This window comes from Tasmannia lanceolata, unplaced genomic scaffold, assembly GCF_043159265.1.
Source record: "Tasmannia lanceolata isolate RefF3 unplaced genomic scaffold, GAP_Taslan_0.1 ptg000044l, whole genome shotgun sequence".
NCBI lineage: Eukaryota > Viridiplantae > Streptophyta > Magnoliopsida > Canellales > Winteraceae > Tasmannia > Tasmannia lanceolata.
In genome coordinates, this window is record NW_027518721.1 from 14,880,200 (window position 1) to 15,024,378 (window position 144,179).

General features: G+C 39.1%; 4 protein-coding genes and 1 long non-coding RNA gene across 8 annotated transcripts; 2 read left to right on the forward strand and 3 right to left on the reverse strand.

Annotated features, from left to right (window-relative positions):
- Positions 1-25,431: 25,431 nt before the first annotated feature.
- On the forward strand, positions 25,432-27,899 carry LOC143863748 (gibberellic acid methyltransferase 2-like). The gene is made up of 3 exons (XM_077374508.1): positions 25,432-26,065; positions 26,678-26,971; positions 27,481-27,899. Exons 1-3 carry the CDS (start codon positions 25,520-25,522, stop codon positions 27,841-27,843), a joined length of 1,203 nt encoding a protein of 400 aa, XP_077230623.1. The 5' UTR covers positions 25,432-25,519; the 3' UTR covers positions 27,844-27,899.
- A 7,314-nt stretch (positions 27,900-35,213) lies between these two features.
- LOC143863845 (protein NCA1-like) lies at positions 35,214-74,757 on the reverse strand. Of its 4 annotated transcripts, none has more exons than XM_077374625.1 (9): positions 74,601-74,752; positions 68,654-68,717; positions 59,892-60,170; positions 59,559-59,790; positions 59,241-59,386; positions 57,578-57,665; positions 57,322-57,468; positions 35,640-35,789; positions 35,214-35,560 (listed from the first exon to the last, which is right to left on the reverse strand). In XM_077374625.1, exons 3-9 carry the CDS (start codon positions 60,152-60,154, stop codon positions 35,486-35,488), a joined length of 1,101 nt encoding a protein of 366 aa, XP_077230740.1. In that variant the 5' UTR covers positions 60,155-60,170; positions 68,654-68,717; positions 74,601-74,752; the 3' UTR covers positions 35,214-35,485. The 4 variants fall into 4 exon arrangements, with proteins under 4 accessions (XP_077230740.1, XP_077230737.1, XP_077230739.1 ...); XM_077374622.1 differs by having other exon boundaries at positions 68,636-68,717; XM_077374624.1 differs by lacking the exon at positions 68,654-68,717 and having other exon boundaries at positions 74,601-74,757.
- Positions 74,758-83,410: 8,653 nt separating this feature from the next.
- Positions 83,411-85,236, forward strand: LOC143863903 (NAC domain-containing protein 68-like). Its single transcript, XM_077374682.1, has 3 exons — positions 83,411-83,674; positions 84,134-84,417; positions 84,575-85,236. The coding sequence occupies exons 1-3, from the start codon at positions 83,491-83,493 to the stop codon at positions 84,986-84,988; spliced, it is 882 nt and encodes a 293-aa protein (XP_077230797.1). The 5' UTR covers positions 83,411-83,490; the 3' UTR covers positions 84,989-85,236.
- Positions 85,237-92,025: 6,789 nt separating this feature from the next.
- LOC143863926 (uncharacterized) lies at positions 92,026-95,660 on the reverse strand. The gene is made up of 2 exons (XR_013241041.1): positions 95,298-95,660; positions 92,026-95,162 (listed from the first exon to the last, which is right to left on the reverse strand). It is a non-coding gene; the product is annotated as an uncharacterized LOC143863926 (long non-coding RNA).
- Positions 95,661-97,654: 1,994 nt separating this feature from the next.
- On the reverse strand, positions 97,655-108,094 carry LOC143863833 (rhamnogalacturonan I rhamnosyltransferase 4-like). The gene is made up of 8 exons (XM_077374613.1): positions 107,537-108,094; positions 102,086-102,153; positions 101,837-101,925; positions 101,584-101,746; positions 101,135-101,424; positions 100,831-101,035; positions 99,632-99,789; positions 97,655-98,358 (listed from the first exon to the last, which is right to left on the reverse strand). The coding sequence occupies exons 1-8, from the start codon at positions 107,859-107,861 to the stop codon at positions 98,106-98,108; spliced, it is 1,551 nt and encodes a 516-aa protein (XP_077230728.1). The 5' UTR covers positions 107,862-108,094; the 3' UTR covers positions 97,655-98,105.
- Between the last annotated feature and the right edge of the window lie 36,085 nt (positions 108,095-144,179).

The following is a 144,179-nucleotide window of genomic DNA, read 5'->3' on the forward strand; positions in this document are numbered from 1 at the left end:
ACCTTTCCCTCTCCTCCTAACTTAGTAACCTTGGTCACCCATTCACCTATAAATACCTCTAAATTCTTCCCTAGAAAGGGAGAAAAAAAATTGAAGCTCTTATCCTTCCTCAAAATTTGTGCATTTTCTTCTTCAATTTTGTGAGGTCGGCTACCATTAGCCGAACTTTACGAAATTGTGGCTATCTCAATCTTGGGTCGGCCACCTCCACTTCATCCCATCCTGGCAAAGGTCCAATATTCTCTTCCAAAAGCATTGGTTAACTTCCACTGATCTTGCCTCTCAATATTCACTTGGATCTCATCGGATTGCAAGAAAGAGCGTGAGGATCGCCATCAAACCCCGGAAGAGGTAGGCCAAAATTCCTTTTTATGTTCATATTAAATTTGTCTGAATTTGGTTTCCTCTACTATTTCCCCCCTCTCAATTGGCATATCTTAGTATCCCATGATTCGGTTCGGCCTTTTTCTTATGTGCAACCTGTTGGAACCCAAGAACCCCAAAGCACTGTATGTGTCGAAAAGTGAAACCCATTGTGCATAAAATACACGAGTGTTGTGTGAGCGGACCCATGCATTATGTGCATATCCCCTAATTTAAACCCATATATGATATGCTTCGAATTAAGCACTGTGTATATGATCAATCTACCCATTGGATTTAATGTGCATTGTGTGAGCGTTCACCTACTCAAACCTCCCTGACCTACTTGGTCCAACCCAAATAAACCCAGACTCACCTAACCAGTTCAACCTGAACCGCAACCCGCATCTCTCACTCGGTCCAACCAGGACCCAACCCAAACCAAAGCCGCATCCCAGCCCAAGCCGCACCTCGACCCGAGCCCAACCCATTCGGTCCCCATTTTTAGCACCTAGTCAATTTAATCAAAACCCATCTCACCTCTGCCAAGTCTCCATTCCATCAGCCCCCATAGACCCTCATGGCCTAAGGCCTATTCGGCCTCACCGCAACCCCAACCCGGTTCAGCCCAACCTAACTCGGACCCGCAACCCGACTCAACCGGGTTCAAACGGGATCCCCAACTCGAATCCGCAACCCGAGCCCGACCTCACATAAGCCCCGCAATTCCACCTAACCGGACTCACCCCATCCCAACCAAACCTAGTCATACTCCCAACTCGACTTGGTCCCAACCCAACTTGTCTTGACCCACACAGACCCCACTTAAGTTACATCCCATGCAATCCTCCGCCATAGATCCTATATCATCAGACCTCATTAATGCATCACCCTACACATGTCTTGAATACCATAGAAGCATCACCCTCACAATTGTACAACGTCACCAATACCTCATGCCCTTTTCAGCATAGCCTATCATATCCTCACCGTAGCCATCTGTCATATCATAGCCCATTTAACCGAAACCAAAAACTATATTTGTTGTCCAAAGTCCAAACCCGGACCCAAAATTCCATCAGCCGAGCCAACTACCCCATCCCCTTGTATTCGAACCATACGCTGAACTAAACTTGGCCGAACCTCTACACCAAGACCATTGCTCGAACCTTATTACACTACCCTACCTCGGTCCAACTCGGACCCGCAATCCAAACCTGCAATCCCAATCTAACTGGACTCAATTCCAAAACATGCGTTGTATGTGTGCATTAATAATCAACCAAAACCCAACTTGTACCTAAACTCATATGGACAGTACAAACTCATTCGGGTTTCACTCTTTAACCAGACCCAATCCAGTCCAAATAAACCCCAACCCAAGACGAGTTCCAACCCAAGTCAGCCCGGGTCTGACCCAAGCTAACCCGAGTCAATCCGAGTCAACCCAAGCCAACCCAAGCCAACTTTAGTTAACCCTAGTTAAGCCAAGCCACCCTGAGTTAACCCGAGTCAATCCAAGCCAGCCTGAGTCAACCTAAGCCAACCCGAGCCACCTACCCGGCCCAAGTTGCACCTTGTCACTCATTCGAGTCATGCACCTAACTTAGCCACACTCTCCCTTGTCCAACCAAGTTGCACCTCTAGACCTCAACCGCGTTGCATCCCTATGAACAAATCTATTTGGCCGAATCTCAAGTCCACCTCTTTTGAATTCCCAAAATGATGACTTTGTGATTCAATCATTCGGAGCTAATTTTCTAATCTAAATCCCCCATCCAAATCTCCAATTATCAATTCTAGCCTCCAAAGCTAATCCCAATCCCAATTCTATTTCTTGATCTCTCCCACCCGGTGGAACTACGTGTGGCTTGATCCCCATCACGGGGTGCGTAGGCAACTTGGCACTCCCAAGTTCAGTTGCACCTTTCTCCATCTTTCACATTCCCTCGCACCTTTCTCCATCTTTCTCATTCCCTCACACCATTCCTCATCTCTTCCATTCCCTTTTCCACCATTTTCTTTTTCTTAAACCTTTTTTTGCGTGATAGATGTTTCTCTTTGTCTAGTTGCATGATTAATTACAGGTTTAGATTTCTTCAGTATCATATGCTTGCTAGTTGTTTTGCTTTGTTACTTCGCATATTAGTTATTTTGCATGATTAGTGGTGTTTGTTAGGTTTGGAACTCAAAAGAATTCAAAAATCTTAAAGAATCTAAGAACTCGTAATCACTTGAATTAGAACATCCCAATCTCCTAAATATAAAGCTCTAAGGTTCTAAACTTAGAAATCATACTCTAGGTTCCCCAAAAATAGAATTCTTGGAATCCAAACTTCTCAAATATACTAAAAATGCAACTTAGGTCCATTGCATTATATCTAGGTTCATATAGCGTAGGTCACTTCACTTCAAATCAATTAATCAAATTCAACTCAAATCAAATCTCATCAATCTCAAAACAATCACATAGGCACATAGGCATGTAGTTGCATGTAGGATGCACTCCTGGCCCGCATGAGTCTAAACTATGAATGGCTAAAAAATTAGAATGCATCTAGGTTAATAAAGTTCACATTCACCCCCTCGGGATGGGATCCACAGTAGGCAGCTTGGATGCTTAATGGCATACCAATCACGAGTCGGCCCCACACATAAGTGGTGGGATTTTGTATATTAGTTTTCTTATAAATTCTTAATTAAAATATGTAGGATTTCCCTTAAATTAGCATTTTAGGAGAACTTTCACTTAGATTGAATTCAAACAAATTAAAAAAAATCAAAATACACATTTATGAATTACATTGAAATTAGATCTTAGGATGCATGTCACATAGTTCGCACATTAATGTAGAGTTAGATGAGCCATTTAAAAGAAATTCAAAGGAGTTAACTTTTGAAATTGAAGACCGATTATCGGGCAGGAATGGTGCATGTGGTGGTAACTCCCCATACCTTCCATTCTCGTAACCAGGTAACGAGTCTAGATTTCTGGTCAATTATGGGTCCTAGATCCCTCATCTAGGTGGCGACTCTGTCACTCTCTTTTGCGTGGAATTCGGATTGCCTTAGTGATCCCAAGTTCACGAAAAAGATGAATTAAATCACACCTTGCTAGGCTCGGCGGCTTACCCCTGCCCTTATGGGTACTGGGTTGCACGTTTGTTTGCACCCTATGGCTTGGTTGCTGCCTGCTTGTTTGGGTAATTAAAACTAATAATAAAAAGCACACGTCATTCGCATGGATACGAGAGACCAAGAGAGAGCGTGACGGCTCACGTCATTCCCCTCTCGCGGGATCGGGTCCCACAGAAGCCCAAAACAAACAGCAAAATATATTTGAAAACCAGCTGGAATTAGGCTTCTCGGAACTCCGAGAAATGGTCCAGTAACATTTTTCCATCTTCTGTTTGTATTCCCGAAACTCCGAGAGAAATTCTCGGAACTCCGAGAATTTCACGGAGCTCCGAGAAAATCTCTTGGAACTCCGAGACCACTATGTCGGAAACAAAATTGTAGCCGTTGGGGATTTAGCCAGAATTACCACTATGCCCCTCAAACGGTCATATTTGGGTTTTCTATATATATGTTAGTTCTAAACTTCCCAACTATCAATCCTAACACTCTAAAAACCTATTGGAATATCCTAAGAGTGTATTAAGCTTGTTTATGCCTCTCATCCTTTAGAATTAGGATTTGGATAATAGGCGTCAATTTGTACATCTTCTTCAAACTTTGTAAACCCTTGTGAGGGATTTTTTTATTCTTTATTTCTTTGCTAAACGATTGTATTCGGGCGACTATTCAGAGAAGCGAAGCCCTCTCTCCATGGTGAGGATTGCCACATAGGTTAAAGGCAATTGGAATTGTAATTGGCACCGATCTTCGCCGAAGTTAAGAAGATCAACATAGTGAATCCATCAATGGGTTTGGTTGGTGGAGTGGAATAGGCCTCACATTTTGAGGACCGACCCACTTTAAATCTCGGGTGCACTCTCTCTTATCTCTTGCTTTACATCTGCATTGCACTTAGGATTTAACTTGTATGCTTAATTGCCTTTTTGATCTCTTAAATCTTCAAAATTGGGTAAGAGTTTTCAAAAGCTTAAAACTTGTTAGGAACCTAATTTTCCCACATCATAAGTTGCCATTAGAATAGTACTTGGGCCAACCCTTGGAATTTCATCAACTAAATTTAAGAATCATTACCATCGCATCCTCATCTCAAAACCTGGCTAAAAGCTCCTTCACATAATCTCTAGGGTTTCATATGTCTAAAAGATAGATGTTTTATAAAGTTTCTAAAATAAGTAACTTTTTATTTTGTCCCCATCCTTCATCAACTAAATCTAAGATTCAATACCATCGCTAACACATCCCAAAACATGGCTCGGAGCTCCTTGACACCATTTCTAGGGTTTACTAAGTGTAAAAGATTGATGTTTTACAAAGTTCCTAAAATATGAAACTTTCTATTTCTTCAATCTCCATCATTCAACAAATAAATCTAAAATTCAATATCGTCTCATTCTAATTCTAAAACTTGGCTAAAAGCTCCTTGACACCATCCCATTCTCATTTCAAAACTTGGCTAAAGCTCTTTATCATCATCTCTTGGGTTTCCTATGGCTAAAAGATTGATGTTTTATAAAGTTTATAAAATAAGAAACTTTTTATTTTTTCAATTTTCATCTTTCATCAACTCAATCTAAGATTCAGTACCATCTAACCCTTTTCTCAAAACTTGTCTGAAAGCTCCTTGACACCATCTAGAGGGTTTCTTATATCTAGAAGATGGGATCTTTTATTAAACTTCTAAAATAAGAAATTTTTTATTTTTTCGCTATCCTTCATCAACTAAATTTAAGATTCAATACCATCGCTAACTCATCTCAAATCTTGGCTCAAAGCTCCTTGACACCATCTCTACGGTTCATATGTCTAAAAGATGAATGTTTTGTAAAGTTTCTAAAATAAGAAACTTTATATTTCTTCAATCTCCATCATTCATCAACTGAATCTAAGTTTCAATTTCATCTCATCCCCATCCCAAAACTTGGCTAAAAGCTCCTTAGCACTATCTCTAGGGTTTCTTAGATGTCGTATAAAGTTTCTAATTTAGAAACTTTCTATTTTTTAAATCTCCCTCATGCGTCAACTAAATCTAAGATTCAATATCATCGCATCCTAATCTCAAAACATGGCTAAAAGCTCCTTCTCAGCATTGCTAGGGTTTTCTATGTCTAAAAGATGAATCATTTGTAAAGATTCTCCACTTCTTCTTTTATCGCCTGCCGCCTTTCAAAGGCGAAATGCCTTCTTCTCTGTTTCACCGGCCTGCAGGTTGGGTCAACACCGAGTTTGTGCATGCTGACCTCCGGGTCTATGCCGGGCATGTCAACGGGAGCCCATGCAAAGACATTTGCATTGTCTTGAAGAAACTGGGTGAGGTGGTGCTGGATGCTGCTGCTTAGAGAGGAGCCGATCTGAACGACTTTCTCATTATCACCCTCGCACAGAGGGATGGAGATGAGGTCTTCGGCGGGCTGAGTTCCCTGGGCTTCGTCCCTCAGGTCGAGTAGCTCAATTGGCAGCGACTCCACTGCATTCTTACCTTTGAGTGCCATTGCATAGCACTCTCTGGACTGGGGCTGGTCTCCCCGGACTTCACCCACGCCGTTTGGCGTTATGAATTTCATCTTCTAGTGATACGCTGAAGCGACTGCGCGGATCAGGTTTTGGCCAGGCCATCCCAAGATAGCGTTATAGACCGAAGTGGCCCTCACTACCAAGAAGTTGACCATGGCGAAGACTTGGCAGGGCGGCTCTCCGACGAGGACGGGGAGTTCAATCTGTCCCTCCACTTTCACGACCTCCCCTGAGAAACCGAAGAGATCTGAGTTCGCCGGCCTTAAGCGGTCGTCACCTATCATCATTCTTTCGAAAGCATGATAGTACAAAATATCGGCCGAACTCCCATTGTCGACCAGGATTTTCTTCAACTCTCAGTTTGCGACGAGCATGGTTAAGACCAGGGCGTCGTCGTGAGGCAGTATCAGGTTGTCGAGATCCGCATCTGAGAAGGAGATCTCGTTCTCTGTCTTCATCTTCTTGCTGCATGTGTGCACGGCGTTGACTCTTCGTGCATATGCTTTTCGAGCAGCAGACGATGCGCCCCCAGCGGCTGGTCCACCCATAATTGTGCCAATGACTCCCCTTGGCTGGGATCGGTGTGCTCCTAGTTGTGGACTGGATGGAGGGGGAGATTGGTTCTTCGCAGGGGGCGGCTGCGACCGTCGAGGGCTGCGGCTCTGAGGACTCTTCTCTCTGCGCTCTGGTCTGTCGCCGTCACTGCGGACATACTTTTTCAAGTAGCCCCGGCCAATTAGCAGCTCGATTTCTTCCTTGAGCTGTCAGCATTCGTCTGTGTCGTGACCGTGGTCCCTGTGGAACCGACAGTACTTTGATTGGTCTCTCTTATTTTCCTTGGAGAGCATTCTAGTCGGCCACCTCACGAACTCTTCTCTACTGATAGTGGCCAGTATGTGTTTTCGGGAGGTGTTGAGAGGGGTGAAATTCTCTTCCCTCCTCTGTGGGGACTTCTCTTTCCTGGGGGCCCTGTCATCCCTACACTGCCTGGCAGGGTTTTTATCCTCAGAGGTTCTCCTCCGATTTGAGTCCAGGGCCGCCAGTGTTTCTTCAACTGCTATGTATTCCTCCGCTCCGGCCATCAGATCCGCCAATGAGTGCAGATTTTGGCGACCCACTGAGCGGCGAAAATCGTTAGATCTAGTACCCGCGAGAAGCGCGTTTGTGGCGGCTGAGGGATCTAAATTTGGCACTTGGAGTGCCTCCCTGTTGAAGCGGCTCACGAACGCCTTCAGAGGTTCATTATCCTCCTGCCGCAAGGCCATCAAGGATGCTGTTGTTTTCCTTGGCCTATGGCTGCTCATGAAGTGGCGGACCAGATCGTCCCCAAAGTCCTCAAAGTTGCTGATGGAGTTCGGTTTGATCATTGAGTACCGGTCCCGTGTCGCACCAGTCAGTGTGGTCGGGAAGGCTCTGCAGAGGAAGCCATCGGAAGCGCCGTGGAGGAACTTCATTGTCCTGAATGTTTCCAAATGGTCCACAGGGTCAGAGGTCCCGTCATATTCCTGGACGGTTGGCATTTTAAATCCCCTGGGCGCTGGGGCGCTCATGACATCGCCGGTGAAAGGCGTCCTTCTTAAGAACGCTCGCGGAGCAGGCCGGCTATGATCTTTTGCCAGCTCTTCTATTCGATGATCCATATCTTCCATCCTCTGCAGCATCGGATCAGCTCTACGGTCTGGTGACCTGTTTCTCTCCACCGATTGGCTCGCCGCGGAGCCGGACTGGCTCTCCGAACTACTACGATGAGGCCGGAGCTTTTCCTGCAGCGCGCGGTCTTCCTGGGCTCGATGCTTTCGTGCAGAGCGGGACCGCGATCTCCGGCGGCGGTGAGGTTCTGTGTGGGCGTGCCGGGCTCTGGAGTGTTGAACTTGTCTCGTGGAGTGGTGAGTCTGGTCTTCATCGTGGCGCTCTAACTCTCCCCTGTGGGCGCGCGACCTTTCCTGTACAGGTCGTAGAGCTTCTGGAGGATGTTGGGGAGGCGCTTGGATCAGCTGCTGGTACTGACCAACAAGGGCCGTCATCTGTTGAAAAAGAGCTTGAACTTAATCCGGAGTGGGTGTAGGATTGAGGTGGTCCGAACGAGCCGGGCTCTGTTCGGCATTGGCAGAGGTAGCCACCACCTGTGAGGCGATTCGCTCACTCCGGGTCCTGCGAGGTAGCACTGCGCGGGCAGTCCGTGCAGTTGGTACTCGAGCAGTCTTCCATCCTGCCATTTTGTAAGGGGATTTGAACAGCTTTTAGTTCGTGGTCCCACGGATGGCGCCAATCTGTTAGGCCTAAAATTGGTAACAGGTACGACAGTGACGTCAGAGCTGAGCTGGAGGACCCGAGGAGCTGAAGTAAGGGAGCTAAGAAGGTGAGTCCTGCGCAAGGAGCAAACGAGGTCAGACGACCAACCCGGGGTGTTACTCCGGACAGGCCCTTCGACACTCAAGTCAGTATGTGCAAGAGTGCAGAGCTAGTTTTAAGAGTGATAGAGGAGAGGGGATTGCATTACCCATTGGTTTGAACATTGGATCCCCTTTTATAGGGGAAAATTGGTGACGTGGGATTACCCATCCCTGGACAGGTGGCGACCTACTATAGGTTTGAGTTCACCTACTCCAGGACAGGTGTTGTCCTGCCATAGGTTTGAGTTTACCTACTCTGAGGTAATTACAATAATACCCCTGGACAGGTGTCGACCTGTTACAGGTTGCTGTTTTTATACCCCATCATATCCAATGAGTTATCAACATCCGAATAGGAAAGTGCAAAAAGGACTGATCGTGATATCAAAACATGGAACATGGATATCAATAATTTCCAAAACATGTATACTAATACACAAGGAGGGTTCTGTATATACCAATGCAAGGATATTTAATGGTTACTGATATTAGCACTAGGGTTGCAACTCGGGCTTGGCAGGTCAAGTTTTCCAGAGCCCTACATTACCTGTGAAACTATCTCGGGTTGGGTCAGTTAAAACAAAAGGCCCAAGATTCCTAAACTCGACCCTAATTTACATGTTGGGTCGGGTTTTTCTACGTTCTCTATACATGCACCATAATTTATGTTCTAATAGTTAAATTTATGGTGCATGATCTATTCAAATCCAACTGTTGAACTTATATTTAGAACACATCTTGGTAAACTTTTTTTTTTTTTATGAAAAGACCTCTGTGGGACCCGATCCCGCAAGAGGGGTGGGGCGCGAGCCGCCACGCACTCTCTTGGTCTCTCGTACCCACGCGATTGGCGTGCACATTTTTATTATTGATTTTAATTCATCTTTTATGTGAACTTGGGATCACTAAGGCAATCCGAATTCCACACAAAAGAGACTGACAGAGTCGCCACCTAGATGTGGGATCTAGGACTCGTAATTAACCAGAAATCTAGACTCGCTACCTGGTTGCAAGAATGGAAGGTATGGGGATTTATCCACCACATGCACCATTCCTGCCCGATAATCGGTCTTCAATTCCAAAAGTTAACTCTTTTAAATTTATTTTAAATGGCTCATTCAACTCTCTATTAATGTGCTAACTACGGGACATGCATCCTATGATCTAATTTCAATGTGAATCCTAGATGTGTATCTTGATTTCTTAATTGGTTTGAATTCAATCTAAGTGAAAGTTCTCCTAAAATTCTAATTTCATGGAAAATCCTAAGTGATTTAATTAAGCATTTACAAGAAAATTAATATTAAAACCCCCACAATTTGTTGTGGAGCCGACTCGCGGTTGGTATGCCATCAGACATCCAAGCTGCCTACGTACCCAAGCCTCACTGGGATCAGAGTCGACGTAGTTCGGTGCACCTAAGCTAAGCTATTTATGCCTAACTCAACTAAGACACCGATCTAGACTGGAGTGACTGTTTCAACAGTTTTAGGAGAAGTTATTTAATTCAAGTTGAGGATTTTATTATCCTAGGATTTCATCTAAGATGCTATATGATTCTTATCTAAATGCAAGTTATTCCTTAGACTAATGCAGGTTAGCCTACATCCTAGTTTACGAGGCTTGTCCTAGGGAAAGATTGGGTGACTAGTGTAACTAGACCTATAGCATGGTTGCTATCCATAGCAAACGTACGTGATGAGGCTGGACTCCTAACTCTAGGACTCCCTAAAAGCTAAGACTCCTTAAAACTTAGGATAAGACACGACACCAGTGTTCCTAAATTGGGCTCTAAGGGTTCTTATGACAGAAATCGTAACCCAACGGTTCCGAAAGACTCGAGACAAATCGATTTAAGCTCTTGAAGTTAGTTAATTTCAGATTCAAGGATTTTCAGTTTTTGGACATTTAAGGATTACCAATGGCTCTAGGGTTCACCAATTTCGGCCTCGAATAGCATCCAAGGAAGGGAATTGTGCGCTCTTTCCTTGCGCAATTTAATACTTAGGTTATAGCATCTTATTCCCTGGCATATCTCAGGATTTCCGTGGACAGTAACCTCGGAGCCAACAACATGCTATAGCTTAAATATTCAAATTGTCAAAGATCGGTTGCAATTGAGATACGATTATGGATGCACTGGCCATTTTTCCAGGGAAATCTAAAGATCCTAAGATTTCTGTTTCAATGGATTAAAGAGTTAATATGTGACAGAGTTTTAAGGTTCTTTAGAGATTTTCAGATGATTTTCAATTAATTTCGGATTTTCAATGAAGTTTATCAATTTTAAACATATGAGTGATTTTACAAGTGAAACTGTTGTAAACGAATTCGAAATGAGTTGAAACTTCTACACCAGCAAGATATGATGATATGTACCTTACTGGAAGATTTTTACATATTTTTACATTAAGCTCATATTTAATTTTGATTTAACAATTAATTGACCAGATTGCAAAAAATAACACAGAAACTACTAGAAATAGAAATCTAAATTCAGTGAAATTTCTACAGAAATAATATATGAGTAAATATAGCATGCTGTAGGATTTTCATGAATTTTGGAAACTATTTACTATCAGTTTCGGATTTTTCAATTTTCAGACAAGATTATGAATTGACACTACATCCCATATGAAAAAAGATCTAAATCACTCGAAAATTTTACAGAAACTAGGAATATGGAATATAAGACTACTGTAAAAAATTTGGGAATTTTATCTGTGAGCGGATGTCTGTAAAAATTCTCCCAAAATCTGATAATTTTCAAAGAAAGCATAAAATAATATACCAAACCAAATCCAAAAATTCTAAAAAATTCATGGTAGAATGTACCAGTATCATATTATTTTCCCACAAAATATCATTAATTTTCAAATTCTTTTAGTATATAATTTATTTTTCTTCGTCGAAAAGATATTTTTGAAGAGTTTTCTATTTTTAAAACATGATTTTCTAGAAAATTACGATTCCGGAAAACGTCCTCCAACCTTGTACTGATGTGATGAACACAAGAAAATTTTAAAATTCCAAAAAATAGATCATCCTGAGATGGGTATTTTTTCGAATTCCGTAATTACTCAGCCATTTTTTAAAATAAAATACCCCTCTTCACTCAAATTTTCAAAAACCATTGATCCAATGTCAGATCCGATCTGATGATTATCTTACTCTATTTAGATAGATCATTGTATTAAATTTCGAGACGAAACAGAATTGAAACACTCATGCAGATCATGATTTTAAGCACACACATTTAATATTGAATTAAAATCATTTAAATGCTTAAAAATCATGCAAAAATCTAAAAAAAATACCAAATAATTTCGGAAAAATTCGAGAACAGTGTACCTACCTATGGTGGAGATCCCCGCCCAATCCAAGAGTGAAAAATCCGAAATTGTCCCGTCGACGCTCGATCCGCTCCGCCGTCTTTCGCTTTTTTTCTTTCTTTTTTTAAAAAAAAAAACAATCACTGTGAGGAGAGGGAGTGTGAGAGATAGGGAGGACAGTAATGGAGTGTGAGTGAGAGTATCAGAGAGATGGGAGTGAGGGTGACCGAGAGAGTGAGAGAGTGAGACAGGGAGGGAGTGAGACAGAGAGAGTGAGAGAGTGAGAGAGGGAGGGAGTGAGACAGAGAAAGTGAGAGAGGGAGAGAGGGAGGGAGTGAGACAGAGAAAGTGAGAGAGTGAGAGAGGGAGGGAGTGAGACAGAGAGAGAGATAGAGTGAGAGAACGAGAGAGAGAAAAACAGAGGGAGAGAACGAGAGAAACTGAGAATGTGGGTGAGAGACAAATACAGATGGGTAGAGAGGGTGAGCGAAAATGAGAGACAGAGAGTATGAGAATGAAGCAAAGACAAAGTGGTAGAGAGGGTGAGCGAGAAAACAGAAGGGTCGAGAGATATGGTGAAACAACCGATATTCGGTTTTCTTCACTTTTTTTTTTGTTTTTTTTTTTTTTTGAAATAAGCCGACACTCTGTTTTCTGAGAAGTAGGGATGGAACGATAGAGATGGCTGAGAGGGATGAGTGAGATTACCAGAGAGATTGAAAACAGAGATAGTGAGATTAACAGAAAGATTCAAAACAGAGGGATCAAAAGGAGAGAGTGAAAACAGAGCATGAGTGTAGAAAATACGATCCCCTGTATTTTTTATTAAAATTGATGCTCTTGTGGAGCAATCATCCCCCCAAACCTCGGCTTTTCTTCCTTCTTCCTTATATCCGCCGAATCTGAGCGTCGGAACTGAGAGAGTTGTGTCTTTTCTTTCTTAGCCAGGTAAAGGATTCCTCCCCTCCTCCCAAAATTAGACCGAGCTTTGATAATAAAAAAAAAATTTCTTTTTTAAGAGCTCCCCCCCTCTGGTGTAATTTGTGCAATTTTCTTTTTATAGAGTACCTATGGAAACTTGCCAAGCAATCACGAGGGATTGCCCAATATTCAGAGATGATAAGAAAGCAAGTCTCTCGAAATTTCCATCCAATAGGTAAAATAATAAAAAAACATGAAGTGCACGACCTTCCTTTTCAAGGTGATTGAGCATTGCCTTTATAACACCTTCCTTGCACCAGTAAAGGCTTAACATTTATAGCACATCTTGCCATAGATTGTATTCTATCTTACCACCTCAATGAGATCAAAAAAAGTAACTTGCATGCAGGGGCGATGCCAGAAATTTTGCACAAGGGGGGCAAAAATTATAGTAATTTTTTATCTATCTTGAAATTAAGATAGAAAAAATTTCTATCTGAAATTTTGCACAGGGGGGCAAAAATTATAGTAAATTTTGCACAAAAAAGGGAGATAAAAATGGTAAAATTAAAATTTTAAACTTATTTTCTATCTTAGGGATGATTGGAAAGGGGGGCATATTTTTTAAAAAAGGGGGTAAGTATTAAAAAATAAAGGCATATTTTTTTTTTCCAAAAAAATAAGGGGGGCAATTGCCCCCCTTTCCTCTCATGTGGCATCGCCCCTGCTTGCATGCTTACTTGTATAGAAACGGTGCTTTTGCATGCAATAGCAACTCCATACGTGGAATGCTACCAAAAAGAATATTGATATTCCTAGCCACTAAGGAAAAATATTGATAAAATAGACACTTGCCGTCAAGGAAAATATTCGACTTGGATGGATCTAGTTCCTTCATTGACATGTTAAATTGGATGATGACGAAAAACATCTAAAGATCATTATTTAGAAAATAAAATCCCAAGAAAGCATTCGGCCAAACAATTCCTAATAGAAAATTATTTGAGAAATAAAATTCTAGGAAAGGGTTAGGCCAAACACCTAAATGGAAAATATTCCCAAAATAACAGATTTTAGAGAATATTTCTATGGTTCAATATTGGAAATTTGTCAAAATTTAAAGATTCTTCAAAATGGCAGGTGTCGGGGCGAAGACATTCGAACGAATCGATTGCCGATTAGGGAGCTGATTAATATTCTAAGAAATTTTGGCTGTCTGATCATTGATCAATAATTTCCGACCATTTTGACATAAGGACCTTACAATATTCGCCTACATAAGGGGCCCACCCCTTATCTACACATGTATTCCTTTTGAATTCACTAATGGGCCCTACCGAATGAGAGGAAAGGTAAATTCCATGGATTGCCTATCCCATTCTACACAAATGTTCAATGTGGGCCCACCAAATGGGTCCCAATTCTCTCTTGCTCGGATTCTCGTGAATAACCCCTCTCAATCACTTAGCGGAAAAAATGCGAAGCATGGCGGAAATGATTGAAAAGATCGAGAAAGTATAAGGGACGGACACGGGAATGGAAAACACTGAAAAAGACTGATAACAAGAACACTAACTTCTTTGTTGATTAAGGCGGAGCAAAATGGGGTGTCTACAACCTCGCCCAATATGATAAAAAATCAACATTCACATAGGCGTGTATGTACATGCGTGGTAATGCTATTATAACAATGGAGTGATAATGGTTAATTCACACAATCATCCTTACAGAAGTGAAAGGCACAAAAAATTGGAGTTGCAAATCAGGCCGGGCAGATCAAGTTTTCCAAAACCATACCCTACGCTAGAAGAAATCTCAAGTCGCGTTGGGTCGGTTTATTTTTTAAATAATCCGAGATTCCTAAACCCGTCCCACGGTTCTTTGCGTCGGGTTGAGCGGGTCGGGTAAAACCCAACCCAAGTTGCAACCCTAATTGGCACTACCATATTTTAATAATTTCATGAACTCACCTTGTCTTTTCCTTTCTTCTTTTGATGAGTTAAAAAAAATAAAAATAAAAAAATAAGAAAAGAGCTTCTTGGGAGCTGCCATAGCCTTTTATAGTTGTTTAAATAATAAAAGACAAGCTGATTTTGTGCAATTAGCATGACATGGTAGGCCAATATCAATAGCATATCTAATATATAGTGGGTCCTGTATGAGCGGCTTCAAACACATGCGGGGCTCACTTGTTCAATTATCCAAACCATTTTTAGCCGCTTGTGCCTCGTGGATGTATGAGTTCAAATGACATTTCCATCCCCTTTCGAAGTTTTCCCCACCAGATTTGTTTCGTTTTGAGAAAAAAGTGAAGCAAAAGGAGTGGAGATGCACTCACTTTTAAGAAATGACAACCAAAAGGGATGAAAATGCTGGAAAACATGTTGAAGATATCATTTCCCTTAAGAGGTTGTAATCGCTTCTATATTTTATTTAATACATTGGCAGGGTCTTGCCAAACCTCAGCTTACTCACCATAAAAGAAAGATATCATTTCGCTTTAGAAAATTGAGCACTCTAACCCGTATAGGTGTGGCTCTTTGGCTTAAAGTCATGGGTATGCACCCCAGGGATACGAGTTCAAATCCCCTGGGCTTACCCGATGCGCATGGTTTACAAGTGATTGCACACATCCGTAGGGAATAGTTGTTGGAGATGATCCGTGAAGTGGTTGAGAAGAATATAAGAAGATGCTTCAAGGTGCGTAAACGCTCTCCTTAAGACGATATTCGCCCCCACCAGTAGTGTGCAAAGGGGACCACGAACTCGCCTCCAAGATACAATGAAGCCCAATTCCAAACCGATTGCTTGACGACGTTCTGCACTGAATGGAATCAAGCCTGAATCACTTTTGAATTTTGCAAGTATTTGAGACACAAGAGTTCTGTTTCTGCAGAAAACAGAATACTTGAAAGGATTTCTAAAAACAGTAAAACAGTAACTTTGTAGGGGATTAGAGAGAGGGAATTGTGCTGAAAATAGTAATTTTGGGTATGCCAAAGAAGAAATTCGAATTCTATTTAGAATGAGAATTATCTACTAGAATGAGAATTTTATACTATTTTTATAGAGCTTCTGGTGGCTTTTCCCTTTGGAAAACACCCTTTCTGGACATCCTTTCAGCGGGTTTGAATTATGACCGTTGGATCGCGTCTAATCGCGACTCTACGGTTCAGATCAATCCTGGAGTGACCGTTGGCTTATGTAAAAACCCTTCCAACTTCGTAACCGCTAGATCTCCCATCCACGGTGTAGATTGCACCCTTTAGGAACTTGACCGTTGTGTAGGAGAGACATAATCCAATGGTCATCATCCACTAGCTGCTACACCACGATCCAACGGTTCGGATCGCACCCGCTCACGCACTATCCATTGGAGCCCCTAGGCCCACTGGGCCAACCGTTGGGCCAGAACTCAGGCCCAACCAGACCGAACCATTCGGTCTACCCACTTGACCGATCCAAGTCGATCTTTATCCAACGGTCCGGATCAAATCAGGAAAAATGAAAGGCTCCAATCGCTCGTGTGAAGTTCAAAGTGCGCCTAAAAAAGCGCCCTATAGCCCATTGCCCACGCCACGCGCGCGTGTGCGAACGGTGCGTTGCACCGTCCCGCGGTTCAACCCAAGGCTAAGACCATTGAGCACTATAATAAAATAGAGAAAAGAGTAAGGCTTTATAAGCCCAACTTTTTCTTTCTTATGAGTCGGTATGGGACTATCTTTTTCACACTACTTTTGCACTATTCTCTTTCTCTTGCAAAAAGTAAATATTTCCAAAGAAAAGTTTTTCCTTTTCCAAAACACACTTAGAAAACATTTTCCAAACACTTTCTTTTGACCAAATAAAAAGATTTTGAAAATCAAAATCTAACAATAGTCTCACGCTAAAATTGGGGTGGGGATGCCCTATGTCATACAAAACAATTTAGCACTCTGATACAACCAAGTACTCCAAAAACTTAAGATGTCGGAGATGGCGTTATTTAATTATTGAGGAATGATAGATACAAGGGAGCCCTTGTGGATTATGGCCTACACATGAGTTGGCCTACACGTGGCTTTTTTTTAAAATGAAGGAGTTTTGAACTCATGAGCAATGGCTCTGATACCATGTGAAACATCCAATTACTCCAAAAGCTTAAGCTATTGGAGATGGCATTATTTAATTTTTTATACTTAAAACAAGCAATTTTATCACTATTTCTAACTCAGCTCCATAGGATCATCCTAACCCATCGATTAGTGGAGGTTAAAATGAACAAGTATCATCCTCCACAAATCTGTCCATTTATAACCTCCACAAATCTGTCCATCTATTTGGGCACACCCTATCTATGTCAGGGCCCATCAAATGAATAGTTTGGATCACTCAAACAATGTGGGCCCACTGTGTTTTTGGCCAACAGAGCAGATAAGTTATCTTGTCGATTGACCAGAAACTCTTTTCCCTATATATTAAAAGAATAAAGACTACAAGATGGAAATAATAGAAAAAAGAAACGTTCAAAATCTAGAGAAAAATGAGATAAGTTGACACTTTACTTCAATCACAAGCTTGCACACAATGGAGCTTCAATGGAGATCTTTCTAGTTGAAGAATCTCTACAAAAATTCCAGCAAGCAGTAGTAAATAGAGATTAGGTTGGTCAATGGAAAGTGGAGAATTAATAGCTCAGGAAAGCGGTGGTGGGTATGGAAAAATAGAGAATTATTTGCTTGGGAGAGTGCTGGTGGATTTAAAGTTTCAAAAAAGAGTTTGATTTTAAAATAGGGGGGAATTTAGAATGGTGGGAAGAGAGGAAAAGATGGAGCCAGCACGTGTGACACACATATGCAAGTTTATCTAACAAAATGACGAAATGGCTCTTGGTTGCAGAATTATATTTTTATCCCCATTACATCTCGTAAAAATAAAATAAACTAAATTAGCTTCCAAAAATATATTTTAAATTTAATAGGAACTCCTATCCCATGCTTGTGTATTCATGGGCTCCTACTCGTGGGTGATTGTTCTTCTATTTTGGTTGTGGATCCATGGGCCCATATAAACTTAGGTTTCACTACTTGAGAAGGTAATATTCCGGTGTTGCTAATATGAGTTTTTATATGGTGCCCGACCGTCAAAATCTCAAGGGGCTAGTTGGCAAACCACCTGCCCTTGGATTTTGATCTGGTCAAAACACCTTTTTTGAGTGTTTTGACCAGATCAAAATCCAAGGGCCAAGTGGTTTGCCACCTAGCCCGTCTGATTTTGACGGTCGGGCATCATATAAATTCTCTGCTAACATATCCCTTTTCATATGGGATATATTTATGTCTAGAATTCTATCCCATGTGAACTCGTATAAGCCCCTATGATTGGGCCGAGCTTGAGTTTGCTACCCTCATAAATGGAACGTAAAGTGAGCTTGAGTATGCTACACTAGTCGCAAATGGATGGTGAAATGAAAACTATGCCTTAGGTTTGATAAACATAAATCCTTTACTACTAAAAGGGAAAATCCCTAAAAAATCGTCTGCTTCTTTCCTGCTATTTCCTTATGTGTCCCGCCTTAATTTCTATAAAACTCCCAAGTATGTCCTTTTTCACTACTTCTTTTTCGTCATTTCCGCTTCTCATATGCCCTTCCACAAGAGTTTAAAAAAAGACGCCAGCTGACTCTTTTTTGCCTTTTTTGCCTTTTTTGTCTGTAATTGTCATAAATTTTTAATTTTATTTGTAGTTTTAGCCGTAATTGTCATATTTTAGTACCCTCGTTCGGTATTTTTTCGTAATTCTTCTGCTTTGCCTCCATTTTCCCGTAATTTTTCATTTAAAACTTAGTACCGGGCATGATTATTATTTATTGCTATTATGTATTGCTAGCCACCTTTGCACAAACCGTACTTCGCAGCAACGGATGGGCGAACAAACAGAAAAGTACCCTCGGCGAAGGTGGCTAGCAAATCCCTATAAAAAAAATCTTGAATATTATTTATTGCTATTATGTATTGCTAGTAGGGGTGTAAACGGATCGAATTCGGAGCGGATATGGCTATATCCGCACTCGATTACAGTATACACTATCCGAATTCGGATTCGGATTCGGATTCGACGGATATTTAATATCTATTACCGAATTCGTATCCGTTGGATATTGTTCGAATTCGGATATTATCCGTATCCGTTTATCCGGTAAATTTGAACATTTTATTGCACCACTTTATCTTTTTTCTCCTACTTACTCGAATGAATTTTCCAAACCCTAAAACTAGACCTCTACATTCTCTTCACAAAATTAACTCTCAAAACCTAAAATATATGAGATCCTCTTCTTCCTTTTAAAACAAAGGCAGAGAGAGAGAGAGAGAGGGAGGAGATGGGGATGGATGATAGTGTTGGTAGTGGTCTTTGGGTTTTTCCTTTTTTTTGTATATGATGGAATGGGTTTGGGTTATTTTGATGGAATGGGTTTGGGCTATTTTTGTTTTTATTTTATTTTTTCTAAAAAGAATATTCACTTTTCTTATAGAAACAAAAGATAGTGTGTCATTACTAAAAATAAATATTAATGATATTATTAATAATAAATAAAAAGGATTTACTTCTCGGATTCGGATGTTAAACGGATCGGATATACCATTTACCAGATTCGCATCCGCTAAGAGCCGGATATCTCATAAACGGATTTGGATAATATCCTCTTGAAACGGATTCGGAAAATATTCGCTTTAAACGGATTCGGATACGGACGGTAATCGAATTTCCGAATATCCATTTACACCCCTAATTGCTAGCCACCTTTGTACAAACCGTACTTCGCAGCAAAGGATGGGCGAACAAGCAGAAAAGTACGCTCGGCAAAGGTGGCTAGCAAATCCCTATAAAAAATCTTAAAAACATACGTCAAAAAACCGGTTGACCCGCGGGCCGGGTGCGGGTCCAAGCCCAATGACTCGTAAAATTTCTCGCGTCACTTTGATCTGGCCAATTTGACCCGTTTACCCATGATTTAGAGGGAAATGATGTGATTATGAGAGTTTTTATATATAGTGTAAGTCCTTACAGTGAGTATTGGTTTTCAAAAAGCACTGTATGGCTTACATCTTAGGATGATCCAAACCGTCCATTTGATGGGCCACAATGTAAGTAGGTTGTGTGCCAAAATTCATTTCCATAGGATAATTACAACCCTCTATTCAATAAATGTTTCCTAAATATGCCGTTCCTCTATAGATTGCATGGCTAGGATCATCGCATGGAAATGTGTTTTTTGGGAACATCCTATTTACGATGTGGCCCATCAATTGGACGGTTTGGATCATCCTATGGTGTAAGTTACACAATACTTTTTTTTTAATAGGGAGTATAAGAAATATGTTTTTGGTTTGCAAGCTTTGTCACAAAATTCTTGTTACAATATATATTGTGTAAGCCCATGTAGTGAACTATTTTTTAATAAGCCGGTAGGGGTCCCCACAAAACCCCAACTTACCTATCAAAAATTGGAGTGAATATTTTACCGCCTACACCATAGGATGATCCAAACCGTCCATTTGATCATTCCGAAATGATGATCACATCCCTACAATCTATAGATAAATGACATAATTTGGAAACCCCGCAACTGTGTTGGGATCATCCTATGGAAATGATTTTTGGCATATAACCTATGGTGTAAGTCCGTACAATCAAGTATTTTTCAAAAGAATCGTAAGCCTTGTATCATAGGATGATCCAAACCGTCCATTTAATGGGCCACAATATAAATTGATTGTTCCCAAAAAATAATTACATATGATAATTCCATGCCCTTCTTTTAGAAGAACTTCCTACTGTATCCTATTAGCTGGGGGCATTTAAGTCATTTTGATGCTAGAAGTTTCTCGGAATGAGAAATGATTTGAGGGTACAATCGTCAATTGCATACGAAAAGTACCGACATATGATACCTGTCTATGACAATTACGAAAAAAAAAACTACCAAAAAGAGGTATAGACATATGACAATGATGAAAAAACTACGTTATATGACGCATTCGGGACAAGTTACAAAATATTGATGGATGCCGAGCACCTGAAGAGGAACAACAATTATGGAAACCTCTATCGATTGGAGGGCTACGTTCAGCCTATGGAAATGATTTTACGGGCACAACCGATTGATGTTGTGTTCCATCACATGGACAGCTGGATCAACCTATAACCCTCTATAGATCGGAGGGTTAGGATCAACCTATGAAAATTATTTTTAGGGCACAACCTATTTAGGCAGTGGCCCATCTAATGGACGGTTTGGATCATCCTATGGTACAGGCCATACCGTACATTTTAACAAAGTGAGGAGTGTGATCATCAAAATACGGTGAGTAGTGCCATTATAAAATATGGCAGTGAGGACATTAACACTATATATAATTTGAAACCATCGATGTTCTTGGATATTCCCACGAGGGTCGGGTTCAACCCGAATTTGGGTTGGGTCGGGTTAAGATTTTTCGCAAATCGGGTTGGGTTGAGAAAAATCAACCCGAATTGGAAATCGGGTTGGGTTCTCAGGCAACCCGACCCAACCCGAAACCCGAATTTGGGTTCCATCTGAAGAAGTTCTTTATATGTGTTTTTCTTTTTCAACATTGAAATAGTCTCCACAGTCCACAATGGACGGTTTGGATAATCCTATGGTGCGGGCCATACCGTACTTTAATCAAGTGAGGACTGTGATCATCAAAATATAGTACTGCGGATAACATTTCCCTTTGTTAATTTTTAGTCCCTGTTTGTTTTTTATTTTGAGAACCGACTGTGAGTTAAAAACTGAATATTGGTGACTCATTATTGGTTCCCAAAATCCAAAACAACCCGGCTTGAGTTGAGGTGGTCAACAATTGGTACCATATCAAATTGGGTCAACCCGACCCAATCCAATTGGAAATCGGGTTGGGTCGGGTTGAGGAAATTGCAAATCGGGTTGGGTCGGGTTGAACCCAGCCAGGTTGGACATCGGGTTGGGTCGGGTTGGGTAGGAAAAATGGGTTCCTCGGGTTGGCCTCAACCCGACCCGAGTTACACCCCTAACGATGACGAAAAAACTACTTTTCCTTATTCACTATGTGAGGGTTAAATTACGAAAAGTTTGATATTACGAATGCAGGACACCTGTAAAAATATTGACGAATTCCGGGCACCTTAAGAGGAACAAAAATTATGGAAACCTCTATAGATTGGAGGGCTAGGATCAGCCTATGGAAATGATTTTACGGGCACAACCTATTTATGTTCTGTTCCATCACATGGACGGTTTGGATCAACCTATGATGTGGTCTGTACAATTCTTTGTCGGCCCGTGCATTACACGGGGCCCTTGCCTTCAATGCTGCAATGTCCCTGCCATTTCACTAAGTCGGATTTGTCTAGGGTACTTTCGCCATTTCACTACTGCAATGTCCCTGCCATTTGCCAAGTTATTTGTGGGGATTCTTATTTCTGTATATTTTTTTATTTCTCAGTCGGAAATCCTGATCAGGTGCCTATGGTTTTCAAAAGAAAATCCGTATAGACTGTATAATATCTATTCTAACTTGATTTACATTTTATTTTTATCAATCTTAGTAGGTAAAATTGTTACTAAGAGCCCAGTCTCTCCGATGAATCAAAAGCTTCGAGAAGAGTTGTGCGTGTTCTGCTGATGTTTTGAAATAGGCTTTGGAGATTTTTATCATGCTTTTTGTTCTTTGGTTCTTAGAAACCGCTAGATAGCGAGATCTTGTTCGGTGGTGAAAGCTGGCAATTGGAGAATTGCATGTTGATAGGTTGCTGAAATGATAGAATTTAGGTTCTGCTAGAACTATCATTATGATTTGATTTTTTATAGATTCGAAACTTGATGCAGATTTGCTTAGGTTTGTGATATGTATATGATACGTTTACAGTCTTATCTCTCTGCCTCTCAAACACTCTCTCCTCCTTGCAAAAAAATATCCCCTTTCTTTCAAGAAGAATGCTGAATTGAAGGAAGCCTCTGGAAAAACTCAGTTTCAGGCAAACATTAGATCCATGCCACCCCACAACATTTATTTCTTCCTCCAATAAATCAGAGAAGTTTATTTGTTCTTTCAAAGAAATTTTTTCCCTGTTTCTTCTACTAATTGATCATGTTGCCATTTCTTTGATTATTCTAATATAAAATTTCTTCTGAAATTAACAATAATTACGTAGTAATATTGAACAATATTTATAAAAAGTTATACTAATTCATTAATAAATATTGAAATAAACAATTGTAAAATACCTTAGTGGCACGTGCGGTGCACGTGCATATTTTACTAGTTGATGGTAAAGTGAAAACTGTAAGTGGCATGGTCATATTAAATATGGGAAAAGGCTATTTAACTCAATTTGTGAAGTGTTGTATGGTCGCCTATACACATTGGGGCTGGCATCTTGTTTAAGGAAATCAAGATGAACCATTACTTAGGAACGGAAAGCATCTTCGATCATATGGACCCACCCACATGAAATCAGACAATTTCTCATGATTTTCTTATGGTACATTGGTACTGATTGGATGAAGTAAAAATCTTTTCATTGAAATAAATTTTTACATAAAATAATTTTAAATAGTTTCGATTGGTTGATTTTTCATGAAAATTTATTTCTAGGTGTAAACTTTTTCATCATTTTTGGAGAAAGAGGATTCTGTCTGTAATAGTCTGAATTTTGTTTTTATGGGTAAGCTGGGGTTTAGTGGGGATGCCTACCGATTTATTAGATAAAGAGAAAGATGATGATACAATAAAAGCACAAAACCAACCCTAACTCTGAAAATGCGAGAGAGGGAGAACGAGGCTCAACACATGAGTGACAAACACTAAGCCTAAGAGATCAAAATGCTCAATAGCCGCCCCCCCCCCCCCCCCAAGTTTAAATTCCTTGCTCCGCCCCTGGCAAGGACGCTATTGTTGGAATTATCAATTCAAACGGTGAATAACTAGTGGGCCCCATCCAAATTTAGAATTTTTTCTTTATCCAAGTTTGGGTTTTTAAAGAGTCCAAGTTAGAAGCTATTCTAGAGTCGGTTGTGTAAGTTCGGTATCTTGTGCCTTTGAGATTCTACAGCTATGAGAGCTCACTTTAGATTTTGCTTAAGCCAGGTAATGTGACCAGGATAGGATTCAGACCCTTCCAAGGGCAACACATCAATGACATTATCACATGTAAGTCATAACAGGAACTACACATTGGGTTATTTTTTTTGAAAAGCGACATGTTTCATTGATATAAGAGCAATGGGGACCAGGAGTCCCTCAATACAAATATCTAAAAATGGATCGGCGATACTCAGAACCAGCAAGTATAGAAATAATCTACGAAACGTATCCCTTATGACAAGATCCACATCCCAATCTTCTGAATACACTAAATCCCCAACCTCTTGTCAGAACTGACCTGAAGAGGAAACCCAAGAAAAGAAAACCAAGAACAAAAACCCCAAACTGCGAACCAAAGCATAATGTATCCCCAAAATAAGGCAAACACTACGTACCTTCAAACCTTACACATTGGGTTATTCACTCACTCCGTCGTATACCCCCCCCCCCCCCCCCCACCCCCCCCCCCCCCCACCCACATGCAGTGCTACCCAAGGATTTCTGCTGAAAGCATAAATTTTTAGATTGATTTTTCGATGACACCTCTCATCAACCCCATTTTGACTGCATTTTTCTCATGCCGGCAATGGGACTTTGGTCGGCATTGGTGTCATCCAGCTACCCAAGATGACTTTTCCACTCTTTTGAAAATTAACTCACGAAGTATGAGTATTTTTGGCGAGAAATTATACGATGCCCGACCGTCAAAATAAAGGGCGGAGAGAAACAAACCCTCCCGCCCTTGATTTGCGAAAAGGCTGCTTTGGCTGGATTGCAAATCAAGGGTGGAGGGGTTCTCTCTCTCTTCGCCCTTTATGTTTTGACGGCCGGGCACCATATAAGTTCTCATTTTTGACATACATAATTTTTGGGATTTCCTAGGGACCATCGTAAAAGGCACTTCACCGATGGGCTAATTCATGTGAGAGCAGCCACACGGCTCAGATCTTCTCTTATTCATTTAAATCACCTGAGGTGGCTTGCCCATCCACGAAATGCCCTCTGCAATGGTACCTAGCAAATCCCATAAAAAAAAATTTTGTTTTCCTATCACTTCTGCTTTTGGAGCACTATCTTTTATCTCCATTTTTACCTTTCTTCATTCTTGGATAAAGTATTATCACAAAAAAATTGATGAACAGCTGACATGATAATTTTATGATAAACATAGCTGTGTAGATAGCCAATAGCCAATAGCCAATAGCCAATCTCAGTGGCAACTAATCCATGGATTTCTATCACTTAAGGTGAACATCCCCAATGGAGCAAGATAGCCAACCATCACTCCCTAAGGTGTATGCTATGATGTGACATGCTATGATGTGATTAAACTTTGAAAAGTGAATTGAGTGAATATATGAAGTGTGGTTTCTCAGTAAAAAAAAACAGAAACCCACTTTGCCCAAAAAAGATCTAAAGTCAGATAATTAAAAATTTTCACAGAAAGTTAGGTCAATCCATCGGCCAATAATAGCAATAACTCAATAAGAACACCATTTTGGAAATCTGAAGTCACTTTCTTGGATAATAAAGAATATATACTAAGATCCTTTTATGTATTATCTCTTTTCCCCATTTTTTCTACAGTGTGGGACCAAGACCATTTCCCATGCTACAATATGTGTTCCCTTATTTGAAGGTGTCCACCATGAAACCAAAAGACTAAGCCTCTCTCTCTCTCTCTCTCTCTCTCTCTCCTCCTCCTCCTCCTCCTCCTAAAATAACCCACATGGATTATCCAAGACTAATGCCCATTTCCTCCATGAAAGAGAGCATGGAGTTCAAATACATGAAGAAAGAATGCATGACATGGACAGGAGATCTCCACAGAATACTTTGTATGCAAGGAGGAGACGACGATGGCAGCTACGCGAAGAACTCTGATGCCCCCGCATCGGCAATCACCTTATCAAAACCTCAAATTTTGAAAGGGATCAAATCCATGAAGTTTTTTGAAGGTGACACTTCGTTGCGTATAGCTGACTTAGGCTGTGCAACGGGCTACAACACGTTGGCCACCATTGAATTGGTGGTGGAGACCTTGAGACAAAGATATCACAAGGAGAGAGGCCAAGAACCCGAATTCGAGGCCTTCTTTTCGGATCTCCCTTCGAATGATTTCAACTCTCTCTTTCGCTCTTTACCAATATTACATGATAACAAGAAGCAACTCTACTATGCCGCCGGCGTGCCGGGGTCCTTTTATCATCGTCTCTTCCCTAAAGGGAAGCTTCACATAGCCGTCAGCTTAAGCGCCTTACACTGGCTTTCTAAGGTGTTTTTAAGTTTTTCCTTTTATTTTCTTCTCCAATTTGCACTAGTAGGTGTGATTGTCGGTAAAATTCCCTCCCATGTGTGGCCAAGCTACATTGCATTCTTTCCTTTTCTTTTTCTCTTCCTTTACATGTTTTAGACCAGTTTTCTAGTTGAATTGATCCTTTTTTTCTATTGAGGGGTATGGGAACATCAGCAAGACAATATTCTACATTGGATTGGATTTTCTCATCTTTTTCTTTTTTCTATTGGGCTGGGTAGGCAATAGAAAAGACATCATTTTAGATGGTTGTTTCTCTCTTCCTTTAATTAATGTTGATATGTTACAAAGTTTTGAAAAGAACACCATTCTAGATGAGTTATTTCGCACTTTCTTTTCGGGGGTGGTCTAGAAAGTTAGTAATAAAAGGCATGCTAGATGGGTTTGCTCAGTTTCTTTTGTTGGGTTGTCTGGGAGTTGGTAACAAACACAATACTGGATGTGTTCTTTTTTTTTTTCCCACTTCTTTGACTGGGTGGGGTTCTCTCTTTTTCTTTTAATGTTGTTTTTTTTTTTTTTACTTGATTTATATTGTATTTTATTATTCGTTGTGTGTTGTATTGAAATTGATAGATACCAGAGGCAGTGTTGGATAAGAGATCACCAGCTTGGAACAAAGGGAGAGCTTGGATTGATGGAGCAAAGGAGGAGGTCGTAGAAGCTTACGCGAAGCAATCAGAGGAGGATTTGAAGGCCTTTTTACGATGTCGAAGAGAGGAGATTGTTGAAGGTGGAATGTTGTTTATATTGATGGCCGGAAGACCGGGCTCGCAGCGGCCGGAGAACCAGTTGGGTGACCCTGACTCAAGGGCAAAGCACCCCTTCACAAGCTCTATGGATCAGGCATGGGAAGACCTATTAAATGAGGTGTGTATTATTAGTAAAGCCTCTTCACTACCTTAAAACAGGCATGACACTACATCCTTTTGCCTTTTTCCTTCTCATCTCTTGTCACCATCCCACCTCTCATTAATACCCACATATACATTTTTGGTTTGATACTTTGGAGGAGTTTCTCCTATGGGAGTTTCTCTCCTCTTTGTTTGTTAAAGCCCCTTTCCTTGTTCTTAGATCCCTTGACTCACCAAATCCAAGTGGACTTGAACTTTTGTGTGTAAACTCAATTGTTGCATATCTACGATTTTCATTTTTTTTTCTTCTTCTGCTTGTACTAAGGGATTATGTGGTGGTACCAAGTTTCTTTTCCTTCATGTTTTATATATCAATATCTGATCCTATAGCTTAAGCCATTCTAACATATCCTTATTGAAAAGAAAATATTGAGGGTATTATTAATAGCTCATGTTTGTCTTAATTTTGTTTGATAAAATGATTATTGTTCTAATTTGGGATTTTTCTATGCCTCTTTTCGATAGGCATTGATCGATGAAGAGAAAAGAGACACATTCAACATTCCTGCCTATATGAGAAGCATTGATGAGGTTAAGGCAGCTTTTGATCGATGTACCGGGTTTGAGATCCAGACATTGGAGTACCAGAGAATTGTTGAGCATTCAAAGGAGAAGCAAGAGGAGTGGATTAGGGATCCGTTTTCCTACGGTCGAGCCAAAGCCAACCTTGTCCGTGCTACTCTGAAGCCCATTGTCGAGGCCCACCTTGGACCCAAGCTATCAGAGGAGTTGTTCAAGCGATTCGAAATGAGGACCTCAGGGGACATCAACATGATTTACAAGACTTGCTTTTATGGTGTTATTGTGGTGTGTGCAATTAGAAAGTGAGATACCCTTGTAAGCAAACAAGTATCAATTGCTAGAATGGAGAGAGCATTGCTACACACATTGATTCCCATCTTAAAACTGCCACACACTTTCAATTCTAGCTAAAGATTGCCCTTCATGTTAGTGATTATGAGTTCATAAACATCCACTAATAAAAAATCCAAAATGGGTTTCCCTTTGTTCATCTACATATATAAAACAACTCTCTTAGTCAACCCATATCGAGCAAGACATTTATCTTGCTCTACTCTTACATCCATATCCATAGTTTCAAAACTCCCCCACGTCATCGTCGACTCGCTTAAATCAACTCCCTTTTACCCTGGCTGCATTCTTGTCCATATTGCCATGCAAAGTCAATCAACTCCATTGACTCTCCTGGGTTATGACCGCGTCAACTGAGTACTCAGCCGAGTCAACCGAGTTCTTGATAGCATCACGCTGAGTCAACTAGAATTTTTGTTTTTTGTTTTTTAAAGGTAACAATTTTATTCCAACTAGAATTTTCTTTGGCCGCATTTTCCGCTGCACCGACATTTTAAAACATTACATCTTTATCCCTAATGAAGGATGTGGCTCCATCTTCGCCATAAAGTACACAGTACAAACTGTGACACATCGTCATACAACGAATGGTAAAAGGCGAAAGAACACAGATATTTCCATATCAAATCAGAGGAAGTGATGACTGAGAGAGACTAATGATAAACACGACATGAAAAGGGCCCATTTAACATGATTAGTCCATTCGTCACGCCCAGCGAATCAAAATGATGGGCAAGTTGGTTGTTCAAATGAAGAAGTCATTATGCCCATTATCAACATGATCAGATTCCAAAGGGCTCCATGAAAGGAAGCTAAGAGGAGGATGGACTGGAATTGTAGAACATGAATTTTTCAAAGCTTATCCAAAAGAAAAGCTAAATCCTATGGTGCAGAGATAAGATTGGTACAAGAGATGCTTCATACATGTACCTTCCCCAACTCAGAACTTCAGTCAACTGAAATTTGGAGGGCCCAAAATCCCATACATGGACAGAAGCCAACCTCCCATTGGCTTCCCATCGAATATAATCTTAGAAGTCATCTAGAACATCATCCACTATAGGTGGCATGATGTTCTTTGAAGTCAGTATATGCAATGGATCTCTGGTCATGCTTGGAGCCTAGATAGTTGGACTACCACTCAGTCACATAATCAAGATTTACACTAGTTTGATAGTTAAGTCACACCACCTCATTGATTTTTTTTTATAGTTAAGTCACACCACCTCATTGATTGAACTTTCCAAGTGTGTTATTTTGATAACGTTTACTCACATAACCAAGATTTACACTAGTTTGATAGCTAAGTCACACCACCTCATTGATTGAACTTTCCAACTGCGTTATTTTGAGGCAAAAATCATTGAGAGAAGGGAGATTTGAGTCATGCCAACCTAGCATGATTACACCCCCTTAACCAAGATTTACTCTAGGTAGATTGTAGAAGTCAAGATACCCCACCCCATTGAGTGAACTTTCTATTGTGAAAAACCCCAAATAGCAATATGTGATTTCAATGGCAAAGTAAAACAAAAGAATAAACACAAGCAATCACACAAAGACACAAAGATTTACGTGGTTCGGCAAAAGCCTACTCTACGGCAGAGGCGACGAGAAAATCCACTATAAGATTCAGAGATTACAAGAGAAGATCGGTCTCTCTCTCACCAAACCCTCTAGAAACCCTAGCACACCCTTTTCCCTTTTCTTTAGAGCTCTCAACCCTCTTTACAAGACTTGCTCACGAAATAAGCTCTAAAAGCCCCTTTATATAAAGCGGGCTTTAAGTTAGTCTTATCGGGCCGAAAAACACATAAAACGGGCCGGGCCAAGCGGCGGGGGGCGAACCCTAAACGGGTTTGTATTCAAACACCCAACTCAACACTTTCCAAGTATGTTATCTTGAGGCAAAAATCATTGAGAGAATGGACAGTTATGTCATGCCAACCTAAGCAAGATTACACCCACATAACCATGATTTACACTAGGTAAATAGTTGAAGTCACAACATCGATAGATTGAACTTTCCAATTATGTTGAGGCAACAGTCATTGAGAGAAGGGAGAGTTGAGTCATGCCTACCTAAGCAAGATTACACCCCCATAACCAAGATTTACACTAGGTAGATGGTTGAAGTCACAAACCCCATTGATTGAAGTTTCCAAGCATGTTATCTTGAGACAGCAATCATAGAGAGCTTGGAGAGTTCGAGTCACACCAAATTAAGTAAGATTTAAGTCCACTTAGGATGCAATTAATTGAGATAAATATCAGACTATTATAACCATTATTTTCATATATATAACCATTATTTTCATATAAGATTATAAAAAATTAAATAAGACTTCATGCATTGTATGCTAATAAAATTTAGAGGTATCCAGAGGCCCTTACATGAACTAGTAGTTGTTTGGGATCACACCAAACCATTGATTGAACTCTCAAAGCATGTTTTATTTGGCCAATAATCACTGAATTCCGCATCACATCTTGCCGTTAGTTTGCATTATCAGAATTGCTTAGCTTGGCTCTGGCCCCTATTCCCCAGTAAACTTGAACTCATCCAGAGTATACATGTGGGTATATGCCAGACTGGATGGAATAGTGACATGGGATCCAGGGTGATGGGAAAAGAGAGAAGGGTCCCATGCATTGGTATTTGCCAGAAAATGTAACAGTGACTTTGGGTCCTAAGGGTCAGGTCTCTCAAGAGCCACCAACATGTCATGGGTGATGCAGAGAAGATATGGGTCCCTTGTCCAATTCCTTGAGGGGTCAAGTCTCTCAAGAGCCACCAACATGTGATGAGTGATGCACCAAAATGTCATGGGTGATGCACAGAAGATATGGGTCCATATCCAAGTACTTAAGGGGTGATTTATAGCAACAAGTACTAAATTTAGGGTGACTAACATCCATATTTTTGTGTACCCATATTAAATTATTGAATGTTTGCTCAGCTTTAAATAGCAATAGTGAAAAAAAAAAAACCAAGTGGAATGACATATCTAACATTTTATTTGAGGGCCTCTCAAATAATAATTAATGTGTTTTGTATGATGATTGTATGGTTGCCTAACTTTCTATTATGAGAGTTTTTCTCTTTCATCTTTTGAGATATTTGGGGGAAGAAAAATGAGATTAGAGAAGAGAGGAGGTGAGTGATAATGGATGGATGGATGGATGGATGGGGAAAAGCTCATGGTTTGTTGACCAATCATTGCCAGCCTTGAGGCTTGAGCGTGTAAAGCTGACTTGGTGGGCCTCACTCTATCAGCTATCACATCAGATCTGTTATTCTGAGCCCATCCCTTAGCAGGCCCAGCTGTCCTTACAATGCCCTATCGTCCATGTGAGTGATGTGACATGTCCAGAGAGAAAGGGGCTACAGAAAGTTACAGATATAGGTGAGATGTCAAGTACAGGCTTTAGAAATAGGCTAAGGAGGTGTAGGATGGGAGAAATGGAAACCTCCACACAAGGTTATGAAGCTAGAGTAAGAATAATAAAAAAATTGTAAGAAAGAAGAGGCTATAAAGCATAAAGTCACTTTTACCACCAATGGTAAAAGACAATTTTTGGGTCCTAAAAGGCGCATTGGGGGGCATGTATGTGAAATCAAGACCATTGATCTTGTCAAACTCATGGGTGGACCCATATGGTCTTGGTCTCAACCTGGCTGTACACCTCATGTGAAAGAAAGTATACAAAAATCAACGGTTTAGCTTTTCTTGGTTAAAGGCATGTTTGTTTTGGAATTCGAGAATGAGTCCAAAACTGATTATTGGATTCAAATTTGAAGTTAGATCCTGTTTGCTGGACCAAAAAAGCAAAGTTGAGTCCAATAATCAGTTTTGGACTCGCAATCAGTTATCAAAATACAAAACAAACAGGTCCTTAATTTTGAATCCAATCATCAGTTTTAGATTCATATTCAAAGCCCTGTTTGTTTCAGATTGTGACAACCTATTGTGGACCCCAAACCAATTATTGGGCTTAGAATTAAACGTAATTCTAACTCCAATAATCGGTTTGGAGACCATAATTGCTTGTCACAATCTAAAACGAACAGGGCCTTAATTTTGAGTCCAATAATCAGTTGTAGACATAATCGGTTCCCATAACCCAACACAAACAGGGGTCAACAGGATTTGGTCAGACTTAATGTTTGCCGTTCAACCAGATCACTTTAAACGAGACATAAGCAGGGCCTAATAAGTTTCTTTTAGGAAGGAACTTAAAAGTGAAATCAAGACTGTTGACTAGACCTGGCAAACGGGCAGGCCGGGTCGAGGGTCGACCGGATTTTTGACATATTTGTTAAGATTTTTTTGTTTGTACAGGGATTTGCTAGCCACCTTCGCCGTTTGAGAGATTTGTCTTATTGCCGACGTGGTGCAAACTGCAAAGATTAGCAGAAGTACCATTTGTGAAAAGTTGGCTAGCAATAAATAATAATAATGGGGTACTCAGTTTTAAATGAGAAATTACGGAAAATGGTAGCAAAGTAGAAAAATTATGAAAAAATAACCGAAAGAATATACTAAGATATAACAATTACTGAAAAAACAAAAATTATGACAATTTCGGAAAAAAAGTCAAAAGGTGCCAAAATAATACCTTTTGCACTTCTCTATGGGCACCCGCAGGTCCACCCGGCCCAGCCCAGTTTTGACGGGCCGGGTGGACACACGGGTCAATTTCAAATGGGTCAATGATTGGTGACCCGGACCAGTAATTTACGGGCGGGCCGGTCCCGGTCACTTTTTGCCAGGTCTACTGTTGACCTTATGAAACATCATGAGACCCACATGGTCTTGGTCCCATCCTGAGTGGACACCTGATATCTAAACAAGGCTTGATGAATCAAGGGCCTAGGATCATCAGGATGAGGTGTGCTCAACAGCATTTGATCATATATGTTTGCTGTTCGGATCATCAGATCTGAACCATTAAACCAGACAGAAGTGGGTCCAATAAAAGTTCATTTCTTTTTAGGACTTTACCAGCATAAAAGCACAAAGCGCAAATTTTGTGGGTTTTGATTAAAAAGGATTTTTTCGTCTCTACAAGAAAATAAGAGATATTTTATGGGAAAACACAGGGAAAAATATGGAAGAAACCAAGGAATTATCTGACATAATTTTGTAGGAAATTTATATTAAATTCACCACATTAGATTTAGAAAGAGAATTAGTGCAAATTGCATACTCCTTTGTGTTCTTAACAAAGAGAGGAAAGGCAAGGTGGAGTTATATTAGGGCTTTGATAATGGGAAACAAAAAAACATGATTTTCCAAAACCCTTCTGGGTGCTCATATATGCTCTCGACTCACCCCTTCCTTAAAATAGTTCGGGAAGGTAAAGTAAGAGCTTCAATCTTATCTGCCAATGTCATATGTGAAGGCTTTTTCTTGAGCTCTCCTCCTATCTCCACTTCAAAACATAACAAAGGCTACTTGTTTACTAAGTTTCCAAATATACCCACATGCCAAATATACAAAATAATATTAAAGATGCCCCTCGTATCATATGTACTTGGGCCCATGGCTCTCTTGTTTGAATCTTAGTTGTTCCATTCCACATAAAACAAAATGAGAGAGAACATGGAGTCTGTTCCATGAAGAATTCCATGGCAGTTTGAGTGGCTTGACTTTGAATTCATTACTGAGAAAATACATCTCAACTAACTAAAAGTAGAAACATAATCATCTCCCCTGCAATCTGAGTACTGTAACAATAAAATAAGAACATGGGCTCATTCATCTTATTCCTACCAGTGATCCTTATCCTTGACAGAATATATTCATGCTTGCTTACTATTATTCTGTTAAAGCCTTAGTTACTCTGACTGAAGAGAATAGGATTTCTATATGCTTACTTGTTACAGGATTGTATATTTGTAATGGTGCTTATAAAAACTCCAGCATTTAGTGGGGTATTTCTCAGAGGATGGAGATAGAAATGGCAATCACGAATCATGATTTTGGTTACCCCTACGGGCAATGAGCTTACGTTAGGGGAAAGCCTGTTGACCATAAAGGGTAGAAATTCAATGGACTCAATGCTGTAATTTGGATTGATATTCGAGTTATACAAAGAAATTGGACTTGAACAGTAAACACAATGCCATATGCACTGGGGATGGAATATTTGCACCCCCTTGGTTTGATGTTGGCACTGTATTTTACTTTTTCATGTAAAATAACAAGGTTTAAAATGAAGTTTTGCTAACTATACCTCCTGCTGCGTCCTGATAGCACTTCTTTCCAGGTGTAGTCCTAATTGAATTTTTCCTTACATTAAGGCCCTGTTCGTTTTGGATTTAGAGAATGTATTCGAGTCCAAAGCTGCTGACAATTGGAGTCAAAATTGCATATAATTTTGAGTCCAATAATCAGTTTTGGACTCAAATCGGTTCACAAAATCCAAACCCAAAATGAATAGGGCCTCACTGAAATTGATGCGTTAAATCTTCTCCATAGAATGATCTTAACCCTTTGATTTGAAGAGGCTTAAAATGAACACCACAATATAAAAAAAACTACATAGATCGGGGGTGGGGGGAGGTTAGGATCATCCTAGGCACACCCCCAACAAATGAAAAAAATACTAGCGCCCACAGTGTTTGGGTGATCCAACCATTCATTTGTTGGGCCCTGATGTAGATATTGTGGGCCCCGTAAAATCTTCTCCATAGAGTGATCTTAACTAACCATTTGATTTGAGGAGGTTTAAATAGGATGATCATCCTATGAAAAAGATTTTCTAGGCACACCCCCAACAAATGAATGGCTTAGATCACACAAACAATGTAGGCCCGTTGTAATTTTGGGATGCACATGCGTGCACGACCATCCACCATATAAATTCTCCTTATACAAAATAACAAAAATTCATACATATCGTAGAAAATGATCAAGAAGCCCCCCTATGTTATAGAAAATGACAAAAGAACCCCAATTTTAAGAAAAATAAAATAACACCAGAATCTTATAAAATGACCAAACTACTCATATCTCATACAAGTTACCAAAATACTCTTTGGCTATTATCATTTATGAGATAGGGGTATTTTTGTAAAAAAACAGACCCTCCCCCAATGCACACACTCTTATATTGAAATTGTATTTCTGGCTTATAAACAACAAATTTATAACTTTTCCCTATAGAAATGAAATTGTGGGAAATAGTTCTCTAAAAAGTAAATGTGTTCTGAGGATAGAAGGGTGGGGTACATGAAAATGGGTGCTTTAGATGCTCCTTAACGAGGCACTAGTTAGCAAAACCCATTAAAGTATTCTCACATTGCAATTCAAGAGAAAGAAAAGAAAAGAGAACTCACGATTTACAAAGTCCTTAAAATGTTTATAAGATTGTGATAAGGCTTTATGGCATTTGTACAAATAGCAAGCTAATAACTGTGAAGTGTGTGACCAGTATCAGCTGGCTTAAGATCAGACAATGTCCAACTTATTCCAACAAAAAAAAACAACGTGAAAGCACAATTTATCATACCTTTGGCTTCTCAAATTGCTGTGGGATGATATTGGGCTTATATTACAAGTACATGTTTCGTCTTTTCTGCAAGGAGATCTCAGACGGATGAAACATTCGCCGGGTTCTGATCTTCTACAAGTTGACTTTGGAGGAATTCCAGCACCGAAAGGCGCTGCATACAAAACCCATAAGAGTCGGTTGAGATTCAAGGAACTGACAGAAAAGAAACTACAAAAGTATGTGCATATTACTCGTTGTTCTAGACCGGTCTCTTTAGGATCTAATGTCAATGACTCCAAGGATTTTATGGCTTCTTTGAATCCATCAATGGCCATGTCCTCATTGCCAAGATTCCTGTCAACATCGGCAACTTTGGCGAGAGATACTGCCACATCTACAATCTGAATCCATGAAGAACTAATGAGCATTGGAGCCTTGGCAGAAATTTAATGTGCATTTTAGACCAAGATAATTCCTTTTTTACCGATAAAAACTAAATATTGTTCCATTTCAAAAAAAAAAAAAAAAAAAAAACTAAATATTGTTATTATAAAAAAAAAATATTGTTATTAAAATCAAGAGTACATAATGAAAAGAAATAAAGATACGCTAGAAAGGGATAGTCTGTCCACGCTGCTATTATATCTCATAAAACAGCAGCCCACACTACAAGTCATTATGGGAAAGATCTCTTCCATCCAGTTTTTTCAGTCTCTTGCTAGTACATCTGCCTGATTACTTCAGGAGTATGCTTGAAAACAAGACTTATCACCCTATGCAAATCCAATAGTTAGCTGCAGAGAAAGCCTCCATGCCCATGATAATCCCCTTCACCAAAAAATGACTATGACAGTTACACCTTAAATACAAAGATCACTTTCACCTCTGCATCATTTGAATCGTTAAGTTCTAAGAAATCCCAATTGCTCTCGCCAGTTTGGGGTTGCCCTAGAATTCCCATCGAAGCTTAGTTTGATAGTACTGAGGCAGAAGGGACCATCTTGGCAACAGCTTCATTTCTAGGCTCTTGCTAAAAGCAATTTTGTCTTCCAATTCCTAAGAAAATCGTCTATTGAAAAGCCCCAAAGGCCAAAGGTTATTTTCTTCAGTGACTGGTGCAAACCAAAGGTTCGCAGGTTGACTTCCGGGAATTTAAGAGAAACAAAAAGGTTCTAAACTTCTAATTCAATTATAAGAACAACATGAAACTTCAAATCAGCATAGCATAAACATAACATGAATAATCAACATCGGTATAGGGTTTTAAAAATTCTGGGCTGGAAATTGAAATTATACTATAAGTCCCAATAAGAATTTGGTAATCTATATGAAATAAAAAACATTCATCAACTATAAATCTGTCAAAATAATGAGATCTATGAAATCCAACTAGTATGGCCTATAAGATGTCCCAAAGGACGGGCATATGATGGGTGAATGGTAAAAGCAAGGTAGGGGTTATGGGCGGCAAGGGTAGGAGGATTGGTCTAGGGAAAATATGGGTGCAAGGATTGTTGAACGGTTTAAATGGGAAGGAAAATAAGTCGTTGAAAATGAAAGTGAAGGTGTTCCATACCTAGGAGCATTATTGTTAAAATCGTACGATTCAAATTGAATCGAGGGTTGAACGATTCAAATCGGAAGGAAGAATCATTTTTCGTAAAAATCGTACGATTCAACTTTGAATCATGTGACTTTTACAATTCTTTTTATGATTTTTAGGTTTCTTTTTTGTTCGCTTATTTTTATGAGGTGGGCACTTTACGATTTGAAATAAATTGTATATAAATCCTCCGCCCCAACATATAAGCTAAAAACAAGTAAAGAAAGCACTAAAAATCTTTTCTTCTCCTCCTTCCTTCTTTTTCTCCTCTTCTTTCCTTCTCATCCTTTCCTACTTATACCAATACCACCAGCGGTTTTTTTCCCTGTTTCAACAACAGTTTGTCTTGTTTGTTATTGTATTATGAGAACTGATTGGACTCACAATCAATCAGTTCTTAAAATCCAAAACAAACAGGGATAGCTGCTGTTTGCTTCAACATATGATTGCCAAAGTTATTTTTTGTCTGTTCCAGGGGTCTTTTCTCGCTTTTTCAATGCTTGTTTTGGATTTTGAGAATTGATTGTGATTTATTGTACGATGAATATAGTTTGTGCTTTTGATTACTAGTCATGGAATTTTATATTTAATTTAATAGTTTTGAATGAAAAATAATTAATTTTTTTATTTTTTATATTTTTTTAATATTTTTATCATTTTTATATAAAAATCTGAAAAATCTTACGATTTACGATTCGATACAATTTGAACCTTGTTACGATTTACGATTTGATTCTAATATTCAGAACCTTTCCTGGGAGTGATGTGCCGGATTTCTAACCTTGATCATCTGCTGCAGGTAATGGCCGAGGAGAGAGAGAGAGAGAGAGAGAGAGAGAGAGGGTTGATCTTAGCCAAGACAATGAGAAATGAAGGACCAGATCAAGATCAGAGAGATCAAGAGCAAGAAACGATTAAGATTATGAAGATAAAGGACAATCAAGATTCATAAAAGATCATTGGTCGTGCGATATGGATCATTGATCACTGCTCTGTGCGTAGAGGCTGGGGAATCAGTGGACCACATTTTTATCCATTGAGGTTGCTCGCGCGATATGGAGTAATCTTCTTTGTAGATTTGGCATAGCATGAGATTTTCCTGCAAAGCTTGTTGACCTTTTCCTTAGTTGGACAGCGGTCCCTTGGAGGAAAAAAGGCCAAATCTTGTGGAAGATTGCTTTCTTAGCCACGTTGTGGATCATATGGAAAGAAAGGAATGCAAGAGTTTTTGATGGGGCCCATTCAAAAAAAAAAAAAAGAGTTTTTGATGGGGTGGCGAAAGGGCCTTATTTTCTTTATGTTAAAGTTGTTGCGTTGACCATCTCTTGGGTGAAAACTCTCCCTTCTTTCAAATTCATCATCTCATATGATTTACCTCATGGTTGGAAGGAGGTTTGTTATAGTGGTGAGCGGAAACCTAAAGTCATGCCGGTGTGGGAGCCTTCACCAAGGGCTTCTTAAAGCTCAATTTTGACGGTTCTAGCCTTGGAAATCCGGGACCTTCAAAGATTGGCGGGGTGTTAAGGAATGAGAAGGAGAGGTTATATGGGCTTTCGTAGGGCCTATTGGTGTCGCTGGCGTATCGGAGGTGGAGGTGCATGCGGTGCACCAAGGCATTAAATTGATGGCCCCAGGGAAGCTTGATAATGTAGCGGTCAAAGGGGGATTCCCTAAACGTCATCCGTTGGCTTAATGGTTCTACTAAGCATCCTTGGAGATTTGATGGATTCTTTGACGAGATCAAGGACCGGATAAGATCATCCGCCATTGTTTTTAGGCATGCTCGCAGATCTGCTAATGTGATTGCAGATCGCCTTATGAGAGAGGGGGTTTCAAAGGAATCTCCCGCCCTTTTTTATTCCATTCCTCCTTGAGCCCCTTTGTGTTTTCTCTCATTCTCTTTCATCTTTTGTATTTTCCCTTTTCCTTTTTTCCTTTTTCTTCTCTCTTTGTAAGCGAACATCTCGGTCTTATTTTCAATAAAATTGGCTATCATTCTAAAAAAAAAAGATACAAAAAAGAACAATATCAAGAAAAGATCAAGATCAATATCAAGACAAGAAAGAAAAATCAAGATCCAGGAAAGATCGTGATCAAGAAAAATAGAAAGAGAATCAAGGGGAGAAAGATATGTGAGAGAGAACAGGGAACTATTTATAAACCCAACCGGGAAGGGTGAAGTGGAAAGGGGAGACACATGAACGTAGGATATGAGAAGAGAGAAAAGGGGGCGGAGTAATGGAGGAGGGGAGGTGAAAGGGAGAGAAGAGAGGAAGGAGAGGAATGAAGAAAGCAGAAGAGATGAGGGGGGAGGCGGATGTTCATGGGCAGCTGCAAGGGGATTAAAATCACATGTCAAAAAAAGTCCTCTAGATCTTCCTTGGGGCTTTTATATGGAGTCTAAGAGGTCTTTTGTCAAGGTTGTACTTACTAAAAATAGTATGTACTTGCTAAAAATAATAAGCTCGTATTTACAAAAAAAAAGTGCGTTCGTAATTATTTGTTTTAATGGCTGAAAAAGTCTAAGTATTTCCAACTGCCCCATTTTTCTCTCTTCCATGTCTCTCCTACCAACCTCAAACCCTACACCTCATGGTGCATGGCAATTATTGCCTCAATCTTGTCTGTTAGGGCATCTTTAGGTCATGAGATCTGTCCTATGTCAGTTTTGTGTCAATTTTGTAGTGTAGCATGATATTATTTCTTCTTCTTTTTTTAATGGAGAAAATAAGAACAACAACAAAAGAAAAGGCCGACTGAGGGGATCGACAAGAAGAAAAGACAGAAACAGGAGAAAAAATGCAATTCTAAAAAGATCCTCACGGGGAAAGGAAATCAAACAGCTCTAGCTCCTGCCTCCCCACACCGCCTTTAGCGAGGCCATCTGCTTCAGAGTTAGCAGACCTTTTTGCGTGCTGAAATACAATATCTGCTCCTCCAATCCAGTCTCTAATCTCATCGATCCACCCGGCGAATCTCCAAGGAGATGATTTGCTGCCCTTCAACCACGCTATGACATTTTGCGAATCTCCCTCCACTGTCAATTTTGCCAAGTCAAGAGACTCAGCAAATCTGATGCCCCTGTAAAGCCACTCTGATCTCCGCTTCATTAGAGTCCACTATGCCAATCAGACCAGAGAATGCCCAAATCAAAGCTCCCAGCTCATCTCTAAGTAGGCCACCAATCCCTGAAGGACCGGGATTTCCGAGACTAGAGCCATCAAAGTTGATTTTAACAAAACCCGGCAGTGGGGGAGACCATTGTGAGCCACCCGACTTGATACTTTCGATGCTAGAGTAGACCTCCCTCCAACCATGTTAAAGGTCATAAGCCGACACAAATCTAAACTTGGAAAGGATCTAAGCATGGTATTATTTCTTATTTTAGCGTCTTAGTACATCTCAGTCTCCGTAGGGTTGTCTTGCAGATAGAGCACGCACGTTCAAACTATGGTTTACAGAGTCAATGCTCCACATCAAGGACAAGGACAAGTCCAACCTCGAGGGGTCTGACAACAACGAACTCAAGCTACATTGGACCAACACTCAGACATATTAGTTGACATTAAAGTTGCCTTGGATCGCATTGACAAACATATTGGGTTTGAAGCCCTGGATGTGTAAAGCAAGGCAAGGCAAAAGGACATTGATTTAGGCCTACTAGTTTTTTTTTTTTTTGAAAGATGACATATTTCATTAATACTATGAAAATTACATTGGGGACCAAGAGTCCCAGCCTGCATTACATAGAATCAAACAAAAAGGTCCAGGGCATACCCTAGACCAAGAAGGTTAAGTAGAAAATAACAGAATTCAAGACCCTTTCTTCGTACACCATATTTCTTAACTAATCACATTAAAAAGAACTTCCAGACAACATTGCCTCAACTAGCGAAAGCCCATGGTCTCTCAAGCTATTGAGGTTCTAAATCTTTTCTCGGCCCACCTAAGATCTAAAATTACCTAGAGCATATATTTATCCCTGCGATCTCTCCTATTTATCATTCTAGCATATTGCCTTAACACCAATCAACAGAACTGAAGCCAGTTTCATAGATTCCACAACTTTGGTAACTAAATCCCAACCTCCTTTAATCATCTCCTTTTCCATCCTACCTCTACTAATTAAAACAACCACAAGAACCATGTCTAAGAGGATTCCTCTAGAAGTCAATTACAATGCTCCACAACTAATGAATTCAACTTAACTAGATTCTTCGGAAATCAATACGGACTCATTCATACAGTACAAATCGGCAACCTCTTTAGATAGGATCCTTTAATCTCATAATCCAGCTTCCATTTCAACCTCCTTGGCTCTTTCTATTTTCTCCTCTGCGACTCTAGCTTGCATTGCGAGGAACATTTCTCTAGTCTTTCCTAGATCCTCTTGGGAAGAGATCCCAAAAACATCTCCAATTGCTAAAAAGTCATTAAAACCCTCTGACTCTAGGTGCCCAGATTCCCCTAAATTAGGCGATATCAATACACCCTTTCATTTATCATTTCTACTGGACTCATTAAACTTCACTGTTCGCTGACCATCTTCCACCTCTGAATTACCTCGCACCAGACCCGAGTCAACCAGGCTCTCGCACCTATTTTTCAGGCTTAAGATCACTAAATGTTTCTCCACCTCCCACAATCGCCTCCGAGTTCGCCTTTCCTTTTCTAAAATCTTGTTGAATATGGGAAAATTACGAAGGGGCGTATGAAGCTCTTCCTCACTATTCATGATGGACAGAGTAGGAGACATACCCGAGCTTTGACTAGCTTCTACTCTTTCTTTCCTCTACTGCTTCTTAAGAGGAGATAGTAACACCTCACCAGGGGTAGGCGATTCCTTCCTCGCCAGCTTTTCATTATATTTAAGATTTTTTAGAAGGCCAAGATCCCCATCCACAAGGGTAAGGTCGCCCTTGGTTACACTAATTGTAACCCCAGATCGATCTTTACCAGACATGCTTGAACTAGGCGAGTTATCCAGAATTCGTAGGTAATGGTGATTTTCGGACTCAGTGATAGGCCACCACGGGTAGCCAAGATAAAAGTGTCCTGCCCGCGACCTCTTCTGAATTTACCTTTACCTGAACGTGTACGCTTTTCATCGATACTCTTGCTTGCCATGAGGAACCTATTTTTTAATTTTAAAGCCTTTAGCTCCTTCGCCGACTTTAACCTAAAAGAATCTACAATATCTTTTCTACCTGCCTTTCATTTTGCGCCACGTGGAATGGAAATTAATGATTTTGGTGCAATCCTTACAATAAGCAGACTCGTAGCTCCCCTCAGCGTAGCCTTCCTGCTTTCTGACGAGCTAGGGGCGATCTCAGAGGGGACAGGCAGGTAGGTGGGCAATTCAAAATTTAAAGTGGGGTCCACCACCGGCTTCAAACCGCGCCCAGAGGCCACTGCCACCTTTTCCGGTGGACAGACCACCGCCGGTGAGCCTTTATCGATGGGAATCAGATCGGATCCCTCAAAAAGGGCCAAATTGTCTTTACTGCTGGATTCTTCCACCACCGACATTGCCAGAGAATTTATACTATCCTCGGACACCACTTAACTCCCACCGAATAAATGGTGAAATCTACCCTTAAATTAATGGATGGAGGGATGGATTTCCATAAGGGGGAAATGACCAGGGCAGAGGCAAAGGCCAAACAATGAATGTGATTCCCAAAGAGCTGGGTCTCAAGGACCTGACCCAGATGTAGACCCAGGATCTCCACCGTGGCAGAGGACCATGCATGAAGTGGAATATCATAAAATCGCAACCGAACAGTTCTAGCCCCTGCATTATATGCCGGGAGCCAGGGCTGGAGGGAAGGGAGATATCCCCCAAAAGCCACGCCTCCCCGTCAGAGAATAGAGGTGGCCTGGGCCTCAGAGTCAAAGAGAAATAGGATGTCTACTATGCTAATAGAGAAAGGTTTCTGCAAATCCGGGAGACCCCAAAACTTTTTGGCTCAATCCCAAACATCTTCTAAAAGCCAGGAGCCAGATTTCAAACTCCCAATGAGACAACTCTTAAGGTTTTTCTTTCCTCCACTACGGAAGCTGGAACGTCCAAACATTGAACCTCGTTGAGTGTGGCGACTTGGACATTTTTGGGTCTCCATACTAAGTTAGGATTCTCTCTAATTCTAGGTTCCGAGCATTTTCTGCATATGATGCATGAGCCAAAGTTTTTATAATTACATTTTAAGCACAACCAATCGCTCCCAGTCGAGAATGGCCTGCGATTAGACTCCACTGCGTTGCGGCCAGGTGCCTTCCTAGCCCCAAAGTCCAATCTCCTCCCCCCGGTATCCCAGTCTTCCATACTTCCCAAAGAACCCACATGCGATCTAGGTGGGGGCCATTGTGGCCAAAGGGGCCTCGCCAAATTAGCTTCTTGCCCAAGCGAAAACAAGAATCTCCGGCAGCATGGATTAAAAATCCCAATAGATTCAAACACTTACATAACAGAATAGCCTCCATCTAGACATGTCCATACTTCCCAAAGAACCCGCATGCGATCTAGGTGGGGGCCATTGTGGCCAAAGGGGCCTCGCCAAATTAGCTTCTTGCCCAAGCAAAAACAAGAATCTCCGGCAGCATGGATTAAAAATCCCAATAGATTCAAACACTTACATAACATAATAGCCTCCCTCTCGACATGAAAGAAAAGACTCTGATAGCAGCTCAAGATTAAGTCCACACACACAGAAAATTCCTACGATTGCTTAAACTCAGAGACTTCCGGAGGGATATTCCGACGGCTTCTAAAAACGTCCCGGATAGTCATGGGAGTCCTTTTCATACCTAATCCATGATGTGATTTTAATACCAACACCCATAAATTTTGGCCAATGGGAGCTTGTATTTTGTAACACGGGTTTTTTTTAAAATCTCTTGATCCCGTTGAACTGAAAAATTCCTCTATATTTTTTCTAGCATCTGCCTTGAACTAACAGGCCTGCTAGTTCAACTATTAGAGATTTTGCAGGTGGCCATTTGAACTCCACTCTTCCACCTAAGAGTCGCGCCACAAGACCACCGAAAGGTGAGATGGAAACAGGTCATGCATTTATAAGACTCACACCAAACAGTGCTACATTTAAATGCTTCAAGTGTGGTGCATCGAGTCACCAATTGCCTATGTAGGACCATCCGATCCTCAAACTAACCTAGCAAATCAATAAATGACAAGGATAGAGACCAAGAAGGCTCATCCTCTTTATGATAAATGATCCGCTTGCCCCGAAATGACCTGGCCCAATAGGGAAATCCCAATTCATTGGGCCTTTCGATACAATCAAATAGATTGCCACAAGGGCGCCATATTCTAGGAGCCCAAACTATGTGATTGAATAAATCCTCCTCTATCTGTTGCGGGTCGAGGGCTCCTTCCCTGTGTTGAAACTTGAAAGTGCTACACATGAGAAGACAAATGAGCAATCTCGTGAGCGCAAGCACAATAAAACCATACTTGATGGGGATAATGTGGCGACAATTTGTGTAATCTAGTGCAGGGTAAGCCAGGCCATTAAAAGTCAAACACCCAACATTGTCGCGTATTCCTCTATAGTCAAGACGGCTAGAAGATCTAAGCTCATCGTTGTTATTGTTGATAGGTTCTCTGATGTGTCTCATTTCATGTCGATTTATAGAGCTAGGTTCTCCGATATGTCTCATTTCTGGAGAATTTTATGGAGCAAAATAGGGGTTATATTTCAATTTGACAGCACATACTATTCCCAAGCAGGTGGAAAATGGAAGTGGTCAATCACACCTTTGGGAATTTGCTAAGATGCTTAGCTGACAAGGGATTTCATCAATGGGATTTAATTCTAGCCCAAGCGCAGTTTATTTATGATAGCTATGTTACCCGTTTCATTGGATGTACCCCCTTTGAGACCATCTTGACCCCTTTATTACCCACCTACTAGCCCTCTCCTCTTCCTAGTACCTTGGTCGACATAATGCTAGAGCTGAGGACCTCGTACCTAACATGAGGAAGATACAACAAGAGGTATTAAAGTGAATACAAGCGAGCCGTGGGAAGTTCAAGTTGACTGTTGATCAGCTCCGGGAAAACAATCCCTTCAGCATGGGGATTTAGTGACATCACCTAGACATGATTGGTTCACAATTGCAGCCACTCATCTTACACACTTCTGGAGGTTCGCCAGAGTTTTTCCTCATCATTTCGACATCTTCTGGAGTTCATATCGTAGACACTTGGCGAGAGAGGCCTATCGAGGATTTCATCGAAGATACTTTTTGTTGGTGAGGATGATCGAGTTTGTGGTTGGATGCAGTTAAGATTTGACGACTCGGTGAGGACATGTTTCAGCATGTAATAAACTTCTACTCGACAGAGTTTCTTCCCACACGAATCGAGTCCTCTGGTGCAGTCATCAGCCCTCACGAGTCCGTGGATACCCCTATCTCTCCATCCCCTCTTAGGAGCTTCTCCTCTATAGAGTTCAAGGCCGAGACTCACACAATCAGGTGAGATTGTTCCCTTATTGACTGCTGCCCTATACATATTACCATTTGCAGCCCTATTTCATTGACTAGCCCTTTCCCAACCCATATCTTAGACCTTTTGAACCTTAGGTTTCTTTATCTCTACATCATTTAACATTGTGGACATATTAGCACATTATTGTTCATATTCATAGATATGATTTCTTTGGCATGAACTATGTGTTTGTTAATTACACTTGGCTGAATTAGCATGTTATTTAATCAACTCAAAGCAATTGTTTGGGCCTTCGAAGTGAACAAATAAACAATTCAAAAAATTGAATCAACTCAAAGCTTTAAATCTGTGCAGACCCTAGTTGCTAGTTGATTAAGTTTTTTTAATGTTTAATTCTATTTGTGGAATGAATGTGCTGCTTTAATTTAAAGTCTAGACACTGAGCACTCATAGGAGTTCTCCAAGGAACACACGAACTCTAAATTTGCATCATTTGCCGTTTGCATATCATTCTTACATAATATCCTGGCTTTTACTTTTCTTTACCTCGAGTCTGGGCATTCAATTGTTGCAACTCCACCAATAATTTGTTTTTCCTTTATGAATGCACATAGGTAAGGAGATATCACTCTACCCATAACTTCGTTAACCCTCATTGACATCAACAAGACCTTTGTTATTAGTTTGCACAAGCTATGACCTAATTTACTGGCCTAAAATATCTTACCTCAACCACATCTGCCTTTTGGGATGAAAATAATGAAGGTAGTATTTATCTCTATTATATGGCAAGCCTTGGCGCAATGGTAAGGTTGCTCTATTGTAGTGGTCACGGGTTTGAGTCACGGAAACAGCCTCTCTGCAAAGCAAGGGTAAGGCTGCGTACATCTAGCCCTCCCCAGACCCCGCAATGGCGGAAGCCTCGTGCACTGAGCCACCCCTTTTTTTTATATGCTCATTCGAATGAAATTCCAAAAAACACTTTCACAAGTCCTCTTCGATTATATCCCAATATTCTTGGGAGAAAGCCATTGGGAAACCCATCTGGATCAAGTGCCTTGTCCCTTTTCACGATAAAGACCCCTTATCACACCTACTCCTCTTATAATTTCACTTCAAGAAAAGAGACTAAGGTGTCAGAGAATCAGTTTGGCTTCATGCCCAGACGATCGACTATGGAAGCTATCTTCTTGATTAGACGGTTAATAGAGAGATTTAGAAAATAAAAAGGAGCTTCATATGGTTTTCATTGATTTGGAGAAAGCGTATGATAGGGTTCCAAGGAGTGTATGTGGTGGGTCCTTGAAAGGGAAAAAGTGTCTACTAAATATGTTGATGTGATTAAGGATATGTACGATGGAGCAGTAACTGGTGTCAGAACTACGGTTGGCACGTCTAGTGAGTTTCCAATTACAATAGGATTGCACCAAGGATCAGTTCTGAGCCCTTATCATTTTACGCTTGTTATGGATGAACTTACGGAGGGTATCCAGGATGAGGTAACGTGGTGTCTGTTATTTGCAGGAGTTGATGCTAAGATAGAGTTATGGAGAACTACTTTGAAATCCAAAGGTTTTAGACTGAGTAGGACTACGACAGAGTATATGGAGTGCAACGTTAGTAATGTAAGGAGGCGGGGCGAGGATGTAGTAAATATGACTGGACAGGAGGTACCTAAGAGGGATATCTTTCACTATCTTGGTTCAATCCTGCATAAGAAAAGAATAAAGAGGATGTTAAGCACAGAATAAGAGTGGGTTGGTTGAAGTTGAAGCATGCTTTAGGAGTTTTGTGCGACCGTAAAATACCTACCAAGTTGAAGGGAAAGTTTTATAAGATAGATGTGAGGCCGATCATGCTGTACGGCTCAGAATGTCTTTTTTTTTTGAAAGATAACTTTATTGAAATTAGGAGTAAAAAACAGACAGTTACAGAGCGGGGACAAGATGTTCCCGAAAAAGACAAGAAATAGCAGTACGGCTTAGAATGTTGGCCAACAAGAAGCAGCATGTGCATAAGATGAGTGTAGCAGAGATGCGAATGCTTAGATGGATGTGCGGCCACACAAGGTTAGATAAAATTTAAACTGAAGTAAAAAGGTGGGGGTGGCACCAATTGAGGAGAAGATGAGAGAGCACCGCTTCAGATGGTTTAGGCATATGCAACGTAGGCCTTTGGATGCTCCGGTGAGAAGAAGTGACTCGTGCCAAGTTGATGGAGTAAAAGGAGGAAGGGGCAGACCGAAAACAACTTGGGTAGAAACAGTGAGGAAAGACTTGATGGCTAGCGTGGAGCCCCGCCCATGATCCCGGTCAGGATCCGATAGCGCACCCACGGGTGTTATTGTTGTAGGCTGTGCTGGTTGTTTGTTGGCGTTTGCTCGATCCAGGTGTGCTGCATTCGATTTTCCTTGCTTTTCCGTAAACTAGGAATAAAAAGACCCGAATTTCACGAAAAAGTGTTGACCAGAGCCACCACCTAGGTCCGGGGGCCTAAGACCCATGAATGGAATGACTCTGCGAACCAAGTCCGCGTTCCAATGAGATTGGGTTAGTTGCCTGGTTACGAGAACGGAAGGAGTTAGGCACCGTTCTCGCCCGGTTAAAACTGGTCTTTATATTTGAGAACTTATTTATTTAAATGCTAACTAAAAGGGGGTTAAGGTTTTTATTAAGGTGATTCATTCAAAAGAAGTTACCTAACCTAATGTCTTATTAGGTTATTTTAGCCATTCATAGTTTATACTCATGCGGGCTAGGAGTTTCTGTCCTAAATGCCTAGCTACGATGCCTGATGCCTAGCATAGGTCCTATTAAATGTAGTTGACTGAGCCTGAGAATTGAACGTTGATTGGGTAATGGAAGCTAGCGAAAGATAATCTCTACGTGCCTAGAATGCTGGTTCTATATGAACCTAGAACTAATGTAAGGAGTCCTAATGAGCCAAGCTAAGGCTTGATCTGAGATGCAGGATTGGATGTCCTAGATTGAAGATTCTAGGTGAGGGGTTCCTGGGATAAGGTATCCTAATTTTGGAATTGGAGAGTTGAGATAAGGTATCCCGGTTTTGGATTCTAGGATTGCGTATCTTAGATTGAAGATCAGGGATTGGGTATCCTAGGTTTACGTTCGAGGATTGGGGTATCCTAGGATTGGGGTATCCTAGGTTTGGGTTCTAGGATTAGGTATCCTAGGATAAGGTGTCCTAAGATTGGGGTTAGGTTTTCCTAAGGTTTTGGATTCCTAAGGGAGAAGTTTTCTATAGAAAAAGATTTTCCTAGAATGGGTTTCCTAAGAATTTAGAATTCCTAAATGCTTTAGTTCTCCAAATAATTGGAATTTCCAAGGATTTGGAATTGGTCTTGATAAGTGTCCAACTCAGATAGACTCTGGGGGACTCTGGTTGTGAAACTGGGTCACTCTCGGAGCACTCTGGTGTCTTCTGGTTCACTCCAGGAGACTGTTTAGTGTTTTTCAGAAGATTTCTGGGGTACTCTGTGTCATTCTAGAAGAACTCTGGGTTGACACTGTGAACTTAGGGGGACCCTAGATGATCTTAGCTCTTAAAATATGTCCTTGGGATAACCATTTAAGTGCAAGGCCAAGTAGGCCCTTGGGTTTTTGGAAAACAGTTAGGCCAAGTGGGCTGCGGGGTTTAGATTAGAGTAAGGTTGTTTTCGAGGTTTAGACCGAAGGGGTCTTCATAGGACTATGGACGAGGTTAGCCCGAGTAGGCCTTTAGGCTTGGGGTAGGGGTACCACTTGGGTTAAGTTTTGGTAAGGGTGGAGCTTGAGTTGGAATGAGGGTACAACTTGGGTTAGGTGAGAGTAGATCGAAGTGCAATCTTGGGTTTGGCTTAGAGGTAGGGGTGCAAGTTGGGGTACAACTTGGGTTGGGTTTGGGTTGAGGGTTCGGGTGCAACTAGGGTGGATTGAGTGCGACTAGAGATGGGTTAGGGGTGCATCTAGGGCTGTGTTTGGGTTAAGGGTTGGGGTGCAACTAGAGCGGAGTTAGGGGATGCAACTAGGGCTTGGTTAGGGGGTGCAACTAGGGCTGGGTTTGGGTTGCAACTAGGGCTGGGTTGAGGTTCAACTAGGGTCGGGTTGACATGGGTTGGGGTGCCACCTCAGGTTAGGTGGGGTTTGAAGTGGGTTCGGGTAAGGGATTGGGGCTGAAATGGGGTCGGGTGAGGTGTGATGAGGGTGAAGTAGGGTCGGGTGAGCTTGTGTGGGGGTTTGAATGGTGTCGGTTTGGCGTAGAAATGGGGGTTGGGTTGGGTTGGGTTGGGTTGGGTTGGGTTTGGGTAGGGGTAGGCGTAGGAGTAGGGTTCGGATAGGAGTAGGGTGGGGTCAGGTGGGGTGGGGTGGGGTCGGGTAGGGGTTGGGGTGTAAAGTTATGGATAGGCGTAGGCGTAGGGGTAAGAGTTAGATAGGGACTGGGGGTTGGGTTGGGTTCGGGTTTGGGGTTGGGGTGTGGGTTTGGGGTAAGGACAGGGGTTGGGTTGGGTTCGAGTAGGAATAGGGGATGGGTTAGGGATGCATCTTAGGTGAGGTTATAGGTTTGGGCTTTGGTGCAATTGTCACACATAACCATCATTAGTCGTCTGGATCGTAACTTCTTTATATCTGTTTCATAATCATGAAGCAATACCCACCCTTTTAGATGGAATATATAAAATGTCCAATTTGTAGCTCGTCTGTATCAAAATAAAATGATCCATGGGCTGATCCTATAACGATCCGATGATGGGCATTCACCCAATACGTTTGTATGTCCCACAATGTCCAGATTACGGCGCAAATATAGAGGATGGTTTGATTAAAATATTGACAAGACGACCTTTTTATGGCGCTGAAAATAATGAAGTTATAGTGCTGAAATAGTCAGTTTTCAACATTCAAAATGACAAGATAACAGCAGCATTTCAGCCAACACATTTATACTATATTCTGGTCATTGAAACAACAGCATCAAATTCTGAAATAACCAAATTATAGTGCTGAAATGACCCATTTTCAGCATTAAAAAATGACCGAATTATAGCAGTAAATCACGAAAACATCAATTTGAATCAATCAATTTTTCACACAAGCTCATTGTTTCGAACCATTTGAATCAAATAATTTGGAAAGCAAAAAAACTGTTGTACTACATTTTCTTTGATTCAATAGCCCCTTTATGAACAAAAATTCAAAAATGAAAGGGATATTGCTAACCTCTTGGATGATTTGAACACAACCTTGGGCTTGAGGTAGAGTGTGTCGGATCTTCTCTTCGTAAGACTCGAACCGAAAATGGAAGGAGTGACTTTTGTGTTGTTGGGCTTGAGGGGGTTGAGAGGGGGGAAAAGTACTAACCTTTCTAGGGGAAGGATCTTGGGTTAATGGACTTGGGATAAGGAGAATAGGCTTTCTTTTCTTGTGTTTTGTGTGGCTTGAGGGGGTTGAGAGGGGGCAAAAATACTAACCTAGGTGGGAAAAGCTATGGGATCATGGGCGGAATAAGCTGATGAAAATGATAATGGGAGCGCAAGCTATTCAATTGTATCCCAAATGGGTTGGGAGGAGTCCTATTTATAGGACAAATTGGGGTCATTTTGGGTTTTTCACAAAGGGAATGGGGTGGAGGGTTAGGATCGTTTTGGTTGGGATCCAATGGGTGAGAGGATTAAGAGAGGGAGGGAAAGGCCACAATTGGCTAGCAAGTGATAAGATTGCCACCTCCCCAAATTGGTTTGATTTGGATAGCTCGGATGCAATCATCTAAGAGAGGGAGCCGCGGACGGTTAAGATTGTACAAAAAGGGAGGAAAAATTATCTTTCTCTTTGCACAAGGGGGGATGAGGTGGAGGAGAGAGAATGTGATTGGTTAGATGGGCTATGAAATGGATGGTTGGGATCAATTTATAATGCAAGAGAGATTGAGAGAGATTTGATTTTCGTTGGTGGGAAAGATAGGGAGAATGAGTTGGAGGAGAGAGATAGAGACTTGGGGAGACGAATTAGGGGGGGATTGAAAAAATCGTGGGGAGAGAGAGGGAGGGATGGTTGGGGTTGAGGGGGAGAGTGGCCAATTCCCAACTCTCTCTCTCTCCTACCTGATCTCATCTCTTTCCCTATTTTCCCTCTTGCTTTCATTGTGAAATGCCCAAATTGTCCCTAACTTTTGTGTTAATTGCAAGAATGCCTCACTTATTTGCAAATGGCAAATCTACCCTTCCTTTATGGCTTTTAAATAAAGTGATTTTGTGTTCGAAGGACGGCTGAGATGCGATTTGATGGACTATCTTGAGATCATTTCTCGGTTTGACGGTCAAGATTACAAAGAATAAAAGGGAATGTTTTGACCGACGAGATTATGCCACGTGGCATTCAAAGATGAAAAGCATTTTACTTGGATAATGATTTCTTAGAAAAAACGAATCCACGGAAAGTAAAATGATGAGGGAAATGTTTCCCTCGAATAAGAATTCCAAGGAAAATATCATCTCAATTTCAAATGCTCCATCTTTAATGAGTGAGAGTCATTGATTTTGCAGATGATACAAGCCTTTACACTCTTAGGTGATCAGCGGTCCAATCACTCCCATCTTGATCATTGAGTTGAGATAAGATGATCTCGGCCATTGGTTCCGTGGTTTTAAATTTCGACCGAATTAATGATTTTAAAGGGGACCGAAACCGAAATTTGGCGAAATTTCAAATTTTCGACATGAATTAAACAAGCTTTTTAATTATTACCAAACTTCTTCGGTCTAAATTTCAAAATTTCAGGGGTCCGAAACCGGTACCGAAACCGAAATTTTAAATCATGATTGGTTCATAGAGCTACAGTCCAAAGTGGTCTCAACTTGCCAATCATCGCTACAAAATTGATCTTTGCTCTTGATCTTGCAATCATCGGTAATCCCTTATCCAATACGGGCTCGAGCGAGAGAAAAATAAGGAAGTAGGGTCACGAAAGGAGAGGAAAAATAGAAAATGAGAGGAACAAAGTATGGGGACGACTCAGGGGGTCCTAGAACATTAAGGTCCTCCTAAGAACGAGGTGTCTCAAGTAGGGTAGGACTCATTGATGCTGACTATGTCCTGAGATTTAAGGACTCCTATAATTTAGGGGTTTTTCTAAATCACTCCAAAACAACTCGAGATGAAAGACGTTCCTTCAAGACATGAAGGTTGTCCTAAACTTTAGGGAATACCCTAAAATGTAGGACTCTCCTAAATTTTAGGAAATGTCCTAAATTGTAGGGGAGTCCTACTTTCTAGGAATTCTTTAGAGAATACCCTAAAATGTAGGACTCTCCTAAATTTTAGGAAATGTCCTAAATTGTAGGGAGTCCTGCATTCTAGGGTAATTCCTACATTTTAGGAGAATCCTTCCAACCCGGGAAAGATGTCCAGTAATCCGAGTCGTTTCGAGTCGTTTCCTAAATTTTATGAAATGACATAAAATGTAGGGGAGTCCTACGTTCTAGAGTAGTTCCCACTTTGTAGGTGAAAAGCTCCAAATCCGGGAAGAATACCCAGCAATCTGAGTCGTCTCGGGCCGTTTCCTAAATTTTAGGAGGTCCTACATTTTAGGTTATTCCCTAAAGTTTAGGACAACCTTCGTGTCTTGAAGGAACGTCTTTGATCTCGAGTTGTTTTGGGGTGATTTAGAAAAACCCCTAAAGTATAGGAGTCCTTAAATCTCAGGACATGGTCCGCATCAAAGAGTCCAATGCTACTTGAGACACCTCGTTCTTAGGACGACCCTAATGTTCTAGGACCCTAATTATACATTGATCCCAACCATCCATTTCATAGCCCATCTAACCAATTACATTCTCTCATCCACCTCTTCCCCCATGTGCAAAGAGAAAGAGAATTTTCCCTCCCTTTTGTGCAATCTTAACCGTCCGCGGCTCCCTTTCTAAGATGATTGCATCCGAGCCATCCAAATCAAACCAATTTGGGGATGTGACAATATTATCACTGGCTAGCCAATTGTGGCCTTTCCCTCCCTCCCTTAATCCTCTCACCCATCGGATCCTAACCAAAACGATCCTAACCCTCCACCCCATCCCCTTTGTGAAAAACCCAAAATAACCCCAATTTGTCCTATAAATAAAACTCCTCCCAACCCATTTGGGATACAATTCAAAGAGCTTACTCTCCCATTATAGTTTTCTTTAGCTTATTCCCCCCATAATCCCATAGTCTTCCCTAGGTTAGTACTTTTGCCCCTTCTCAACCCCCCTAAGCCACACAAAAAAAAAAAAGAGAAAAGTCTATTCACTTTACTACAAGAGTCTTCTTCCCAGAAAAAGGAGTTAGTACTTTTGCCCCCTCTCAACTCCGCCTCAAGCCCAACAACCATAGCTTTCTTTCCCTCCCCTCGGGTAAAATTCGTCCTCTCAAGTTCTTCAAAGATCGGTTTCAAGGCAGAGTGCGGTCAAGCCTCATTGTCAAGCCATTTGTATCTTCCAAGAGATTGGTATTCATTTGTTTTTATGTTCTTGCCTTAACTTCAGTTTTAGGTTGCATAAGAGTTTTCCGTTAATTTAAAAATATATATATAATAAATGCAAACAACGACAACAATGGTTTCGTTTTCCATGAGAAAGATAGATTAAATCAAATATTGCTAGTGGCAGTTTTGTTTTCAACAATAGACAATGCTGTCAGTAGTTGTGTAGGTCAAATGTTTAAATCAAGAAAAAAATGGGTAAAGAAATGAAATCAGAAAAATGGAAGGATATGAGTACTAGGTTCTCTTCATGTTTTTTTGTTTTCATATAATGTTTGGTTTTAATTAGTGCCCTTTATTCGAGAGCGATACTAATGATACTAATGCTGTGACATTGATGGTGTTTTTTAAAGGACCAATGATGGTATCATTAGAAATGATAAATTTAATATGACCCAGTAACTTTTGCCCAAAGGAAACGAACTGGGAGTTCCATTTTTGGAAAATAAAATTGGAAGTCTTGGTTTCTATGGAAATAATTAATTGTGATCAAAAGAAAAGAAAAAAATCCAAAGAGGCATTATGTAGAAACAGTAGTTTTGATGTAGAAACATTAGTTTTGATGATCAAAACCAATAAAAAGTGGCTCAGGCAAAATGGCCATTCGGCTCTATATTCTCCTTTACCATTCAGCCCCAACTTTTCCCCCTACCATTTGACCAAATCCCCACTCGGCCTAGCCAAATCTGACACTTAACCAAACCCTACCCCTAGTCCCCTAACCCAACCCCCACTTTAGCCCTAACCTGACCCCCACAGCTCACCCGAACCCACCCTACATCCGACCCACCCTAGGTTGCGCGCCCACCCCCAAACCCTCATCCATCACCCGAACCCAACCACCCCAGCCCCTAACCCAACTCCCACTCCCAACCCTACCCCAACCCCAACTTACCCCAACCCAAGCTTCACTCGACCCCGACCCACACCCTACTCAAACCACCCCAGCCCCTACTCCTATCCCCTACCCAAACCGACCCAACTCTTACGCACGACGATCCGATCCAGCCCAACCCAACTCAAACCCCTCCAACCCAACTCAACTTACCCCCAAGGTGCACCCCAACCCCACCCCTAGCCTTACCCGAACCAACCCAAGCTCAACCCCACCCCTAAGTTGCGCCTCTAACCCCTACTCCTACCTCTACCCGAACCCACCCAAAGCCCAAGTTGCACCCTTACTTGCATTTCAGCCTAACCCCACCCCCAACCTAACCCAACCCAATCCTAACAGACCCTAAGTACACCCCAACCCATCCTTAGTTGTATCCCCAACTCTCACCCTAAACCGACCCTAGTTGTACCCCAACCCAACCTTAGTTGTATCCCAACTCTCACCCTAAACCGACCCTAGTTGTACCCCAACCCGACCCTAGGTGCAACCTAACTCGATCATATTTACACCCACTCAACCCTCACCAACCTTATTTGTGCCCCCAACCCAAATCCCAACTCAATCCAAGTTACATCTCAAACCCACTCAAACCCAAAGGCCAACTCGGCCTAACCTTGTCCATAATCCCATAAAAACCCATTCGGTCTAAACCTTGAACACATCCTTATCCTAACCCAAGCTCAACCCTGCAGCCCACTCGGCCTAACCCTTTTCCTAAAACCCAAGGGCCCACTCGACCTTGAACTCAAATGGTTACCCTAAAGACATATTCTAAGAGCTAGGATCATCCAGAGCCCCCTGAGTTCCCTGCGTCAACCCAGAGTCCCTCTGGAATGACACAGTACCCTGGAAAGCTTCTGAAATACACTAAACAGTCTCCTGGAATGAACCGGAAAACAGCAGAGTGCCCTGAAAGTGACCCAATTACACGACCAGAGTCAATCAGAGTCCATCTAAGTTAGAAACTCACCAGGAACAATTCCAAGTCCTTGGAAATTCAAATCATTTGGAAACCAAAGTGTTTGCGAATTCCAAATACTTGGAAATTCTAGTTCTTTGGAAGACTAAAGCATTTGAGAATTCCAAATCCTTAGAAAACCCATTCTAGGACATTCCCTTTCTATGGAAAACTCCTCCCTTAGGAATCCAATACCTTGGGAAAACCTAGCTTCAACCTTAGGACACCTTATCCTAGGACATCCTATCCTAGAACCCAAATCTAGGATACCCAATCCTAGAACCCAAACCTAGGATACCCCAATCCTAGAACTCAAGCCTAGGATACCCAATCCTAGAATCTAAAATCGGGATACCTTACCCTAGGAACCCCTCACCTAGAACCTTGAAGTCTAGGACACCTAACCCTCACCCTAGATCAAGCCTTAGCTTAGGCTCGTTAGGATCCCATGCATTAGCTCTAGGATCATATAGAACCTGCATTCTAGGCATGTAGAGATTATCCTTCACTAGCCTCAGAGTATCTCAATCAACATTCAATTCTCAAGCTTAGTCAACTACATACTAGGCATTAGGCATCTTAGCTAGGCATTTAGGACTGAAACTCCTGACCCGCACAAGTATAAACTGTGAATGGCTAAAATAAATCAATAAAACATTAGGTTAGTAATTTCCTTTGAACAAATCACCTTAATAAAAATCTTAACCCCTTTTTGTTAGCATTTAAATAAATAAAGTTCTCAAATATAAAGACCGGTTTTTTACCGGGCGAGAACGGTGCCTAACACCTTCCGTTCTCGTAATCAGGTAATTAACCCATCTCATTGGAACGCAGATTAGTTCGCAGTCATTCATGGGTCCTAGGCCCTAACCTAGGTGGCGACTCTGGTCAATTCCTTTTTCGTGAAATTCGGACTCCTTTCTCCCTAGTTCACGGAAAAGCAGAAATCAAATACAATACACTCAAATCGAGCAAACGCCAACAAGCAAGCTAAATGCCTACAATACAAAATAACACACCAATGGGTGCGCGCCGGATCATGACCGAGATCCTGAGCGGGGCTCCACTGCTAGGAACATAACAAAGAACATGACTTTGGATAGGAGAGAATGGAAGAAAATGATACATCTAGATGAACCCAACTAGTGTCAGGATTAGACTTAGTCAATTTGAGCCGGGTAGACTATTTCACCTTCTTCATGAAAATTTTCTAAAGGATTCATTAGCAAACCCCAACTAGTTTGGGAGAAAAGCTTAGATAAGTTGAGTATATATATAATTTATCTACCTTTCATCTACTTTAAGCACTAGCAGTGGTATTTGGCATAGGGAAAGATATTGAATATTCGTAACTTAAATCCAGGGATAAATTAAGTTTACTGGTAGCGTGCTGTTTGCCAATTTGCACGTGTGTGAGTGTGTTTGTATGGTTTAAGTGCATCGGAAATAATTTCGAACTCCAAACTAAACAAATTGAAGTAAATTTTGGTAACCTGAGAAGAGACATTTGGATTATTTTTAACCGCATTACGGCGGACATCCAGAGATCGAGAATAGTAGGATCTTGCAGCTCGAAGATCTTCGTCGTAGTATTTAAGGTCTCCGATTTTATTAAGTGAGACAGACAGGGTGTGCACGACCTGCAGTGAAATATATTCCCCAAAAATTAAGCAGTAGAATCTAGAATAGTTGAAGTAATTTAGTGTCTCCCACTTTTAAAACTATTCAGAGACAAGCACTAAGAGTAACCTCCAGATCAGGTGCAGGTAATTTTGAAAGGAACTCGACACTCTCTTCATAATAACTAGTTGCAGAACCAGCATCTCCCATTGCTCGACTGCAATTCCAGAACATAAGCATAATAAAATAGCATCACTATTTAGCAATCGAGATAGTGTACAGCAGTTATTTAGGCTTTATGTAAAAAATAATAAAAATGACAGGAATGAAGATGCATTTTCACATAGGAAGCATTAGGTCCGAAAGGAATTCAAGACAGAACACAAACAATTTCTCCTTCACAGCCAGAATATATATCACAGCAAGTACTCGAAAAAATATCAGTATATCATATTTCAAATAGCTCGCAAACATATGGAGATTGTAACCAAAAATAAATTGACAAGAAACATGTAATAAGACGAAAGACCAGTGGTGATAGCGGATATGTGAATCAAATCAGAGCTAAGAATGCCAAAGTACAGACATCTGCAGCCAACGTTGGAGACTGGCCAAGTGTTGAAGGGGACACACCAAGAATGCAATTGCTTGGGCTCATAGGTGAAGTGTGGGTCCTCGAGATTGGCAAGTGGTGTTGATGAGATTGTTGACGAGTGTAGAGATGAGGACATATCTTTTCATCATATTCACAATCGGCTAATGGGATTGCAGATAACTTGGTCAAATCTGGATCTTGCAGAGATATATTGTGTTCAGGGCAACCCGCTTGTAATCTTTTCTCTAGTAAAATTTTTATTTTCTTCAAAAATAAAAAGAAAAAGAACACCTAGCTAATGATACAGACATCAAGTAAATTATTGGGTTTGGAAACTCTTGCTGAAATCTGAATACGCACAGAAAGTTGGACAGCACACATAAAGGTATTATGCAAAATAAATTAAACAAGATCAAGGGTAGCCATGCAGTGCACCAAGGTATAAAGATGTTAGATAAAAATCGTTTGGAAAGCGATTCTCTTAATGTACTCCGTTGGATAAAGGGTTCCCATCATCATCCTTGGAGATTCGACCATTTCTTTGATGAGATTCAAGATAGGGCGGGTTCCTCTTCTATTGTCTTTCAGCATGTTAGAAGTATGCAAATAGTGTTGTATAACAGGCTAGCTAGGTAGGGGTGGTAAAAGAATCTTTGGCAGTGTTCGATTCTTTACCTCCCTAAGTCTTGTCCATCTCTCTATATTTGTGGGCTTTCCCTTTTTGCTTTGTTATCTTTTTTATCTTTGTATTGACCATCTCGGTACTTTTTCTATTAATAAAGTTGCTGCCATTAAAAAAATATGGGTAGCCGTAAAAATTGTTGTATTGGAGTTTGGATGGTTAGATTAACTATATAAAAAATTATAATGCTTACAGATGAGAAAACCACCAAATAATGCAACTGTTGGATTCATCTAAATCATATAACACCAGACTAAAAGTTCCTCACATAAAGATTATGAGAGAAGATTATTTGGATAACTCTTCAAAAAGGAATGACTGAAGGTCCCATCAGGCGTGTGCTATGAAAGCCAACGCTCTAGAAGCAGAAAGCCAAAAAACAACAATATGCAGAAAGCCAAAAAAAACACCAATATTCCATTTAACTATGTAGATTAGATGCCTACAGCGCTAATGCTTTCTAGACTCTGGGAATACATGCTTTATAAAAATAGAGAACTGAAGAAAAGTCATACCAGCAGTCACCTAGCATTCCAAGGACCGCGCCAAGTTGAGAGCATAATTCTGAGGTGCTACCCGACCTTTCTAGTTGCTCCCTCATATCTTCTACACAAATACTAAGCCTTGATTTGGCACTTCCTATATTCTGGGCATGAAACGCCTGCACAATAAACAGACACCTGACAAATTTTACTAATCAAGCATGCAAATGTAGGAAGCAACTTGCATACCATCTACATATAATCTAGATGAAGACAAATTATTTCACTAATTTGATGGATCGTGGCCATATAGAGATGTACAGGAACATAAATATAGCGGAGAAAACTCACCCTCATAGCTTGTTGCACCAAGAAAGCTCCCCTCTCCATGGAAACATCCGCATATATCACATTTTTATGTTCACCTCCTTCTTCCTTTTGATCAGTATTAACGTGAGACCTTTTGATTCTAGCATGACCTTCAATGAAGCGTTCAACGATTTCTTGAAGTTCCATATCGGGCTCAATTTTGTCTATATCAGCTCCACACAATGGGCAGTCCTTAAAGCGTGATATACATGCTCTGGCAAAACAAGAAGGTAATAGACGGTAATAATCAAAGAAGACAAACATGGAAAATGAGCAAAGAAAATAAATGATGGACTTGCTACTTGAAGTACTCACTTGCAAAATTTATGAGAACAAGGCATGCATTTGCTACTCTCAAAGAGAAGGGCTTGGCATATCAAACAGCTGAGGGGCCCCAACTTAAAGGATTGAGAATCGTACCCAAATGGGCACTTTGGAGATAATGCGACGGAATCTTCACCATCCTTTTTACCTTTATCACCATTCTCTAACTGATGGCTATCACGGTTTTCCGTAAATTTCATTGGACAGACACCACCGGCATTTGCCGCTTTAGAGAAAGGACAACCAGAACTCATCTTGATCAATGATTCTCTGTTAAAAAGATGTGTAATAATAAGTACTAGTGAATTTGAAGGAGTGTGATATGTAAACTCTTCAACGCTATGAACATTACAATTTGAATAATGCCTACCTCATAGAATTACAACCAACATTCAAATGTCACATGACACGACAGAATATAAACAATTTGTACATTTATTAACAGAACAGCACAACTTAGAAAAATTCAATGCATGTGTAGAAATCTATAATATCGATGGACCTAATTTTCAGTATTGATGAATCTGATCGTTCGGAAGAGGTATCTTACACTTCCAAAGGAAAGGTTACATTTAAACCAAACCAACTTGCAGACCAATGCGTAGAATGTCCACGGCTTTATGAGTTTGATTTATATTCCCAACTTGTAGTGGCTACCTTGTTACTTTGTTCGACCATGTCCGTTCCTTCTCACATTTTCTGTTAATAAATTGAACTTAAAAGCATACTTTCATTAACTCAAGAAATTTATTGAGAGATGAAAACTTCAACTTGGGCTTATAGTTACAAATCAAACATATTGTGCTTGGACATTCTACCTCAAGGTTTAACCTACATAAGGTCAACTAAGGGTGCAAGTGGGTCATGTTAGGGCCAAATTTTTAAATGGTTATCGCATCAAAATCATTTCTTTTTTTCTTTGCAAAAAAAAAATGGTCAACCCACCAGCGCACCTTGCACCCCTACCTTAGTTGTCGATTCCGTTTTGTTCGCCATTTCGTTTTGGTAAGTGGAATGGAACGTTTTGGTGTTTCATTTCGAAAAAGATACTATGACAGGAGAAATTTTTTTTAACAGGTAAAATTCAAAAAAAAAATCTAAAAAAAATAAAAATGGCTGAAAATTGGAACAAAGGTCCTCTGCAAGACTGCAACTCAATCCATCGAAACATCAAGGTTGTAAAGATCCAAAATTTACTTAAAGGAAAATCATTGTCAGCTGAAATGCTTGTGTCGACTAGTTCTTGACTAGATCAAAAAAAATTAGAGACTAAATTATGAGATTTTTTTACCGGACTCTTGGGATTTAATAATGTTTAGACATTATAGAATTTATAAATTTTTTAAATTGGAAAATTACCCCTCGTTTGGAAGTTAAGATATTGACCTAGCCCGAAATGGCCAAAAAGGTCGAATTGACTTTTTATCCTTTTCAAATTGGATCTTGAAACTCAACTCAACTCAACTAAGCCTTTGTCCCAAACTAGCTGGGGTCAGCTAATGAAGCCTTTAGAAAATTTTCATGAAGAAGGTGAAAAAATTGGATCTTGAAACTATTTTTAATAAATCCAAATGGGGGTATTCCCCTATTTACATGTAAATTTTAAGTAAATGGGTATTAAAAAGATTTACTTAAATGACTTTGCATGTAAATACCCAATTCTAAGGAGAGGCAAGATGAGGAGAACTAAGAAGAGGCAAGAAGAAAACATGAGAAAAAAGTGTTTCATCCCAAATAGAACATTTCGTTCTATTTCGGACGAAACATGTTCCGACTGAAACAGAACATACCCATATTCCATGCTGTTTTCCAGACGAAACGAAACGAAAATTACCACTAAGGCCCCCTACAGATGATGGAACAACTCATGTGGATGAAAGGGTCAGTTCAATTTAGTGTCATTTAGGAAAGAACTACCACAGAGGTGAAGTGCCCAATATTTCAGCCAACATATTTGATTGAGTTAATTGCCCACGATCCAAAGTGTCACGGGAATCTTGTTTTTTTTTCCCTTGCATAAAAAACAAAAATACAATAGAAACAGTATAGTGAGATTATACAATCCCTTCATGACTAAGACTAGAACCATTCAAATAGTTCTTTCATAGACCACAATTTTTAAGATAGGATACCTGGAATTTATAGGGAGAAAATTAAAAAGTGGGCAGAGGCTGCCCCGGTAAAAGCTTCCCATTACACTTCAGATTTAGCCAATAAATCAGCTAAATCATTGGCCACACTCAAATATCAAAAGTGTTAAAAGGAACACCAGAATAACTTAATTACTGAAAACATTATAAATCAACCCGTATATCTACTAGTCTATTAGCAATTTTTCTACTGTACTTACAACAGACTCTCAAATCAGCAAATGAGATGCTCATCTAAAAATTAACAATGCTACCTCATCAATTTAAAATATGCAAAGTGATTGATATCTTCATATATGTTGAGAATCTGAACTCTTGAGAAAAAAATCTTTAAAGTTCATGCTGCCACAAAACGCCATATAATGAATATCTGCAGATCCTCTAAAATAGTTTTTGTTAGAGGAATTAGGTCAAGCAAGAGGTGGCTTGAAGCATTACACCCAAGGTATCTAATTTGGAATACCAAGTTGTTGCCTCCAGCCCCTATATATATATAGATACACTAGGCTTTTAATAGGTTAATGGGCTCTAGCCCAAATAGGCCCACTACACCAGTCCATTATCTTATTTGGCTTATATTAGAACATAATAGGGTTATATTATATACCCAACAATCTCCTCCTATGTTCTACATATAGCACAATCCAATAGATAGTTAATGTGATGTCCAAACAAAATATTGAATCATCCAAATCACCATATTAATGAAGATCTGTAATCCAACTGAAAATACGAATACTTCTAAGAATAACCAAGAGTTTTAGAAATAATCTAAACTCAAACAAAAGCGGTTTCACATGTAACTGAACTATTTATTCAACTGAAAAGAATATAATAGTCCCCACTGCTCTATAAGGATTCACTCATCAAGTAAGTCATCCTCATCAAAATCCAAGTCGAGGCAAGCTCCTCCTTTTTCGCCAATCCCTGTGAATTACCAAATATGAATTTCATGAAAATGAATCCAACCAATTGTGAAAACGTGAAAGTATCTAGTTCTACCTGAAGAACTTAGTACAATTCCTTAATTCACGAAAGTATCTAGTTCTACCTGAAGAAGAACTTAGTACAATTCCAAAATGGCTGAAAAAGTATCAGAATCACTCTCACCATAAGCATCCTTGTCAAGTTTTAATAAAGAACAAGACCTAAACAGCTTCGTTTGCAAAGAACCATTCATTATTGTCAAATTTCAATAAAGATCAAGACCAAACTAGTTTCTTTTGCAAAGAACCATTTCATGTTTCCATTTGGAATGTTACAGTCATCTTATCCATATTTGAGTTAAGCTGAATCATTTATGTATGGAATGTCCAACCTTTCCCAAAAAGGATAACCAAATTTGAGGTAAGTTGTATCATCTATGTATGGAATGTACAACCTTTTCCAAAAAAGTGCATGTCATCAAATGTGGAATGACACACAACAACTCTAAACATCAAGGAAAACATATCAAGTGTCTATCTTTGGGCCAAAAGGGAGATTCGAAAATGCAAAATAACTTGGATGATGTAGAGATTAAGACATGTCTACACAGTCTTTAACCCCATCTCCCCCACAGTTTTGAATATTCGATCTTGTTCAATCCCTTTGTAAGAGCATCGGCCATATTATCCTTTGATCTCACATCAATCAAAGTGATAATCCCATGTTCTTGAGATAATTCAGCATGGCATTTTTCAGCCCAAGATATCTCCTCTTACCATTAAAGAGTGAGTTCTTCACAACCATAGTTGTAGCTTGATTATCACAGAACACACTGAAGGAACTAATCCTTAAACAAGTCGGTGGAATGTCCATAACCATAATTAGATTCTTTATCTCTTCTACTTCAATTGCAACTGAAGATTAGAGCATAAAGTTCCAATTCGACTTCCACACAATAGCAGCAGATTTGTTGTCCCCTGATTCTAATCTCCATGATGCATCAGAATATTCTTCCACAACAAGTGGATGGCCACCATAGTTTAGAGCATACTCTTGAGTACACAAAAGGTATCCCATCAGCCTCATAAGGGCATCTCTATGCTCATGGCCAGGATTGCTAGCAAAACAACTCAGCATGCCAACTATAAAGGCTTTGTCTGGCCTAGTGCAACACAAAACATACATGAGACTACCAATCAGTTTAGAATAATCTAATTGACGCACATTGTCTCTTCCTTAGAGATCAGCTTCTTGGTATAATCAAAATGGTGTCTCAATCGGTTTGGACTCACTGCATCCTCAAAAAGAAAGTAGTTTTTCATATAATGGGCTAGGCCAAGGGTGATCATTTGCCTTTCAAAAACTTACTTTCATACCAAGAATGGTGTTAACAGTACCCAGGTCTGTTCATGACGAATTCTTTACCCAAGGTTAGTTTCACATTACTCACCACAGAGAGATATTTGAAACAAGAATCAACATCTACATACAAGCAAATAATCATGACCTTATTCGACACAAAACGATAGTAAAGGCATTTATCCGAGTAACTCGTCAGAAACCCAAAGCTCTTTACTACTTTGTTAAATTCCTGATACCACAATTTAGGTGCTTGTTTAAGACCATATAAAGATTTGTTTAACCATTTGATGCACATCAAAATACTCAATAGATGCTAAAGCAAGAAGAATTCTTATCGTGACTAAATGACAGACCGGTGAGTAAATATCAAAATAGTCTATCGCACTTACTTGAGTATAGCCCTTAGCTACTAAACGTGCTTTATACCGAGCTATAGATCCTTCAGGATTAAGTTTCTTCTTCAATATCCACCTACAGCCCACAGTCTTAGCTGTTTTTGGCAAATCGACTAGCTGCGAAGTTAGATTTTACAACAGAGAGCTCATTTCATCATCAACGGCTTCTGCCTACAACAAAGAGTCCCTAGATCTCATCGCTTCCTTATAGGATGATGGATCATTCCCTAAATGGTAGGTCACAAAGTCCTCACCAAAATTTTTGGGTACTCTATCTCTTGTAGAAACTCTTACAGGAACTGATTCAGAAATCAAATTGGGACAAGTGTCAGAAGTAACTGGTTCAGACTCAACCGGCAATTCTGTAACCATCTCTGTATCGCCTGGTATGGTCAAACCCTGATCTCTGAGAAATTTATTCTCAAAGAAAACTGCATCTCAAGATTCTATAACCATATTGGTTGATAGATCCAAAAACCGAGCAACAGCATTATCTTCTGCACCTCCTAAATAAACACGAGTGTTTGTTCTAGTTCTCACTTTAGGTCTCCTAGGGTCTGGTATCCTTACATAAGCAATACAGCCCCAAGTCTTAAGAATGTCATATTTTCAAGGATGTTTATGCAATAACTCATAAGGAGTGGAGGTCAACTTAGAGTGTGGTACTCTATTCAGGATGTGATTTGCAGTTAAAGCTGCTTCTCCCCAATAGCTAGTAGGCATGCCAGCTGTCAATAACATAGAGTTTAACATTTCAGTTAACGTCATGTTCTTACGTTCAGCTATGCCATTAGATTGAGGCGAGTAAGGAGCAGTAGTTTCAAGTATTATGCCCTGAGAGGCACAGAATTCCTTGAACTCTGTCAGAGTGTATTCTTCTCCTCTATCACTCATAAATCTCTTAATTTTCAAGTTCAATTGACTTTCAACACGATTCTTGAAAATTTTAAATTTATCAAAAGCTTCATCTTTCGATTTCAGGAGATAAATATGACAATATCTAGAAAAATCGTCTAAAAAAGTAATTACATACTTCCGACCACCTCTAGTAGTGAAACTTTTAAAGTCACAGAAGTCAGAATGTATTAACTCAAGAAGTTGTGTGCTTCTAGAAACCGAACGAAAATGTTTTCCAGTGATCTTGGTTTGGGCACACACTTCACATCTGTTAAATCTAATCGATGTATCTAAAGGTATATTATAAGTTTTAGCAAGTTGAACCATTTTCCCATAGTTCACATGTCACAATCTATTGTGTAACAACTTAAGATCAATTAAAGTTGAACTAAGCTGACTAATTGTATCATTTGTTAAACTTAATCTATACATATCATCGATCAAGAATTTACAGCCAAAATAAAATGAGTTAACACTTAAAGTTACTCTACCACCCAAAAAAGATGAGCACATGCCAGCATTGTCTAAAAGACTAATAGAAATTAAATTCTTTTGAATAGCAGGAACTACTTTAACATTTTTTAAAGTTAATATTTTTCCTGAAGAAAGGACCAAGTTCGCAGTACCAGTGTGAGTCATCTCTGCCTCTGCTCCACTAGCCACTGTAACGATCTCTTTCACGGCAACAACATCAACTAGAAGTTTCTTGGAGTTGCAAACATGACACGTGGCTCCTGTATCTAACCACCAATCTGAAGAAGTATTGGCCTTACCGTTGCCCAACATAGCAACAAAACTCTTAGGCTCAACCTTGCCCACCATCATATAAGCTTCCTTCTGTGGTGTATCAGATTTAGGCTTCTTAGGTAGCCAACAATCTGTTGCAAAGTGGCCCCATTTCCCACAGTTGTGGCACTTGCCCTTCTTTTTCTGAAGGATAGTCTTTTTGGCCTCCAACTTGGGATGTTCACTTTTAGGTGACTTGGATTTCAGAGAAAATTTCTTGGGATTTGTTACCCCGTTAGCAGCAGACTGTTGATGTCTAACCATCTCCAAGTTATTCCTGGCTCGACTCTCAGCTTCGATTCGAATGAATCGTTTGAGATTATTCAGTCCCACTTGCACCTTTTTCCTATACATTTCAGTTTTAAAAGAATGTCATTGAGACTCATCAACTTCTTCAGTCGAGGCAGCAAAGGTACTCAAAATGGTGTAAAAACAATTTCATATATTTTAGACCGAATTGAGTCTTTCGCTTCCATGAATTAAACTCAGATCCACCAAAGGATTGAAGTTTGACCATCTCAATTGGAATAACATTCTTATCCATTATATATTTCAGATGAAATTAAAATTGGAAAAAGTGCACCTGATTGCGAATCACGAGAACTGAATCCGAGAACCAAACCGCGTATCAATTCCAAGAACTGACTAGAACCGCGAAGAAAGATCATGAAAATAGCAAGAACCTGCGGTGTGAGACCCAACCGGTGGCAAGAGGGAGTGCCGGCGCCAAGAGGCCGACGCCTCTATTGATTTCTCGCACTTCTCTTTTTGTTTCTGTTGGTTTTTGTTTTATTGCTATTGGAACCCGACGGCGACAAGAACTCGTCAGCAAGAAGGGTAAGACGGCAACAAGAACTGGTTAGTGTTCTTTCCTCTCAACCCAAACTGCTCATGGGGTGTAATCCAATCCCAAAACAATTTCTTGGGATAGAAACCCACAACCAAAACAATTCTGTAGGAGAATTAAACCCACGCCAAAGAAACCTCAAAGGAAATTGTAGATCGGTTCCTTATTTCCACCAAAAACAAAATTAGGCCACCACAGTTGATGACAATTGAAGAAGAAGATCTACCTCGAAGCCTTCTTTTCCACCAGGTACATGCCAACAGAGGATCGCCTCCAAATTTTGTCTCTTAGATGGTGGATGGGCTACGACTATTGATGGGATTGAGAGATGAGGACGGATGAGAGAGCGTGATGCCTCTCAAATACCCAAATCGTCAGATTCACCTCTCCCACCTGGAGTGCATCTCTGTAAGAAGATGAGTCCGTTCAAGCTTGAAATTAAGGAGATGGATCTCAAAAAAAAATCGTCCCCAAGATAATTTAACTCCAAAACGGATTCGGCCAACAAGAACGATGGCCTTTTCCTTTTTAACAAGAGATAGAGGCAGACGTTTCTATTTTAAGCCAATGGTAGCTGTTACTTGCAAAAATTAACCGTTGTAGCTTGGAACCCAAAATAACAGCACCAACGTGAGAAGAAACCCCAAATTTCAGTTTTCCCTTTCCGCCCTCCAAGCAATTAAGATGATTAAGATAGAGAGAGGCAAGTTTCAATCTGAAAATCAACCAAGAGAGAGGCACGTTTTCAAACGTGAGATCCAACACAGAGAAACGATTCAACGAATTTGAATGAGAAAGGAACCCAAGTCCCAAAAAAAAACAGACTTCGTCCTTTTTTATTTAAGAGGCAGACGATCGAAAACGAGATGGGTTTTTAGAAGAAACTCACATCCAAAAACGATAGACAATTAGGGCTTTTTCCTCTAGTGGTAATTAGGTCAAGCAAGAGGTTGCTTGAAGCATTACACCCTAGGTATCTATTTTGGAATACCAAGTTTGTAGCCTTCAGCCCCTATATATAGAGATACACTAGGCTTTTAATAGGTTAATAGGCTCTAGCCCAAATAGGCCCACTACACCGGTCCATTATCTTATTGGGCTTATATTAGAACATAATAGGGTTATATTATATACCCAACAATCTCCTCCTATGTTCTACATATAGCACAATCCAATAGATAGTTAATGTGATGTCCAAACAAAATTATTGAATCATCCATATCACCATATCAATAAAGATCTGTAATCCAACTGAAAACAAAAATACTTTAAAGAATAACCAAGAGTTTTAGAAATAATCTAAACTCAAACATAAGCAGTTTCACATGTAGGTGAACTATTTAATCAACTGAAAAAAATAATAGTTCTCACTGCTCTATAAGGATTCACCCATCAAGTAAGTCATCCTCATCAAGATCCAAATTGGGGCAATCTCCTCCATTTTCGCCAATTCCTGTAAATTACCAAATATGAATTTCATTAAAAAAAATGAATCCAATCATTTGTGTATTTTACTAAAAGTATCTAGTTCTACCAGAAGAACTTAGTACAATTTCATAATGTTTGAAAAAAACAAATATCAATATCAATAAGCATCAATGTCAAGTTTCAATCAAGAACAAGACCTAAACAATTTCTTTTATAAAGAACAATTCCATGTTTCCATTTGGAATGTTACAGGCATCATATTCAAATTGAGTTAAGCTGTATCATCAAGTTTGGAATGAAACAACATTTCCCAAGAAGGACATGTCATCAAATGTGGAATAGCATAAAGACAACTGTAAACATCATTGAAACATATCAAGTGCTTATCTTGGCCAAAATAGGGAGATTCGAAAAATTCAAAATAACATGGATGTAGGTTAAGACACGTCTACGCAGTCTTTAACCCCATCTCCCCCACAGTTTTGAATATTCAATCTTTGTCAAGTCCCTTCATAAGAGCATCGGCCATATTATCCTTCGATCCCACATCAACCAAAGTGATAATACCTTGTTCTATAAGATAATTCAGCGTGATATGTTTCAGCCTGACATGTCTCCTCTTACCATTAAAGAGTGAGTTTTTCACAACCGTAATTGTGGCTTGATTATCACAGAACAAACTTAAAGAGTTAATCTTTAAGTGGGTCAAAGGAATGTCCTGGATCAGATCTCTTATCCACTCTGCTTCATCTCCTGTAGAAGCTAAAGCATAAAGTTCTGATTCCATAGATGATAGAGCAATACAAGTCTGTCTCTTTGACTTCCATGCAACAACGGCTCCACCCAATGTAAATACATAACTACTGGTAGATTTATTGTCTCCTAATTATGAGCCTCATGATGCATCAGAATATCCTTCCAGGATAGGAGGATGGCCATTATAACATAGAGCATATCCTTGAGTACCCTTAAGGTATCTCATCAGCCTTATAACGGCATCCCAGTGCTCATGGCCAGGATTACTAGTGAAACGACTCAGCATACCAACTGTAAAGGCTATGTCTGGCCTAGTGCAACTCATAGCATATATGAGACTACCAATCAATTTAGAATAATCTAACTGATTCACACTGTCTCCTTCATTAGAGATCAACTTCTTGGTATAATCAAATGATGTCTCAATCGGTTTACACTCACTGTATCCCTATGTAGAAAGTAGTTTTTCAATATAGTGGGCTTGGTTAAGAGTAATCCCTTGCCTTTCAAAACTGCATTTCATACCAAGAATGGTGCCAACCACACCAAGATCTTTCATGTCGAATTCTTTAACCAAACTGGATTTTACGTCACTCACTACAGAGAGATCGGAACCAAGAATCAACATATCGTCTACATACAAGCAAATAATCGCAACCTTATTCGACACAAAACGAAAGTAAAGGCATTTATCTAAGTAACTGGTCTGAAAACCAAAGCTCTTTAGTACCTTGTCAAATTTTAGATGCCACAATTTAGGTGCTTGTTTAAGACTATACAAAGATTTGTGTAACTTACAAACTTTGTTCTCGAAACCTTCCATGAAAAACCCTTCAGGTTGGTTCATGTAGATTTTCTTTGTGAGGTCTCCATTAAGGAAAGCCGTTTTACATCCATTTGATGCACAACATACTTCTCAATAGAAGCCAAAGCAAGAAGAATTATTATCGTTGCCAAATGACAGACCGATGAGGAAACATCAAAGTAGTCTATCCCACTTACTTGAGTATAGCCCTTAGCTACTAAACGTGCTTTATACCGAGCTATGGATCCGTCAGGATTAAGTTTCTTCTTCAAAATCCACTTACAGCCCACAGTCTTAAACCCCTTTTAGCAAATCGACTAGCTGTCAAATTTAATTTTGTAACAGAGAGCTCATTTCATCATCAGTGGCTTATGCCCACAACAAAGAGTCCCTAGATCACATCGCTTCCTTATAGGAAGATGGATCATTCTCTAAATGGTAGGTCACAAAGTCCTCACCAAAGTTCTTGGGTACTCTATCTCTTGTAGAAACTCTTAAAGGTTCTGATTCAGAAATCAGTGTAAGACGGGAAATATTTTGTTCAGACTCTACATGCGATTCTGTAATCATCTCGGTATCGCCAGGTATGGTCAAACCATGATCTCTGAGAAATTTATTCTCAAAGAATACTGCATCTCTAGATTTTATAACCATATTGGTCGATAGATCCAAAAACCGATCAGCAGCACTATCTTCTGCACCACCTAGATAAACACAAGTGTTGGTTCTAGGTCCTACCTTAGGTCTCCTAGGGTCTTGTATCCTCACATAAGCAATACAGCCCCAAGTCTTAAGAGTGTCATATCTACAAGGGTGTTTATGCCATAACTCATAAGGAGTAGAGGTCAACTTAGAGTGTGGTACTCTATTCAGTATGTGATTTGCAGTTAAAGCTGCTTCTCCCCAATAGCTAGTAGGCATGCCAACTGTTAATAACATAGAGTTTAACATTTCAGTTAACGTCATGTTCTTTCGTTCAGCTATGCCATTAGATTGAGGCGAGTAAGGAGTAGTAGTTTCAAGTATTATGCCCTGAGAGGCACAGAATTCCTTGAACTCTGTCAAAGTGTATTCTCCTTCTCTATCACTCCTAAATCACTTAATTTTCAAGTTCAATTGATTTTCAACACGATTCTTGAAAATTTTAAATTTATCAAAAGCTTCATCTTTTGATTTTAAGAGATAAATATGACAATATCTAGAAAAATCGTCTATAAAAGTGATTAAATAATTCTGACCACCTCTAGTAGTGAAACTTTTAAAGTCACAGAGGTCAAAATGTATTAACTCAAGAAATTGTGTGCTTCTAGAAACCGAACGAAAAGGTTTTCTAGTGATCTTAGTTTGTGCAGACACTTCACATCTGTCAAATCTAATCGATGTATCTAAAGGTATATTATAAGTTTTAGCAAGTTTGACCATTTTCCTATAGTTCACATGTCTCAATCTAGTGTGTAACAACTTATGATCAATCAAAGTGGAACTAACCTGACTAACGGTTTCATTTGCTAAACTCAATCTATACATATCATCGATTAAGAAAGCACAGCCAAAATAATAAGAGTTAACAGTTAAAGTTACTCTACCACCCAAAAAAAATGAACACATGCCAGCATTGTTTAAAAGACTAATAGAAATTAAATTCTTTTGAATAGCAGGAACTACTTTAGCATTTTTTAAAGTTAGTATTTTCCCTGAAGAAAGGATCAGGTTCGCAGTTCCAGTGTGAGTCACTTCTGCCTCGGCTCCACTAGCCACTGTAACGGTCTCTTTCACGCCAACAGCATTCATAATTAGTTTCTTCGAGTTGCAAACATGGGAGGTGGCTCCTGTATCTAATCACCAGTCTGAAGAGGTACTGGCTTTATTGTTGCCCAACATAGCAACACAACATTTAGGCTCAGCACTGCCCACCATCATATGAGCTTCCTTCTATGGTGTGCCAGATTTAGACTTTTTAGGTAGCCTATAATCTGCCGCAAAGTGACCCAATTTCCCACAATTGTGGCACTTGCCCTTCTTTTTCTGAAAGATAGTATTTTTGGCCTCCAACTTGGGATTGTGACCTTTAGGTGACTTGGATTTCTTAGGAAATTTCTTGGGATTTGATACCGCGTTAGCAGCAGATTGTTGTTGTCTAACCATCTCCAAGTTATTCTTGGCTCGATTCTCATCTTCGATTAGAATGAATCGTTTGAGATGATCCAGTCTCACTTGCATCTTTTTCCTATACACTTCAGTTTGAAAAGAATGCCATTGATATTCATCAACTTCTTCAGTCGAGTCAGCAAAGGTACTCAAAACGGTGTAAAAATAATTCAAAGATTTTAGACCGAATTGAGTCTTTCGCTTCCATGAATTAAATTTAGATCCCGCAAACGATTGAAGTTTGATCATCTCAATCGGAATAGTGTTCTTTTCCATTGTATAAATTAGATAATAGTAAAAAGTGAAAAGAGTGCACCTGATTGCGAATCGTGAGATTTCAAATCGCGTACCAAATCCAACAGCCGAATCCAAGAAATGAATTCAAGAACCAAAGCCAAAGTAGTTCACCGACTTGATTTCGGCCCCAAACGACCAAGAGAACCGGCAGCGTCTAGGAGAACCCGGTGGCAAGGTAAACCCGAGGCAAAGAGAACCCGACGGCAAGAAGAACCGGCCACAAGAATTAGGCCCAAAGAGGTTCGGCCAAATCGGTTCCAATCAAAAAACCAATTCCCTGCCTGTGTGAAACTTGTTACTCACGAGATGGGTTTCAAGATGGGTTTCCTTGATCGAATAAAAATCCGAGAGATGTTACTCACGCCCAAGAAATTCCTTCCCTCAATTGAAGAACCACCACCATCAGATTTAATGAAATCACGTCCGAGTTCTCTTGTTACACCGACCAAGAGATAGATTGTACTGGAAGAAACCCAAGTGAGAGGGGGTTGTTTTCACGCCCCAGAAACAATCACAAAGGAGTTTTTGTGATCCGACAGCTTGTTCGTTTGTCAAAAGATGAGTTCCAGTGGGGGAGAATCAATCACAGCCAAGGTGACTACCATCAAAAGCCTTCATCGACCAAGGCAACTCCATCTTGGTCGTTGTCCATCAACAGCCAATATAAAAAATAAAATTGGCAGATCAAGAAGAAACCAAGAAATTAGAAAGTATCTAACAGATGCACCGACCAAGAAATTGGCTTTTCCCTTGCCGTCCTTCAAGACCAATGGCAATCAAATAAACCAAATATCGGCACCTGTCACCGACCTAAAACCCTCCAAAATAGATGACATAATCGTGTTCGTTACAAACAAAGCTTGAAGTGGAATTCTTCAAATAAGGGGCTTGTTCCAAACAGATCTTGACGAGAACAGTTAAGAACCCAAAAAACAAAAATCCATCTGTTCTCCTTGTTCGAAAATCAAATCAAGAATTCGTTTTTCAAGAAAGAGAGGAACGTTTTTTTATGGGTTAGAATTAATAATTTTGTTTGGACATCACATTAACTATCTATTGGATTGTGCTATATGTAGAACATAGGAGGAGATTGTTGGGTATATAATATAACCCTATTATGTTCTAATATAAGCCCAATAAGATAATGGACCGGTGTAGTGGGCCTAAGCATTACACCCAAGGTATCTAATTTGGAATACCAAGTTTGTTGCCTCCAGCCCCTATATATAGAGATACACTAGGGTTTGAATAGGTTAATGGGCTCTAGCCCAAATAGGCCCACTGCACCAGTCCATTATCTTATTAGGCTTATATTAGAACATAATAGGATTATATTATATACCCAACAGTTTTCTATATTGATATAAGCTGTGTTCCAAGAATCAACTGGATTGTAAAGACCTAAGACGACCAAATTAACTCGACATGATCATAAAATCGCATAACATTTCACTAAATTAATAAAAATATTAAGAATAACAAGAATATCTAAATCAAGCACATAACATTCCACATGAAGATAAATCCTACTTCAAAACTACTAGCAATTGATTATAAAACCTTACAGCGATTCAAATCTTAAGCGAAATGAATCATTCAATATAATTTGAATGAAATTATTATTCAATACGATTATCACATTGTGTTTAATCATACCAACAAAACGTGAGTTGGAGTATAGATCTACAACAAGAACAATCTGAGAAAAGGCTCTCTAAAATTACTCACTATGAAAATCAAAGTGAATCGAAATGAAACCTTAACAAGACCTAATTACAAGTGAAAAATGAAAAACTGAAAATCCTAAGAATCAATAACTGAGGAGAGAAATAAAAAACACCCTAAGAATGTTAAGAAGAAAATTGTAAGGGGTAAAAGAGAGGGATTAGGAGTATTTCATACCTTCGAAAACGAGGGGAAGACGGAGGAAGAAAGAAGGGGTGGAAATATCGAAATCGAAGCCGGGGTTTCCTTTTTTGCTTCCTCTTATCTTTTCTTGAACTTGAGATAGGGAGAGAGGATTCTCGGCCTCTTTTTTTTTTACTACTGTTTCAATCTTATTCCTTATAAATTCACCCCGTTCTAGGATGAATTCACCCCATATTTTCCAAAACGAACTGTACTGCCCACCATAGGATGATCCGAACCGTCCATTTGATGGGCCACAGTGTAAATAGGTTGTGCCCCAAAAATCATTTCAACAAGATGAACCCAACTATTCCGATATATAGAAGTTTCCATAATGTGAGTCCCTCTTTAGATCGGAGGGTTAGAATCATCCTATGGGGAAATGATTTTTTTGGGGACAACCTATTTATGTTGTGGCCCATCAAATGGGCGGTTTGGATCGTCCAATGGTGTGGGCTGTACAGTCCATTTTGAAAAATACGGGGCGAATACATCCTTTAAGGGGGTGAATTGATGACTTTTCTTAATAAAAATTATAGAGAAAATCTGATCTTCGATCCAATGGATCAGATTTAATTAGTGGCAGAGATAAAGAAATGAATAGAGAAAGTGGTTTTTACATGAACCCATACATTCCTCCCTTTATCATTATTGGCATAACTACGTATTATAGGTGCTCCCTCTCTTGATTTGAAATTGTTTTTTTTCCATGCTAAAAGCATGTTTTAAAATTTCAGCCGAAATGAGTCTCTCGGTTGGCGGCCACACAAAATTTACTCGTTTTCACGCTTGTTTACAAGATTTTCACCAAAATTTAAAGATCCCATCGAAATTTTATACATTTCCGTCAACATTTTAAGAATACAAAAAATTTTAACCTGCCGAAATTTCCACCAAAACCGAAATATTTTGATTTCGTGGTCGCAGTAACCAACATGGAAACTAAAATTTAAAACCTTGGCTAAAAGGCATGGTATCTATGGTTTACATCCAAGATAGGAAAATGAACATATCCCTTCCCTCCCCACTTCCCCAGAATTGACTGTAGCCATCTTCAAGATTATTATCTTCTTTTTCTCTTTGAATCTAGCATTTATTTCTACATGAGACTGCCGAACATGTTATCTTTTTGGAATTTATTAAATCACTAGCATTCTTAGGCTATGCTAAACATGGTGTAAAATAGTGAGCCCCGCCCATTAGAACATGAGATGTAAATAATGAGCCCCACTACATCAAAATTTGAGGTGTAGATTGTGGGCTCCACCCAATGCATGGGTTAGGGGGAGTTGGTCCCCCCCACCACCGCTGGTCTAAATACATGGCTCCACCCTGCATGAGCAGTGGCAGATTCCCATGTCCGCTTCCATATATCCAAAGATGGGTGAACAGTGATGCGGACAGATTAGCCAAAGCAGGAGTGGGCATAGAGGATCTTTAGATTTTTATTTCCTCCCTCCTTAAGGGCCACGTTTGTTTTTGTTTTTGTTTTTGTTTTTTATTGCCAGTCTATGTATGCTTTTATCACTGCCATCTTAGTCATGGTTCCTTCTTTTCCTTTCTCTAATTCAGATTCCATTAAAAAAAAATTCCAATGGGTGGTGCTCCACATAATTTCTCCCTGATTGATAAGCAAATTTCTTTCACTTTTAAATCACTCAATGCATAAAGGAGTCTCAAGTGCTATTGTGGGCCGCAATCCGAACAAAAAGATCTGGGTCGCAAATCAAAATGCCTGGACTGAAGGGTTCCCTTTCAAAAACCAACCGAAAGGGCATCCCCATTGGATCCACATCACCAAAGTGCATTAATTATTACCACACTTACATTTTTCATATATATATATATATATATATATATATATATATATATATATATATATATATATATATATATATATATATATTATAGCAGAAAAGAAATTAGAGAATTTTTTGAATATTTCCAAAATTCTGTGAGATTTACACGTCCATGTTTCATTTATTTACCATCTAGCCCTTTAATCTTATAGTTCATCCATATTACAGTCAAGGGTAAAATGGTCTATTCCTGAATCTCCTTTTTCCCACCTCCCACCTACTACACAGAAATAGATAATCTGCTGCAGATACACGTCCCACCTCCCACCTCTCACCTACTACAGATATTATCTCTCTCTCTCTCTACAACCCTTTCTATTCTTTCCCCAAACCCATTTCCCTCTCCCTCCGAAATCCCTCTCCACCAAGGCGACAGATTTCTCTGATTTTTGTTATTTCATCATAGAGGTATCTTTCTCCCTCTGTTTCAACTTTCTTTTTTTGAATTTCTCTTATATCAAAATATTATTCGGGTTTGAACCATTCATCATCTAAAACCAATTCTAGGGTTTGACACATGAAACATTTGTGCCTCTTCTGATTCTGGGGTTTCTTTTGTCTGCCATTCATGTGATCTCTACAAAGAACAGGTCATCTTTGTTACTTCTCCCAACATTAATAACAGTCTATATATAGATAATAGCTTCGAAAACTAGCCCCAAAACTAAAATTCACATCTACGGAAAATGGAACTGAAGGAAGAGCTTAAAGAGGAAAAGAGAGTAAAAAGAAATGCAGTCAAATCTTCAACAGTAGTATATAACAGCCTGTATTATGTTCTTTATAATCTGAAAAGCCAGACAATTCCAAGCTGCCCATGTGGTCGGAGGCTTCATCTTCTTCTACATTGGAGCCACCTCTGCTTCTGAGTTGCTCTGTTTTCTGTTCATACGTTTTGGTCATTTTGTTATAAGTCAGTTTCCATGTCCTATTGTGCTATCCATTACAAGACCTAATAGATAAATGGTTTAGATTGAACAAGTGGGCTCTATTTATACTATTAGCTGGTCATATCTTTCGGATAAAAATACGGGCATGCATCATATAACAAGTCATATTTACAAGTTTCTTGAGGCATTTAGTTATTACTTTCTCTGTTTTCATTTACCAAAAAATTTGCTTCATCATAATATCTCCCCAAAAAAATTCAGATAATAGTACATTTCCTGCTTTCAACCATATGTGTAATGCATATACCAACAGCAACAACAAAAAGACTTTGCTTAAAAAAAATGAATGGTACTGAGATTAACGAGTTGCCATCAACCATACACATGGCGGCATGTTTAGATGCATACGGACATCATTACCCAGTCCATCATTGACAGGCCTCCAAAATTGCGGCTTATTTTCAAATAATTTTTTTTTTTAAATGATTCGGAAATCAAATTACTTTAATTTAATCATAGTTACAAATTTGATTTTAAATCTATTTAGAAACCATTAACTATATCATTTCTAGGACTATAATAATCAGTGTTGGCAAATAATCATATATGGAGAGAATGACATTCATGGATTTTAGGTTTTGCAGTTCTTGATTGCTTCTGATATTTTTGCCAACAAATTTTATGGATTACAAAATCGGGTGTGTGCACCAATGGAACAACACTTAATCTCCAATTATTCTCATTATTTTTCTACAAGTGTGCTCTCTTCATACAATTGGTATCCAAGTAGTTATTTTTATTGAGTTAGGGAAGTTCTGTAGGAAGTGAGGTGGCATGCTATTCTTATTGTATTAATTAGTTACTACAAAATAGAATTTTTAAATGCCATTTTGATAGAAAAGATTATGATGATTAAATCCCGATCAATTCCAAGTTTTAGTGCCTCATTGAATGCCACAAAAATTAGCCTTTATTTTGCAAATGATTGTAACAGAAATTTTGAAAAACAGCCTCATCAAATCTATTTAGCCCCAAAGATTTGTAGCTTTTTTTTTTTTAATTTGATGATTTGAGATTATTGATTTAAATATGTTTGTCGCTTATGTGCATCGCACGGGATTTTTTATGGAAACCTCTATAGATTGGAGGGCTAGGATCAGCCTATGGAAATGATTATTGGGGCACAACCTATTTATGTTGTGTTCCATCACATGGACGGTTTGGATCGCAAACCAACCTATGATGTGGTCCGTATAGTTCTTTGTCGGCCCGTGCATCGCACAGGGTTTTTTACTAGAATATATATATATATATATATATATATATATATATATATATATATATATAGATATATAAGAGAAGTGAAGCTACACCGCCGGCTTAAAATACAATGGGCCTACATTGTTTTGGTGATCCAAACCATTCATTTGATTGGCCCTCACATAGATAGGGTGTCCACCAAAAATCAGCTCCATAGGATCATCCCAACCCTACGATTTGTGGAGGCAAAAATGAACGTGTAAAAACCTTCACAAATTTGTCCATTTTTGCCTCCACAGTTTGAAGGGTTGGGATGATCTTTGGTGGACACCCTATCTATGTGAGGGCCAATCAAATGAATGGTTTGGATCACCAAAACAATGTGGGCCCATTGTATTTTAAGCCGGCGGTGTAGCTTCACTTTCCTCTCTCTCTCTCTCTCTCTCTCTCTCTCTATCTCTATATATATATATATGAGAAAACGGTTCCTACACATATGTGTAGAGAGTTCTCTACACACTAGCCTAAAATACAATGGGGGCCCACATTGTTTGGGTGATCCAAGCCATCCATTTTAAAGGCCCTCACATAGATAGGGTGTCTACAAAAAATTAGATCCATAGGATCATCCCAACCCTACGATTTGTGGAGGTAAAATGGATGTCTTTAAACCTCCACAAATTAGTACATTTTTTGCCTCCACAGTTTGAATGGTTAGGATGATCCTATGGATCTGATTTTTTGTAGACACCCTATCTATGTGAGGGCCTTTAAAATGGATGGCTTGGATCACCCAAACAATGTGGGCCCCACTGTATTTTAAGCTAGTGTGTAGATAACTTATCTACACATATGTATAGGAACCGTTCTCTCTCTCTCTCTCTATATATATATATATATATATATATATATAGAGAGAGAGAGAGAGAGAGAGAACGGTTCCTACACATATGTGTAGATAAGTTATCTACACACTAGCTTAAAATACAGTGGGGCCCACATTATTTGGGTGATCCAATATATATATATATATATATATATATATATATATATATATATATATAGAGAGAGAGAGAGAGAGAGAGAGAGAGAGAGAGAGAGAACGGTTCCTACACATATGTGTAGATAAGTTATCTACACACTAGCTTAAAATACAGTGGGGCCCACATTGTTTGGGTGATCCAAGCCATCCATTTTAAAGGCCCTCACATAGATAGGGTGTCTACAAAAAATCAGATCCATAGGATCATCCCAACCCTACGATTTGTGGAAGTAAAATGGATGTCTTTAAACCTTCACAAACTAGTCCATTTTTTGCCTCCACAGTTCGAATGGTTAGGATGATCCTATGGATCTGATGTTTTGTGGACACCCTATCTATGTGAGGGCCTTAAAAATGAATGGTTTGGATCACCCAAATAATGTGGCCCCCACTGTATTTTAAGCTAGTGTGTAGATAACTGTTGGTGAGCTTAAGCTCACCAAACTTATGGTGAGCTAGCTTGCCCAATCACATGGGTCCCACATTTTGGGGAGTGATCCAAACCATTCATTTGCAAGGCCTTATCATAGATGGGGGGTGTACCAAAAATCAGCTCCATAGGATCATCCTAACCCCTCCATTTGTGGAGGACAAAAATGGGGCAGATTTGTGTCTTTCCATTTTTGTCCTCCACAAATGGAGGGGTTAGGATGATTTTATGGAGCTGATTTTTGGTACACCCCCCATCTATGTAAGGGACTTTCAAATGAATGGTTTGGATCATCCTAACAAAGTGGGCCCCCATGTGATTGGGCAAGCTAGCTCACCATAAGCTCACCAACAGTTTCCTCATATATATATATATATATATATATATATATATATATATATATATATATATATATATATATATATATATATATATACAGAGATATATATATATATAGAGAGAGAGAGAGAGAGAGAGAGAAAACAGTTCCTACACACTCGTGTTATCTACACACGAGCTTAAAATACAATGGGGGCCCACATTATTTGGATGATCCAAACCATTCATTTTTAAGGCCTTCACATAGATAGGGTGTCCACAAAAATCAGATCCATAGGATCATCCTAACCATTCGAATTGTGGAGACAAAAAATGGACTAATTTGTGAAGGTTTAAAGGCATCCTTTTTACCTCTACAAATCGTAGGGTTTGGATGATCCTATGGATCTGATTTTTTGTGGACACCCTATCTATGTGAGGACCTTTGAAATGAATGGCTTGGATCACCCAAACAATATGAGCCCCATTGTATTTTAAGCTAGTGTGTAAATAACTTATTAAATGTGGATGACTCCTATCAAATGTGGTGTCATTGCGGCTGTTTTTTGCATGGGCACCCTTCATTTTAGCATTCCTCATATAAGAGAATAATATAAGGAAGCGTGGGAGTCAAGTGACCTGTTGTTTTAATCCTTTAAATGGACGACTCGTCACCCATGACACATTTGTAGAAGATCCAAACTGCTCATCTAGTGGGCCCCATAGTCGATGACCAAAGCCCAAGCATCACACAAATTGAAGAATGTTCCAGGAATTTCATACGAATTGGCAAGACAAAAGAGTTGACCAAGGGCCTATATTTCCCAAAAGATTGACCAAAAATTGAAGGGTGTTCTAGAAATTGCATAATAACTGCTGAGACAAAAGAATTGACCAAGGGCCCACATTTGTCCAATAAGATTAATTTAAATGAATGGTGATTCTCCCACCATAACCCATGGAATTGAATGATCTAGTCACATACAAGAGTTTTTATATGATTTCCCCTGGTATTTCTTAAAAAATACAGCTGGCCCACATAGGATGATCCTAACCCTCCAATCTACAAGACGACACATTATAGAAACCTCTAAAGATTGGAGGGTTAGGATCGTCTTATAGAGATGTTATTTTGGGCCACGCCTTTCAAATGAATGGTTTGGATTTTTCAAGCAATGTCGGCTCCTATGTAATTTTTTAAAAACTATGCACAGCTATGTGCCGACAGCATATAATATCTCCTCATAAGTTTTTATATGGTATCTGCATACTTACAAAGTTATTTTTAAAGAGTGTAATGGGCCCACATGATTGGATGATCCAGTTGTGCCCAAAAAAATCATCCAAATATAATAATCCTAAATTCCTAATCGTCTGATCCATTGAGAAAAATTCACATAAACCTAGTCAGATAAGAAGGTTAAGATCATCCTAAGGAGATGATTTCTAGAGCAAAACTTATTTAAGTCAAGACCCAACAAATGAATGGTTTCGAAGATCCAATCACTCACTAATTAAAAAATAAGTGCAAGTAGTCCGACACCATATAAAGCCACACCGTTCATTTGATAGGCCACAACGTAAATAGGCTGTTCCCCGTAAATCATCTCGACAGGGTGATTGTAACCCCCCCAATATGTACTCGGGCCCCACTGCACATTTTAAAAAGAATAAGTGCAAGTGCCCCTACACCATATAAAGCCTCCACAAGTACTAATATGATGTGAGAGTATTTTTCAGAAAGTATTGTTGGGGCCCACTTCTTAGGATGATCCAAACCGTTCATTTCATTGGCCAGAACGTAAATCGGCTGTCCGCCTATAAATCATCTCGACAGGATGATCCTAACGCTCCGATATGGAGTGGAAATGCACATCAAATCAAAAGGTTAGGATTATACCATCTAGATGATTTACGGAGGGGACAACTTATTAACGTTTTGGCCCATCAAATTAACAGTTTGGATCATCCTAAGAAGTGGGCTCCACTGTACTATCTAAAAAATAAGTGATGTGTGAATATTTTTTCAGCAAGTATCGTTGAGGGCCACTTCTTAGGATGATCCAAACCGTTTATTTGATAGGTCACAACGTAAATAGGCTGTCCCCCACAAATCATATGCACATGGTGCATGTAGTGGGAATAAACATTATAGAAACCTCTACAAATCAAAAGGTGGGATCATCTTATAGAGATTATTTAAGAGAGACAACTTATTTACGTTGTGGCCCATTAGATTAATGGTTTGGATCATCTTAATAAGTGAGCCCACTGTACTATAAAAAAAAGAAAAAAAAGAAGTGATATCAGCACAACCATATTTTGATATTTCCACAAACCCAGCTAATTGTCTTTTCTTCTCTAATTGGCTGGTGAGAGCATTTTTGGGAAATGTAATAACCTTTTGGTATCTCTTTAAATGCTAAAAGACAAGACGGGTTAGTGAAGATATCAAAATTTAGTCGTGCTGATATCATTTTACTGAACTTCAAGAGAGCGCTTGATAGAGAGAGAGAGAGAGAGAGAGAGAGAGAGAGAGAGAGAGATAAGCGACGCTTGACATGCATGAAAGGGTGAGTAGTGAGTAGAAGGCACGTGTTAATATTTCGCATGCACGAAGGGGTGACGACCAAAGACAAATTAAATCAAACGTAGGCAATGACGTGTAATGAGCAAGAGGGAGTGACGTTAACAAAAAGCCAGGGTGGAGGAAAAGAAACCAGAGACCCAAATTCAATGAATTTAGTGTTAGCTTTACATAAAAGTTCAAACCACCTGTCGCTTAACAAAATCCCAAAACAGGAAGAAACGTGGAACCTACTTGTCTCCACATATTTATCTCTCAAAACCGCCAAGAACATAGGCTACATTCGCCTGACCTTTGACCGCCGACGTCAAATTCCACGCTGGCATTGCATTCATAGCCCACGTGTGCATGTGGGTCCCACACCCAACTGGGATATTTATTCACCCCTGAGGCTCTAACTTTCACATTCTTAGTCCAAACAAGAACCAGAGAAAGAAGAGAGAGAAAGAGAAGTTTTTCCAGAGAGTTAGAAAGAAGAAGATTTTTTTTTGTTTTTGTATGATCATGGGAGGAAGAAGAGATGCAGAGGCTGAGTTGAATTTGCCACCTGGTTTTCGATTTCATCCTACAGATGAAGAGCTTGTTGTTCATTATCTCTGCCGGAAAGCGAGTTATCAGTCTCTGCCTGTACCAATTATTGCTGAGATTGATCTTTACAAATATGATCCATGGCAACTTCCAGGTTTCTAATCTAATTTTTTTTTTTTTTTTTCATACTAATGTCTAATCCCATAGGCAATAGAGGGTAACTACAAGCAATATAAGTATACAGAGCAATATAAGTCTCTAAGTCAAAATGGTTTCTTACAATGAGTTACATGGTTGTGAAAAGTTAGAAAACAATGGGATCTGGATCTGGATCTGGGTCATCTGTTCTTTCAAAATAAAAAAAATAAAAAATCTGGGTTTTCTGTTTCTAATGTGTATTGATCTCTGAGTCATCTGTTCTTTCAAAAAAAAAATCTGGGTTTTCTGTCTCTAATGTGTATTGATCTCTGGGTCATCTGTTCTTTCAAAAAAATATCTGGGTCTTCTGTTTCTAATGTGTATTGATCTCTGGGTCATCTGTTCTTTCAAAAAAAAATCTGGGTTTTTTGTTTCTACTGTGTATTGATCTTTTGTTGTCGTTTTTTTTTCACAGAGATGGCTTTGTTTGGACAAAAGGAGTGGTATTTTTTCACACCTAGAGATAGGAAGTACCCCAATGGATCCAGGCCGAACAGGGCTGCTGGAAGCGGATACTGGAAAGCAACTGGTGCTGATAAACCGATCAGGCCGACAGGAAGTAGTAGGCATGCTGGAATAAAGAAGGCTTTGGTTTTCTATGCCGGAAAAGCACCCAAAGGAATAAAAACTAACTGGATCATGCATGAATACCGACTCACCGATCAGAATCGCCCCTCCAATAAGAAAGGCAGCTTAAGGGTAAGATACAACATCTGAAAAGAAAAATTACTTACAACAAATACTAGGGATGCCCAAAGAGTCGCATCTTATAGTGACCCTTTTCTTCTCCTTCAATTATTACTTGTACTAGTACTATAATTTCAATTGGGCTAATGTAAAATTATGGTTATTGCAGTTAGATGATTGGGTTCTTTGCCGGCTTTACAACAAGAAGAACAGCTATGCGAGAATAGTAGAGCAAAAGGAAGAAGTATCGGTGGAAGAGACAATGGATTCTTCGCTTGAAGTGCATGAAGAAACAGTATCACATGATTTCAGAACTCCAGAATCAGATGTCGATAATGGCCCATTAATGGAGATCAATGATTTGGGTAGGCTGGAAAGTTTTCCATCTCAGGATTTTAAGGCAGAAGAAATTCTGAAAGACGATAATGAATGGTTTACAGGCTTGAATCTAGATGATTTGCAGAATTCTTTAGCAGTATTTGGTGGGACAACAATGCCAGATTTGATGTACCAGGATTACTATTTCTCAAGCCTCTGCTCTCCACAGTTAAAGCCTGGCCAGAGCAACATGCTACCATTTTAAAAGCAAGCAACAGAGGCAGAAGAGTCTAGAACAACAAAAAAAGAACAAATATAGATTAGAATTTCCTCTGTTTAGCCATTACTTGGATTCTTTTTTTTTTTTTTTTTCGTTCTATCTAGGAACATAGATATGGAAATTTTTAGAAATTTTTGGAAGGTAGGAGGTGGGGCCAATGTCACTTCAACAAATAGGAAAATCTGTTGTATATAAATAATTTATTATATCATATATAAAATCATTTACTTCGAGAGAGCAGCACCACATTGGATCAGAGCTCATTTGTCAATACTTTCACTAAGCCATATTCTTTTGTATGAAACAGAGGAATTGGTTAGACAACAAGCAGGGGAAACAGAAGTATGGTGCATAAGTATGGTTAGAGTGTTAAAATATGACAAGGGTATTGAGTGTCGGATTTGGCTAACCTCATTAAAAGGATTTGCTCATTCACCAAGATATTTAAATTACTTTAAATTTTAATTTTTCACACGATAATATGGTTATAATAGGTAATATATTGAGTTTTAGTATGTTAAGTAAACATTATATTTTCATATAAAAAAGTTAAGCAACTGATATTCGCACTAGCATTTTCTGATATTTGCAATAACTCACCTTGTATTTTCTATATGTTTTGATATTTGCACTGATTCACCTGTATTTTCTATTTTAATGGGCCTGTGGGAGCTTTTTGGCTATATGTTTTGATATTTGCACTAATTCTCCTTGTAGTTTCTATTTTAATGGGCTTCTGGGAGCTTTTTGGGAATTGTAACTACTTCTGACAGCTGGTTAAATAATAAAAAGAGAAGGTGGGATCAAGGTTTAAAATTTCGGACCTTGAAATTTTAAAATTTAGGTCTAAATCTGGTACAAAACCCGAAAACAATATTTTCTTCATTATTAAATTTCGGCCTAAATTACCGAAATTTCGGTGAAATATTAAATTAATATTAAAAAAACAGATTTTTTGGGTCAAATTTTGGAAAAACCGAAATTTCAGCCGAAATAAATGACCGTTTTGGTTTTGATTGATTTCGGTGTCGGTCTCCACTGAAATCCGAAATTTCGGATTTTGGTCTCAGTTTAAAACCATGGGTGAGATATTGCAAATATCAACACATCATAGTGCTGATATCAATAGACAAAATTTACTAGTAAAATGGATAAAACTCAAAACATGTCACAATTGCAAGTTTGTTATAGTAGTATTTAGACAAAAATAGACTAAAAAAATCTAGGAGGTCTTCATCCTAAAGTATTGGAACCCGACACGTGTCTAATAAACACGTGACTAATATGGGCATGTCACCCATTTAGAAGAAAATCCATGTAACATGGCACACAGCAATTCACAGAAGAGCTCTTCTTCATATTATATATGTTTGTGTTTAAGAACTCAATCCATAACTAAAGAACTACATGAGTCTGACTTGCATCAATCAATCATAATGTCAAAGTCAAAGGATGCCATGGTTCTCTTCAAACCTGAAAAGGCTTCATTGCCTACCCAAAAGATCAAAAACATAAATTTTTTCTGACTGTTAACATCAAAAACATGAATTAATAGCATAAGCTTTTTAAAATTGATTGAGAAATCAACTAAGTTTCGAGTCGACTCGGACGAGTTCCAATCTTTTGAACCTTTGTTTGATACTAAATCAACATTGAGAGCATTAACCTCAGCTCCACACTGTTTAGTAATAATGTCTACACCATATTTTATGTAAAAGTAAAATTATATCATCTGTAGGAGAACAAATATAAAATAAGGAACAATCTGAACAGATCTAATTGAATGTGTCTAACTTCACATGGTTGTTGCTGGTAGAATTTCTCTTTCAAGCTGCCATACCTTTCAAGATTCTGACCAAACTAGAAGAAAATTGTCAATTTCCACGTGATTTTTTTGGTAAGGAATTCACATGATTGTATTTTTTTTGAATGGCTTCTTATGACTTATAATTCACATGATTGTTGCATGCATAATCTTACTTTATCACATGCGGAATTTTATTTTTTCAAGTCAGAGTGAATTTCAAGAAAGCTACAAAACCCAACTAGGGATTTGCTAGCATCCATGCATAAGGCATTTTGCAGGTGGCCTGTTGCGTGTGAGAGCAGCCACACAGGCTCACTTTTCAGCAGATTTTGTTTTCATTCATGAGGCGGCTGCTCTTACATGCAACAGGCCATCCGTGAAATGCCGTCAACTTACTATGTAAGAAGCAACAAGAAAAAAGGAAAAAGAAAGCTACAGAACTTCCATAAAAGGGAAAATTCAAGACCTGATGTTTTTAATAAGAGCTCTCCTTTAACCTGACCATTTAAACTCATGGTGAAAGATACTCTCAAATCCATGTAATTCTTACCAGTAATTCTTCTTCAAGTCATCATGGCTTTTCAAGAAAGCTACTACTGAACTTATCAAACCAGACACTATGAGCATTCATAGACACAAATATCGTTCTTGAGAATTTTGGGTATTTACTTTGAGATCGTAACTTTCTTTTCTTTTTTTTCTTTTTTTTTCTCAGGTTTTTAGTGACATTTCAGTGATGGTATTTTTTCTGCCTTTTCCTGAATTCAAAATCGCTATATTTGTAGCAATTTCGGAAGTATTGGTGAATTTGTGACACTGAACTGATTGAACTCGGTAGTACCCTCCTTACTTACCATCAACGTGGTTGCTTCATGTAAAATTCGTCTTTAAAGTCGTCATCTCTATATTTGTGAGCAATTTCGGAAGTATTGGTGAATTTGTGACACTGAACTGACAGAACTCGGTGGTGCCCTCCTTACTTTCCATCAACGTGGTTGCTTCATGTAAAATTCGTCTTTAAAGTTGTCATTGTACTTCCAAGATATTGAGACAAAGCTACCCAACTTCTCAAACCAGTTCTTAGGTGCAGAAAATTCTCAAATCCATGTTCAAGTCACCATGAATATTGAAGAAAGCTACTTAACTGCCAAATAAGATATTGGGAAACCTTTTTCTTCAAAAAAAAAAAAGATATTGGGAAACCTTTGATCTCCTTTCTACACTCCTTTCACCTGACCATAAACTCAGAGGGAAGGAAACTCTCAACTCAACTCAACAAAGCCTTTGTCCTAAACTAGTTGGGGTCAGCAGAGGGAAGGAAACTCTCAAATCATGTAATTATTATATGCAGAGTTCCATTCATGTTATCACCTTAACTTTTCAAGAAAGCTACTGAACTGATCGCCAGATCCCAGGAGCTTGTTGGGTTCATCTGTACCCTCCATTAATCAGATCCAAAACATGGCCGAGGGTGCTAGCTCACCAAGATATTTTAATTAATTTAACTATTATCTTTTACATGATAATATGGTCATAATATGTAATATATAGAAAATTTTAGCAGGTTAAGTAAACATGATGTATTATTTTCATATAAAAAATTTAGGATACTAATATTCAGACTACCATGTTTTGATATTTGCACTAGCTTACCTTGTCTTTTATTATTTAACTAGCTGTCAAAAATTATTACAATTCCGAAAAATCTCTCAGAAGCCCATTAAAATAGAAAATACAAGATGGATTAGTACCAATATCAAACATGGTAATGCCAATATCGGTAGCCAAAATTTACTATTTTTTAATGGAAAACAACCAAAATTTACTATTAAAATGGATAAAACATGTGATAATCGTAAATTTGTTATAGTAATATTTAGAAAAAAAAAAAGATAATGAAAATATAGAAGTGTCGCAGTAAATCCTAAAGTGTTCGAATCCAACACCTGTCCGACATGGGTACATTGCCCATTTACAAGAATCCATGTAACATAGCACGCAACAAATCATCCTGTCATGGTTGGGTTTCGATTTTTTGAACCTTGATGTGATACTAAATCAACATTGAGAGAATTAACCTCCACACTGTTTAGTAAAGTTTACATAATCTTTTATATAGAAGTAAAATTACATTATCTGTAGGGAGAAACAAATATAAAATTAGGAACAATCTGAACATATCCAATTGAAGGTGTCAAGAAATTCTAAATTCACATGGTTGTTGCTGGTAGAATTTCTATTTCAAGTTGCCATAACTTTTCAAGAATATGACCAAACTAGAAGAAAATCTTCATTTTTCACATAATTTTATTTCCATAATCAATTCACATGATTGTTGCATGTATAACCTTCTTTTTTCAAGTCACAATGAATTTCAAGAAAGCTACACAACTTACTATATATGAAACAACAAGAAAAAAGGAAAACGAAAGCTACAGAACTCCCATAAAAGGGAAAAGTCAAGACCTGATGCGATCATAGGAACTCTTCTTTAACCTGACCATTTAAACTCATGGTGAAGGAAATTCTCAAATCTAAGTAATTCTTATCTGTAGAATTCTTCTTCAAGTCATCATAGCTTTTCAAGAAAGCTTCTGAACTTATCAAACCAGACACTATGAGCCGATTCATAGACACAAATCTCGTTCTTGAGAATTTTGGGTAATTTCTAAACATTTTTTTAAAGTTTTCTCTAGGTTTTTAGTGACATTTCAGTGATTTTGAATTTTTTTTTAAAACTAGTAAATTTTTTCTGCTTTTTTTTCTTTATTAAAAATCTCTATATTTGTGAGCAATTTCGGAAGTATTGGTGATATTTATGACACCGAACTGATTAAACTCAGTGAACCCTCCTTACTCTCCATCCATGTGACCACAGGGTTGAGGTGAAAATTATAAAATTCATGTGATTGCTTCATGTAAAATTCGTCTTTAAAGTTGTCATGATACTTCCAAGACATTAGACAAAGCTACTGAACTTGTCAAACCAGCTCTTAGGCGCTCGTCAATAGGGAATAGGGACCCTTGCGAGCCATCCCTATTAAGCTCATGGGGGCCCTCCTTTAACCTGATCGCAAACCCAAGGTCCAGAAAATTCTCAAATCCATGAGGAAAATTCCTTGTTCAAGTAACCATGAATCTTGAAGAAAGCTACTGAACTTCCAAATAAGAGCTGAGGAAACCTTTGATCTCTTTCTACATTCCTTTAACGTGACCATAAACTCAAGGGAAGGAAACTCTCAAATCGTGTAATTATTATACGCAAACTTCCTATTCATATTAACAATCACCTTAACTTTTCAAGAAAGCTACTGAACTGATCACCAGAATCCAGTAGTTTTTTGGGCTCATTTGTACCCACCATTAATCAGATCCAAAACCAAGGTGGAGAAAATTCATAAATCTTTGTTTGTGTGGAATTCCTCTTTCAATTCATCACGGCATTAAAAGAAGGCTATAAATAATGTTAGAAAGCTTGCAGGGCTCTTCTTCGGGGCCTTAGGTGGTACGTCAAATCATTGAGTAATCTTTTGATTGCGGAAAGAGATTCTTCAAATGCTCTTGCTTGGGCTAGTAGCAAAGCAATCGGCCTTGGAAATTAGTGAACATGATCTCAAAGATAAGAGACCTTTGTTTGCAGCTCCACCCGGAGTTCCATCATATGAGGAGATTGGCAAACGAACAAGCAGACAATTGGCCAAGGAAGGTTTGGAGTTTGAAGAGATGGTGATGATCATAGCAGGAGGATAGGAGCTTGGAATCCTAAGGGGTCAGTGTATGGGTTTTGGGGTTTTTTTTCGGCTGTATACACTTCTAGGAATGCTTTTTCCCTTTTGTCTGTAGCTGTTCTGTTTACAATAAAACTGTTATCTTTCAAAAAGAATGTTTGAAAGCTTGGATTTCGACATGGACTGGACGAGTTCACTGCCAAATCAATTCCTGACACAGCCGAGTCCAGTGACTTTTCAATTGACCAATCTGATTTCTTTATTAGACTAATAAGATCAAAAGTTAGTTGACTCAGCTGAGTCAATGGTTGACTAGATGAGTTTTTAAACGTTGGATCAAACAGGACCCCAAGAACCCGTTGTGCTCATCGGTGCCATCCTTTAATCTGGATGCAAACTTGCTTAACTTTAAAAATACACATGATAGTTGCATATAAGTTCATCTTTTTAGTTTCCATGGCACTGGAGGAAAGCTACTGAACTTATGAACAAGATGTTACTAGACCATTGAGTTCAAAGAAATTGTATAATGACCACAAACTCAAGTGAAGAAAATTCTCAAACCCATGTGTTGTTGGATGTATAATTCCTTTACTTATATAATTGACTTATACCATGATGCCAACTTTCAATGCACCCAATCCTTGGTGGATGATGTGGCTTCACTAAAGGTACAGAAGATCCCTCCAAGTTGTAAGGAACCCTACAAATAGCTGCCCCATGTAATGATTGAAAGCATCATGTTGGATTAGGGAAAATTGAACCAAATATGACAAGCAATGTTTAGCAACTGATATAGGAAAAAGGGGACGCCTAGATTAAAGACAATGTCTAAAAAGGGCGGCCCAATGCACGAGGCTCCCGCCATTGCGGGGTCTGGGGAGGGCTAGATGTACGCAGCCTTACCCCTGCTTTGCAGAGAGGCTGTTTCCGTGACCGAACCTGTGACCACCAGGTCACAATGGAGTAACCTTACCATTGCGCCAATGTCACAATGGCTATGGCTTTTAATAGTGAGAAAGCTATATGATCCACAGATATGTGCCTCGGAAAATCTCTATAAGAACTAAAAGAAATCCCAAGAGATTACTGTAACGGAAGCTGGAATTTTATGTAGATAGAAGAAATCTGCACTTTGGATTCTTGATTAATTAAGACCTGCTAAGAGGACTGCATAGGTTGGATTATTGATACAACAAACTGCCATTTATTTGTTGAATACACGTGTCAAAAGAAGAACCATAACAAATTACATAGTAAACTAAATAACTTGAGAGTCGAGACAGAATAATTAGTCTCAGAAGAATATCAGATCATAACATGATGGTGGACATGACATGCCATCTTCTTTAATAAATTGTCACCATTAAAAGAAAAAGAAAAAGAAGAAGAAGAAGACACGACACGCCATCAACGCAACCATTTGACGTGGTTACTTGAGCACGCCAACCTCCATAACTTAGACATGGACAAATAACTCAATGTCAGATACGTGAGGTTTCAGGGGGACCTCGAGAAATCCATTCATATAGAGAGATATATAGGGATATTGAATAATATACTACTCTACAAATTTTGGTTCATAAAAGCATCGTATATAGAAAAAACTCAAAAAGCATCTAAAAAACTAAATATGCAAAAGTATGTAAATGGTATATAAGCAATGCTCAAACACCTCATTGCTAATATACAATTTCCTGATAATTGTGTAATTGTATCTGTTGGAATATGTAACTTGCCTAAGGGCATTTAGGACTTTGTACATTCTTTTATGTTTTAGTGTAAAGATATGAGTCAGGGGAAGATTACCCTAACTCATTCATTCATCTCTCTCTAAACTCTCGGTTAACATGGTATCAGAGCCTTAGGGTTTTCTGATCCGCGTAGGGTTCTCTATCAGCCTCCATCTTCTCCGCCACCCCCCTCCCCTCCTGCCGCAAAACCCTAAACCCAACTTTGGCCGAAGTTTCATCCGAGGCACACCGACATGCTGCCTTTTTCCTCGTGAGAAGGAATCGTTCCCTCTAAGTCGAAGGTAGCAGGCCCTCCCTCCCACCATCTTCTCCTTCCCTGCGCATAACTCCTAGTCCACCCCCTTGCAAATCGCTATCGGAGGAAGAAGTTTCTCCCGAAGACGAACTAGATCCGGACTCGACTAGAGTACTAGGACTACTACCACTACCGGACATGAAAGAAAAAGTTGAAAAATGAAGGGACAAACAGCGAAGAAGAAATTACCGATCAGAAGAGTGAAATCCCCAAACTCAACAAAAGACCAACACAACTGATGAGACCAGAGGAGAAAGAGCAAAACGGGGAGCAAAGAAAAAGAAGTTAGAAATGAGGATGGAAGAAGAAACCATTTCCTTTTAAAGATGACCAAAGACTGGCAACTCTTCGCATTCTCAAATACCGCAATGCCATGTGTCCCGGCACGCCAAAAGCCATTAATGGCCGGTACAATTTACGAGGAGCCGCACCCAATTTTGAGAAATGCACCCGAAGACATCATTTGGAGGTAAAAAACCGTAGTTGGGCATTTTGTCGAACACATTGTGGGCTTCTCCAATCTCCCACGCCTCACGCGCAAAACAATAGACTCGGTCTCAAAGAATGGGATGTAGAGCTAAAAGAGTTGTGCTCGGGCATTTCTTCGAACACATTGTGGGCTTCTTCAAACTCCCACACCTTGTACATGCGACAACGGATACGGTCTCAACGAACCATCATCAACCAATACATAATGATGATGGAAAGATGCGAGTCATGGGAATGAATCCGATCCTAATGAAGCATGTACGCACGATTCGAAGACGCACCTTCCCGGAGCTTAGGATCGCCCCAAGACGATCCGATTATAGCGCAAAGGGACCCGAACTAGGCTCGCCCCGAGGCGGTCCGAATCAGGCGCAACAAACTTCAAAATCTGAACCGCTCAGATCCAAAACTAATCAGGAGCAACCCCTTAAAAAACAAGGGGTATGAAGTTTTGGGGCTGCCCAGATCCGACTCCAATATAGCCCAATACCCTGTGAAATGAGATATGGAACCGTGTTCACCTAATCCCAATATGGCATACATGCCATAAAGATAAAGATAAGATGGGGCTATAAACAGCTGATCTTAGCATGGCCTCCATGCGTGCCAAAAAAGCAAGATGGACCCATACACAGCCGATCCTAACTTGACTTCCACACATACCATAAAAGGAGAGATTTTGGGATCTTCAAAATCCGATCCTGATACGAGACGCAGAATCTTTGATCGGCCACTACCGATCCCAATATGAGACCTGCGCCCCACGAAAAACTTGGATCAGCTCTGGCCGATCCTAGTGTGGGACCCGAATCTCATGAAAATCACGGATTAGCTTTGGTCGATCTCAATATGGGATCCGTATCTCATAAAAATCTTGGATCAGCTTTGGTCGATCCCAATATGGGGCTCACGCCTCGTGAAAATCTCGGATCCAGCTTTGGCCGATCCCAATATGAGACATGTGCCCCACGAAAGTCTCGGATCAGCTCTAGCCTATCCTAATATGGGGCCCACGCCTCGTGAAAATCTCGGATCCAACTTTGGCCGATCCCAATATGAGACCCGTATCCCACAAAAATCTCGGATCAGCTTTGACTGATCCCAATATGAGACCTGTGCTCCACGAAAGTCTCGGATTAGCTCTAACCAATCCCAATATGAGACTTGCGCCCCATAAAAATCTCAGATCAAGCTTCGGCCGATCCCAATATGGGACCTGAGTCTCATAAAAATCCCGGATTAGCTTTGGCCAATCCCAATTTGGGACCCGCACCCCATAAAAATCTCATATCAAGCTTTGGCCGATCCCAATATTGGAGCCACCACCCGACCGCCATATGGGGCGTACATCCTAAAAGATTTTTGACCATATGATATCAACCTCAAGAAAACGCTTCAATGACGTTATATCACAAAACTTAAGACAGTTGATCCAGCTAAGATCAGTGTCGCTTCATCAAGTCGGATCGAAATCCAACTTCACCAAGACGATCTGGAACATCCAAGTCGATTTAAATGATGAGCAGAGCCAACACTCAAACTTCCCCAGGCCATAAGTACGGCCTAAGGAACTAGGGGCATCTGATGGGACCCAGAATCAATCATCCAATCAGGAAGCGGCACGTGTCATCTGGGGGGGTGTACCCAAATTACCTCCGCTACAAGAGGATAATTAAGAACCTAATCCTAGAAGAAAAAGAAAACATACACTCTCTGCCCAACCACAGGACGACACCTATCCAAAGGGTAAATAGGTAAATCAGCCATGACCACCTACTATAAATAGCCATCCAAGGCTCAAAGGTAAGGGTCCAAAACCCGAGAAATTATCGTTCATTACTATTTTTGGTATGCGAATGGTGCCCAATACTGACTTGAGTGTCGAAGGGTCCGCCCGGGGACTATACCCCGGGTTGGCCTTATGACCGGGTGCTATCTTGTGCAGGATTCATCTGGGCACAAAAACCTTTCCTTCTAGATGACCAGATAAACATTCCCCCCTACTCCTGATCAGATCCCGATCAGGTTTGCTCCTCTTGAACTGCCACATTGCATAAACTGTTTTCGACCACAACAGATCTATTACCTATTTTAAGCATAAAAAGGAAGCAAGTATCAGTGAACCAACATTTTCCAATCTTCCACCATATGGGTACACAAAAAATCTATTGCCCAAGCTTATGGCTTAGGCATGGAGTGAAGTGGCATGAAGAGAGCGTACCTTGTAACTGAAATGGGTTGGGCGTGGATGGACAATGTGTACCACCATGCTCACAAATTGTTTGTATAAATGACGCAACGAAACTAAAGATTTGATAGGAAACTTTAACGTAGCTGTTTTGTTATTTTGATGGTAACTGGGAGTACCTCCTTGTTAAGAGCTCGTTTTCTAACTGACTCGGCACCGTACATGTGGCCAAAGTGGGCCACGTCTCCCTCTCTCTCCCTCTCTCTCTGTGTGTTGGTGGAAGAACTTTTGATGACAGATATTCCACCACGTTAATAGTAGTGACGGTTCCTAGTCAGATCTTCAATTGAAAAAAAGGGTTTTGCTAGGGATGAATTTTTCGCCCCCATGTAAGATTATGCGCCCCACTAGATTATGCGCCCCACTGTCAACGTGATTTGACGTCAAAATGTTTTAAAGTCTGCCCACAATACATTATCCTACACGGAGAAGAAAAAAATATCCCTTTGTCTTATTCATTCAATTCGTCTGAGGTGGCTGTTCTCTCACGCAAAAGTCAGCCGGGAAATTTATGTCAGGGAAATTCACTGAGGCTCTATTCACTTGTTTTCCCGGGAAAGGAAAAGAAAATGTTTCCCGGGAATCTGAGGTGGCATTAGGAAAAGAAATCCAGGAAATCTGTGCAGGAAAAAGTTTCCCTAGATTGTTCACTTGCGTTGGAAAAGGTTTTCAGGGAAACTGCTTGCCCTTCTTTTTGCACTAGTTTTCCAGGGAAACGAAATCCGTATGTTTTTTGTCGGAAATAAAATCCCTAGAAGGTGGGAAAATGGGCTTTTCCATATCATTTTTTGCTTTTCTGCAAATATTCCACATGTGTAATTCTATTTTCCCTTGAAAGCAAGTGAACACCAGAATTCTGTCTTTTCATGGTCTTGTCAGGGAAAAAATAAGCTGTTTTCCAGGGATTTGCTTTCCAGGGAATGCAAGTGAACAGAGCCTGACAGTAAGCATGCATCCGTTGGAATTTTAAAAGAAAAGTAGAGCCGATTCCTTGTTTGGTTGCCAATTTGCATTCAACTTGAGAGTCCTCAAAATATTTACGAGACATTCATCTCCTCTCCTTCTTACTTCCAAACCAAATTCTACTAAACAAGAGACTTTAGGTTGAAAAATCTTGAAAATGATGTTTTTCTCTCTTTCTGCACTCTCTATATTGGTATGACACCTCTAATGTTCAGTCTCTTTATAGATCAGAGGGTTAGGACAACCTATGGAAATGATTTTTGGGACAACCCATTTAGGCTGTGGCCCATCTAATGGACGGTTTGGATCATCCTATGGTGCGGGCCGTACCATACTTTTTAATAAAGTGAGGAGTGCAATGATCAAAATATGGTAGTGCCAATAACATTTCCCTTTATTTAATGTCACCCATCAATTAGAATTAGCAAGAGCAATGTCCTCTTGTATAATATGGATTCCAAACATTCACTATCTACATGTGAATGAGTCGACTCACTATCCCTCGGTCTATTAATGAACTATCTCCATACTGTGAAAATCTATTCTCAAATCCAAAACAAACAAGGCCTATGGATTTTGAGTCCAAAACTGTTTCTTGGTAAAATGAGGCGTTTGATTTGAAGTGTTGAATCACTTTTGGACTCAAATCGTTTCTACATCCCACTATCAGGTGTATTTTTGCCAACAATCAGTTATAAACTCAAAATACAAAACAAGCACTGCCTAAATGATAAAAATACTTCTAGTGGGGTTGCAGATTTGCAATCTAACATGTGGGTTGCAATCCGGAGGGCTTAGGCTACATATATATCCTCATAGTGTATTGATGAGATCTTGGACCGGGTAGAGGGGCACCGGGTTCACCTCATCCACATATATATTCTCATAGTGTATTGATGAGATCTTGGACCAGGTAGAGGGGCACCGGGTTCACCTCATCCGCGTTAGGAGGTCAGCTAATGGAGATGCAGATCGTCTATTTCCTGAAGGGGTACCCAGAGCATCTCTTGAACTTTTGATTTTTCTCCCTCATCGACTAGGGCTTCTGCCGCTCTATCCCCCTCATCCAACTCCTCATCCTTTGTATTGTTTCTGTGTTCTCATGACAGTCTCCGTGTAACTGTCTCAGTCGTGGTTTTGCTTCATTAATAAAGATTAACCATTTCAAAAAAATGGTTAATGATCCACGTAGAAGAGCCCAACTAGAACCAGGATTAGAACCGAGTAGATCCCTTTTACTTTCTTCATGAATTTTTTTTCTAAAAGATTCATTTAGCCGACCCCAACTAGCTTGGGACAAAGGCTTTGTTGAGTTGAGTTGAACCATTTCAAAAAAAAAAAAAATTTTACCTGAATTGCTACAAATCTGCATCCAATTCCAATTTGGAGATTTATCTATGATTTATGCCTCAGGAAATTACCTAAAAAACATCCCAACTGGAGGACCCAAAAGAAACTCCGCGGATGGTAGAACCCTTGCAATTAGATTACTAAAAGAACCGATTTATAACAAAACTATCATGATAAGGGCACTCGAACATAGCGGGTTAAAAATTATAATCTGGATTCCTTGTCAGCTTCCAGTAGCCTTCAACTGCCATTACTTGTCCAGTGATCAAGACCCTGCTTAGAACCTCGCTTTCTTCTCCCTGTTTATTCCTTCCATTTCTCCATCGATCTATTGGTGCGGCCTCCAATCTCAAAAACAGCCCCAGCACCACAGCTGAAAAGACCCAGAACTCTCTCTACAAAATGGGCTACCCAGCTCCAGCCTCCAAAATTGGATTTGGCTTTGAAACAGATCAACAGATTCAAAGTTCAGAACTCAGACACTCTAGATTGGGGATTCAATGGGCCAAGGCACTCCTCGGGATTGGCATAGAAATAGTCCTCTTCCTTTGGTCGATCCGGTATGACTTTCCTCCTTGTATGTTCACCCATCCGATGTTCATGAACATGTCTAACGGCATATGAAAACTCATCCCATGACAATGTGTTATTTAGGTGGAGATCCAGTAGCTCTACTAACTCTCTTCTATCTAACATAATGGATTTTCGGAAGCCCAAGTACCTAATGAAAATAAGAGAATCATCAGTCAATAGCAGTTCAATCCATGCGGACATGATCTGAAGTGTCTCTACAAGTAATAATATGGAAAGTTGAATTATGTGTTTATACTTGATTAAACATTGAAACTTTGAAAATTAAAAGGTCATAAAATTTGTGCGAAATTGAGTTAAAGGTGTTCTTGAAAATAATGATTACCAGTAGTTGGGGGTAGAATCAGGAAGGGATTCCTAAGCACAAGCAGTAAAAGATTCTACAGTTAGGGTCACATCTTGGGTAGAATTTATAGTAATGCTAGGGAGACCGAGAGTACGACCGAAAAGGGAACGGAAAAAATGGGTTTTTGCCACAACATCAAAGTGAAGTAAGCCCAGCCCTTAGGAATAGGAAAATCTGCAAAAAGGATTTTTTTTTTTGCACACGAGGCACATTCTCATTGTTGCACTCTCCCACCGGTCATACTCTCGGTCTCAATATCATTTTTCTAGAATTTATTCATGTTGAGAGGGTGGAAAGAAATTCTTGTAGGCGTGCCCCTAGTTGAATAAAAAAATGAGAGACTGAAGAAAAGGTCCAAAAACAGTTTCTAGAAAAAAAAAGAGGCTAAAAGGAGGATGAAAACACATTGATTTTTAATTAGTTGACCATTTAACTTTGGGCGATGATATTTTCACCCCCACCTGCAGTACGCATGTGCCCCCCTTACAACATGATTTGACGTCAAAAAGCGTTAAAGTTGCCCACTGTTCATGTCAAATCACGTTATAATGGGGGCGCATGCGTAATGCAGGAGGAGTGAAAATATCATCCCCCTTTAACTTTTTATGGTTTTCTTTCCTTTCAAACAGAAACTAAACTTAAAAATGGCTGGGATTATGAAAAAAGCAATTTTGATAATGGGAAGTGATATATCCGCCCCTTTTGATTACTTGGGACACCCAGCAGCAGTGTATCAGTGACTGCAGAGAGGCTGATGTACTTCACGTCAGAAAGATTCAATGGTTCTGATTGCCACGTACACTGCTGCTGGGTGTCCCAAGTAGTCAGAAGGGGCGGATATATCAATTCCCTTTTATAATACATCATCAAGTATCATAAAAGTTGACTTTTGAGCAATAAGATGCGTCTCATTTCTCATTTTCGCAATGCATTATTTTTTTCTAACACAGTTGCTTTATTTCCATATTGTGAAACTATGAGCATGCCTTGCTCTTGGAGTGAAATTTTCATCCAAGAAAATAACCATAGGTGGTGGATTTCAGAATAGGAAACAAACCTGCGGTGTCCCTCAACAACTTTTGCCATATTGCCATCATAACTGGGGATGAAAACATCACTTGCAACAGAGACCAGATAGTCCAATGCTGCCATCTGAGTGGAGTGATTCTGGAAAGGCCTCAACTCATCTGGACTAAGGAGCATCTCCTTCCTTACCTGAGAATGAGAAGATGAAAAGCAAAATTATATAATGGTTTAGAAAAACTTAATTAAGATTATTATGGAATAAGAGCTATGTGCCAATGGCATTCCATTTTTCAAATGTATAGTTTTTTACTATTTATACATATCTCAAACTTTATACATCTTTACACCTATGTTAGCGGATATTTTTAAGACGGTAACATTTAACATTATAATATAATAGTCCAGAAAGGCAGAATCAAGTGTATACTGTATAGGCATTTTAACAGGAAAATCAAGAGGATTTTTATTACTACTTTTGGTCCAAGAAAATGGAGTAACATGGTGGTTACATATAAAAATTTGAAAAAAAAAAAAAACTGTTTTTACCTGTGAAATGGAAAGGGAATATATAGAAAAGACGTAAAGGTCCGTTTGGATGCATCTAATATAGAAGTAGAAAGAAAGGTATATGGATTCCCATTTATTTACTTTCCCTTTTCTCTTGATTTGAGACGAAAGTCAAACAGTACAAATAGGCTTGCATATGAAAATTTTAGCCGACAAGGACTGCGATGCGAATAGTAAATGGCAATCAAATGATGTTAGGAAATGGGGAATTTATAATTTTACTTTTATTTTCCAACTTTTGGGTGCATCCAAACGGAAGAGAAAAGGAGGGTTGAAGATGGCAGAGTTAAAAAAGATGGTATCCAAAAGGAAAAGGACTTGTGTTTTTTCTATAAGATAAATAGGTCTCCGTGCGTTATATAATCGGAAAGACGAAAAAAAGTTCAATAAAACAAATTTTAAACTGCTTAGGCGGGAGCCTCGTGCACTGGGCCGCCCTTTTTTTAGGCTATAACTATTTTTGTACAAAGAATATTGGAAAAATAACTCTGGTAAAAAAGATGCAATATTTTTAATAAAATGCATTTTTCGACACTTCATGATACTATAGTAGCAACGCATCAACATGTTAGGTTTCTAGGGTCACCTTGTTTTGAGTCTTTTGACAGCTCGATTTATTGTCTAAAGTAACAGTTGTCTGTGATTAAATGGAATAAGACTTACTATATTAGGGTATGCAGCCCGCAAAGCAGCCAACCTTCTTTCACCACCATAGATTTCCCCAGAGGCAATGTATATTTTGGTGTCCCTCGCAAAGCCCAAGGCTTGCAGCACCAAAGCAATTTCCTCAGGCGTTAGAGGGCATAAGCCATCGAGCCGTTTCTTCTCGGACACAATCTCCTTCTCTTTCCACCACGGATACGCGTATCTAAATCAACAATGTGTATTGGAAAATAAAATCAGCAACTGGTTAAATAGAAAGCTTAAAAGAAATAAAGCATGCACAAAGAATCCGGTAAGCTGCAACCTCATCCTTGTGAGCTCCTCAGTCTCTTCCCCAGAACATCCATGTGTACAACCAGAAAACGCTAGCATATCCATCTCATATCGCAGATGGAGGACAACAAAAAATCCACTTCTTCGAAGAATTGAAATGATCTTGTTTCCTATGGCCTCAATCTGTGGAGTAAATTTTAGTGCTTGATAATTAACCCGGCAACGTAGCTTTTGGAGTTCAATAGGAAGGCCGCTATTAGCCAAGCGAGCATCTGTTTTGTTAAAGCTGATCACTTTGTGCTTGCGAAAGAGTGGTAAGATCTACAATAAAAACATTCAATTAGGAATGCATGTTTGGAGAAGAAAGACTCGTATAAATACAGGCAAGTTTGGAGAAGACCAGAATAAATATACGTAAGTTTAGAGAAGGCTATGATAATGTATAATGTGGAAAGAGAACAAACCCTCTCTTATTCTGACCTGTTTCAGATAATATTTTTCATTTGACCAGCTTACGGGAGGCACTGAAAATGAGGTACTCCGACTTTTCCGATTCAACTTTTTTGGCAGTGATTTGATGATCCGCACTTCGTCTCTCAGTGAATTGATGAAGTGTTTAACATTAAATATGTCCCCGAAATCACTGCACAAAATTTGTCAATTTAAAATAAGGTTGCATTTCAAAGATAAAAGGACACCTTCAAGTTGCACACTGCCTGTAATAAGTTGATACCTAGGATCGGCCCAGAAAGATGTTTTATCAAGTTCTGGAATCAACAGTGTCAAATTCAGATAGCGGGCAACGGTCACCATGTCACAGATCTGCAAAGATCCATAAATCAATAAAAAGGAAAAGAGATTAGAATTCCAATAAAACTCAGAACCTTCATAGAATCCAGAAGATTGCATTCTGGAAATTCATATATGAAGGTTGAATTTTAAGAAAAAATATAAAAATCAATCAGAAGTAGTATTTACAAACCGCAGCTCGCATTTGGTTGAGGCCCCCATTGCAAGATACTCTGAGATAACCATTATTTTTATAAACCCCTGTACAAGATGGATTTGGTGGTTCTCAGAAGATAGTAACTGAAGTTTCAAATTATGGCAAAATTGAATTGTTAGCACAATTAAATTAACAGGCTCGAAGTTCCTATCAAGATTCAGCGGTGCAACTTTATGGCAGTGAGGAAAAAAATTAATTCTAAAGATTAAAAAAAATTCCTTTCAGAATATGACCAAAGTTGGCCTGGAGAATGATCAAATGAACATTATCATACACAATCAAATGCTAGAATTCATCTACACTATCATCCATATCTTAGTCCAATGGTTTGTAACACAGGCTGTTATAAGCAGCTGATTTATTTCTAGAACCAAACAGCCTTTCCATTTCATAAATAAGCCTTGGCTGTCATGCCAACAGGCTACCACATTTGATAATGAAATGTACATATCAATCCCATCATTTTCAAAGTTCCAATTCAGCTATATACACAGAGTATCTTGACTGGAATCTACTTCTTCATTCACTTAGTTGCATTGACAGGTAAGTCACCGGTGCAAACCCGAAGGCTCACGAATACTACCAGGAACCTTAGGAGGTAAACGGAACCAAGTCTTCACATCCATATAACCATACCATAACCCTTGAACAAGTAAACAAACATTTAAAGGTAAATTTCAGCCAAGTCGGCTCTAAAAGATAAACCATTAAGGAAAAATGCTTCTACACCTAACAGTTATTGCACAGATAAGCTTAAATAACACAAAATATGAGAATCAAGTGTTCAAATATGATGGAAAAAAAACGCTGTTTGGTTGCTGTCCACGAAAGAAAATAAATGTCTAAGGCCCACAACTACACTAGAAAGTGACAAAGTCTCTAAAATAGGCTAAGGCAATTTATTGGGAAGGTTTCTATGGGTTTCAAAAGGGCAAAAGGTTCAAGAAATGGCTGAAAATAATGGAAAAATCTCACTAGAGAAACGCAGCAGTCCTTTCGTCTCGAATCCGTGCTAGCAAGGGTCCAAGAGAGTGGGGGAGAAGCTCCTGGGCACGATCCGACGTCCGCGCAGCAGCGTCGGCCCAAAATAACTCATAAGGGGATGGATCCAAGGGGAAAATATGAGAGGTTAAGGAAAGATATAGATATAAGAGGGAAAAGGGGGGGATCAAAGAGTGAAAGAGGAGATCTAGAGTGAAATAAAGGGGGCGAGAATGCAAGAGAGAGAGAGAGTGAGAGAAGAATAGAGGGGGCGAGAAGGTGAAGGAGAAAGAGTTGGGTGAGAGAGAGAGAGAGAGAGAGAGAGAGAGAGAGAGAGAGAGAGAGAGAGAGAGAGAGAGAAGAGAAGAGAAGAAGAAGAAGAAGAAGAAGAAGAAGAAGAAGAAGAAGAAGAAAGAGAGGAGGAAGAGGGAAGGAAAGAAATGAGGGAAAGAAAGAGAAAGAGAAGACGAAAGAAAGAAAGAAGAGAAGATGAGGAGAAGAAGGGAGAACAACTCACGTTTTGTGAGAGGAGAAGGGAGAGGAATGACGCCCTAGGCGCCGTTTGGGAGAGGGGAGCTGACACTTTGGCTTGTATTTTCTTCAAAAAATTACGGCTTTCTCCCCAATTACCCTCTTTTATATTCTTTCTTGGTGGGCCCGTTTCCTAGCTCACTTTATTGCAGTTGAAAAGATGCAATGCCCTTAATCGCAAAGAAGAGCAATTAGTCATATAAGGGCATAATAGGAAAACCAACTACAAAAAGGGAAAAAAGGCAAACGTGGTGTGTGTAAGGGTGGGCCCTAGGTGATGTGGACATTCCCCACATCTAGGATAATCAAATAATGCTAAATAGGTCCAATAAACAAAAATAACCAAGTGCAAATATAATAAAGTAATGATCCAACGGTCGGATCACATAGGAGGACAGCAGCGTGACTAATGTGATTAAGGGCATTGCAGTCACCTTCAATTTTCTTCATTGGGTTTCAGTTGTGGTTTCATGGTGTCGGCCAGTCAGGTTTATGGGATCTTTGTGTCAGACAATGAGTCTTATTTCCTTGATTTGATTAGTGACTTCGTCGACCTGGCTTCTACTTTTAACATGTCCCATCTAGCCACCATTAGATTCTACTTCAAATTTCAACTTCCATCTTATTTGAAACCAGAAAGTTCAAATCTAGAGTATGAAGTGCGTCCATATATTAGAGACTTGCATTGCTAAAAAATAAAGAAATTTCACACCATCTTAATGAGGAAATCCCAATTAGGTATGCAAACATCCTTTACTCCATATAACAAGATATACCTTCACAGAATCATTCCTACATGATTTAAAATACGAGGTCTACATGTATCCACCTTCAACCCTGAAGGTGTATGTCATATGCAATCACAAACAAGGACATAGTTTGGATGTGTGGAGATTTTAATTTTAGTTAATGCAATGCTAGTAGAGATCAACTTGCCGAGGAGCATAATCTGCCCCTTGTGTAATCTCTTTCTGTTTTCTCTTCCATAATGAAGTGTTATTTTTCTCAACATAATAATAATAATAATGCCATTCTCATAAGCTTGATTACTTTCAGACTTTCTTCCTCCTTGAGAGTTGTCTTGTATATGTAATTGTTGTAATTGGTTGTTTTGTTTCTTGTAATTTTGGTAGCGGTCCATCTCGGTCCGCTCCTTTCTTAATGAAATTATCCTGCCATTTCAAAAAAAAAAAAAGCTTGATTACTTTCCTAGTCTACCTAGTTCCCCCAACACCTTCTTCCCCTAGGTCACGCATCCACAATCTCCTTCTTTACACATTATCTCAATGAATCTTGAACATTATAGACTATTTCTTTGGAGTCGTCGTCGAAGGTTTAGCTTTGAGCCACTTATCTAGTGAAAGGTGCCAAGTTCAGCCATAGATGCCTTCGTTTCCTACGAAATTAGGTGAGTAGTTGTTTCAATTTATGACGAATATTGTTGAAATTTAAAACGTATTTAAGTTGTTTTTGGTGGAAGACTATTTTAGTGGATTTTTGTTTTGAGCTCTGAAGCTTGGATTTCCTGTGTAATACTGCCTTATTTATCCATACTCCATACTTCTCCCTTTCTATTGCTTTTGACTAAACCTTGGTGTGGAGCAAAGATCGCCTATTGCATTCTCTTTAGCTTCCCTGCACCAATTTAGGAGCAGAGCAAGTTCCGATTCTTTGGAAACTTGCCAGATTGAACATGCTGCCTGAACGTGGTCACGGTAATGATGAAAGGATAATGTAAAAACAGGGAGTTGGGCTGATGCTGAATTAGTCAAGTAGGTAAGTCAACCAATGCAGATATTTTGTTGATTTTCTTTGAGAACAGACAGTGATCCATTATTATTAAGAAAAGAGAAGAAAAACAAGCTGTGATTCATATCGTGGACGCACAAACTCAACATGATCAGTCTACTACGGACCAACCAAGCAAAAGGTAGGCAGCCCAATGACCAATTGGAAGGAGATCGTGAGAATCAAATGAGTAGAGGGAAAAGAGGTACCGTTCCACGAATGCACGGAATGATGAGCATTATGGACATGGTGAGAGACATCTCAAGAGGAGCATACAAACCATGAATCTATATGCCTGCTCAATCTCCATAGTGTCAGATCCATTCAACTAACATATATAATGAGACAGAAAATCTACTTCGACTAAGAGAAGGCCAGAGTCCAGACGAAGAATCCAAAAGAAACAAGGGCCCTTCAATTAATTAGTATATATAGCACATTCTTGCCATCCTTTATTTACACTGTACAAATTTTACTCAATCCTTATTGATTGTTCTCATCTGACTCTGTTTCCTCTACCCTTTTGGCAGTAAGCTGTGGACAGGACCACTGTCTGAATATTTAGTCTTAGTAATTCCATTTTAGAGTTATCTTTAAAAAAAAAAAAAAATCAATGAGGCAACACTCTTTCCCTTAAAAATAACCAATGAACTCAAAAGAATCTAAATCTTTATTCACAGTCACACCCGCAAATTTTGCCATGATCAACCCCTTCAACATTTCCAGTATTCATTCAACACTCGCTACAGACAACAAGAACAACCAATAAGAAAACCATCCCTTTACACCCCAATAATCTCTCTCCTTCCGTAAAGCAAAGATGGGAACAAAAGAAAGGAAAAGGTCCACTAGGTTCAGTTTCTTTGGACGTAAAACGGTTGTAAAACTAATTTTAAGCCCAATCTTACACTTTAAAAATGGGCATAAAATTTGTTTTCAGCCCATTTTACATCTAAAGAAACAGAGCCCTAATGAAAAGTGAAATTATGACACTCCTGCAGCCTCAGTTTCCCAACCATAATCTAATTTCTAAAATAGTTCGTTTGCAACAGCGGTATCAAGGCCCTAGAAAAATAAAACCCTAACATGCTCCCATCTTTCGCCTAAATCAAACAAAACAGAATTGTCAAATTTGCACATATGGGGTCACAAAAATCTCCATCAAATTCCCTATGCTCATGCCATTTCACCTCTTCTAATAAAATCTGTTCCTAATTCGATCAAACAAACAAACATAAACTAAAAACACAAAACCAAGCAAAAAATCACCAGTACTCCTCATACTCCAATCAGAAAGATTTTTTTTTTTTTTTTTTTTAAATAGAAGAAGAATCCATAACAGGCACCCATCTTTAACCTAAACCAAACAAAACAGAATTGTCAAATTTGCACATATGGGGTCACAAAAATCTCCATCAAAATCCCTATGCGCATCCCATTTCTAGCTCTTCTAATAAAACCCATTCCCAATTCGATCAAACGAACAAAGATAAAGGAAAAACACAAAATCAAACAAAACCCATGTTTAACAAAGAAGAATCCATAACAGGCACCCATATTTAACCTAAACCAAACAAAACAGAATTGTCAAATTTGCACATATGGGGTCACAAAAATCTCCATCAAAATCCCTATGTGCATCCCATTTCTAGCTCTTCTAATAAAACCATTCCCAATTCGATCAAACGAACAAAGATAAAGGAAAAACACAAAATCAAACAAAACCCATCTTTAACAAAGAAGAATCCATAACAAGCACCCATGTTTAACCTAAACCAAAAAAACAGAATTGTCAAATTTACACATATGGGGTCAGTAAAATCTCCATCAAATCACCATACTCATGCCATTTCTACCTTTTCTAATAAAACCCATTCCCAATTCGATCAAACGAACAAAAATAAACGAAAAACACAAAATCAAACAAAACCCATTACTCCTCATACCCCAAATCCTAAAATGCTCCCATCAGAATTGTCAAATTTACATACAAACATCACAAAAAAAAATCTCCATCAAAATCACCATTTATAGTTTTTTTCTAACAAAAATCCTTAACCAATTCAATCAAACAAACAAGCATAAATCAAAACATAAAACCGAGAAATTGGGTAAAAGATAACATACTGAGTGGAAGAAGCACAGGCGGCGAGCGAGCTAAGCCGAGCTCGCGAACGGAGAAGCTAGTAGCATTCGGATCGGCAGCAGCCCGGCGATCAAAACAGGGTGGCCATCCCTTAGGCAAATGTGGGCCCCATAACTCGGAGACGGAGGTCAATTGCATCAGACCTGTCCAGAGAAGAACACTAGTAGTCAATCTCAATAACCAAACCCTCACGTGACCCCTCTGCAACAGCACGTGACCACCACCACCAATACCATTCTTCCCGTTACTCCTCGACCCCATCTCATCCATCCTCCTCTTCTCATTCCCCCACCCACATTGCAACATCTCTCATTTGATTTCCCATAAAACCACACCAAAATTAAAAACCCTAGTTTTTTCCCTCTTTTGGTTTTGATTCCATACAAGGATTTGGGATTTGGGATTTGGGATTTGTATTTTGAAGAAAGCAAAATTCTTTCCTTTCTATATACAACCGTTCTGATTCTCAAAATCTTAAAACCGTTTTCCGGATAAATAAAGACGTGGATTTTTGGATTTTTAACTGTGTGGGATTCCAAACCTGGGTTGGAATCGGATTCCGGATCCCGTGTAGAGAGAGTCACGGACACGTGTCGTCAGCATCGTTGGTTGATGACGTCATCGGCCACATCTCCTTCTTCATCGCTCACTGACTAACCCACGCCTCTGTTGAGTAGTAGTCGGTGGGCCCCACACCCATCCAATGTGGTGTTATCAGTAAGCTGTCATGGGGAGAAATTGTATATTTTGTTTGTGGTGAGTGCGCGTGAAGTAGAGTCCTTTTCATATGAAGTACTGTGGGGCCCTACTTCAGAGGAGGATGATCCAAACCGTTCATTTTGATTGGTCACAAGGTAAAAAAGGCTGTATTTTGAAAATAATATTGGATCATCCTATGAAGTGGGCCCACAGTAGTTAGTGAAAAATATTGGACTTAGTAAAATCTCCCATCTTTCATTCTTTATCTTTATCTTTTTTTTTTTTTTGCTCTTAAAAGCCTTGTTCAGTCGTCATGCTATAAAGCTTTGATTATTTAGTCCAAAACCTGTACTTTACAATTTGATATTGAGATAAAAATGCGGCCAGAGTAAATGCTAATTGACTCAGTGTGATGTGGTTGAATGCTCAGTCGACATGACATAATACTTAAGCTCTGTTCGTTTAAGATTATGACAACCGATTGTGAGTGCCAAACCAATTATTTGACTCGAAATTAGTTTTAAATTTCGAGTCCAATAATCGGTTTGGCAGTCACAATTGGTTGTCATAATTTTTTAAACAGACAAGGCCTTAGTTGATGTGGTCATAATTCAGAAGAGTTGTAAGAGTTCTCTTGATGGCCTGATATTTGGTTCAAATGGGCATAACTCGAAAGTTTCAAACGAGCTTTGATTGACTTGGTATGATAAAATGTGGTTTTAGATAGGAACTCGGCCAAACTAAAAAATGAAGTTGACTCGGGCAAGAATACACTAAAACTAATGCAAGGGAGTTTTGAAAAATCATTGAAACAGATGAAAATGTGTACAAATGATGAAATTTTGAGATGTAACTATGGAGAATGCCATAATAAGCATAAATGCATAGATAGAAACTATCGCATAGGCAAGAAAGTCATCCATAATGGCTTATTTAGATGGACACCTAGTGGAATGCATCGCCACTCAAGTCTAGAACAAAAAAGTTATTAAAGAAGTATGCACAAAAGACCAATCTCCGCTCCGAGGATTAATGCCAATGCCACAGAGTCACAGTGTATTATTGGTCACATACTAATTTGATATCCCGTGCATAAGATTAAGTTAATTTGTTGTGCATTTCAATGATGATGTTCATCTAATATCACAAACCATATATCCCATAGTTGGTTTAGTCATCCAACCCATTAGTTTTATATGTTACAGTTATGGTTATGGTTTATGGTTAGGGTTATGATTTGTGGAGGTTTAAAATGGATGGCTATAAATTACGCTCCTATAAATTGGATGGTTAGAATTATGGTATGGAGATGGTTTCTTAGGAACATCCTATCTATGTGAGGTGCTATAAATTAATGGGTTGGATGAGTCAAACACCTATGGGAGATGGGGTATTGTAAGCTCTAGCTCATGAACCGCGCCCCCTATTTTCATTAATGAAATGCAAAGTAAAGGGCTTATACGAACCAAAAAATTCCCCTTTCTGTGCTTAGACAGAGGCACATCATTTTTGTGATGTTTAGGTTTTGAAATTTGAAATTTCTATGGCTCTTCACTTTGAAATGAAAAAATGGGTCCACTTTCCTTTCAATGGACGCACAAAAGGTTCCCAACTCAACTCAACTCATCTCAACTAAGCCTTTGTCCCAAACTAGTTGGGGTTGGCTAACGAATCCTTTAGAAAATTTTCATGAAGAAGGTGAAAGGATCTACTAGGTTCAAATTGACTAAGTCTAATCCTGACACTACCAGGCTAAAATTTTCATGGGCGCACAAAAGATTAAAAAACTTAAATAATTTTCTACAAAGTAAAAAAAAAAAAAAAAACCTCTGAAAAAGCATGAAAAAGTGATTTTTTGATTTGTAGTGTTTTTTTTTTTTTTCCAATTTACAATAGAGTACAAGATGATTTTTTAGATTTTGAGAAGAAATAGCTTTATACGCTGTAAATCATAATATCTTTCTATTTTTTTGTTGTTTTGACCATTTCACTTGAATTTCAGTGGAAATTTTAAATTTTCGATGGAAATGATGAAGTGGAACGCATACTTTAAGATCTCGTTTTGGTGTGAATAGAAACACAAACATTTCGGTCATTTCGTGTCGGTTTTGTTGAAAATTTGAAACCATGATTTTAAAAGTGTGCTAAAACCCAAAATGTCGATCGGCAGATTTCGACCACCTGAAGGGCAAATTGGAGAAGAAGGGCGTATTGAAATTTCAACTAAGCCTCGAAATTTCTATATTTACACCACCTGACGGGCAAATTGGGGAAGAAAGGCGTATTGAAATTTCAACTAAGCCAAGAAATTTCTATGTCCCATTTTTCTTCTCTTCTTATCTGCACCCATTTTGTGTGGTAAAAAATTTATGATTGACCGGACTCGGCTTCTTACCTTCTTTTTCTTTGCCCAATCCACCAACCGGTTGTTAAGGATAAGGATAGCTGTGTTAAATACGTAGCTTCGGCGATCTGGAGCATGCAACTTGAGGTCTATTTGGCTAATATTTCTTTATGTTTGTTTGTTTTTTTCTCCTTGCAGTGTCATTCATGAGTTTCTATTTTATGACAACCTTATTTTGATAACTTCCTCTTGTTGGCAGCCAAAGAGAGCCTTGGGTATATCAAAACATGGGGATGACTTCTAAGGAACTAACTTACAAGGAGGTGACATTTGATTGATGTAGCACTATTCGAGAAGCATGACTTTGTCAATAATTCATGAGAGGTGGATCAAGACTAGCTTTTGGCTTGAAAAAATGTTGTATGGAATATTGGTGGGGTTAGTTGTGAAAATGGGAAGAGAAATCGAGACTTAGGAAAATTATTTTGTTTCCACAATTTATAGGGAAATGATATGGTTATGGCTTATTTAAGCCCTATTTATTTTGGATTTTGAGAACAGATTGTGAGTCCAAAACTGACTATTGGACTCAAAATTAGCAATACAATTAGATAAAGTCACATAGTGAAAAGAGATTCAATCTATTACATAAATAAAATTTCCATAATTTTCTACTGTTCCATTGTTTTACTGCATTTAAAATCAACTAACATCAACCACCATAGTTCAAGTTTTATTTAGAGGGACCTTCAGTTTATAATGATAACCCGCTAAGGCTTTGTTTGTTTTGGATTTTGAGAATTGCTTGTGAGTCCAAAACTGATTATTAGACTCAAAATTAGTGAAAGGCCGTCATTCAAGGGTCCCACTCATCCAACGTGCCCACCACATGTACAATGGGCCATGCTCATCAAAATTAAACGAACATGGGCTTACTTAGGTATGAGCATGGTTTTAAATTTCGGACCGAAATTTTGGATTTATGTGGGGACTGAAACCGAAATTTCCCGAAATTCAAAATTTCGGCCGAAATTTTGGAATTTCAATCCGAGATTTAGGATATTTCGGTAATTTTGGTCCGAAATTTCGAGAAAATGCCATGTTACAAAATTTCGGCCTAAATTCAAGAATTTCAGTATGAAATTTCAGGACAAAATACCAAATTTCGGCTTGAAATTTCGGATTTCGGTGGGGTCTGAAATCGGTACCGAAACCTAAATTTAAAACCTTGGGTATGAGACTAGGAGCGACCCAGCCTGGCATGGGACATGTTTAAAGGGCCTAGCCTAATGCGTTCCATCATATTTGGAGCATTTGGCATATTGGTTAGGTACCTAATATTTGGTATCAGAGCGGTCACCACGTCCCATGTTCGAGTCACGAAAGGGATGACTTGTAGAAAGGGCTACGTAGAAAAAAGACCAGAGTGAAAGCCGTCACAGAGTGGGCCGCAAAGGGCGACAGATGCAGAAGTGTGGATATATGTTACGGTGTCCTAAGTGGGGGGCTACCTAGGTATGGGATTAGATGGGATTCGGCCTGGTATGGAATAGGTTTAAAGGGCCTAGACTAACGAGTTCCATCAGCTCTTAAGCTTTTGGCATATTGGTTAGGTACCTAGCAAATAATCAGTTTGGGACTCACAGTTGGTTCTTAGAATCCAAAAATGAGCAGGGCCTAATTGGATATTCATCTTGGGGATCAGTCATAAGGATCAATTTTTGGGTCTTACACAGATGCACATGTGTATGATCTTGTAGACCACATGAGGCGAGCCAGGTCGGTCCAATCCCAAGCCGAACACCTAATTTCTTGCATGACCATGTCAAATTTGTGAGCTGAGTCATCTAAGTGTTATATTCAATGATTTAACCAATCATAATTAATTATTTAAAGGTCGCAGAGCTCTGTTCGTTTTGGATTTTGAGAACCTATCGTGAACCAAAGCTGATTATTTATATTTAATTTTGTGTCAATTATCAGTTTTGGACTCAACATAGGTTCATAAAATCCAAAACAAATGGAGCCTAAGCCCTGTTAGTTTGAATATTGAGAATTGATTTTGAATCCAAAACTGATTTTTGGACTCAAATTTAAACACAATTTTGCATCTAATAACCAATTTTGGAATGAAAATCAATTCTAAAAATCCAAACTGAACATAATCAATTAAAGCGACTCCAAAATCGATTATGAAATGATGTTAATTACATTTTATCAAAATCAAATTTTAGTTAGTTGATGATGGCATTAATTGATCCTAATAGCCACAATGGGTTAGTTTTGGACTTTAAGAACCGATTTTGATTCCAATAATCAGTTTTGGACTCAGAATTGATTCTCAAAATCTAAGCCAAACAGGGCCTAAGCTTAAATAATCGATTGTATGCACCAATTTGAAAGTAGAGAATTAACCATTTATTTTTTAAAGAAATTGATATCACACTCCTTTTTTGCATAATGACATTCTTCCCTGTATTTTTGCTCTTTTCAAGTGAGATGCAAAGGTTGTTATAATTTCCATAAATCTACCATCAGCCAATAAAAAGAGAGTTTAATAATGGGGAAATGATATCTACGCCGAGGTGTTTCGATAAACAAGCGCTCCACTTGTTTGTCGTGTAGTATTTAAAGGGATTTCAGAGGATATTACGGTTCTCAAAAAGCTCTACAGATATCCCTTAATAATGTGATGAGTGGTGCCATACTGCCATTACCGAAACAAAGGAGTGCAAATATAATTTCCCACGGAATTTATATATTCGCCCCTTTTCTTCCTAGGGCCACCCCTTGTAGTGTAAAAGGGTAGTCTCACTCTCATGCATGGTTTTAAATTTCGGCCGAAAGCCGAAATTTCTGATTTCGGTCAGGACCCAACCGAAATGTTCTGACACCGAAATTGTGGAAATTTACCAAATTGAGATCGAAATTCGGAAATATAGATCAAAATTCAGAAATTTCGGCAATTTATGGTGAAATTTTCACAAAAGATTAATTTTTTATTTCTTTACAAAATTTTGGCTCAAAAAATCGATATTTCAAGGGCTTCTACCCGAATTTCGGCCAAAATTTCGGTTTCGGTGAGGATCGAAATTATACCTGAAACCGAAATTTAAAACCTTGGTCTCATGATCTCAAACTATAGGGGGTTGGTCCGGGGAAGAAAAGGGGGCGAATATATCACTTACTTTTTAAAATACATTTATTTTACGGTTGAATGGTGTATAAAAATTGAAAAAATATGACCAACCACCTATACCCTGATGTAACGTGCATCGTGTGTTATAATTTATAAACACATGGGAAGAATATTTTGACAGTGAAATTCATATCTTTAGCACTAAGAATGCTACCATCATTCACGCTAATTGGTGGGTCCCACGCACGATCCCACTTGATCGACGACACGTGGCCTTAAAATAACCCCGTCCAACCGTGTGATGCTTTTTCAATACGAATATCATTTTCCAAACAGAGGTATTAGGAAGACACGTCGGTGTTCGTGAGTTTCCTAGCAGCCCTCCTTAACAAGCCACGTAAGCACGCATTAATAACAAAATATTTTTTAGACAAAAATGCCGTCAGTTTATTGGCAAATGACTGACGGCATTTTACACGCACCCTGGTTATCCTTTTCAAATGTATCGTAAGATGGTGGTGGCTTCTTATTTTGTCAATGTTTAAAAATAAATAATAGAATTTAAAAAAATTTTATTTCTCAATGAATAAAAATAAATAATAGAGCATAAAAAATTTGCTTATATTTGTTGATGGGGATGAAAATTACCACTCAATCAGAGAGCTCTACCTGTAAAAGGGCCCTCAGATGGCAAAAGGGCAGGAAAGTAATTCCCCGCACTCAACAAAAGACCCCTACAAGAAGCGGTATTTACGGCGCAATGCCACCCACTTAAAGGCATTATGGTAATCATACCATAAGGGAAATTACTAATTAGCCCTAGTACACCCAACCACTATAAATAGGGGTAAAACCCAGAAGGTAAATGACACGATTCCCCAAAACTAACTATTTCGTTTGGATTTTCCTTATCTGTTGTGGTCACTGACTTAAGTATCGAAGGGCCTTCGCGGAGGATCCCCTCCGCGTTGGTCTTTTAACCATTTTCTCGTGTGTGTGTGCGCGCGCGTGTGTGTAGGACAAAGTAGTGAGGACAAATCAAGATCGTCCATTCGCTCTTCACCTCCAGCTCAGCCATAACCAAAATTTGACCGCAACAGATTGGCGCCATCCGTGGGACCCCAAACATAAAAGTCTCTAACGGTCCAGAAATGGCAGGAGCTAGGAGAGGTGCACACACCAGTTCTGCTCGGGGGCATGGTCTAACCCTGGGAGTCGGAACACAAGACAACATATAGCATCACTGATCGTCGTCCCAACAAGAGAGGACCGGTCTAAACAGCTACTAGTTCAGCCTCCACCACCAACTACCCCGACAGCAGAGCAATTCAATACTTTGGTCCAGCAAATGGCAAATCTAGCTGATCAGTACAGGAGTCTAGCCCAGAACTTTACTGCCCAAGCAAGGCCAGATGACGGATCTTAGCAATCACATAAGACTTCTAATGCACGGGTAGAGGAACCCATGCGAAGAAATCGCCGCTCCCCTACACCAGAGTGCCGACAAAGATGATCAGCGCACTCCATAACCTCTGCACAGGCGTGAAGAAGTGAAAGGCAGCAGTCGAGGTCCGTAAAACGCCACCCTCGTGAAGAAGTGCATTCCGGAGGACAAGATCGTCAGAACCATCACCAACGGAGAAACCCGAACAATCAATCAGGGTCAACCTCAGACAAGCTTTGGGTAAATCTTCAGAGAAAAAATGAGAAGGAGCATGACCGAGCCACCAGTGTGGATTAGAAGCTGGAAGAGTTCGATCACCGTCTAAAGGACCTTGCTAAAGAGTCATCCTCAGGATACATAAGACCCTTCAACAACAAACCTATGTTCATCGAGGAAGTTCTAGAGGCCGTGGCACCACAGGGGTTCAAAATGCCACAACCACCGCAGTACGATGGTACAACATACCCAGTGGACCACCTTGAGACCTTCAAGACGATGATACTCATTCATGGGGTCTCAGATAACTTCATGTGTAGGGCTTACCCAGCGACACTAATCAGGGCAGCCCGAGACTGGTATTCAAGCCTCCAACCAAGCTCAATAGGATCTTTCGAGGAGTTCGGGGACCTACTTGTTAAGCATTTCCTCAGTAGCCGAAGAACTCGAAGGACAACTGCGTCACTAATGACAGTTAAGCAAAAGAAAGGCGAAACACTCAAAGACTTTATCGTCAGGTTCAATAGAGAAGCCCTATAAATACAGAACTTGGACCCGTCGGCAGCCATGAACGCCCTCCTCTCGAGGGCGAGGTCCGCAGACTTAGGATGTCCATCGCGAAGAAAGCTCCCACCTCGCTCGTCGACCTCATAACTCGGGCTAAGAAGCATATAATAGCCGAGGAGACTCTTACTGCGCTTGATCTTATTCCCGAAGCAGATAATGAGACTAAACGCAAAGTTCGAGAGGAAGAGAGGGGTACATCAACCCCGAATCAGAACAGCCGCAAAGAGGATAGAAGTCAAAGGAGATATGGGAGCCTCAGCAGACAGGGAGTCATCTCACAAGACCCCGGAACGCTCGAGTCCGGCACATTCAAACGCTCAAGAGCAAAGAAGTCCCACCAGAGAGAACCATCCCCCACAACCTGCTGGGGTCATCAACACGATAGTGAGTGGCCTAACGGCGGGCGGGACCTCTTGTGGACCCCGATCCTGAGAGGACGAGGGACGCGAGATCCCCCTGCAATCCTCAAAGATCTCCACATGTGAAGGAGAGCTCTACTAAGGAACTCTCAAAATAGGTGCCACTCTCACAGCATAGCATGAGTGGCAATATAAAACGAATGAGATACATCCTGATCCGGAGCCAGGGCTTGAAACCGAGATGTACCTAAAAATAACTCAGAGTCGCCATCCATGGATACGCCATGGAACCAAAACAAATGCTCTGTTTGCAATGGATAACCAGAGATACAAAAGGTCCGTGTCGGTGACGAATGGAGAAGGTCCGAAGAGCACCCCCAATTCGCCTGAGTGCGAACACTTGCTCTCCCATGCCATTTATTTATTAACTTTGAAGAGTTTTGGGTGAAAATCCTATGAAATGGGAACGAGTATCCCCTATGAAATGGGAACGAGTATCCCCGAGAAAAATGTCTACCTAAACATGCATGACCCGGGGATAATAAGCACATACAAAATAAATAAAAGAAGTGTGTCACCTAAGCATTGCTAGATTATAAGTGACATGCCTAATGGGTCTCTAAGTTCTGGGGGACAAACACATGCACGCTACAGCTAAAGGTATAAGGTCTGCACAAGAAAGTAAGAAAACACAACTAGACATACAATATGACAACACAATAAATCCTAAGACTCTTAACAATCTAGCCTGAGTCCTTGGATGGTCTGATGTTCATCCAAAGAAGCCTACGTATCCCCGCCCCCACGAGAATCAGAGCAACATAGTTCTTCGCGCCTATTCTAAGTTAGGATGCCTAAGACACCTAGACCTCTATCCTATACTCGACCTAAAAGACCAGACTAGTTCTTAAAGCTTCTTGAGCGATCACTTAGATTTCAGTGAGTTGTGAATCTTAGGATACCCTATATGCCCTAACTAAAATGCAGGTTAGCCTTAAGCTAATGCAGGTGGTTCCTACAACCTATGTGTAACTAGACTGTGTTTCCTAAGGAAAACCATGAGATCACTAACGCATCTTATTCTAGTCATCAGTCGGCGATGTGGATCGCCCAACTGACCGGACGGAGGCGCTCCTATAACTCTAGGACAAACCCCTAACTCTAAAACAAACACACACAAGCACACAACAGATCAAAGACAAACCCCCTAACTCTAGAGGAAGAGCTTTTTGAAAATACATTTTTAAAGAAAAATGGTCAAAGTATATTTATTTACAAAGTTTGGCTGGACTTGGGACATGGATCCCGAGCTGCGCTACGTACCTCGTGGAAGAGGATCAAGCCAACGTAGTTCGAAACGAACTCTCTTACTACTACTAAAAATTAACACTCCAAATGATTTTGGATTTTTTCGGTTTTCAAATATTTTTGAGTTTCAAATTTCTAACGCTTTTGGATTTTTTAGATATTTTCACGCTTTTGGTCAAAGACCTAAGGGAATATACAAAGCAACACCCTAGAGCCAAACCCTAGGGCTAACATGGAAAACCCCCAAACCAGATAAGCTAGTGACAAAGACAAGGAAATGATATAACACTAACAAAAGGGACGAATGAGTCAAAGACCCTCTAATAACGGCATCACAAAGACTAGTAATACATTTAAAAAAAAACAAATGAGTCAAAGACTCTCTAATAAGGACAAATGAGTCAAAGACTCTCTAATAACACCACCTAAATGATGAGTGAGTCAAATACTCTCTGATAATACCCCTAAAAAAAGATAAATGAGTCAAAGACTCTCTAATAAGGACAAATGAGTCAAAGACTCTCTAACAAGGACCTATGAGAAAGATAAACGAATCAAAGACTCTCTAAAAGGAACTGCTCTAACATAAGGCTGCGTAAGCCTCCTAAAAGAAAAACCCTCTAAATGAGAGAGGCTTGTCTCCAAATATGGGCTCTATAAATGAGGCAAGGCCTGCCTCCTATACACAAAGGTGGGCTCCAAGCATCCCTATCATCGCCCTTGCAATGAACGAGCAGGGCTGAGGCAACTAATAGACCAAGTTGGTCTCCAACTGGTGGTGGTACAAGCTGGGGAACAACTTGGAGAGGGCCCTATTAATCAGGCAAGGCATGCCTCCTATATGAAAACTCTTTACTAAAGCAGACTCCCTAATGGATGGGCTCTAAACGACAAGGCTTGTCTCCAAGGAGAACTGCCTAAATGAGACAGAGCGTGTCTCCTAGTGAGGGCTCTAGATGATTAAAATATCTAAGAGGCTGGGCAAGCCTACTAAACAAAGGAGAGGAAAGCTACTTGGACTAAGCAAGTTCCCTAAGGATGAGCTCCTTCTACAGAGATATAGCTTGTCTCTTAAAAGGGAAAAATCTAATGAGACAAGAGTATGTCTCCTAAAAAGGAAAAATCTAATGAGACAAGAATATGTCTCCTAAAAAGGGAGGCTCTGGCTAGCACCCTCATTGCCTGCTCCTGGAAGGTGCTATCAATAAGACTCCAAACAGAAGAGTTCCATTTCAAGGGCTACCACTCATATGATTACATTCACATTCTCAAAGGGAAATCCATACTTCAGTTCACATTTCATAATAAAAGCAAAATAAGTGAATAAATGTATATATATATATATATATATATATATATATATTTTGACTTACGACCATATAAAGGACAATTCAGCATAAATTCTAATAGAAGTTAATTTTGACTGATCTCAAATTTTCTATTGAAATGACAAGAGAGTACTTCATTGATCCTACAGAGAAAATTTATCTATATTCTTTTTTCCATGACAAAATGAAAACGACAAGTTATCACCTTGAACATGTCTCCCGTTTACAACAATTCATTTTACTTGAGAGCGAAAATAACTAATAGGACTACTGTTATTCTCATAATAAAAATGGAGATGGTGAAACTTACTTAATTAGTATAAGTGAGCTTGTTCTGTAACAGTGCTGAAATTTAATGGCCTTTCTATCATAAAGGATTCTCATAAAGGGAAATAGAGGGTAACACCATCACTCTTCAGGATTCTAACTAAATATCCTACCCTTTTGCTACTCAACAGAACATGATGTACAAGTAAATGGGTTAACCAACTAATACAAAACATTGAATATGAATATAAGTAGATGAGCTGAAATAATGTTTACAGAATATGACATTGAATAACAAATGAATAAGCTGAACTACTCGACAATAAAATTTGACAGAAAACATTTATTGCAATTATATGTTACAGTTCCATACATATAATCATTTACCTAACTGAAACGTAGGCATTTATAATATCTATCTCTCTTCATCATGCGTACTGAATACACACACACTCTCACATACATGTACACATAGGAATATATACGCATATGCACCCAACATACACACATACACTCATACATACATGTACTATGTACTTATACATGCACACACTCACTTATAAATACATACCCTTTCAGTTTTACAGAGACCAAGGTTTCTATGGTTAACTATTGAAATAACAAGAATGAAGTATCTATCTCATAGCCGAGCTGAGGATGTATTGCTCAACATGGGTACATATCACCTCATCATTTTATCTGCTTATACAGTTCAATAGCTTGCCATCAAAGGATCATTAGAACCATGAATAACATTAACTTGTATCTACTCATGCAATGGAGACCACTCGATAAACATTCACGATGAAAGATAAATAACAGACTACTAAAGTACCATTAAACTATGCCTATTCATATGATGATAACCACTCAGAATCTGAACCATAATTTGAACCATAATTCCAGCCTATTCATCTTCCTGCTAATTCATATTTCAAAGTTATTAGGAATTGTAATAGCTTTTGTCCATGGGAAGGGAATGAGCCTGTATTATGAGGAAATATCCATGGTCTTATATGAAAACCGCGATGTGCTAACAGGGCATAAAAAGTTAAAGTGACCATTCAATGGTCTAGGCTCAAACACTGGTTTCGTTGAATCACGATCACAATGCCAAATCCAAATAAAAGGAACAACAAACTTATGCATTACAAAATAACCCATCCACATAACTGACAATCTACCTTTAAAGATGAAACATAACTTTGGTTCCTCTCGAATGTCAAAAACAGGTGTCGAGTAGCATGGTAGTACTATTCACATTATCCTGGTTCATTAGTTCTATCTACTCAACTCATCATCCAGTTTGCCTGAGACCCATTCAGAAATATCAAAACGAATCAAAATAGAAAAAATCTACTGCACAAAATACTAAGTTATAACCCCACCATATGCTTCAAAAATTCCTTATTCAACACATTCATTCACCCAAAATTCATATACTGCAGATTCTCATAATATCCGAATGTCTGGTCAAACCATATCTATGTTAAGGCATAAAATGAGGAGAGAATCCCTCATATCTCCAGGGACAAAAATAAAGAAAGAATATAATTCAGTTTCTTACCTTAGAGGCTGAGATGGTGGTCGAGCTTATTGAAGACGATCTGAAGTTGACAACTGAACCTTCCTCAATTTCTCAAATTCGCAACAAAGAGCAAAAGGTAGAGAGGGATCTAGGGTTTCAAGGTGGGTTTAAGTAAAAATGGTGAAGAAGAAGAGAAAGGGCGTGAGAGTGGTTTAATGGAGGATTTAATGGGGGAATGGGAATGGGGTTTGAGCTAAATCTGAAATGGGTTTGATGATTTATGGTGGTGATAAAGAGGTAGTGGAAGAAGAGGTGAGATGGGGTGGTAGCTGTAGACACCCCATTTTGACCGTACCCCAAACCTCCCATGATTGTGCGAAACCCCATCAATTCAGCTAGGTAGGGTCCCAAACTTCACCCTAAGCTAGATTAGAGTCCCAGCTAGGTCTCTGCAAAATTTCGTCAAAATCCGAGAATGTTTGCTTAGCGAACGAGCCAGGAGAAGACTGTAGTATCAGTGTTCAGAAGGGGGTTGAATTAATCAGGTAGGGGGCTGTCCATGCGTAAAAAGGAGATAAAAATTTTATTTTCATAACAGGAGGGTGAATTAGCCCGTTTTTGTCGCGGCTGAGTTGTGCGCTTATCAATTTTGTGCGCCCATTAATTTGGGGTGTGTCAATATCAAAGGCTATATTTTTATATATAAGAAAAATTAACGAAGAAAAGAGAGGAACCTATTCATTTTTCGTGGAAATTCGAAAGAGAAATCCCTAAATCCAAAAATCCCCAAACCCTAGTTTTTTTTTTTTCTTTTCTTTTTTCTTTCCGATCCATTTTCTCCGGCCGATCTCCGGTACAGCTCCGGTTGAGTAGTTCTCTGTTAGATCCTCTCGTTTACTAGCTCTGTTTGCCGATTGATTGTTTGAAAAGGCTTAGTTTCGAATTCTTTTCTTCTTTAAACTCTTTTATTAGCTTTAGAAACTTTAGATCCAAACTCTAATCTCTTCATCTCATCATCTTCTCCGATCAAGTTTCAGCTAATCTCTAGCAAACTCCTGCCGGTCATTCTTCTTCTCACCGATTGTCATCTCCGATCAGAACTCCGGCAAGTCTTCAATCAATTTTTTTTTTAGATCTGCATTCCTTGTTAAATTTAGTCTCTTTCTAACCTGGAAATTCGTAGATTTGTAGTTTTCCCTTTCTTAAACCTAAGATCTGCTGTTATCCTTCGAATAATCCTCAGATCTGCGCCTAATCCTTCACTTTTATCTTTTCTTATTTCTAATTCCTTCATTAGATCAGTCCTTAAGGTTAGAAAATCTAAATTCGAGCTTAGAATTTTCAGATCTGCGCTTTAAAACTGCAGATTCAATTTTAATAATTATCTAAAGGAAAGCTCAAGGCATTCAGGCATCTTCTGGAGCAATCTTTCATCAATCTGATTCTCGGTTAAGAAGGAAAAATAGTCAAATTACAGAGGTATTTCATTTTAGTGCTTCGAATGTGATTAATGTTCAGATTGTGATCGTTTAAGCCTAAATTAATAGATCTTTTATTTTAGATCCCGATTATGCTCTGTTTAATGAATGGAATGATTATTGTTCTATACCTGGTTTGAGTGGTTTGCTTATTTTCTTTGTGTTTAGAAAGTTATTGTTTTCTTGAAGTGGAATGCTTTATGTTGTGATCTATTTGAATATTTGCATCAATTTCTTATGTACAAAAGTTTTTTTTTAATTTGATTGATGTTGCTGCTGAAAATTGTGATAATCTGATTATTATTAAAATGTTATAATAATCTGATGATCTATTTATACTCTAGTTTTCTTCATTTGTCTTATACTCTAGTCTATTCATTCAACTTGCCAAATCATTATGCTATATGAGAATTTTCTTTTAACCTGGAATTTTGTCTATGTACATGTGTGCGTGTGTATGAATGTGTGTCCATTATAAAATTTTAAGATTTAGCTTAAAGGAAGGTATTAATAGAGATACATAAGGATTCAGTCATATTCGAGTAAAACATAGCTCAATCCCTACCTGTTTAATTCTCTTTATAGTTTAAATAATTTTGTCTCACTTATGCTTGAACTGTAGTACATATTTTTAAAAAAAAAATGAGGCTAACCATTTATTACATTTATTTGAGGTTAATTTTACCTTTATGATAGCCCTTGCAGCCCATTCTTTTATTTTGAACTTTGACAGTCATGGCATCTCTTTGATATTTTCAGCCCTCTTGCCTTATTTCCTAGCCCTGCTATGTATATGAGAGGGTTAAACTATGTGGAGTTGATGAGATGAGTGTTTTTGTAAAGTAGTACTATTTTTAAGAGGGTATTAAGGAAGGGATTTATATTTCAATTAAAATAACTATGGTAATGGAAGTAAATTCCATGCATGTTTTATACTTTTGATATGGTTCAGATAGTCTTTTGACTTAAATTTAAACTGTGGTTTTGAATTTCTATTTTCTTAGTACCAGCTATATTTTGATTTTTATTTATCAATTCTATGCATTATATTTGATTATTTACGACTCTTTATATATAACTGTTATGCACCGTGAAAAAAGAAGAAGTTAGAGCTAATTATGGAGCCTGTAAAATTTTTATGTAGCTTTGACTTAAAAGAGATTCAGCCTATAAATTGTTTTTTTCTTGGAAATTTTGGGTACATTCGCCTAGAAAGTATATAATATGTTTGTCTATCAAATGATTTCCTTAGTGATTTTGTAGTATTGTCAATAAAATTTTGAAACATGTAACTGTTTGCTCGCTTTGAATGTATTTACTACTATTGGTTTATGGTTATGCAATAACATTGTTTGTAAATATTAGGCTGTTGAACTCCCTAACTGTAGTGCCTCAAGTTTGAAAGGTTGGAGAAATTTTAAGATAGAATATCCCATTTTTTTTACCTGTTCATTAGTTATAGCAATTTAATTACGTTCCTGGTTCATTCTTCTTTATCTATTGATGTGGTTCAATGTTGGCTCAAACTTATTGAAATAATTATGTACAACCTGTTAGTTTTAAAGTCATAAACTAATTAGATACTTAGGTACTTGTTCGCATGGTCTAAATTTTTATTGTTTTCATAAATTCAATATATATATATATATATATCTATATGTATATTTAGAATTTATATGCTTATGTCATAAACGTTCACAAGATACTACACTGTGAAGTCTTGGTTTATTTCCTGTTAGAATGAATCCTTTGGATGGATGAATGGAGTGAAGGTCTATTAAGCTTCATTTTGGTCCATGAACAAAAGATTTTAAGGGGAAAGTAATAAGATGTAGGAGTATGAATCATGGGCTGATGCTATGATTAACCAACTAAGGCGAGGATCATTGAGTTTAAATATGGAATATATATGTGCTCTGTTGATAAATGTCCGCATAATGTGTTTGTCTTTATTATGATTTAGATTTGCTTATGAGAAACGTGTTCAGGTGCATCTTCTTTATTGTTATGGCACTACCGAATACGTATTTGGATTGTTTAAATGCTATTTTAATTTCAGAGATACATATATTCTGTTCCCATAATGACGAGGTATAATTGACTCATATGGTGTGTATTTTGGTTCAGTCATAAATTTGCTGTAAATTTTCCAGTCATAATGTTTTATTAATAAGAGTTTTCATGACCATTGTCCTTATAATTGACTACAAATACAAAGCCAGTGGTCATTGATGTCAAGTACACCAACGTAATCTAGTTTCTTAAGGGAAAATAATGCTAGCACCATTTTGCTTTGGAAAAAGCCATGTTTGAAATCAGTGGGTCTTATAGCTGCTACAGTTGGTTTGAGTCAGTTGAAATTGTCTTAAATTATCATAGTTAAAAAGGATGTCAACTATGCCTTGATAGTTGCACTCTCTAGTAGTATTTCTTTCTTTTTAATCAGTTAATAATAAATTTTGTGAACCACTGTATAGATGTCACTAATGGTCATTTGCAGATTTTATGCCATATGGATGTTTCATAACAGCTCTATGTGAGAGGATGTACATTAGTTGAGATATTGGCAGCCCTTATTTTAGTCCTTGTTGAATTAGTCCCTGCTTCACTCCTTTTTAGATGAATATAATAGCACAATCATGTCTTGGTATATGAACGATACTAGTTTGTTTCCTCTCACACTTTTAATTGTGTAACAAGAACATGTAAACGTCTTATCCTATGGAACTGATTTGTTCGCATAAAACTGATTGCAAAGGATTATATTATGCTGTTTTGAACAGAGATTTAGCTCATATTATTGTTTTTTCTTCATCCCAAAATTTTTTTAATGTGATTTTATTATAAAATTGGTTTTCTCTATGGTATATATATAGAAATGGTTTCGTTCTATAGTGAGTACATCATTTTTAATGGCTTATTAATGGTTGGATTCAATGGTTTGATAATAGTTGGATTCAATGACAAATTTTAAGTGTGTCATCTGTTGGGTTCTAGTGAAGATTTTGGATACCAATGATTTTTTTTATCTAAATTGAATGCCATCAAAGTCTTGTAGTTTAATGGCTTACAGACTTAGTTGTTGAATTTGAATGGAATAAGAAAGAAAGGTCATTTTGTTGATGTACTTAGTGCTGATTTTTTTTTTACCAGCACAGATTTCACTCATTTCAGCCCCTTGTTTGAATGTAATTTTCACTCACTTCAGCCCCAGTTTTTAGCACAGTTTTAGCCTGCAAATCTGCCCATGTTTAACACATTACATGCACACAATTCTGTCTCTGTACAGCACAGGTTCACGCGTAAGAAATCTATTTCTGTTTTGGCCCCAATTCTGGCATAATTCTGTCCACATACTTCAGCCCTTGTTAAGCCCAGTTTTCATCCATTTCAGCCTACTGTTTCAACATAAATTTTACCCACAAATCTGCCGTAGTTTTGAGCATGAATCTGTCCCAGTTCTGAGCATAATCTGTCTCATTTTTAAGCATGAAGTCTGTCCCAATTCATGCGCAGGTTTTGTCCACAAAATCTGCCTTGTTTGGTTCCAGATTCTGTCCTTGTTGTTGCCCCCAAGTTTACACCCAATCGTGCCCCTGTTTTAGCATAGATTCTATTCGTGTCGCTGCCCTGTTTAACACTTAAATTCAACCCATGAATTAGCATATAATTTGGCATTGTTTTGGCATAAATCCAGCCTATGATTTTGACACCTGTTTTGACATATCTGCTGTCCGTAATCGTATAGTTGCTGTCCTCACAGTTTCTATACTTCCTAAATGCGATTTCAGTTGATTTAAAAGTGCTTATGTGCTATCCATAATTGTGCAGTTGCTGTCCCTTAATTTTTACACTTTATAAATGCAATTCCAGTTGATTTAAAGTGCATATGTGCTGGCTATAATATGTAGTTGCTGCCCTGTAATGAGTAGTTGCTATCTCGCAGGCTACATATTCTGTAATAGTCATTTTGGCTTGATAAAATAATACCTGGTTGCTGTCCATCAATGCATAATTACTGTCCTGCAAGTTTATAGTCTTTGTAATTGTAATTTAGTTAAGTTTTTTAGGCTACCCAGCGGCTGGTCTGGGCTAATTAATTTTATTTTCAATAAAATTGTTTAATTAAAGGAGGAAATCAGATGACTACTCTATTCGATATTATCGACATGAGTACTGTCTGATTTCAAGGCGGTTTGTAGGAATATTATATGTGTATTGAAATCAGATGATTACTTTGGCATCATCTGATTTCGCTGAGTCCCCGTATTGGGGTTTGTGGTTGGCTTTGAAGTGTTTGAGTGTTTGATACTGTTTTTATTTCATTAGGCTACCCAGCGGCTGGTCTGGGCTAATTAATGATTGCTTATCATTCTATAATTGCTGTCCTGCAGTTTATAGGCTTTTGAAGTTGTAATGTAGTTAAGTTTGCATGATATGAAATATTGTCTTTGAGTAGAGCTCGTTCCTTTGAGTGCTCTGAATATTTGCAGCAATTGTTTAGTCTTTTGGTGTTGCTTCTCTATTCATTGCGAGAGGACTATGATGGCGATAGTCGGAGCCTCCCCTTTAGAGAGACAATTTGTGTTTCTGTGAGGTTAGCTTAGCCTCAAGGGATTTGCTTAGTCCAAGTAGTGCTCCCCTCTCTTTTAGCAGACTTCTCTAGTTTTTAGAAACCTTTAGATGGTAGTTTCTTTTCCTGTCTTAGGAAACCATTTGGTCTTATTAGAGAGTTTCTTTCTAGGAGACACGTTTTGTCTTGATTAGGCAGTTCTCCTTTGGGAGCAAGCCTCGTCGTTTAGAGCTCATCTTTGTGTGTGTTTAAGAGACCCGCCTGGTCTCATTTTCTCTTTAGATCTCCTCTTTGTGCGTTGTTTGGTTTTTTGGGAGAACATCCTACTCGGCTTGGCTTCATACCCCTATCCTATATGGGTATCTGGTTGCACATTTGTTGCACCCTTGGGCTAGGTAGCTGTCCGGCCCTGCTGGGTGTTTTACCTTTGCCAAATATGCACAAGGTCTCTTATTCCTTTTTACTTGTGAGCTTCTCCTTATTCGATAGTCCATTCGCATAGGAATCAGCCCTGATTAGAGAGTCTCTGACTCATTCATCCCTTAGATGGTGTTATTAGAGAGTCTTTGACTCATTCACCTTTTAGGATGGTGTTATAGGAGAGTCTTTGACTCATTTGCCTTTTCGGTGGTTTTCTAGAGAGTCTTTGACTCATTTATCTTTTAGTTGGTTTTAGTAGAGTCTTTGACTTTTGTGTCCCTCAGTTGCTCTTTTTGAAGAGTCTTTGACTCTTGCGTCCCTCAGTTGCTCTCTTTGAAGAGTCTTTGACTCTTGTTTCTCTCAGTTGCTCTTTTTGAAGAGTCTTTGACTCTTGTATCTCTCAGTTGCTCTTGTTGAAGAGTCTTTGATTCTTGTATCCTTCATTTGCTCTCTTTTGAAGAGTCTTTGACTTTTGTATCCCTCGGTGGCTCTTTTTGGAGAGTCTTTAACTCTTTTATCCTTCAGTTGCTTTTAGTAGAGAGTCTTTGACTCATTTATTCGTCAGTTACTGCTTTTAGAGAGTCTTGGATTCATTTGCTCTTATAATGGTATTATTAGAGCATAGTTTCTCCTTTTAACCCTGGGGTTCGTCCCTAGGGTGTTGTTTTGTATATTCCCTCTGGTCTTTGACCAAAAGGGTGAAAACATCAGAAATTTTAAAATCCATAAACAGTGAAATCATTAAAAATCTCAAAAACATTAGAAACTTAAAACATAAAAAATAGTTGATTTGCTGTAAGTGTTTGATAGGTAGAGAGTTCGTTTCGAACTACGTTGGCTTGATCCTCTTCCACGAGGTACGTAGTGCAGCTTGAGATTCTTATCTCAGGTCCAGCCAAATTTTGTAAATAAATATACTTTAACCCTTCAACTTTAAAACCTTGTTTTCAACAAGATCTTCCTCTAGAGTTAGGAGTTTGTCCTAGATAGAGAGTTTTAGAGTTAGGAGTTTGTCTTTTATTTGTTGTGTGCTTGTTTGTGTTGTTTTAGAGTTAGGAGTTTGTCTTTTGTTTTGTGCTTGTTGTGTGTTTGTGTTAGAGTTAGGAGTTTGTCCTAGCTAGGAGCGCCTCCGTCCGGTCAGTTGGCGATTCACATCGCCGACTGATGACTAGGTCTTGGATACGTTAGCAATCCTATTGTTTTCCTTAGGGCATACAGCCTAGTTACACATAGGTTGTAGGAACCACCTGCATTAGCTTAGGGCTAACCTGCATTTAGTTAGGGCATATAGGTGTCCTAAAATCTACAATTTACTGGAATTTAAATAATCGTACAAGAAGCTTTAAGAACTGGTCCAGTCTTTTAGATCGAGTCTAGGATAGAGGTCTAGGTGTCTTAGGCATCCTAGCTTAGAATAGGTGCGAAGAACTACGTTGCCTTGATTCTCGTGGAGGCGGGGATACGTAGGCTTCTTTGGATGAATACCAGACCATCCGAGGGCTCGGGCTAATAATTTAGAGTCTTAGGATTTATTATGTCGTTATTATATGTTTTGATGTGTTTTCTTACTTTCTCGTACTGATCCTATACCTTTTTGCTGTAGCTTGCATGTGTTTGCACATCAGGACTTAGACACCTATTAGGCTCGTCACTCATAACTGTGGGACCCGATCCCGCGAGAGGGGTGGTGGCGCGAGCCGCCACGCACTATCTCTTGGTCTCTCGTACCCACGCGATTGGCGTGTGCCTTTTATTATTAATTTTAATTCATCTTTTATGTGAACTTGGGATCACTAAGGCAATCCGAATTCCACACAAAAGAGACTGACAGAGTCGCCACCTAGATGTGGGATCTAGGACCCATAATTAACCAGAAATCTAGACTCGCTACCTGGTTACAAGAATGGAAGGTATGGGGATTTATCCACCACATGCACCATTCCTGCCCGATAATCGGTCTTCAATTCCAAAAGTTAACTCTTTTAAATTCATTTTTAATGGCTCATTCAACTCTCTGTTAATGTGCTATCTATGTGACATGCATCCTATGATCTAATTTCAATGTGAATCCTAAATGTGTATCTTGATTTCTTAATTGGTTTGGATTCAATCTAAGTGAAAGTTCTCCTAAAATTCTAATTTCATGGAAAATCCTAAGTGATTTGATTGTTTCAACAGTTTTAAAAGTGATTAGCCCGAGTCCTCAGATGATCTGGTATTCATCCAAAGAAGCCTACGTATCCCCGCCTCCACGAGAATCAAGGCAACGTAGTTCTTCGCGCCTATTCTAAGCTAGGATGCCTAAGACACCTAGACTTCTATCCTAGACTCGATCTAAAAGACCGAACCGGTTATTAAAGTTTCTTGTACGATTATTTAAATTTCAGTGAATTGTGGATTTTATGACACCCTATATGCCCTAACTAAATGCAGATTAGCCCTAAGCTAATGCAGGTGATTCCTATAACCTATGTGTAACTAGGCTGTATTTCCTAAAGAAAACCAAAGGTGAACTAGCGTATCCTACTCTAGTCATCACTCGGCGATATGGATCGCCGACTGACCGGACGGAGGCGCTCCTATAACTCTAGGACAGACCCCTAACTCTGAAACAAACAAACAAACAATCAAACAACCTATCAAAAGAAAAACCCTAACTCTAAAACTCTCTATCTAGGAGAAACTCCTAACTCTAGAGGAAGATCTTTTGAAAATAAGATTTTAAAGGTTTTTGAAGAAAGTTTAAGATATTATTTACAAAAAAGGTTTGGCTGGACTTGGGATATAAATCCCAAGCTGCACTACGTACCTCGGAAGAGGATCAAGCCAACGTAGTTCGAAACGAACTCTCAAACTACGCTTCTAAAAGAAACACTCAACACTTTAGATTTTTTAAAGGTTTTTGATGTTTTCAAATGTTTTTTAAGTTTTAAATTTCTAATGTTTTTGGATTTTAAAGCTTTTCCAATGCTGAGGACCTTAAAATATTTTTAATCTTAAAGGGAACACGCAAGTAATACCACAAACTAGGGCAAAGCCCTAAAGCAAAAGGGGAAACCCCGAATAAGCAATTAGCGTCTCAAAGAGACAAACCACAACAAGAAAGATAGCGTCCCAAGAAGAGAGAAAACGATCCAAGATCCCAAGCAAGCAAAGCTCTAATAAGACTGAGTTAGCCTCTAATCAAAGCGAAGTAATCAACAACTCTAAAGGAGAAACTCCGAACTAACAACACTAAAGAGGGGAACAAATGAGTCAGAGACTCTCTAATACTACAACTTAGAGGAGGAATGAGTCAAAGACTCCCAAAAAACGCCAACAGAAGAACCAATGAGTCAAAGACTCCCTAGTAATACCACAAAAGAACGAATGAGTCAAAGACTCTCTAATAATACCTACTAAGAAAACAAAGTGAATCAAAGACTCTCTAAAAGAAAAGGAAACACGAGTCAGAGACTCCACTAACACCCACTAAAGGATAGATGAGTCAAAGACTCTCTAAAAGAAATGGAAACATGAGTCAAAGACTCCACTAACACCAACTAAAGATAAATGAGTCAAAGACTCTCTAAGAGAAAAGGAAACACGAATTTGAACATTTGGCAGAGGTAAAACACCCAGCCGGGCCGGACAGCTACCTAGCCCTAGGGTGCAACAAATGTGCAACCCAATACCCATAAGGGTAGGGGTATGAAGCCAAGCCGAGTAGGGTGTTCTCTCAAAACCAAACGGCGCACAAAGAGGACTAACGAGAGAATGAGACCGGGCGGGTCTCCCAAACAAACACAAAGATGGGCTCCAAGTAACCTTATCATTGCCCTTGCAAGGGGGAAGCAAGGCTAAGACAACTAATTGACCAAATTGGTCTCTAATTAACAGAGGCACAAATTGAGGTGCAACCTCAGAGAGGATTCTACAAATGAGGCAAAGCAGACCTTCTTAAGGAATTAAGATGTGACAGAATTTAAGGTCCTTTAGAGATTTTAAGATGATTTTCAATTAATTTCGGATTTTCAATGAATTTTATCAATTTTAATCATATGAGTGATTTTACAAGTGAAGTTGTTGCAAACGAACTCAAAATGAGTTGAAACTTCTCCAGCAACAAGATATGATGAGATGTAACTTACTGGAATATTTTTATAGATTATTACATTAAACTCATATTTAATTTGGATTTAAAAATTAATTGACCAGATTGCAAAAATAACACATAAACTACTAGAAATAGATATCTAAATTCCATGAAATTTCTACAGTAGTAAGAGATAAGTGAAAATAGCATACTGTGAGATTTTCATGAATTTAGAAAACTATTTACTATCAGTTTCGAATTTTTCAAATTTCAAACCAGATTATGAATTAACACTACAGATCATATGAAACAAGATCCAAATCACTTGAAAATTTTACAGAAGCAAGAAGTATAGAATTTAAGACTACTGTAAAAATTTGGAGAATTTTATCTGTGATTTGACGTCAGTAACAATTCTCCCAAAATCTGCTGATTTTCAAATAAAGCATAAAATTATATACCAAACAAAATCCAAAAATTCTCACAAATTCATGGTAGAATGTATCATTATCATATTATTTTCCCACGAAATTTCATTATTTTTGGAATCTTTTTAGTATATCGTTTAGTTTTCTTTGTTAAAAATTATGCAAAAATCCGAAAATATACCAAATAATTCTAAAACAATTCCGAGAACGGTGTACCTACCTGTGATCGAAATCCTCGCCGAATCCGAGAGCCGAAAAACTCGAAAATCCCGCCTCCGTGCTATCGCTTCCGCTTTCTTTCTCTTTTTCGTTCTTTTTTTGTTTCTTTTTCTTCTTTTCTTGTTTCTTTTTCTTCTTTTTTTTTTCTTTTCAACCCCACATAGCAACTTTGTTAGAACACATGATAGAAGAGAAATGAGTTCTCCCTCTTTACTCACCCTCATTGAACCATTTATAGCAAAGGAATGGGAGGGTGGTGGCCACCATTGTGGACTTATTCCATGGTAGGTGGCCACCATTGTGGACATATTCCATGGTAGGTGGCCACCATTGTGGACATTGAATTTTGACATGTGTGTGGCCCCATGCATGTTTTTTAAAGTCCTTTTAAGTAGGTAAAAGATAACTCAAGTGGGTCCCATATGTGACCAAATTCCTAATTGTGCATAAAATCATATGCCCCACTCCAAAGTATGATCGGAACCGTTCATTTGATGGGTGACAATGTGATTTAATTTGTGCTCCGCTAATCAATCCTATGGGCTGATCCAAGCCATCCAATAGATCAAAATGTGAATATGTTACCCCATTTTTAAATCACTCCCATTTGATGATCCGAACCGTCCATTTGATGGGCGACAATTGATGATCTTGACCGTTCAAATAGTGGGCTGCGATGTGATTTAATTTGTGCTCCACTAATCAATCCTATGGGCTGATCCAAACCATCCAATAGATCAAAATGTGAATATGTTACCCCATTTTTAAATCACTCCCATTTGATGATCCGAACCGTCCATTTGATGGGCGACAATTGATGATCTTGACCGTTCAAATGGTGGGTCGCAATGTAAATTGGTTGTGCCCCCTTAAATCATTCCTCTATGACGATCCAGACCATCCAATTGATGGGTCCCCTACCTAAGTAGGTTGTGTCCTCCTAAATCATTTCAATGGGCTGATCCGAGTAACTCAACCTGATGATCGTAACAAAATTGGTTGTTAAAACGACTTCTCTGAGATCTTGACCGTTCTCTTGATGATCATCTTTAGGTGTTGGATCGAAGTAGGTCCAAAACTCATTTTTCACTAAAACAATGCGCGAGCCACCCTGTTTGATCCAAATCTAAACAAATGCTCAAGACGGGCCCATCAATCAGATCCAAATTCTCTCTTGCTCGGATTCTTGGGAATAATCTCTCTCAACACTTAACGGAAAAGTGCGAAACATGGCGGAAATGATTGGATGGGGTTTCGCCCAAGCATAGCGAACTTGGGTCCGATCAAAATGGGGTGTCTACAGATGCCCCTCTTTGGCAGAGCGTGTGTAACACGCGAATGACAAAGCTGAACAGACGACACATTTTGACTGACCCAAAAGCAAAACAAATTTTTGGTTTTTTTTTTTTTTTTTTTTTTTTTCAGCTTTAAAATGATATTCACAAAGATAAAACTCTACCAACAATAGAGAGATAGCCTCTCACTAACTCTTAACTCGGCAACTAAGACATCTCAAAGAGATAGTCTCTCCCTAATACTCATGACTCAACTATCTAAAACAAATACGCAAGGGTTCTATTAAAGCAAACACAAACACACTCCTTTTAACAACAAAGCTTTAAGAAAACTAACACAATGAAATTACTTTTAGAGAATGTAGACCATTATCAATGCAAATATAAATCAATCACCCGAACAAATGTGAAACAATCACTCAAAGAGTCGGTAACACTCTGGGAGTTTCAAAACAATCACCCAAAGAGTCTGTAACACTCTGAGAGTCTCAAAACAATCACTCAAAGAGTCTGTAACACTCTGAGAGTTTCAAAACAATACAGAAATCTTTATACTCAAAGAGCCCTAACTACCCGAAGAGTCTCTAACACTCAAAGGGTCTCAACTACTCAAAGAGTCTCAAACGCACACGAAAAACCTTTATACTCGAAAGAGTCTCAACTACATAGAGAAACCTTTATACTCAAAGAGCCTCAACTACCCGAAGAGTCTGTAACACTCAAAGGGTCTCAACTACTCAAAGAGTCTCAAACACATCAAAGAAACTTTTATACTCAAAGAGCCTCAACTACCCGAAGAGTCTGTAACACTCAAAGGGTCTCAACTACTCAAAGAGTCTCAAATACATCAAAAACTATTTATACTCAAAGAGTCTCAACTACCCGAAGAGTCTGTAACACTCAAAGGGTCTCAACTACTCAAAAAGTCTCAAATCAACACCAAACATTTATACTCAAAGAGTCTCAACTACCCGAAGAGTCTATAACACTCAAAGGGTCTCAACTACTCAAAGAGTATCAAATCAACACAAAACATTTATACTCAAAGAGTCTCAACTACCCGAAGAGTCTGTAACACTCGAAGGGTCTCAACTACTCAAAGAGTCTCAAATCAACACAAAACATTTATACTCAAAGAGTCTCAACTACCCGAAGAGTCTGTAACACTCGAAGGGTCTCAACTACTCAAAGAGTCTCAAATCAACACAAAACATTTATACTCAAAGAGTCTCAACTACCCGAAGAGTCTGTAACACTCGAAGGGTCTCAACTACTCAAAGAGTCTCAAATCAACACAAAACATTTATACTCAAAGAGTCTCAACTACCCCAACTACTCAAAGAGTCTCAAATCAACACAAAACATTTATACTCAAAGAGTCTCAACTACCCGAAGAGTCTGTAACACTCAAAGGGTCTCAACTACTCAAAGAGTCTCAAATCAACACAAAACATTTATACTCAAAGAGTCTCAACTACCTAGAGAAACATTTATACTCAAAGAGCCTCAACTACCCGAAGAGTCTGTAACACTCAAAGGGTCTCAACTACTCAAAGAGTTTCAAATACACCAAAATCTATTTATACTCAAAGAGTCTCAACCACCCGAAGAGTCTGTAACACTCAAAGGGTCTCAACTACTCAAAGAGTCTCAAACACATGCAAAAACCTTTATACTCGAAAGAGTCTCAACTACATAGAGAAACCTTTATACTCAAAGAGCCTCAACTACCCGAAGAGTCTGTAACACTCAAAGGGTCTCAACTACTCAAAGAGTCTCAAATACATCACAAAAACATTTATACTCAAAGAGTCTCAACTACCCGAAGAGTCTGTAACACTCGAAGGGTCTCAACTACTCAAAGAGTCTCAAATTAACGCAAAACATTTATACTCAAAGAGTCTCAACTACCCGAAGAGTCTGTAACACTCGAAGGGTCTCAACTACTCAAAGAGTCTCAAATCAACACAAAAAACATTTATACTCAAAGAGCCTCAACTACCCGAAGAGTCTGCAGCACTCGAAGGGTCTCAACTACTCAAAGAGTCTCAAATCAACACAAAACATTTATACTCAAAGAGTCTCAACTACCCGAAGAGTTTGTAACACTCAAAGGGTCTCAACTACTCAAAGAGTCTCAAACGCACACAAAAAACCTTTATACTCAAAGAGTCTCAAATCAACACGAAAATATTTATCGATCTTATATCGAGTTCATTGATAGCATAGCTATCTCCTGCTGAGAATAAATTGGAGTGCATGATCTTTGCTGAAAGCAAAACTCAAGTAGATTGATGAGATTTTTAGGTGCTGACTCTCTTTAACAGATGAAAAGCATTCTAATGAGGTTTGAAGGATGTAGGAGTAGATTATATACCCCGCTGGAAATTAAAGTTTATGAAACTTTGACTCCAAAAGAAACAACTTGATCAAGGAATTCAACTCAAAGAGTATGTTCAAGCTTCTCTGGTTTCTATTTGCTAAGAATAGATATCCCAGTTATCATTGTGTAATATCTTTTATGACGCAAGTCATAAAAGATGCCCCTAGTATGATGTGCTTCCATGACAAGGTCTTAAGAAAGCAAAACCAAGGTAAGTAGGAAAAATTTGAGTTTGCATGGGTTCTTTCTTTGGTATAGTGGTAAAACCAACTTCACAAAGGCTAGATCTAAGATTCTTCCTTTCATTGCTGAACATTACTTGAGGCTTGATGTCTCTGGTAGGTTTGGACCAAATGTTTCTTGCCCCTTCCTTGATTCTTAAACCAGGATCTACTCTAGATTTTTCTTTACATTTCGGAAGGTGTACATCCATTCTCTCCAGTGCCAAACACTTTGGATTCTAAAAGAAAACAATGAGAAACAAGGAACAGACTCCTAAGGACTCTTTCAAAAGAAGACTTACAATATTCAAGGGACTTGACTAAATTTTGATTCACCCTTAAATCAAATGTATCATTTTTTAAATGGTAAGGTCAGCCACTCTTAGAGTAGTCTCAAAAACCAAGTCAAGATGCTCTAATTTCCTCCATCGGGATTTCCGTCATGGTTACTACCCCCTTTGGGTTGCTCGGTTTTAATGCCCCTAGTTTAAAAAGGTGTCAAAGTAAGTCTCGCTGACACTATTTGGATTCCAAGATCCTACCCTATGCAGTGATTGTTTCTCCGTCTTCTTGAGTCTCCTCTTCAAAAGAAGTCACAACTTTTAATTTTTAAGTTTTCAGTCTAAAAGACCACTTGTCTCAACTTTTATTTCCAAGTTTTCAGTCTAAAAGACTACTTGTCCTAACTTTTGCTTGCACTCGAACTTAGGAATTCTACGTAACTGAGGAACTTCTTCTGCTTCTATTCAACTCAACTTTTCATGGGAAGTATTTGCCTCTGACTAGATTGTCTCTTCAAGTTTTCAATCCAGCATACCACTACCCTTACTTTCTGATAAGTCAATCATTTTGCTTGTTGACTTAGTAAGAAAAACGACTTTCACCTTTCTCTAGGCCGCCCTTTCGGGTTTTCAACCTAGCGGGTCTTCAGACTCTCATTCTTTTCTTTCTGTTTTTCTTTTCCTTCGCCTCGAACCTTTGCTTGTTTCACCAGAAGGACTTTCTAGGTGGGCTCGGGTTCAAAAGGGTTGAATACCTAAGGTTCTAAGGATTTGGACCGAATCTGGTCTAGTCAGACTACCTACGTACCCCAAAAATGGAGGATCAGGTCCGCGTAGTTCGCTTAAGGATTTTTCAAAGAATGGTTTAGCATTTAGCTTCAAAATTTTGAAAAGGGATTTTATCCCAAGGTTTGACCGAACCTGAATTAATCAAGTTGCCTACGTACCCCTGAAGAAATGGGGATCAGGTCCGACGTAGTTCGGGTGCATAAATGCCCCGGGTTTATAATGTGTTTGAAAAGAAACATTGGCTTTAAATTGCTGACCCAAAGGGTTCTCAAAAGGATTTTAAAACGTTGGATTTTGGCTATTAAGGCTCAAACGTCCAATGATGGCCTCCTGATGTATTTGATGTACAAGCTCTTTTGTTTAAGGTTCAAAGCCTTTGAAAATTTTTATTCGAGGAGTCTGGCGGTTTTCTGGCAAAACTTCAACCATTGTGCTTCACTCCCATCTTGCCTTGAAATCATAATGAAAATACACAGCCCAATTTTTCTTTTAGGGCTCAAATCTATGACTTCATTTCGAGAAAGTCTTCTCTCACTTCTTCATCAGCTCCACAGGATATCTGATACTTATCTCTTTAAAATTGTACTCTTCAACTGGATGCCTAAAGCAGATGAAGTCTTGCTTTGCTCAACGACAGGGCATTCCCCTGGTTTATCCTTATAGGATCAAGCAAGACTACCTCAAACCCCTCTAAACAGGTTTATCAATTCTTTGCGCTCCTTAGGAGATAAAGTTTTTCCAATCCATTTCTCCCGAGTTTCGAATTTCGATACCACTATCAATGGCTTCGATTTCTTCTTCAAGTGGCTATGCTCGACGCTCTTCCTCTCGTTTGACCATCTTTCAAATCTCGAGGGGAATTTCGTCTGCATTCTCATCCGAGAAGGGGGTCTTGTAGTTGTTTTAAACATTTAATCCAAGAGTGAATCATAAAAAATTGAAGATACAGACTCAAATGCTTTATTGAATTGAAATACTTTGAAGTACATAGATGACTTTGAACGCGCCTCAGTAGGCTCTACATTGAATTTAATCAAAAAGCTAAACACCGACTCTGAACGAGAAAGACTGATTGACATGACACATTTTCTTTTCTTTTTTTAACATCAACATAACTGAACTTTTCCAACTTCGAGAGAAGAAAGTTGATGTACACTCAATGAAAGACAAATCTAAAGACACAGGACACTTCTTCAAAGGTAGTGAACCGGCACTGAAAGTTTATAGGTGATACACCTTTCTTCATGATAATGATAATTACAAAGTTCGATCCTGAAGTAGGAATCCCAGAAAAGGCAACTCCACAAGGTCTAGTTTAAATGGGGCAACAAAAGGCTTATGCTGACAATGTGGGTAAAGCAATAGACTGATGTATCGAATGAATTCAGAAATGGTCAGTCTTTTGGAAGAAGGGCTTTTTGTTGAACACAGACTTTTGACTTAGAAGCAATCACACTATCTCAATAGTCATGGGATACAAATTCTAAACAAATAGAGAAAAGAGTAATCTTGACATACATCAACGGGTATGTTAATTTGGAAAGAATCCTCAATCTATTCCTTAAGATGTTCTTTGGGTATAACCGTTCTTCTTTTGTGAATGAAAGAGTCAGGAACGATAAACATCCCTAATCAAAATAAGTTTCGATCTCAGCAACGATCATGCACTCAAAGAATACAGGTAAGATCAAACTTTTCCATCAATGATTTCGATATGATCCAAGGGTAAAAGATATATGATAGGTAAACATTGATCAATGAAAAATCAATGGCTCAGATAATAGACCATGGCCATAAGAATGACAAAAGTAGAGTCAAGGGCCAGATCTAAAATCTGAATGATGGATATCAACAACTGTAGATCAATATGATTAGATCAAGATGAGATGAGATAGCATAAGATTGCTTTCAACGGATGGATCATGAATGACTAATCCTATGAGATCTTTGGAAATGAATGGGATTTACATCCTAACCCCAAAGGAAAAGTTTTTTTTAATCTTCGCACATTTTATCAGTGTTACCTGAAGGCATCAATCCTAACCCTAATCTAGCGGAGTGGAGAGAGGATCTCGACTCATGACTTTGTTTGTGTACCTAGGACCGATCGTAGCCATTGAAAGATGGATTACGGCCTAATCTAGACACAAATGGGTAAGATATCCTAAACTAGGCTCACACACGTGATGCACATGTGTTCGTATACTACATGCATGTGTGGGTTAATCTAGGGGTAAGGCCAAGAGTTCCCTTAGCGCGAATCCATGTTCGATATACTGTACCAGTGTCCGGCGTATCAGTACGTGAACAAGAGATCCGTTTACGTACCATAAAGGTACTAGGCTAAGGGTGGAATGCTTCTCTAGCACAGAGGCACCAGGTGATGAAATCCCAGTCAACCATGCTAGATAACACTCCGGGTTCCTAAAATAGGACGTGTGTGCATGTGAGATGCAGGGGTTTAGATGAAAGTGATGTAAGTGTGTGCAATAAGTTCGCGCAATCTATGATGCCTTCAGGTTTTGTTAGATTAAGTTTGAGTAAATGTGATGAGAAAATAAAGCATACAAACTAATCTAACAAGCATAAAAGAGATAGAGTTTTCATGAGCCAGTTGAAATAGATTCAAATGAGTAATCCTTTGGAATTGTAATGAAGTTAGGTTATCCCCAGCAGAGTCGCCAGTCTGTGGGACCCGATCCCGCGAGAGGGGTGGTGGCGCGAGCCGCCACGCACTATCTCTTGGTCTCTCGTACCCACGCGATTGGCGTGTGCCTTTTATTATTAATTTTAATTCATCTTTTATGTGAACTTGGGATCACTAAGGCAATCCGAATTCCACACAAAAGAGACTGACAGAGTCGCCACCTAGATGTGGGATCTAGGACCCATAATTAACCAGAAATCTAGACTCGCTACCTGGTTACAAGAATGGAAGGTATGGGGATTTATCCACCACATGCACCATTCCTGCCCGATAATCGGTCTTCAATTCCAAAAGTTAACTCTTTTAAATTCATTTTTAATGGCTCATTCAACTCTCTGTTAATGTGCTATCTATGTGACATGCATCCTATGATCTAATTTCAATGTGAATCCTAAATGTGTATCTTGATTTCTTAATTGGTTTGGATTCAATCTAAGTGAAAGTTCTCCTAAAATTCTAATTTCATGGAAAATCCTAAGTGATTTGATTGTTTCAACAGTTTTAAAAGTGATTAGCCCGAGTCCTCAGATGATCTGGTATTCATCCAAAGAAGCCTACGTATCCCCGCCTCCACGAGAATCAAGGCAACGTAGTTCTTCGCGCCTATTCTAAGCTAGGATGCCTAAGACACCTAGACTTCTATCCTAGACTCGATCTAAAAGACCGAACCGGTTATTAAAGTTTCTTGTACGATTATTTAAATTTCAGTGAATTGTGGATTTTATGACACCCTATATGCCCTAACTAAATGCAGATTAGCCCTAAGCTAATGCAGGTGATTCCTATAACCTATGTGTAACTAGGCTGTATTTCCTAAAGAAAACCAAAGGTGAACTAGCGTATCCTACTCTAGTCATCACTCGGCGATATGGATCGCCGACTGACCGGACGGAGGCGCTCCTATAACTCTAGGACAGACCCCTAACTCTGAAACAAACAAACAAACAATCAAACAACCTATCAAAAGAAAAACCCTAACTCTAAAACTCTCTATCTAGGAGAAACTCCTAACTCTAGAGGAAGATCTTTTGAAAATAAGATTTTAAAGGTTTTTGAAGAAAGTTTAAGATATTATTTACAAAAAAGGTTTGGCTGGACTTGGGATATAAATCCCAAGCTGCACTACGTACCTCGGAAGAGGATCAAGCCAACGTAGTTCGAAACGAACTCTCAAACTACGCTTCTAAAAGAAACACTCAACACTTTAGATTTTTTAAAGGTTTTTGATGTTTTCAAATGTTTTTTAAGTTTTAAATTTCTAATGTTTTTGGATTTTAAAGCTTTTCCAATGCTGAGGACCTTAAAATATTTTTAATCTTAAAGGGAACACGCAAGTAATACCACAAACTAGGGCAAAGCCCTAAAGCAAAAGGGGAAACCCCGAATAAGCAATTAGCGTCTCAAAGAGACAAACCACAACAAGAAAGATAGCGTCCCAAGAAGAGAGAAAACGATCCAAGATCCCAAGCAAGCAAAGCTCTAATAAGACTGAGTTAGCCTCTAATCAAAGCGAAGTAATCAACAACTCTAAAGGAGAAACTCCGAACTAACAACACTAAAGAGGGGAACAAATGAGTCAGAGACTCTCTAATACTACAACTTAGAGGAGGAATGAGTCAAAGACTCCCAAAAAACGCCAACAGAAGAACCAATGAGTCAAAGACTCCCTAGTAATACCACAAAAGAACGAATGAGTCAAAGACTCTCTAATAATACCTACTAAGAAAACAAAGTGAATCAAAGACTCTCTAAAAGAAAAGGAAACACGAGTCAGAGACTCCACTAACACCCACTAAAGGATAGATGAGTCAAAGACTCTCTAAAAGAAATGGAAACATGAGTCAAAGACTCCACTAACACCAACTAAAGATAAATGAGTCAAAGACTCTCTAAGAGAAAAGGAAACACGAATTTGAACATTTGGCAGAGGTAAAACACCCAGCCGGGCCGGACAGCTACCTAGCCCTAGGGTGCAACAAATGTGCAACCCAATACCCATAAGGGTAGGGGTATGAAGCCAAGCCGAGTAGGGTGTTCTCTCAAAACCAAACGGCGCACAAAGAGGACTAACGAGAGAATGAGACCGGGCGGGTCTCCCAAACAAACACAAAGATGGGCTCCAAGTAACCTTATCATTGCCCTTGCAAGGGGGAAGCAAGGCTAAGACAACTAATTGACCAAATTGGTCTCTAATTAACAGAGGCACAAATTGAGGTGCAACCTCAGAGAGGATTCTACAAATGAGGCAAAGCAGACCTTCTTAAGGAATTAAGATGTGACAGAATTTAAGGTCCTTTAGAGATTTTAAGATGATTTTCAATTAATTTCGGATTTTCAATGAATTTTATCAATTTTAATCATATGAGTGATTTTACAAGTGAAGTTGTTGCAAACGAACTCAAAATGAGTTGAAACTTCTCCAGCAACAAGATATGATGAGATGTAACTTACTGGAATATTTTTATAGATTATTACATTAAACTCATATTTAATTTGGATTTAAAAATTAATTGACCAGATTGCAAAAATAACACATAAACTACTAGAAATAGATATCTAAATTCCATGAAATTTCTACAGTAGTAAGAGATAAGTGAAAATAGCATACTGTGAGATTTTCATGAATTTAGAAAACTATTTACTATCAGTTTCGAATTTTTCAAATTTCAAACCAGATTATGAATTAACACTACAGATCATATGAAACAAGATCCAAATCACTTGAAAATTTTACAGAAGCAAGAAGTATAGAATTTAAGACTACTGTAAAAATTTGGAGAATTTTATCTGTGATTTGACGTCAGTAACAATTCTCCCAAAATCTGCTGATTTTCAAATAAAGCATAAAATTATATACCAAACAAAATCCAAAAATTCTCACAAATTCATGGTAGAATGTATCATTATCATATTATTTTCCCACGAAATTTCATTATTTTTGGAATCTTTTTAGTATATCGTTTAGTTTTCTTTGTTAAAAATTATGCAAAAATCCGAAAATATACCAAATAATTCTAAAACAATTCCGAGAACGGTGTACCTACCTGTGATCGAAATCCTCGCCGAATCCGAGAGCCGAAAAACTCGAAAATCCCGCCTCCGTGCTATCGCTTCCGCTTTCTTTCTCTTTTTCGTTCTTTTTTTGTTTCTTTTTCTTCTTTTCTTGTTTCTTTTTCTTCTTTTTTTTTTTCTTTTCAACCCCACATAGCAACTTTGTTAGAACACATGATAGAAGAGAAATGAGTTCTCCCTCTTTACTCACCCTCATTGAACCATTTATAGCAAAGGAATGGGAGGGTGGTGGCCACCATTGTGGACTTATTCCATGGTAGGTGGCCACCATTGTGGACATATTCCATGGTAGGTGGCCACCATTGTGGACATTGAATTTTGACATGTGTGTGGCCCCATGCATGTTTTTTAAAGTCCTTTTAAGTAGGTAAAAGATAACTCAAGTGGGTCCCATATGTGACCAAATTCCTAATTGTGCATAAAATCATATGCCCCACTCCAAAGTATGATCGGAACCGTTCATTTGATGGGTGACAATGTGATTTAATTTGTGCTCCGCTAATCAATCCTATGGGCTGATCCAAGCCATCCAATAGATCAAAATGTGAATATGTTACCCCATTTTTAAATCACTCCCATTTGATGATCCGAACCGTCCATTTGATGGGCGACAATTGATGATCTTGACCGTTCAAATAGTGGGCTGCGATGTGATTTAATTTGTGCTCCACTAATCAATCCTATGGGCTGATCCAAACCATCCAATAGATCAAAATGTGAATATGTTACCCCATTTTTAAATCACTCCCATTTGATGATCCGAACCGTCCATTTGATGGGCGACAATTGATGATCTTGACCGTTCAAATGGTGGGTCGCAATGTAAATTGGTTGTGCCCCCTTAAATCATTCCTCTATGACGATCCAGACCATCCAATTGATGGGTCCCCTACCTAAGTAGGTTGTGTCCTCCTAAATCATTTCAATGGGCTGATCCGAGTAACTCAACCTGATGATCGTAACAAAATTGGTTGTTAAAACGACTTCTCTGAGATCTTGACCGTTCTCTTGATGATCATCTTTAGGTGTTGGATCGAAGTAGGTCCAAAACTCATTTTTCACTAAAACAATGCGCGAGCCACCCTGTTTGATCCAAATCTAAACAAATGCTCAAGACGGGCCCATCAATCAGATCCAAATTCTCTCTTGCTCGGATTCTTGGGAATAATCTCTCTCAACACTTAACGGAAAAGTGCGAAACATGGCGGAAATGATTGGATGGGGTTTCGCCCAAGCATAGCGAACTTGGGTCCGATCAAAATGGGGTGTCTACAATAACCTAGCTATGCTTAGGTGGCACTTCTTTCATTTCATTTTATGTGTGCTTATTATTTTATCCTCAGGAAATGCATGCTTAGGTAGACGATTCCTGAGGATTGTTCCCATTTCATATGATTTTTACCCAAACTTCTTTGGAGTTAATAATAAATGGCATAAGAGACCAAGTGCTTGCACTCGGACGAATCGGGGGTGCTCTCAGACCT

What these genes read in the sequence shown, in the direction of transcription:
- LOC143863748 (XM_077374508.1), top strand. Translation starts at nt 25,520, where the DNA reads ATGGATTATCCAAGACTAATGCCCATTTCCTCCATGAAAGAGAGCATG. An exon ending in CCTTACACTGGCTTTCTAAG is followed by an intron (nt 26,066 to 26,677) that starts GTGTTTTTAAGT and finishes TGAAATTGATAG; the next exon opens with ATACCAGAGGCAGTGTTGGA. An exon ending in GGGAAGACCTATTAAATGAG is followed by an intron (nt 26,972 to 27,480) that starts GTGTGTATTATT and finishes TCTTTTCGATAG; the next exon opens with GCATTGATCGATGAAGAGAA.
- LOC143863845 (XM_077374624.1), bottom strand. Translation starts at nt 60,154, where the DNA reads ATGAGTTCTGGTTGTCCTTTCTCTAAAGCGGCAAATGCCGGTGGTGTC. An exon ending in TGGTGCAACAAGCTATGAGG is followed by an intron (nt 59,387 to 59,558) that starts GTGAGTTTTCTC and finishes TTTATTGTGCAG; the next exon opens with GCGTTTCATGCCCAGAATAT. An exon ending in ATCCAAATGTCTCTTCTCAG is followed by an intron (nt 35,790 to 57,321) that starts GTTACCAAAATT and finishes TCATGGATTCAG; the next exon opens with ATTGTAGATGTGGCAGTATC.
- LOC143863903 (XM_077374682.1), top strand. Translation starts at nt 83,491, where the DNA reads ATGATCATGGGAGGAAGAAGAGATGCAGAGGCTGAGTTGAATTTGCCA. An exon ending in TGATCCATGGCAACTTCCAG is followed by an intron (nt 83,675 to 84,133) that starts GTTTCTAATCTA and finishes TTTTTTTCACAG; the next exon opens with AGATGGCTTTGTTTGGACAA. An exon ending in ATAAGAAAGGCAGCTTAAGG is followed by an intron (nt 84,418 to 84,574) that starts GTAAGATACAAC and finishes TGGTTATTGCAG; the next exon opens with TTAGATGATTGGGTTCTTTG.
- LOC143863833 (XM_077374613.1), bottom strand. Translation starts at nt 107,861, where the DNA reads ATGTTGCAATGTGGGTGGGGGAATGAGAAGAGGAGGATGGATGAGATG. An exon ending in GAGGAGCTCACAAGGATGAG is followed by an intron (nt 101,036 to 101,134) that starts GTTGCAGCTTAC and finishes TTGTTGATTTAG; the next exon opens with ATACGCGTATCCGTGGTGGA. An exon ending in GGGCTGCATACCCTAATATA is followed by an intron (nt 99,790 to 100,830) that starts GTAAGTCTTATT and finishes TCTCATTCTCAG; the next exon opens with GTAAGGAAGGAGATGCTCCT.